At 39.2% G+C, this 144,179-nt stretch overlaps 2 protein-coding genes across 2 annotated transcripts; one reads left to right on the forward strand and one right to left on the reverse strand.

Annotated features, from left to right (window-relative positions):
* Positions 1-4,552: 4,552 nt before the first annotated feature.
* On the forward strand, positions 4,553-6,205 carry LOC134872175 (piggyBac transposable element-derived protein 4-like). Its single transcript, XM_063895348.1, has one exon. The coding sequence runs from the start codon at positions 4,553-4,555 to the stop codon at positions 6,203-6,205; it is 1,653 nt and encodes a 550-aa protein (XP_063751418.1).
* A 9,641-nt stretch (positions 6,206-15,846) lies between these two features.
* pcdh1a (protocadherin 1a) lies at positions 15,847-104,986 on the reverse strand. Its single transcript, XM_063895801.1, has 5 exons — positions 104,504-104,986; positions 95,339-96,153; positions 92,259-94,445; positions 34,726-34,945; positions 15,847-16,217 (listed from the first exon to the last, which is right to left on the reverse strand). The coding sequence occupies exons 2-5, from the start codon at positions 96,131-96,133 to the stop codon at positions 15,847-15,849; spliced, it is 3,573 nt and encodes a 1,190-aa protein (XP_063751871.1). The 5' UTR covers positions 96,134-96,153; positions 104,504-104,986.
* Between the last annotated feature and the right edge of the window lie 39,193 nt (positions 104,987-144,179).

Consider the following 144,179-nt stretch of genomic DNA (forward strand, 5'->3'; position numbering starts at 1 on the left):
ATTTCCAGCAGCAAATAGGTCTTGAAGGTGCCAGTTATGTCATCTTTCACTACAACAGGGAAGTGAAATGCCAAGCAAATCTAATAGGCTAATAAATTAGGAAATACAGCCCTTTACCCTGAGTTAAAATTCAGTTGAGAGTAAAAATGCTGTAATTCCTGAGTAACAATTTAACAAATGATACTGAAATTACAAAATATATGTAAATATTAATAAAACAAAAGTTCCCTTCTGAAAAAAGCCTCTAAAATATGTAGCAGTAAAGAATTCCAAAAATAGCAGCATACTATAGTACTTTTATCTTTACCTTGTCACTTCAACACTGTGTACACCGGGGGTTTGTATAAAATATAGAACAGCATCCGCAGTTTACCGGTCACTGTGCTGAAGTTCAGCATGCAGTCTCCACCACCGGAGTAGATGATGTTCTATGCACAGCAAGCTAGTTGCCACATGTCCAGCTTTAAGGTTTCGTGCTATTGATGATATTGGCTTTCTCTCACTCCCAAGGAAGCACGGTAGGCTAAAATTAGTCGCAAGTTAAGCATGGCATCAGAGCTTATAAACTCAGCAAAACTACTCATGCAAGATGCATGGAGCACATTAAAAGAGGTTAGAGAGACAAATGTGTTCCTTCGAGCTCTTGACACTCTTGCACCTCAACTCGGCTGCTATGAGTTTGAGAGAAAGATCTTTTAAAAACATTGTTATAATAACACGTAGAACGAGTTGAGACTATTGTAATCAATTTAGAGTGCTTTGAATTTTAAGAGGACATATTGTGCTCAATTTCAGGTTCATATTTGTATTCCGTGCCTCTACTTTGACATGTTTCCATGCTTTAATGTTCACAAAGCTCTTTATGTGTCTCATACTGCCTGTGCTGCAGCACCTCTTTTCACCCTCTGTCTGAAACCAGAGCCCAGTCTGCTCTGATTGGTTAGCTGGTTGGCTCTTTTGTGATTTGACAAAAGCTGAGAGATGTCCAACCCCTAAGCCTATCAGGTACAATGTGTTGGAGCGCTAAGCCAATAGAAGCGCCAGTGTTACACAGTGATGCCACTATGTTAGGTAAATAAATGTCCGTTTAATAACACATTTCAGGCAGGGGGGAGTTTAGGAGAGAAACTATTTATCTGTAATTTTAGCCTTTGAAGGCCATTTACATGCATACAAACCTATATAACGCACTACAGGAAAGGGAAAACCCCAAAAAGCGAAATCAGCTCACAGATAGACAGAACAGGCAAAGTACTCGAAACAACTTCTGTGTTAGTTCCCGCCAAAGTGTCTCCAGGAAAATATTTGCAATGATGACAAAGATACAAAGACTCACAAGTGAAATATTACCAGCTTTGTGCTGTTAAGGCTAGTAAACAGCGTAGAACATCATAGTGGGTGCAACAGTCATTATTAGGCTACATACATTAAATAGCCTGTTTCTTAAAAGTATTTATATAACCTCCTGGAAACAACCTCAATTTAATTTGTATTTGATAGTTAGCAAGACAAAGTGAGAATTCTCACAAGACTTTCTGAGCATGGATCCAAAATCCCCGGCACCACTCAAACCAAACTCTCAGACAGTCATGCAATGAAAAGAAAGGCCGACTTCATCACTAAGGACCCTTCAAACCCCCTTCACCACTCCCATCAGACAACCGCTTTATAGCACCTCTGGCCAGGAAGAGAACTAAAAAAAACTCTTTCATTCCCACTCCACTGCATTTCAAACAAGGCCAAATAGACGCTACTTTTTTAATTCGGCTTTGAATTCCTGCTTTAATTTGTGACAGTATTGTTTTCATTTTAATCTGAAGTGGTTCCTTTATGGGCATTTTTATATAGTTAAGATAACTCCTAATTTGGGATAATTTTAATTATGTGATAGAATAAAACATTTTGAATATAACATTCCACCCAACTTTTATTTGGTCATTTTTAATACAGGTTTCGCTGATTGATGTGTTTCGCCAAAAACTGCAAGCCTGCGTTGAATCTCTAAAACCTTTCTTAATGCTGGGATGGTGTTCTCTCTTTTCTTTTGTTAAAGTGTTTTCTTTTTTTATATCAGTCAATTTTGATTTATATCACCTTAGTATAGATTTTCCTTTGTGGGAGTTTTTGCACAAGTACTTTTTGGCTGTCGATGTGTTTCTCCAGTTCGAGGTTTTCATATTCTTTTTTTACTTCTTTTGAGATTTTTCTCAGATTATTTTTCCCCTACATTGCTGTTTTTCAGAGCATTGTTGGTGAGCTGTTAGAGAAAGTTATTTGTGTCGATGAAGGATGCCCGCTCTCCTGAAGAACTTGTCAGACTGGATCTCTGAGGAGTGAAATATTAAAGCGCCATATGGCTGTTTGTAAAACTGCTTACAGTGGAGAACTTAGGAGATACGGGCATGGTCACTTAATACAATCAAATGGATTGATGTATCAGTAATGTCCTGTACAACTAAGTTACTAGTGAGGGAAAAGTCAATGCTGGAGAATGTGTTAAATGGCAGTGAAAAGTATGAATATTCATTCACTGTTGCATTATTTATACACCAACTGCTGCAACATCCCAACTCCTCCATTTAGTGCTTTATTGTCTCAGCGATTGCCATTTCCTGCAACTTGTTGTTGATTGGTTTATTGTTGGGTGTTAGACTATCCCAAATACCTACTTCATTATGATGTTCTCATGTTAAGATGATGCCAACCACTGCATGTGCATGTATTTAAAAGGAGCATGTAAATCCCTGATGGTGTCCCGCAGTGTATTTTCTCCAAATAGTAAATTTGATTGCAGCCAATATATTAAAAAGTTTGAGAAAAAAAGTAGCATTCAGACACATTTTTCAAATTGTATTTAATTAAAGAGGTATTTTTCACAAGGATCCTTTTTTTTATCTAGCCATATTTTTTTTACAGAATTGTAAATCAACAGGATTGGATGGGCCCCTCAATGGGGAAAAAAAAAGTTCAGGCCTCACAAGGAGAGAACAAAAATTCTAGTATTTCCCTTTTCCCAAAAATAATTGCAAAACTTATTGATATCTAAGTATAAAAAACATCTTTAGATCTGTATTACAAATGCACAGATCTACATGAGGTACCAGTCGTTGCTTGTGCTGCATCTGTGCAAATGTGAAAGTAAAAAGCTGTGTTTCATTATTTATACTTTCCTTTGTTAAGACTAAATCACATAACCTCGGGTAGATTGTCGTGTTGGAATTCGATTTTGTATTGTTCATTAAAATCAAATCAACCAAAGACAATTGGACAGTCACTTGTAACGAGATTAAAGAGTAAGCAACCATTGATTTACCAAAGGTTAAGACATTGTTTTTTCACAGAATGACCTTACACATTGATAAGATATAATGATCAGTTTGCAACCCATGCCTTATTGATCTCGTTATGTCATAGCTTCAAACTTCTCAAATGCTTTGTGAATTTTATTTTTTTGAGCGCTTATAGTTGTTGTCCATGACACAATCTAATAAATGCGATATATTTGTTCACATATTTGTCAGAAATGATTTGCTTTTACAATATTTTAAGCATCACTGACATTAAACTCAAACTGCTTAGTGACTCCATAGTTGAACATGGAAGTTTGATGGTTTATAAAAATGCCATATTTTGCAGTGGCTGTTGTTTATCACATGGCTACTGCAAGCTTCAAAAACAGTTAAGATGGTGAGAGACCTTTGCTCTTTTGGTTCACCCATATCACAAACCCATCAAATTTTACCATAAAAGCTGAGACAGAACCCATCCTTCATTCTTAACCCTTAGATGCATAAGTGGGTCAAAAATGACCCGGTGAGGTTGTTTTCTTGAAATATCTTCGTAATGAAAAATTGTTATCATTTCATATTCCAGGTATTCCTCAAAAAACATGTTTTTGATATAATGCCATTTACATTTTTAACTTACCTTTTATACATTTTAAGAAATTGTAGTTTTTGTATTACTACCCCAAGCTTCCATAAGTGGGTCAAAAATGTTCTATGGAATCCAATGGGAACCTTTGATTCTTATCAACTGTGGCTGTCAGGAATACATTAACTGTGGACCACACAGACTATATCAGAAGTGTCACCCCTCAGGAAGATTATTTTACACAGCAAGAGCTGATACGTGTAAGTATTATCTTCATATAATATTGTGTGTGTGTCTTTCAGGACTGTTGTTATTATTATTATGTATCAACAAATTAGCCTACTTTATAACTAGCTAACACTAGCTAGCTAACTAAGATAGCTAACATTACTATATGTATTGTGTGTGTGTGTGTGTGTGTGTGTGTGTGTGTGTGTGTGTGTGTGTGTGTGTGTGTGTGTGTGTGTGTGTGTGTGTGTGTGTGTGTGTGTGTGTGTGTGTGTGTGTGTGTGTGTGTATTCATTTATATAGCTACATATTGATCTATTGAAAACATTACTCTTATGTTTCCTCATCCAAGGTGTCATGGCTGCTAGATACACAGCTGAAATGGTCCTACAGATGCTGGATGATGGAGAGGCAGTAACGGGGTGGGACTCCGAGTCTGAAATTTCTGATGATGAGGACCCAGACTATTGTCCAGGTGGCAGTGGCAGTCGTCCACCTGGAAATCCAACTGAACAGGATCAATCTGACTCAGAAGATTCCTCTTCTGTGTCTTCTGAAGAAGAAAGTGTCCAAATCATGTCCAACAGAATGTCGGAAGGGCTCTTACTGGAGCGAGTTACCTCCCACCCAGGGCAGAACACAGAGCCACAATATACTCAGAAGTCGGTCAGGGCCTGCACAAGGGCTTAGCACCACTGTCTCACCAAAAGATGCATGGGAGCTCTTTATCACTGATGATATAATACAAGAGGTGATGAAGTGCACAAACTTGGAAGGACGGAAAGTAGCAACAGCTAGAGGAAAAGAATGGAAAAATATCACCAAAGATGAATTCATGGCCTTCATTGGATTGACCCTGCTTGCAGGAAGTGAGAAGAACTGGGATGTATCAGTCCGTGAGCTGTTTGGAAGTCCTCTACATAATCCCATGTACAAGGCCACTATGGCTGTTGGAAGATTTGAAGACATTCGCCGTACCTTGCGCTTCGATGATAAGAGGACCAGAGCCTTCCGACTGGAAACAGACCATATGGCAGCCTTCCGCTATGTATGGGACCTGTTCCTGGTCAACTGCAGACAGCGATTCATCCCCAGTGATTGTGTCACTGTGGACGAACATCTTGTGCCATTCAGGGGTAGGTTCAAGTTTCTACAGTACATGCCAAGCAAGCCCGCCAAGTACGGCCTAAAGATCTTCTGGGTTTGTGATGCACGCATTCCCTATGCAATAGATGGTATAGTTTACACGGGGAGACAACCAGGGGAAGAAGTTCAGAAGAATCTGGGGGAAAACATTGTCCAGCAGTTGTGTAGTAGATTTAGAAACACAGGTCGCAACATCACCACGGATAACTTTTTCACCAGTGTGCCTCTGGCGCAGCATCTCCTGGAGAAGGATCTCACTATTGTGGGGACTCAGATCAAGCCAGACATCCCTCCTCTGATGAAGCCTTCCAAGTCCAGGGAGGTTCATAGCATAGAGTTTGGATTCAACGACAGCCTTACCATGGTCAGCTATGTCAGAAAGAAAGGAAAAGCTGTTATGCTCCTGAGCACGATGCACCACGACAAAGTAGTGGATGAAAATAGCAGAAAGAAAAAAACAGAAGTGATCACATTTTACAACAAGACGAAAGGAGGTGTAGACACCACTGACCAGATGGTTGGCACCTACACCTGCAAGCGCCAAACACAGAGGTGGCCCATGGTGCTGTGGTACAACATAATTGATATCGCCACCCTGAATGCCTATACCTTTTTCACGGCTCAGCACCCAGAATTCAAGAGCGGCATCACCAATGCACGATGGCTCTCCCTCAAAGAGCTGTCAAAGGAGCTTGTCACACCACACATGAGGAGTCGACTGGAAGGCTGCCCCCAAATGCAAACCCCGATTATTGAAGCAATGGAAAGGTGTGGGGTGACAAAAGCCACAACCCAGCAACAGGAAAGAAGCAGACAGGGCCAACCAAAGAGAAAGAGGTGTCAGATCTGCCCAAGTAACAAAGATTGCAAAGTCAACAATAGGAGTGGGAAATGCAATGTACCTGTGTGCAATGATCACAGCCAGAAACAGGTAGTTTGTCTGAACTGCATACAGTGATGAGACAAGAAGGCGAAACAGGGAAAAGAGAGAGGAACTGTCAATGACTGGACAGTTACACACATACATACACACACACACACACACACACACACACACACACACACACACACACACACACACACACACACACACACACACACACAATGGATGTTCACATTTTTCTATTGCTGTTCTGGGTAATTTTCTTTTTCAAAAATGTTAAAAAGTGAAAAATAAAGATATTTCAAACATGAAATCATTCTTGTGTGGTCCTAAATATAATACTAAATATTATACAAGCCTTTCCGAGAACCAGCACCTTATCGTGGTGGAGAGGTTTGTGTGCCCCGATGAACCTGGGGGCTGTGTTGTCTGGAACCTTGTGTTCCTGGTAGGGTCTCCCATGGCAAATTGGTCTCAGGTAAGGGGCCAGACTAAGATTGGTTCAAAAAGACTTCATGAATGAACATCATTGGAAGCGAGGATACCCGGCCCGGAGGAAGCCCGGGGTCCCCTTCTGGAGCCAGGCCCAGAAGGAGGACTCGTCAGCGAGCGTCTGGTGGCCGGGCTTGCCACGGAGCCCGGCCGGGCACAGCCCGAAAAGCAACGTGGGCAACACCTCCGCTTCTCCGTCCCGCGGGCCCACCACCTACGGGAAACAACGATGGGGTCGGGTGCGCTGCCAGAAGGGTGGCAGTGAAAGCAGAGGGTCTCGACGGACCAGACTCAGGCGACAGAAGTTGGCTTTGGGGACGTGGAATGTCACCTCTCTGGGGGGGAAGGAGCCGGAGCTTGTGCGGGAGGTGGAGCGTTACCAGTTGGATCTGGTGGGGCTCACTTCTACGCACAGCGTCGGCTCTGGAACCTTACTTCTGGATAAGGGTTGGACTCTATTCTTCTCCGGAGTTGCCCAAGGTGTGAGGCGCCGAGCGGGTGTGGGGATACTCACAAGCCCCCGGTTGAGTGCCGCTTTGTTGGAGTTTACCCCAGTGGACGAGAGGGTCGCCTCCCTACGCCTGCGGGTCATGGGGGGGAAAACTCTGACTGCGGTGTGTGCTTATGCACCAAACAGCAGTTCAGAGTATTCGGCCTTCTTGGAGACCCTGAAAGAAGTCCTGTATGGGGCTCCTGAAGGGGACTCCTTAGTCTTGCTGGGAGACTTCAACGCACACGTGGGCAATGATGGAGACACTTGGAGGGGCGTGATTGGGAGGAACGGCCCCCCTGATCTGAACCGGAGTGGTGGTTTGTTACTGGACTTCTGTGCTAGTCATGGATTGGCCATAACAAACACCATGTTTGAACATAAGGATGCTCATAAGTGTACGTGGTACCAGAGCACCCTAGGCAGAAGGTCCATGATCGATTTTGTAATCGTATCATCGGATCTGAGGCCGCATGTTTTGGACACTCGGGTGAAGAGAGGGGCGGAGTTGTCAACTGATCACCATCTGGTGGTGAGTTGGGTCGAGTGGCGGGGGAAGCCTCTGGACAGACCTGGTAAGCCCAAACGTGTAGTGCGGGTGAACTGGGAACATCTGGAGGAGTCCCATGTCCAGGAAGCCTTTAACTCACACCTCCGGCGGAGCTTTTCAGGCATCCCTGTGGAGGCTGGGGACATTGAACCAGAGTGGGCGGTGTTCAAAGCTTCTATTGCCGAAGCTGCGGCGGGGAGCTGTGGTCTCAAGGTCTTAGGTGCCTCAAGGGGCGGTAACCCTCGAACCTCGTGGTGGACACCGGTGGTTAGGGAAGCCGTCCGACTGAAGAAGGAGGCCTTCCGGGATATGTTATCCCTGGGTACTCCTGACGCAGTTGCAAGGTATCGACAGGCCCGAAGGGCAGCAGCCTCAGCCGTGGCCGACGCAAAGCAGCGGGTGTGGGAGAAGTTCGGAGAAGCCATGGAGAAGGACTTTCGGTCGGCACCAAAGTTGTTCTGGAAAACCGTCCGGCACCTCAGGAGGGGGAAGCAGGGTACCATCCAAGCTGTGTACAGTAAGGATCGGGCGTTGTTGACCTCAACTGATAGTGTGTTAGGGCGGTGGAAGGAACACTTTGAGGAACTCCTGAATCCGACAACTCCGCACTCTATGTTAGAGGCGGAGCTGGAGTATGAAGGGGGATCAATTCCAATCTCACGGGGGGAAGTCACTGAGGTAGTTAAACAGCTCCACAGTGGCAAAGCCCCGGGGGTGGATGAGATCCGCCCAGAAATGCTGAAGGCTCTGGGTGTTGAGGGACTGTCATGGTTGACACGTCTCGTCAACATTGCGTGGAAGTCGGAAACAGTACCGAAGGAGTGGCAGACCGGGGTGGTGGTTCCTCTCTTTAAAAAGGGGGATCAGAGGGTGTGTGCCAATTACAGAGGCATCACATTACTCAGCCTCCCCGGGAAAGTTTACTCTAAGTTGCTGGAAAGGAGGGTCCGGCCGATTGTCGAACCTCAGATTGAAGAGGAACAATGCGGTTTTCGTCCTGGTCGTGGAACGACGGACCAGCTTTTCACTCTCGCAAGGATCCTGGAGGGGGCCTGGGAGTACGCTCATCCGGTCTACATGTGCTTTGTGGATTTGGAGAAGGCGTATGACCGGGTTCCCAGGGAGATACTGTGGGAGGTGCTGCGGGAGTATGGGGTGAGGGGGTCTTTGCTCAGGGCCATCCAATCTCTGTACTCCCAAAGCGAGAGCTGTGTCCGGGTCCTCGGCAGCACGTCGGACCGTTTTCCGGTGAGGGTTGGCCTCCGCCAGGGCTGCGCTTTGTCACCAATCCTGTTTGTGATATTCATGGACAGGATTTCGAGGCGTAGTCGTGGGGGAGGGGGTTTGCAGTTCGGTGGGCTAAGGATTGCACCACTGCTTTTTGCAGATGATGTGGTCCTAATGGCTTCATTGGTCTGTGACCTTCAGCACTCACTGGATCGGTTCGCGGCCGAGTGTGAGGCGGCTGGGATGAGGATCAGCACCTCCAAATCTGAGGCCATGGTTCTCAGCAGGAAACCGATGGATTGTCCACTCCAGGTAGGGAATGAAGCCTTACCCCAAGTGAAGGAGTTCAAGTATCTCGGGGTCTTGTTCTCGAGTGAGGGAACAATGGAGGGTGAGATGGGCCGGAGAATCGGAGCAGCGGGAGCGGTACTGCAGTCGCTTTGCCGCACCGTTGTGACGAAAAGAGAGCTGAGCCAGAAGGCAAAGCTCTCTGTCTACCGGGCCATCTTCGTTCCTACCCTCACCTATGGTCATGAAGGATGGGTCATGACCGAAAGAACGAGATCGCGGATACAAGCGGCCGAAATGGGATTTCTCCGCAGGGTGGCTGGCATCTCCCTTAGGGATAAGGTGAGAAGTTCAGTCATCCGGGAGGGACTCGGAGTAGAACCGCTGCTCCTTCGCGTTGAAAGGAGCCAGTTGAGGTGGTTCGGGCACCTAGTGAGGATGCCACCTGGGCGCCTCCCTAGGGAGGTGTTCCAGGCACGTCCAGCTGGGAAGAGACCGAGGGGTAGACCTAGGACCAGGTGGAGGGATTATATCTCTTCACTGGCCTGGGAGCGCCTTGGAATCCCCCAGTCAGAGCTGGTTGATGTGGCCAGGGAAAGGAAAGTTTGGGGCTCTCTGCTGGAGCTGTTACCTCCGCGACCCTGACGGAAAAGCGGGAGAAAATGGATGGATGGATGGATTATACAAGTGATTATTCTTAACCAAATTGACAAAAATGGCATAAAAACACATTGATTCTAATATGGGTCATTTTTGACCCACTTATGGAAGAGTGTAGGGTCCAGTCACTCGTGCATCTAAGGGTTAAAAGCATTGGGAGTTAACACTTGAATGCTTCTGATCCCTCATCTCACAGGGAGAAAACATGCATCACAATAATGCCCTGAGTATGTAACGTGAAATGAACAGGTGCACAAGGACGCGGAGCAACTCTTTATCCGTTATGTGGTCAAAAGGGTCTGGGCGTTGGAATTACAGAGGGAAAACGTAGTCAACATTATGCCTCTTCCCACTCTATATGCATATGTGGTCTATAGTTTACTGGCCTATTTTCTTGCATTTAATCAAACTGTGTCTAATTCTGACCTGAACGTGATATTGTAATTGGAATGTTATTACTTTTATGTAGGAAAATAGTGATCCAACTGCAGGAGTCAATTTACTGTGATATTTTCCTATAACCGTTTTGAACTCAAGGACGCTATTAGCCACTGCGCTAATGCCCAAAAAGCACAATTATTGGCTAGATATGAACCTTTTCTGTAACAAACCTTAACACTTACTGGTCTCAGCCATAATGCTCAATGTCAGTTATTATTGATGATGATGTTGTACCTAATGAGTGTCGATTAACAGGCTTAATATACCATTCGGAAGAATGAATACCATTATTTAAAAAGTTCTGTTGGCCAGTGCAGTTGCCCAGCAGTCTGTGGGGGCCTGTAGCATATGTTTAATCTTTGAAGCAAATACAGTATATAATGAAGATAAAATATGCTGAACTAACTTTAAAGGGCATTGAAAGGCAATTTATAGTGCTCTTAGGGCTGAGTATCCTACACTTTTGGATTGCTTTATATATGAGACAGCAATGTGGGTTGGTCTATCCCCCATTTTTGGATCGAAATTAGTTTTATTGCCAAGTAAGTTTACACATAAAAGTCATTTTCTTTTGCTGGATTACCATCAATGTTTTTGGGACTGATTCCGAGACTTTTCTAGAATGCTTTAGCGCCAACGGCAGGTTGACATTGGTCTTTCCGAGAGAAATATCTTGACTAATAATGGACAAACGATCTTGCCATCTGGATACTCATGTTCTTTGAAAACACTGATGATCCCCTGATATTTGATCAACAACCTTCATCAGGTCGAAAGTTTATTGGTGTATTCATGAAAACGCTGATATTTTAAAATGTACATCATGTCAACCAGTAGCATGAATTAAAAAAAAAGACTTCAGATTAATTAAGTATTTCTCCAGCTCAATGTTCACATCCTTGCTGACTTGACACTTGATTTGAAATAGTAAAATGAATCTCACAGGTGGCCTAATCTTTCTGCTTACACTACCCTTTGTTATTTGGTGCTGGCATTTGGAAATTACTGTGATCTTAGTAACCCAATGTTCTGTCCACCCCTCTGACTATAGCTTTGACCGATATAGTTTGCAGTTTTAAGAAAATATATGCATCATTTTCCATTTTATCAATTTTATTATAGAGAAGAAGGATTTTTCTTGCCATTTTTATACCCCCAGTGAATAAAAAATGTGTGCTGTCTTAAAATTCCTTGAGCGCAGAAACTGCGAGCAGTGAGGGGTAAAAGGCATAGTGGCATATAATGCCATATTCTCTGTGATCATGTGAGAGAGGACTACATTACGAAGGAATGACTCAAGACTTGGTCCTGGATACCGATCGTGAAGGAAAAACATTGCTTAACCACTCATGTTACATTACTGTAGTTCACACATTATTAAATAATATGGTATCAGTGCAACAATGGTTAAGTCAATTAAGCTTATGTGCTTATGATATAACAGAGCAGAATTGCGCAGAGGGTGAACATCTCACATAGAAAGAGTTTCCCTTTCTCTGAATGCTTTTAACGTGGATCATTTTCCATTAAAACAATTCTATTCTCCCTTTAAAAAAAGACACAGACATTTCAAAATTAACATCGAAAGACAGCGGTCTTGTAAGCCTTGCACTGAATGTGTAGCGAGCTCATCAATGCTTTAAAGATATGTTCTGTGTTGGGCTAAGTGCATGATGGGGGCTGTGTACTTCTGGCATATTTCTCTCATTGAAGTAGAGAACACAGGTCCTGGGACTCTCCTACTTCAAGCTCTGGAATGCTTCCCTCTCAACATTCTGGGGCTTCCTGACTTAGAAATGAGGCGCTGGGCCCCACATGACCGGAATACTAGTTCTTCCTAGAGTGAGAATCATTTTACACAATGTAGCTCCGAGGCTGCAAAAGCTCTTATAAAAATGTAACAGCCAATTCCTTGTTTAACAGTCAAAAGCGATGAATAATAACAGGTAAACAGGCAAAACACTGACAGCATTCATTTTTTCCCTGAAGTGATTTTATTACAAAGTTCATGAGGACTTACAGTATTACAAGAAAATTTGTCAACATGCGAAAACAGAACGAAGCAGAACACAGGAGTTTAACAAACTGGTAAGATAAGACGATCCACTGTTCACGATAAACATAAAAACTGATTAAGTCCTCAGGAGGTGGGAGCCGGTGAATGACTACAGTGCAGGCATAGAACGGCCACATTCACACTGACTCAGCAAAGGTCAATCCAACCAAGGCAAGATGTGCACATCTCAAGAAAACATGTTACAATTTTTATATGCCATCGGCTTTTCTCAGAACTTTTAGAAAGCTTCACTTGTATGTACATAAAACTGTACAAAAACATGGCATCACAAGCATTTTATCCTATATAAATATACCAACAATTAGGATAACAACTAGATTCTCTCTTGCAAAGACATATTTTCAAGGCAATTGTCTTTGTTCTAGATGAACTGTGAAAAAAGATGAAATGTTCAGTTAATTTCAGTTCGTTTTGGGAGAGGGCCTTTTGAATATGAACCAGCACTGACATTTCAGAAAGGAAAAAGAAAAAGAGTAAACAGTTTCTACCAATTATCTTTGGAATTCATGCTAAAATCGCCGTCAGTTTGACAGCAGACGCAGGGTTGTGGAGATCTATGTACACTATACCACCAAAAGATGTAATTATTTTTTTTCACACAACCAGTTTTTCTAAGAGTCTTTGATCAGTAAGAAAACAAAATTCCATCTTGCCAATTTCATTACAGTAATTTGTCCATCTTTCCACAGAAATGATCACCATACGATACACACCACAGAGAGGCAAAAGATACTCAAGTGAACATTAAATCAATGTTAGGTACAAATTAAACATTATTCAGTGTATTTAGGTGCTTCATGATGTCCTCTTACTTTAATCAAGAGGAACTGTCTGTATTTGCGAGAGAGGGAAACACAGTTCATTCAGCATGAGTTCAAAAGAAAGGTCAAACCTGGTGATATATCGTTCCAGGGGTGAGTAGCAGGAGGTCATTACCGGCTTGAGAGAAAGAATCCAACTCATTAAGAGAGGCCAGGTCTTGTTTTTTTATTTTGCAGAGCAACTAAATCAAACTCCCGTCATTCCGTTCAGAGCAACAACCGCTGATTACGAGTTATCTGCTAAAAGCCACCCCATTTATTTCATGTATTAGCGATCAAAGAGGCAAATCTGAAGATACCAGATTCACGAAAGCGATTAGTGTACTTAGGCTGGAATCAGGTTAACCCCGGAGATAAATCTGGATACAAAGCAGAATAGGAATCGAGTCAAAGCATTTAAATAGACACAGTTGTGATGGAGGCTATGTGACATTGGTTCCATCACTCACTGCTATCTTTCTCACTTATCATCAATTCCAGGTCAGCGATCTTACCCACTGCTTTGAGTTCGTGAAGCGGCTATCCGCAGCTCCGAGAGGGGTGCTGGGGCAGCCGTGGGGGTTTAATCACAGTGTATCATGGCTGTTGTTTGAATTTTATTTCAGTCGCTAAATGGCTTTGAAAACGGCATAATGTGCTTTCTCCCCCTCAAGGCAGGATAATCGCCCACCTTATTTAATCATGGCCATGTCCAGTAATTTCCATATGTTTCCAGTTTAATTATTCTAAACGCAGCTTTCAATTGCAGCGTGATGAGGTAAGTGCTGATAAAAATACCCCTTTTAACTGATTGTAGCTCTGCGGGTGGATTTGCATTATCTGGTGGGTGCCTTGTCCTGGGGGTGTGCTCACACATGCCCTAGCTCAGGACTCATTACTCACCCTAATTAGGAAATGTCCATTCAAGGCTCTTCCACCCTTACTCAGAGACACAATCTCACTATGGAAATACTCTGCAGAGGTGAAAGGTATCTACAAATCTAATCAAATCAATGTTTAAATCAAAGACACCGGCCGGCCCTACAATGCTGTAAGACAGGCTAGTGTTGTCATCATTAACATCCAATTACTGACTAATACAAGTGTCCTTCAGACATATCCTTCAGATTAACTTGGAAAATCTTTGTAGAGATAAATGAAGCCCACGGGCATGCCCTATTTTTTATTCTCTGTTCAATAGCCAGAGGAGGAAAAAATGCCTTATAATTTATTAAGCATGTTGTCCTCAATAGAGGGGAACTCATAATTAACAGGAATTGGAGTTATTCCAGCCTGACTGTATTCTCTGTTTAAGCTCAACAATATTCTGCATTTGCAATCAAATATTTGTTTCCCTCATTTAGTAACAATACCTTCAAAGAGGTCTTTTCATTCAATCTCCTTTGATTTCCTTATTTCATCGTGCACTGTGCATTGTATCAACCTTTGAAGAAGAACATATCTATTGACAACTGATACTCTAAAAAACAAAGAAAGTATTCTCAACATCGAGCACTCGTGTAGTGATATTATCTTCCATAAGTGCTCCATCTTTTGCAGTGTTTCTCTACGCTCAAGTGCCTTTTTATGTAAATACATCCTTATGCAATCATTAGATCTAGAGAGGTTCTTATGGATCTTGACAGGTAAAGGACTATGAGTGTAAAGGGGGGACGGGATTGCGAGAGCACGTCTGATTGTCAGGATAGAGATGAGCTTTTTGGGCTGATACACTTTCATCAACAGAGTGCGTCACAGGGTTTAATATGAAAAGCCAATCAGAATGTGTCCAGTGAGTACTCTGCGGTCATTTTGACTCCAGGGTACTGTGGCCTAGTCAACCGTTTTCATGATGAACGATAGGTCACAGTGCCGAGAGTCAGTGGAACATAATGTCAGTTTAAATGTTGCCACACAGCTATTTTCACCAGTGGCAGAGCTCTGTAGGGAGCAGAGGTAAAGGCCATTCTACTATGATTAGGGGTCGGAAATATGTTTGTGTATATGTGCATGTGTGATTTTGTGGAGCGGATAAATGCCTTCCACAATATCGAACTCCACTTCAGGAGATGATTTCAATCAAGTTTAAACAGCAGCAGCAAAGAAAAGCTTAAATATGCTAAAAGTTCTGAGGCAATTTCTTTTTTCAGCGTATGCCAGACAAAAATATATGTAGAACACACCATTCAAATGTATTTACAGCACTGTACATTAAGATAGACCGTTTCATTTGATTGTTAGTCAAAAGTATAATGCCTTCTGATAGGGCCTGACTGTCTGTCTATTGAATGATATCTAATAATGGCACAAGAGCACTGACCACAACTTTCAAATTCAAGAGATCACTTCACAGAATGGTACTTGGCTAACTACGACAATAATTAGTTACTACTTAAGTAGCATTTGCCATCTGCACTTCCTTTTGATCTGTTAGAATCAAATCCATCCGGATTTTGTATAAATAAATGAGTGAGTGCATCAACCGACTTTGTGGAATTCTTAATAAATATGCTAATAAATTAATAATTTAAGGAGGAAATTACAGAAAACAAGTGTTCATGCCAGTGATTGAATAAGTCACAGCCTATTGTTACCTACAAAATGGGCATTGGCTTTAGCATGTGTACAGCCTGTTTCTCCTCCTGACGTATCTTTTTCCTCATTTGTGCACCAATCGGATGACGGCATTCCTCACAGGTAAATTTCCCTTTTTGGAGTGTGGGCTGAGGGGGGGGTGGGCGGGAACTCAGAGGCCACGCTCAGGGGCATCTCCTCTAAGGGGCAGTCCTGACTGGCGTCATTACCGCTGTTGGAATAGGCACTGCGGGAGGGCGGGAGGCGCGACCTGTGCTCCTCCCCACCCAGCCTGGCGCTCCCGTTAGCCAGGCGTCCCAGGCTCCCTCTCTCCTGGTAAGGCACGAAGGTGGAGAGTTTCGGGGGATTCCTGGCCTTGCGTACGGGGGATGGATGGCCGGGCATCCAGCAGGCGTCCGAGTGGCCCAGCTCGCTGCACTCGGTCGTACAGTTTCCGGTCATCGCCACATCAGGGAGCGAGCGGATATCTATGGGTGGAAGAGAGGAAAACTATAAGAGACAGCTTCACAGTGATAAACATTCATAAAAAAAAAAAGTTGTAAAAGGCATTTGTGAACAGAAATGGTGTCATCTGAAACACCCCATGAAGCCCACCCTCCCCTCCTCGGTGTCTTTGCAGCTGTTGCTAAGCAGTCGGCAGCAGTTGCTATGTAGCTGTTGCTATGCGCTGTGTAATGAGCACTTTGGGTGTGTAGTCCACAAGCTGATGTGATGCATTCAGGAGATGGGGTGCTGTGTCTATGTCATTTAGAAGTATCCAACAGCAGTTTGTCTGAAATGTTTGGAAAGTACCGCTGCATTATTACTGAGTTCAATACAGCGTGCATTGACTTCTATCACAGGAGATGTGTAGGTTTTAAATGGTGCTTCATATACGTGTCCAAATAAAAAGACAGCAAAAAAAGATAAAATACCACAGAAATACCAACACACATACGGTAGAAAGGTAGTGTTTGGCTACAATAGCTGGAGGCGAAAGCATTGAATGACTTATTGATTGACAGTGCTAAAATGAGTTCCCTGCCCTTGATTTTCTATCCATTTTTTATTCAACTGCTCCTAATTAAATAAATGGGTCCATGACCCAGTGACCTCATTTAAATGTACAAGCTGTAAAAGCTCCCAAAAAAGTTTGCCTCAGCGATCACTCAGGAGTATAAAACACTCTCTGAACGCACTGTAGAGCTGCAATGAAGAAGAATGCATGTACTTGTTTACCAGAAATGTGCAGCTGGCACCTAATAGACTTGTTAAGCAGCCCACCTGTTGACAAGCTAAACACACAGAGCCCAGATTTAATGGAAATACCGCTCAATTTATCTTTGTTATGCTGTCAGACTCAGACCCGGACAGCCCAATCGATGTCTCCAAAGAAAAAGAGCAGACATCTAAGATCTGTGAGAGTGCGATGTCACCCTCCATGTAAACTTTTGATTGCCGTGATAAATGCATTACTGTAATGCCTTGGCGCTGTCCACACCATGAAAGCACCTGTCCATCATGGGATGTCTTGTTTTGTGGATCCAGCACAGTGTTTGAAAGAGAGTAAATGTATTTGTGGAGAATGCAGAGGGTGCTTCACACACAGAGAAGATGTTCCTGCATGAGAATGAAGCAACCACAAGAGATGACGTATTAAGAGGCAAGAGTGAGGGTTCACAGCTAATAGAGCAAAAGCCATCTTGGCAGTGTGCCTTTGAGACGTTCTATCAGTTTTGTACTCATGACCAGTGGCTATAGATAATTATCCCCACACAAAATGTCAGACCTCTAAGGCTGGAAGAAAAACTGCATCCGGCCCACCAAGGCTTCAGTCAATCAGAAGCCAGAAAGAAACAGCTTTCGTTACTGCAAGGCATGCTTTTATATTTAAAAATGCTTAATGAAAAGTAGTGGAGTGTATTTGTTCTCATTTCATTTTCCTTATGTGTGTCTAAAGATTCATTTCTCATGGTTAATCCATATACAATTCCATTGTTTATAATGAATGCATAGCGCAATCTATTGTTGCCGTTAATCTCATTGTTCCAATAATCCTAAATTGCTAAATGTTTAGGCTATTTAATACGTTTATTTCACAATTGAGCAACGTTCTGCCTTATCCATGCTTAATTACATTATTGTGCTTAAGTGGCAAATGCTTCTCCCTGTTTACAAGGCCAATGTCAGTGATTCTTTGCAAATGAATGAACAGCACTATGCCTGATTAACAAAGAAGAAACTGAATTTGGTGCTCAAGAAAACGACAAGATGAGAGCGTGCCTGTGTGCCTCATGCATGGTGATTGGGTGTTTCATTTTTCTGAGCTCCGCTAAGAGCGTTGTCTGTATGCATCACTGCTGCAAAATGGACTCTTGATACAAAAGATGTTCATGGGAAGAGAGTTTGGGGAGAGAGTTGAGGAGTACGCTTCTAAGCACAAGCACAGTCGTGTAGGCATTTACTCCGAAAGGATTTCACACTTGATTAAAACCTCTCCACAGCTTCCAGGAGGTTTATGCCACACCAAGCGGCCTTGTGTGTAAAAGTCTGCGGAGCTGCACAACGGAAAATCTGTTTGTGGAGCGTAAAAAAAGGAACACTTACACAGGTTTTCTAAAACACCTCACATTTCACAATGGGGATGTTAGTTCTTAATGAATAGGACATTATATTTGCATATAAAAAGTCTTAATCATACACGCACATAGAACTGTTTCGTATTTTCATAAGTGATATATAATCTCTCTTTTGAGATAAAATAAAAGGACATAGAGGTTAACACTGATGCCACATATTTACTGATTGCAAGGTTGCTAGGTTAGAATTTCAGAAAATATAATTTGTTCTTAATGTAATAAAACACCAGCTAAAAGAAAACATGTAATGGGAAAATAATGCCATGCACCGGTGACAGGAATTAAAGCGCATTATGAAGCATGCTCATCATCATCCAGGGCCAGAAAATCAGAAATGACAGCTAAAGCTTGCCAAAGTCTGCCATTTTCTTCGAACAGTGCCAAAGCACACATTGCACGCCATCGACATAGAACATAGATGCTCTTATGCCAGCTATTTTAGTAGGTTGTTTGCTTGTCTGTTGGTGTTAAATCATGTTGCTATGTGGTTTTATTTATAAATTATGACATATTGTCTGTTCTCAATGCACACATATCAAATGGGAGGCCTATATTTTACAGAAAGCTGTCGGGTTGGAATGACTGTTGCTGCATGCTGTCACTAGCGTTCCATAATGCATGTTATTTCCCGTCAACTATTTCAACATGAGGTAATAATAATAAACTGAGAGCAGTACTTATGTGTTATGATGGGGTGTATCATTTGTGAAAGCACACATTTTTACACTTGCTCGTGCTGACCTTTCTCTCGCACTCAAATCTATCTCTACAAAAAAAATCAATACGGATAATTATACTTTTGTGTCTGCCTTCCGCTGTGGCCACACTAGCCATCTGTAAACGGCTCACAGCATGGCAGAATTCCATCTGCTCCGCACATCTAAAAACACACTCCCACACTCGACTATTGTCTGAATATTTTAGTGGACGCGATGAAATGAGATGAGTCAACCTTAAGGGCGACCGGAGCAGCCAAAGGTGGGTGAGAAACTACAAATTTCCCCGCCCACTCAGGCCTGTCTTCTCCTGTAGCTGTACTGTTCCTGAAATAAATCTGCACCAAGTCTAGAACAAACGCCTCTACAGTCTGGCATGTCATGTACAGAGCGCTAAGGTGGACATTGGTGAGCAAAGCACAGCGCCGTTATGCCAGTGGCTGGAACAGGCTGACTGGATTTAGAGAGCTTTTGATTTGGTTTTTGAAGAGTGGTGACTCAATGACATTTCTGACTCCCCGCACAGCAGAGTTCCTTTCCTCTAGACTGGGAGATAGATTGCACCTGTAGAGTTCTTTTATATTGGGTTGGCCCCATATGCTTGCTTAAAGCAATAGCATGAAAAAAAAGGCAAGAAAAACAGTCATTTCCACTTCCAACCTTCACTACCACACTTGCAGTTAACCTTAGCAAAAATCTTTCTTAAAAGCCTCAATTGCAGTAGCATAACATGCACAGTGCAGTTCCAGAGTAGGGGTACACACATAGCTTAACCCCCCTCCCTTTCTCTAGGCCGACAGATACATGTGAGGGGTGGGTTTGCATGCGGCTTGCATCAGGGTGCCAGTGGGAGGTGTTGAGTGTCTGAGGCAGGCTTCCACATCGTCTGATCCCCTGCCCACGGGCATGGGGGAAGCTGCCTCTTCCTGAGATTTCACACCGCTCCTCTCTGTTTGATTGCAAATGCTGCCTCTCCCCACCGGCTGCTTTCCAGCGTGTGCGCCACACCGCTATGATCGATGGCGAACAAATATGAGAGGCCCACAGCTCATGGAGGGATAACGGGCGAAAACAGCTACTATTGTGTGCGCGAGTGTTTTTAATGGTATATTTGTGGTCCCTGCAAACAGTTTACTGTGGTAAATGTCTAAGATTCAGGGAAGAAAAAAGGAGAAATATCCCACATTGGAGCAGACATTAGTGTCTAGTGCAGGCTATCAGTGTAATAACTGGGTGTGAAGGCATTCTGTGCTTGTCGTACTTTGTGAAGAAAAACAACAAGATACCAGGGTTTTGTGTTTCTTTAGCTGTGACATGTCAAGTCTTGTTATTCAAGTGTTCACAACAGTTTTTCGCAGTAAGCAGAAGCTACCAAAAACAGTCTTTTTTTTTTGTTTTTCTCCAGAGGGGAGAATTTTGAACAGGAGGGGAAAGTTGCTACAAGCAAGCAACCATAGTGTTGACGCGCACATTTTCCTCGCTCATTGTAATGGAATACAAAAGAACAATGGTGGAGCTTGTACCCTCAGATGTGCACTTTTGCAAAGACATAGAATGTGTAGTCTTGAAGGATTTGTCACCTTGCCTATACAGAAAGTGAAGTAAGGCTGGAGCTAACCATTTAAGTCACAATACTGTGCTGATTTTCTGTAGATGATTGCTGTGCATTCTTAACAGCATGCAGTTCACATACACTGCATCCCCTGCTGTTGTACAAAGCATTGTGGGAAAAAAAGTTTTTCTTTACTTACTATTTTGAAAACAAGGAAATGCACCACTTTATGCAGCCATGGAGGGCATTCATTCTATTCTGTTTTGTCTCTAAAGCTCTGCTTGCACTGATACCTGAGGGGGACCTCTAGTAATTTGTGATCATTGCAGTTAATCCACCAAACATGGAGGTCATGTGATAAAGTAGTCCTTTGCTTTTGGCATCTATGTGATTTGGGATTGATTTGGAGATTTTTCAGCAGGTTATTTGTTTTCTGGAAGTACAAATTAGCATATTTTAGGAAGCTTACAATCAGTGGTGTAAACACTACTAGCTTATTGAGTTTACTCAAATACTGTTCTTTTTGGTACTTATAGTTTATATGAGTATCTCCATTTTCTACAACTTTGTACTTATACAATTCAAAGGTAAGTCGTTTAATATTACTCCAATACATGTATTTAATATCTTTAGTTACTTTGCAGTTATGGAATTATGATACAAAATATAATATAAACACTCACATAAGACATGAGTTATACTTGGACTACATTCAGAAGCTTCCAAGCAGTAAATAAAGACATGGTAATAAAACATTACCACATATATACTTATAATCAATATATATGATATATGTTATGCTTAAATCGGCTAATCTGCATAGTTCTTTAATTTATGTTACTTTAAGTATATTTAGGTGCTAATACTTATGTATTTTTACTTGAGAAACAATTTGAATGAAGACATTTTTAATTGTAACAGAGTATTGCAGTCTGCATTTCTACTTTTACTTAAGATCTATGTGTTTCTTCCACCTCTGCTAACTATAAATCATTTAGACCCATTCCGAAAGACCACTTTGTGTTTTTGAATTTAATATAGACATAAATAGGCCAATTCAAAACAATAAACCGTATAATTATGCTATAAATAATAATATATATTGTAATCATTTTTATATAAGCAGTTGTTACGCCAAGCTTTGACATCATATTAAGGGGAATTATCAATAATTTAGAGAAAAATATTGAATTATTTTCCAGAGTGAATGCACCCAACACACACGGAGGGATATTATTTCATGAAGTCTGCTGGTAGTATATATAAGGACTTACGCTTAAATGGTTAATCAATCATTGGTCAAATAGACAGAAGGTAAAGCCAAGATGAGAATTGGTATTGAAGTTTGAGGTACATTTCACACACTCCGGGTAAGGACGGCAAGCATCTTGCTGACAGAGTCTGATGAGTGGACGTGTTGTCCAGAGGCACGTCAGCAGAAGCTGCCCTCGAAGCTTCAGTCGGCTCTGTACAAGGTACACTTCCTGTCAGCCCACTCACCATCCACCATTTTGTCTTATGGTTCCTTTATTTGAAGACTGCCTTTTGTATCAGCGCATTTGACAAAGCCTTAGCACCTGCTGACAGATCACACCATGCACCGGCTCCTCCAATTGAGAAGTTGATATGCGGTGTGATATGTCAACCAATACCAAGGCTTTTATCAAACGGTGACAAGCACAAGGCATTACTGAATAGAACAAATTTCATACATCGGTTTGAGGATAGGGAGGAAGCGGTTCTAAATGATGATGTAGTTGCTGTTGCAAGTAACATAATCGTTTCTCTGTTGGTGCACAGAGGTGTTAGTGAAATGGTTGCATGGAGAACCGCTTCATGCCCCTGCCCACAACAATATGTTTGGCCTGCTGGCCAATTACAGACTGGAAATTGCATTCTGAACCTTGACAACATTATATTGATCTGCAGCAGCTGCCAATGCAAAAGAAAACAGAAGAAATTATTCATCAGAGATTCAGGTTTATGATTATCATACGAGTTTAGTTTCCTGATGCATGACTTCTTCGACTATCAAACATTACCAGTTATGTTAAATGTAACAAATAAAAAAGTAGGTCTCCAGAAAATATAATACACAACCTACAGCAAATTATTTTTTCCCCATACACCTATGGTTACTGAAGTTTGCATGAAGAAGTAAAGATGCCTACATTGTTTTGCTCAAATCTTATATCACTGCAGTCAGCCTGGATAATATACAACCGTCCTCTATATGCTGTATTCAATCTCATATTCATGCCATATGGCTTCAGGGAGAGTAGAATGTGCATGTTGAGTTTGAAAGACATTAGCAAGACTTCAGTGCCTACATTTAGAGATTTGCCTTTGTTCTTTAGGCCAATACAGGTATTTTATTAATGCTGTTTATTTAAATTGTTATTGCTGATTTGGACCGCAGTTGGTGTAAGGTGTAATAAAAAACACAGGTATGCTGATGATGCATTCAAATGTAGGCGTCACGTGTTCGGTATGTAACGAAACACACCATTTTGGAGTGCAAATTTAATAATAATCTTTATGTATGTATGGTTGAATAATAAAGGACTTTACTGCATAGACATTTTAGATGCCATGGGTCAGCAAATGTTTATAATCTTATCATGTGTGATAACCTGCTTGAATAATTAGATTGAGGCCCACTCTGCTGCTCCGTCTCCCTTTTTCTCTCCAACCCTGAAATAGGATACCTCACATTTCCCATTCAGTTTTCTGTGCAATTTAATTAAAAAGCTCAAAGAAATGTAGACTAAATCCCTGTGGTGTGGGGTTGTGACTGGACGCTCAATATGCTGAGGCTTTTCTTTTTTTTTTTTTGCCTTATTTTGTGTTACAAAGTTTAACTCCATTACAAAGGCTGCACAGGTCAAAAAAGTTTTAACCAAACTTGGTTACAAAAATGTCAAGATTACATTTCTGTCTGAACAACTTGATTGACTCTTTACTCAGTTCTGCTGTAAGGGGGATGTGCTAGTTGAAGAAAGCACCAGAAGTGTGGCTACTAGTGCAAATTAGTTGGAAGAAGAAAACATGCAAGACTTGCTTAATAATTGTTGACAGCTCTGAGGTTAAAAGCTGAGAACAAAAATACATTTTTTTAAAGTTGCAGGACTTTTAATGAAAACCATTGTCATGGCAATTAGACAAGCTGTTTTATTGGCCAACCCTTCTCTGACATTTACTTTAAGAGTCACTTGTCTATTCCTGTCTCCTACCCAAAGCGTTCTTTCTTCTTCTTGTCTGAATGTCTCTTTCTTGGCCCCAGCCTTTGAAGCTTTCTTCCGGCTTTCGGCTTTCACATTTGCACTCTCTGGCTCTTTATACCCGAGTGTAAGCGCCTAATGGCCTCATACAAGCAGGTAGGAGATAATTTTGCAACAGCAGAGACAGAAACATTCTGTCTGCTGTTAAAATGTATTTTGCATTTAAGCTGTTTATTTCCTTGGAGCAAATTTTCTAAGAAAACACTTACTGTAATGGGTTTTTCTTCTCAGGTCCCAATATGTTCTGTTGCGCTTTTATCTTTGTTTGCCGCCCACGCTCTAACCTGTCTCTAAAAGCCTCCATTCAACACATTACAGATGCTTTGATTTTAGTGAAAAATGTTGTGGAAAAGGAGATAGGTGAAAAAAGGTTCCAATATACACCCAGCATGTTGACTGGATTTACTGTTTTAATGATTAAATTAATCCAAATAATGTGTGTTCAACTCAGTCAGGATTTTTTTTTCATCAATAAGAAAATCAAAGGTTTCGTGTGATCTACAACCCCAATTATCAAAGGGGGAATTATTTCCCTCACTGGACACATGGAGTTAATTCCTGTGCATCGCTCACTATGCACACTCATTGATCTTATTGACATATAAAACAGATGATTTCAAGAATCTGTTTGCTGTTTTCCTTCCCCTTTCCAACAAGATGTTATCGCTTTGCTAATTCTGCCTTTGATTTCCACAGTCTGCAATGCGAGACATGGTAAACAAGGGAGCGATAACATAAGCTGCCAACAGAAATGAGAAATAAAGTGGTATAAATTGAACACAGAGTTATTTTGCACTCTTTATTGACATTCTTTTAGTGTCCTGTGGGCTTTCCTAGCCTTGCCTATGGCCATGGTTGTTGCAGAACAACTTTTTATCATTTGATCAAATATTATATCCTTATACCGAGTGGTCATGCTCGGGTTGCTATCAGAGTGTCTTGGATGAATTCCAGGCACATCAGCCCACGTGATATGAAGAGATAACTGCATTATTTAAATCTGTGTTTATTATCGCCACAGTCACAGGATGTACACCAGTTAAATGCCAAGTATGGACAAACACCAACATAATCTCACACAATCCCATCTTTAGAATCATGTAAGCAGTTCATGAAGCGGCTAAATAACAACCCCAGAGGGACGGCCCTTTATTTGACCGTTTACTGTAGACACTGAGTTGCTGCATGACTGACAATTCTCCGGGAAAGAAGAAACACTAACGCAGTCAGATGGAAAGCTCTGCTCCCACATTGCTTTGAAAAACACAGCTATGTCTTAAGATGAGAAAAATTCAAATATATAACTTGATGAAATACGGAAATTACCTTTTGTGTTGCATAGAGACAAAGGGAAAAGTACTGCAGCAATCTCCCAAAGCTGCTCTATGCCCATCTCTACCTAGTGCAAGGTGATCGCTTCTCCGATAAGCCTTTGATTAAGGCGAGCAGGAGAAAAATCCCATGGAATTAAGAACTTGATCTAACATACAGCATAATTATTAAAGGAAACAGCATATTTCTGTCTTTAAATCTGGACTTCAAGAGAAATGCAAAACACAGTAGGCAGCAGGGGGTGATCATATCGACTTTAAATGCCAGCGTGATTCCGCCCCCCCTGTTGTTCCTTCCTGATCCATTGCATTCAGCTGCTTGTGTTTGATTGACTTTTACAAGCTTCGACATAGTGAAGAGGGTCAATGTTCGTGTCCTTTATATGTTACTGAATCTCTTACCGAAAATAACAATCTAAAGCAAAAAACCCATGGTGACCTCATATTTGCTTTGTGTATATGTGCGGGGGGAGTTGGAAACAATATGTGGGAGGCTAAGTATTTTGGGTTAATTGAATGAAGACCACACCTGCACTTTAGTGCTGCCTTGTGTATTAAAGAGCCATTAAAAAGCAATATAAATGTTTTATCACATTATAGCATAAATGGACAGGACGTCCACTACATTATGAGACAATAAGATGAAACTTTAATGAGTCAATGGGTGAAGTGGGTCATGTAGGCAGTGCAGTAGCATCGGGCTTGCTGTGACCCTGGGTGCACGACTAAAAACCTCTGTATGTGGCTGAAATGCGGAAAGCTCTCAGTGAAAGTTTTTTAATAATGTTGAGCCAGCCGCTATACCTTTGTGTCTTATGAATGTGGCTTCTGATGAGCTAGGGAGCCATTGTAATAACTACAAGAATGCAGGCAGAAAAGGAATAAAAAGACATACAGCAAATGCACAACAACAGTAAACATCGCTGTCCCTTTTTTTTTTTTATTAAAGTGGCTGCACTCGCCATCTGTTTTTTTCCAAGCCTGTGGTGGCTGCGTGTTTGATGGGTACCTCATCTCCAGGCTAGATACTGGACAGCTCATCAAGATGACTGACAAGTGTTGGGACCTTGCAACATGACCGTCTGAGAGAGAGCTGGCCAAAGGGAACAAGATGGAAAAATTGCTTTGAGTAAAATGGACCTTTGGTGGAGACCAAATGATCGCAGGAAAATCTACACGTCTGTGTTACAGCTTTGCAGTTTGGAACTAGCGAAAATCTGTGATAATTCACAATAAAGTTAATTATTCTCAGTAATAACAGCACCAATGAAAACAAGCTATATTATGATGAACAATTCTATCAAATTACTCTTCCTTGTGCAAGGGCTCTTTGGGGATGGTATGGTACTGGGTTTTTTGAAGCCAGAAAATCGATTAAAAATACAGATGATTCTGTGTAATAGGCCTGTAAAATGTTAGTTATGTAGCAATAAATGCACAGCACTGTGATATGCTTGGCCTACGAGGTAAAACAAGACAAATTAAAGTAATTTCTATTTAGCTTAAGGCATGCAAAATATTGACTGCATAATAAACCATGTTAACACCGAACTGCAAATTAAGAATTGATCCTTCCCCCAGTAGGATTTTATCATTTGCGATAGAAATCCACAAAATAAATTACACTACTGCGGTTCCACTGGATGCAGTCCTCATTGAGTTCGTAAGGTCCCACTGAATTCTGAGATATCCTCAACAGACTGTGCCTTAAAGCGAAGGCGACTTCATTCCTCTGTACCTCACTGGAAATAAGGAAATGCATGTCGAACCTATGCAGTACAACTCCAGTCCCTTAAGTGCCATCCATCATTGGAGGGCAGAACACTAGTTAGAAGGAGGTTCAACGGCTCTCGGTCCCCATCACACTATGATGGAGAGATGACCCCCAGGGCTTTTTTCTGATGGCAACTTGAGCTGCACGACCAGCTGAGGTTGAAGCGGATCTGGCCCCTAGCCAGTATCCCCTCCTTTACTCACAGTTCTACCCGCTTTATGAATAACATCTGGGGTAAGTGTAGGTAAGACCACTGAGACCCAACACCTTTTTCTATTTCTGCCTCCATAATTATCCTTCAGTTCAAACTTAGGGTCTCCAGGACCTGCCAGTGGACACGGCCAACTCTTATAGCCGCAAGCTACTAGTTAAGATTTTTTTCTCCATGTGTTTTTATTAACCTGTACTTTCAAGCCAGCGTTTACACACATTTTACCACCTCCAGACCTGCTGCTTCACCATGCTGTTGCCCAGACTCACTGTTAAGCCATAGCGGGCAGTGTGCTATCCATTTTTTGCCTAAGTACAGAGAGCCATCCACTTTTGTTAGAGTAATACATGAGCACATCTAAAGCTTAGGGATACTGGCTTAGGCAAACTGGCTCACACATTTTACAAGCTTAGTGCTAAAACCACACATATTCAGCAGCAGCATGGTGTTAAAAGCATCATTCATGTGGACCTAATGTGCGCTTATAAGTGTGTTGTTTTTTTTTTTTTCAGAGCATAATTCAGAACACTCAACTGGGTTTTCATCCATGTTCAGTTGCTTGTGTGGATCTGAATTAAAATGAAGAGGACTGGGTATCTGTCCCAAGAAAATCCTCCACAAAATCCCTTTTGATTTATTTTTGAATTATTATTAAGACAACATTTTGAGATATGTTTTTGCCTATTTAACAGCACTTTCTTAGGTTTTCTTTATTATTTATATATAATAGTATACACAAATCTAAAAAGCAGATTATTCCAATTAAAGAAAACAATTCTAAATATTTTCTTTCTTATACATAAGAGTTTAAGGTTATGAAACAAGCACAATATTAAGAGAAAGTCTTGAAGTCATTTGGACACAATGACACAATGATGAAACTACAGAGAAATCCCTTTTACGTTTAAAAGAAGGTAAATGCAAGGGCTAGATTTATTGGAATAATGGCACTTCTAGTCTTGTTCCATCTAGATTTCACATGAAGCTGTGATCTCTGCCATCAAATTAGATGTCAGTTCACTCTAAAACTTACCAAGCCAATTACACACTTTGCTTCAGTTAATGGTCTGCACTGTGATACCATGTCCTTTCTCCTACAAGGCCTCTTTCAAAGGTCCAGCCTGTCTGCAGTCATTTGACAAACACTGCAATGTGTGCTGCAGCCAGAGTTTTGTGGTGAGAGTCTCATTGTGAGTGATCACACAAGCAGAAGCACATTTTCAATTTCAAATTGGGCGAAGGGAAATCGTAGACATATTCAAAACTGTGACGTGTTGACACATAATCTGTTCCATTTTGGATTCAGCTGCATTCTCCCATGAAGTCATTTGTAAAAAGGGCCATAGTTAACCATTGTCCATGGTGTCGAAGCCTAATGCAGGTTGGAGAGTTTTACTTCTGCTCCAGTTAGGCTCTTCCAGTGACCTATTTGATCTGAAAAAAAATTACAAACAATCAGGGGGTAACAAACAGCTGCAGATGATGTGAGCAGAGCATAATGCGTGTGCTAGGATGAGTTTGGGATTATAAGCGTATTACTCATGACAACTTGCCTCAGGGGAGCACTTGTAAGGACTTTTTTTCCACAGAAGCTTCCATAAAACTGCCAGTCCCATGACCTGTCCCTGCTCTGGTGGTACTTCTTCCAACAGTAGCTGGCATAGGCTAATGCACTGGTACAGGCTACTCCACTCAAAAGTGCTAACAGGCAGGGACTCTGACAAGGCTCAATGGCATCTGTCTGAGGAAACCCACACCCCTGCATCAGCACTTTATACTGGCACCCGGGCAGGAGCCCAATATGGCACTCATAGTACAAACAAGCCCCATCAGGCTGACAGTCTGCGTCTCTGTCTGCAAAACGTCTTCTTCCACATCTTTCTTTGTTTTAAATCTTTCTCATGCTTTGTGCACAAACAAGCCACTAACCAGATATCCACAGGGAGCTCATGAAAAGCAGTAAATGGCTAAAACTGTGGCACCCCCTGTATGATACTGATATGGCAAGCAATGAAAGCAGAGGAAAATCCCTGACAGGAGTTCAAAAGGAACAAATATACAACGCTACATGCATCATCTGAGAGATCTAAGGCGGGGGAAAATCAGACAGCATCACTAAAGCACCTCATTATCATGCAAATGCCATTTATTCCATTTTATCTCACCCTGCTCAATCGCCCATATGGCAGCGAGTCCGCACAGAGGAAGACACGGGGAGACCTCACGCTGGGCAAGCGGCCACATCAAAATTCTTCCATCTGTGGTCAATTGGGTGTGTGTGTGCGTGTGTGCGAGTGTGTGTGTGTGTGTGTGCGTGTGTGTGTGTGTGTGTGTGTGTGTGTGTGTGTGTGTGTGTGTGTGTGTGTGTGTGTGTGTGTGTGTGTGTGTGTGTGTGTGTGTGTGTGTGTGTGTGTGTGTGTGTGTGTGTGCGTGCGTGCGTGTGTGCATGCTGGGACCAGTCTTCAATCCACCTGTGTCCTATTGGTGCTAGCCCTCATATCACAGCCAAGATGCCTGACCACTGATCCCCGGAAGAGTGATTATTGTCTGGGTTGGACTGGACATGACGGGATTGCCAGTCAAACTTGTGTCCCAAGAAGAGAAGGGGGCCTGTAACGGGTCCCAGATGAATCATGTCCAGGGATCTTGGGCAACAGGAGGTTAAATAATTTCTGTTAAGGGACTCCAGTAACACAGCTAATGTCTTAGGTTGTTGTAGTAAAACAAAAGGAACCGTCAAGAGTTATTTTTTGAGATTACAATTATACAATTAACAAAAATAACTACTTGAAAAAAGTCGTCTCAGAGACTGAAGATGACACACATTTATTTTTTTTTGACAGTTTCCCATTTCAGTGTATTCAAATTATTATCGTTAAACAATCAGTTAGAATTTCATGATCTGTCACACCAGTTTCCAGTTTCATTTTGAAAAGTCTTCAGCATGTGTTATGTCTGTTTTTACTTTCTGTCTCTGTGTTTTCCGTCCTGTTTGATTGTGTTCAGCTAGTGCCTTTGTGTTTTTTCTTCCCTCCCCAGCTGTGTCTTGTCCTTTTGATTACCCCCTGCATGCATTTAAGATCTTGTTTGGTGTTAGCTGTTGTCAGACCATTGTACATATTTTGTGGATGAGGCCTGATTTGCCTGTTAAATCCTGGAAATAAAGGTATTTTAGTTGTTCAAGACTTTCTGTCCTCCATTTGGGTCCACCCCGATCTGCTCCCACACCTGACAAATAAGAACAAAGCCTGGGCAATAATTCAATATCATAATTTAACCGTTTTCAATCTACAGTAATCATATTTTAGGCAATAATGATTTAGTCTTAGAACATCTCTCAGAAAATCTGATATTTATTCTGATATTTAAGGGAATATTTTCTATGGCTAACATAACCCCTCAGTTATAGGCTATGTACTGTTTTCCAACAAAAGTGTGATTGATTTTCTTATCAAGCTTTACTTTTCATCTCCTGTGTGCCTACAACCGATAATTCTGCTTATGGGTAAACCCAGTTTAGTGTAATCAAACTAATGTCTTAATCTCATTACTATGTACGCATGCCTAACAATAAAATATTGCTGGAAATGTTTTCTTTAAAAGTTAATGTTTCATGCTATATATCCTTGTGAAAATATCAAATTACGTATGTCTTGATAGAATATGTTCCCACCTTAAATCACTTTGAACTCTCTGATCAGCAGTGTGGGAGATGTACGGACAGATTTGACAAACAGAATCCATTCCTCAGTATTCCTTTGATTTCATTGTGGAGGACAAATCATGTATCTCGACAGCAACCAGACATACAAGATAAGCAGTTTCATTCTGTCTGAAGCAATCAATTTAAGAGTAATTAACGGGCTCAGTGATTATGTTGAGAGACGGTAAAAGTAAAATAGCACAGCAATCAAACTGATTTAGAGATGCAAGGTGTGATGCACAACCTCCAATGCAAACAAATACGCTCATGCGTGCAGGTGCAAACACACACACAGATGTGCACGCACATGCAGCCGATGGATAAACAATTTTGCCGAGATTAACCAACAGAGTGAGTGATGTGCACTCGACATGCATGAACATAAGAGTTCACACAGGGAAATGAAATGCAGTGCACTCTAACACAGCCTGGAGACAAGAATTAGAAAAAAAATGGGAGGAGGAAGCAGCTGCTCAGGCATAAGAAAAAAGGAACTCCAGAAATTAATAGCTGCAGATCGGGCAGCATACATGTCATACATCAGAAATGTTATTACTGTAGTTTGAATCTACTCTTAATTCCAACGCCAAGAGCCATGAGGGAATATGTTGCTGTCTACTCTAGTGAACCAGAGACTATTACGGACCACACACTCTCCTTCCTCTCTGCCACACAGTCCAATGAACCAAGGTCGTATTACTTTAGTCTGCACGACTCTTCAAAAGGCAGCACACTTAGACTTCCCTTACACCTTGCATTAAAATTCTTCTCATATCCAGATTGTCTCCAGATATGATTTAACCTGATTGCATTTACACCTGGTATTAATATGTGTCTCCAGTGTCCACATTGAGACCTAATTGAGATCTGATTGTACAGTCTGACAGGGCTGAGCGGAAGCCTCTGAAGGCTGCATTACACATAGCAGGCGCCCCTGCTTGGTGCGAGAGGGCCCCCAAACGTGGATATGCTGCTTTGTCGTATATGCTACTCTAAATCGGAACATCATTTTAAAATTAGCATCATGTTGTTTAGAAGAAGAATTGAAACAACTAATTGAGACCAAAACCATGTCTGTGGAAGAAATAAATGAAGCCAAAAGTTTTACACAATTTCTCATAGACTTCTACAGTATACAATTTTCTCCACTTTTGCTTATTCAGGAGAATGCAATAAGTCAACTCCTCAACAGCTTCAGTTTTCAATCACGGAAGTTGCCACCTTATTAACAATCGTGTTTAATTCTGTCACAATGCTTCACTGAAGGTGATTTAGCCAATCAGTTCACAGTCTGTTTGAGTTCATTTATGCCTAACTATACTTTAACGTTGTCACTATCCGTCTGCAATCCTATCCCCAAAAATGTTTAAGGTAAAGATAGAACATGTAATACAACATTTACCAACGAATTCAAACCAACTCATAACAATCATGTTTTATTTGCTAATGTCTCTGGAATAAATATCCGGAAAGTGACGTGCTTTTAATAAAGATATTGCATGGCCTTAAATCTTTTCACACTGGAATACCCACCAAGTGCAGCTTAATGTCAGTAAAGGTCTGACCTGACACCATCATTTTCCAAATGTGAATCTAAAATAGAACATGAACCACATCATTCTCTGCTGTAGACCATTGACACACTCTCACAATGTAGATTCTCCACTGTCAAAGTTCAACTTGTTATACAAAACACATCCATGTCGATATTTCTGGGGCCCAGTGATGCAAAGTCTGACAGTCTGGAGTTCATATATTGCATTTTTTCCAACTTAAATGGAGTGACACATCAGACTCACCTCCCCATTTTTTTGCCTGCCACTCATCACTCCTGCAATGAATAAAGCTCTGCACCAGTACAACCTGTCACTCTGTCACTCAAACACAAAAAAAAAGAGAGAAGGATTTCACGTCACAATTCAGGTGGAAGCTGGGGAGAAGTTCCTCTGTCTCGTTTGATTTTTCTGTCTAATCCTTCATTTTATGTCGGCTCTTTGTTATCTCCCTGAAGTGGGAATCACATTTTAATTAGGTCTATCCTCGGTGAGCCGTTCATCTTTGCATCTCCCTGTCCTATGTGCTCATCCTATGGGCTTTGCTTCCTCGTCAGAGACTCTAACTCCCCGCTCCCTGTCACAATCTAACATCTCCACCATCTTGTGCCATCTTTTCATTCTTTAACTGTTCCATCTCCACTCACAATCTTGCTCTCCTGCTACTGACAACAAAGACTGCCCTGTCTGACAAAAGCTGTTTTCCGCAGATGGGAGAATCACAATAATCAGCTACAACAATAAAAAAGAAAAGAGAAAAAAGAAAAAATGCATATATTACATCTTCTAAGTGCAAAGATCAAATAGAAATAGTCAACTGTTGCCCCCTGGGCTGTAAGCACCAAGCCTGTATAATGTATATAGGGTGACTAAATCTATCTATTAAATGGGATGTTAAGCAATCTCTGACCTCTATAGGGCCTGAGGGAACTACAGTATTGGCTGGATTTATCCTTCACTGCACACACACCACTCCCTCCCAATACCCTCAAATAATGGTGTCACTAATTCACATAAATAAATAAACAATAAATATTTGCAATACAGATGAATAAACTAGCTAATGAGAGCCAACACAGTTGTCTAGTAAATAGGTGATGCATCACACTACTATGCTAATAATAGAAGTTTGTCATCTGCTGTTTTGGCATGACGGTGACACTTTTTAGCCTTTGATCCTGCTGTTTTGCAACTGCGAGCGCTTGAGGTTGAAACTGTTTCTTTCCCTCATTAAAGAAAATAAAAATAAAATATCTTCCACACACAGAGCTAGTCCCGTAAACAAAAGTTACATTTGTGTCTTTTTCTCTGACTGTCAATGCTGATCAACAGTTCTATCATGTCTCTGCTTATACATGCCTCGCTTTGTATAGTGGCAATACAAATAAGCCCTTATACATTTGCATGAAGAGGACAACCATGCATGCTCTTGATATAGAACCATACATTAGCACAGCAAAGTAGGTATATATAAGGAGCAAGGCGATTTGTTATTGTAAGTGGCGAACATCCACCGTGTAAGAGCACCTAATCCAGAGAGCACTGCAATGTAAAACACTATAATGAGTGGAAACGCACCATGTGAATCACTTTTCATAGTATGTTACAAGACAGGTAAAGGATTATGTTTGGCAACTTAAGGCGGCTAAATTATTATTGTGATGCACAGTTCACAGAATAGCAGTTACAGGTTTTTTTCTTTTTTATATATATATAGACCTATGCTGAGACCATCGCTGCTCAGCCTGTGGATTGATTTCAGTCCTTAGGAATTATGGCTCCTGCAAACCTAAGCTGCGGTGTAACTTGCGGGAAGGAAACGCAGCGAGTAAACACAGTGTTGTCTGCACAGATGCCATGGTTCAGATTTATTTAGAGGGCAAATGCTCCATTAGTTTGGCTTTTTAATTAGCACACTTGTGAGAGAGGGTCATTAAGGATGTCTGACAGAGGACCTGCTGATGAGGAGGATGGAGACACTCCTAACTCCAGCCTTGATCCCCCCCCTCCCTATATGCACACACATCCTCCCACACAGATCTGCTTAAAAACCAATAACAACTTCACAGTCATCGGCAAACACAGCAAGTCACAACATTTCCACTAGAAAAACAACAACAAATCCTCCACAAATGCCTCCCCATCACCAACGCACAAAAAGAGCTTATTAGAGTCATTTACATGCAAATACATATTCATGGAGCACACGACAGAGTGGAATGGATTGTCAAGGTACCGTTTTCAGGGTGCTCGGTCTCTCCGATGCTGCCATCTGGAGTGGTTCTCTCATAGTGGTCCTCAGGCAGGGTCAGGGGTCCGATTCGGGGACCAGATGACGACTTGCTGCTGGGAGTCTCCGATTCCTCCAAGCCGCTGTCATAGTAGCTGTGCTGAGAGGCGTCCTGCAGGTCCTGCACGGGGTTGTTGGTGGAGAAGGTCACTCGTCGATGGGTATGCTAAAGAAAATTGAAAAAAAAGGGACAAGAATTTAACATCTTCAACACAAGGGGAAATATTTTTCAACTACACTTTTTCCTTTTTGTAGACACCCTGCAGGTGGTACAGTACAGTAAAGTTCACCAATTATACGACTGTCTGAATTGTGCTGGCCTTATAAAGTTCACTCTTCAAAAGTCAGAAAATAGCATTAAATATTCAACACTCCTAAAACATTAAGCAGCCCTTTTGCACTGTGACTATTCTGCAATCTATATAAGGTGGAAATATATGAACAGAGGAAGAACTTTAAAGGGTACAAATTATGCCTGTTGGGCTTTTCCCTTTCCTGTTGTCTGTTAAATAGGCTTTAGTGCATGTTAATGGTCTGCAAAGGCTAAAATCCCAAAGTTCCCTCCAGAGCGAGTTTCTCTCCCACACACTCCCCCACTGCCCCCATTGGACTCCTGTGTTTACTTCTGCAATATAGTGACATCACAAAGTACCAATCTTTGTGCTATTGGCTAGCGCTGCAACAAACTGTACGTGGTAGGCTAAGGGGAGGGACATACTGTAACTAATCATAATGGAGCTGGCAAGTTAACCGATCAGACCCTGGACACTGGACCCTGATTTCAAACACAGGGTGAAAAGAGGTGCTGCAGCAAAATAAATAGCTTTCTGAACATTAAAGCAAAAATAAACATTATTTGTTCTCTTATAAACATTATGCATCAGACAAACGTTTATTTCCTCTGCCAAATTAATTCTGACGACAATTATTAGTTCACTAGTCATTAGCCCCAGTGAGCTACTTCCTATCTCGATATTTAAATAATTCCACATCTTTTGATATCTAACCAAATGGAAAGCTAGATAGTATTTCTGCAGTGAAAAGGAATCCCAAGAAGATGTAAATAATGCTAACAAAAAAGAGCAAAACTGTTTTGGAAACACAGTAACAATAACTATTTCAGCAGCATTATAATAAATCATTAGATCTGCTTTCACTGTTAGATTTGATGAAAGAATGAATAAAAAATAGTGATGAAACCCTGAATTTGATAGCCTGAAGAGGAGCTGAGCGGCAAAAAAATAAATCATTCAACATCACACCCTTTATCAAATTGAATGGCTTGTAAATACAGTTAGGAGACCATTAAATTTCCTCTTCCGAAGATCAGTTTACTAATGGTTCTACTTTCCAACAGTCCAAAACAGAAAGATGACTCCTTACGGTGCATGTGCAATCACACTCTTCCCCCAACCCACCCAACCCCCGCCCCCACACATGAGCGCCTCTCGTAAAAGTCAGGAAAGCACTGATACAGCAGAACAGCCCTTCCTCTGCTGCACGAGTCAGCCCAGATCAATACCACGGGTCTGTGCTTTCTACCATTCGACCGCTTTTCTGGCAAACAAATCCATGCTAGAAATCATTCGAACCATCAGCCTTTTAGTCCACGCACACCAGACACTGAGACATGCTTTTAGAGCTTAGGTAAGTGCTATCAACACTGTGTCCTTAATACCGTTAGCAGGCTTCACATTTTTTTCCAGAAACCTGTTCATCGCCCCCCATCAGATCCACCTGTCACTTATTTTTTTCACTTCACAGATGCAGCTCTCGGCCATTCATCTAAATAATGATTACTTGAATTGTGGGGTGCATCATTTTTCTGTCTCTCCCAGCAGTGCTGCTACATATCTGCATCAGTAAATCACACAGTTTACAGTAAGAAAATGATCTATTCTGTTATTGGATGAAAGTCAACTGCTTTTTATAACAGAAATTAAATATTTACACACTTTTATAATGTAAACAGTATCCTACATTTATATTTTTTTATAGTAGAGTATCTTTTATAAGGACCAAACTTATTCTGTATATGTTATGTTTTGCATTCTAAAGATGTACGACTTTCTACAGTTGAAAGCTGATAGGGTTATGTTTTTATAAATTATTCTATTTCAATAATTTATTTATTTTTAAATCATTTGCAATACCTCATCAACATGCTCCTGTGAAATTTGTTTTCCCAATTTGGGATTAATAACGAATATCTAATCTAATCTAATATTCCAAAGATATAAATACTTTTTTTGTGGTATAATGATTTGTATTATTAATGCACAAATGGTAGAAGAAGACACTCCATCTGTAAGGAACTTTGGGTTTTGCAGACCATTTACATGCACAAAAACCAATACAACACAAATGAAAGGGAAAACCCAATAAAGCATAAGGGGGCCTTTTTCAAAATGCTTGTTGATTGGTGTATCCAACACACAGTTTATCATAACACATACAGAAAGAAAATTACATTGTTTAATCTAATATGCATCATCATCACTGATATATCAGTACCAGCGTAACAATAGACCATAGTTAGGAAGTCTCAATAAGGATCTCTTCCATAAAGAGTTATTTAACCATTGTTTCTGTGGTACTTCAATAACATTTCTATTGATTTGTGTGGGTGGACCAGAGATACTATACAGCTATGATGCCTTTCTCGACATTTGATTGGAGGTCGCTGAGGCTACATGACTGTTTAAATGTTAGGGGGGCATTCAGTTGTTTAAATATGGATTCTTGCTTAAACTTCTCCTCAAGCCATCACTCCAGAGAGTCAGCATGTTTCCTGGCTATGATAACTAGCTAAGGCTGCAGAGATGGGAAATAGATTCCTCCTTTTAGTCAGAGCACAAATCCTTTGCCAGGCCTTGGGGGGCTGCTGGGATGCGGCAAGACGGAAGGATGGAAGAGGAGGCTGAGCAGGAGTGGGGAGTTGGTCAGGCAGACACGGACAGCGCTTTGGCTGGAGGGGACAAGCAGAAGGATTAGATTCTGGGAGACTGGAGGCGGGAGAGGGGGATTGTTTGGGCATTGTGGTAGGAGTAAAAAGCTATGGGGCTGAGAATGAAAAAGAGGGGACATTTACGATGTCATCTGAATTCACAACCCCCTAGATTGTGCTAAAATGGCCTCATTTATACGCCTAATATTACAATCCCAATACAGATGAAAAGATCGAGCAGGATTCCGACTTTACAAGGGAACCAAGGCACATTTGAAAGGAGCAATAAACAGCTCTCATCCAATCGCTTCCTGGAGCTCCTGTAGCCCTTCGGAGACACTTTTTTTTCTGTCAGACTGCAAGACATATTATATACAACCTACTGCCTCGGAATAACTCCAAGCTACACATGGACACAGCAGAAAAGTTCCACTGATACACTCTTATGTCAAAAAGCCAGAGAGGGGTTTATGTTAGTTAGACAAATGTGTAGTTATCTCTGCAATTCATTACCCTGTGAATTATGTAGCAAGGGTATTTCATGGTCAAGTGTTTCATTATGTACAAATCGGAATTTTGTGCAAATTCAGAAAAGCTACAATCATGTGCGAACATGCATCCACGTGTCGTGCATTCACACACCCACAACGTAACAAACACTTGACCTACATGCCACATTTTTACAAAAACTGGGACCGCCAAAGGGTGATGAAATTGTTGCGGGTTGCTAGCACTGCTTGTTGCAGCTAAAAAAGTTGAAAATGGCAACTGCTGTTTGTCCATAGATTTTGCCTTCAAGTTATTTCAGTGACATATATCTCATATTTATCTTCACAGAAACTACCTCATTACCCTAGAGCTGAAATGTAATGTCTTAAACATAATGCTGAGACAAAGAGTGCAGTGCACATCTATTGTATTCTGAATGGTAACATGAGACTTTATTTTCCAACCTCTTGTAACCTCATCAATAGTATTTAATAAAAAAGGGTTCATCAACTGCTAATACACTTTTTATGACTATGTTTACCATATGAACCAAGTTCAGGAGCAATTCCACACCAGCATTCGACACACCAGATAAGAAATATATATGTTAGCGCTATTTAAAACACATACATGTTTTACTTAAGGTATTTTCATTTGAAATCGCATGATTGCAATTGTTAGATTTTTCAGCTTTTTTTTGCTGTTTTTATTTCCATAAATAAAAACAAAGATGGAGCAAAGATCCAAATAAATGTATCAAAGTTATTACTAATGATAAAAAAAATGTTGCAATACACTTTTACTGTATGTGGACTATGTAATGGCATAACTACTGCAGGGCAAACATGGGGAAGCCATCTTTAAATGTTTCAATGTCTTATTAAAAAGCCTTGTCACATCAAGGAGAAAAAGGTACATTAAAAGCCGTTTGATGTGCTTGTATTTCCATTGGTTATGTAAGATGAGGGTTCTCAATGTTAATTAGCATAACTATTGAAGAAATATGTAAAAACCTCTACAAGAAAAGACATTTGACTTCATAAGTACTACGCCTTCTTTTTCTTTTATCCTCCAATTTGCATATACATTTTGTAAGGTAAATATTAAGGACCACACGTCAGTTATTGGTGAACTTTACAACTTCAAAGACAATTTCCTATTATATATTAAAACAGTTCAATACCGAAACACAAGGTGACATATTCTGAGGCAAATATTAAAAAGGGATGATATTTTTGAATTGAATCATGAACTTTTAAGTACTAATCGAGATTGGAAGCTCATTAATGATTCATCAAACTTAATTATTTAATGCTTTTAATCTAACTTAAACAGCATTTATTGATGGTTTAAATTCCCTTTACCATCTGCACTTTGACACACAACAGTGACGTCACTTTCAGAGAGATGGTAGGACTGTAAGCTGGTTGATACTGCTGCGAAAAAAACATATATGAAGCACCTCTGTCGCTAATATTGTCTGGTATGATGGAAGACTTTTGCACCGAGCCTAGATATTGCTATGGTGTGAAGAGTGAGGGGATACATCTCCATTATTCACCCAGCCTGCTGCTTGCTGTTATGTGTCTGTATTGGGGAAAAAAAATGCATCACCAGTTTGCAAATGTACCCCTGCCTATGTCGTTTCCACAGCAACTGACACAGATGGGTTATTGTTAATGGTTATATCTAATCACTCGCAAATAACAGTCTGGACAGTCTGTCCTAAAGATTGGAATTGAAATAAAAAAAGAATGGATTTGCCTGCAGCTTTGCATGAAGGAATATAAAGGGATTCCTGAGGCAAATGGCTGTGGTTAAGGGACGAGGATATCATTTTGGTGACTGTGGAGCATCAATGATGCCATTGCTGATTTGCACCACTGATCGCTGATAGGACAGCAGAACCCTCTGTTGTTGTTCTCTCCCATAGCACCAAGTCCACTGTGAATGCCTGGGAGCTACCTGACACCACTCCCATGTCAGGTCCCCTGTCATCCGGCCAAGCCTCACTGGCTGCCAGTGAACAGGCCTGCTGGTGCTCATGTAGATGGGAAAGCTTTTCCATTGCCACTTTTTCCGAGCAGACTTCCAAAAGAGTCGCAGGTGAGTTCGCTTTAGTGATTGAATCTCCTTCATCCAAGTTTGCGTTTCACTGATCTGTATGTTAACATTTGGTGATCAAGCGTTTGCATTGTATGTACTCAAACTTCTTTGTAGAAATGGTTCACTGGTGTGCTGCAAGTGGCGACTAAAGGGTTGTTTACACATGGTCGGATTACAATCCATAGAGTTCACTGGCAGCTGGATGTAACATATAATAATACTTCCAGCACAAGTAATAGAAACAACTCAAACAATGATTTTATTATTGTAGAATAATACATTAGTGGTTCTTTGACAAAGGTGCCATCATTTGAATGCTACAGTGCCTCCTTTAACATCTAACCTCACATTTAAAGGGGACATATGTTAATTTTTAGGTTCATATTTGTATTTTGTGTCAGCAGAAGGACATGTTTGCATGCTTTACGAATACAGTTTGAATACACCTGTATTCACATCATGTCTGAAAAGCTCAATTTTTAAGGCCCCACCCCTTTAAGAGCCATTCCGACAAAACCTAAATCTGGTGTAATTGGCTGGAAGAAATGGCAAAAGTTCTCATAGTTGGTTGGTTGATAGGCACTCCAGATATTGAATTATGTGTGCATACAAACTGAAATAGTGTTGTTTTTTTTTTATTATCAGTTCCCTTAAAAGCTTTAAAAAAAGTCATCGTCAGGGATTACCCTCAAGATGTTAAGCCACAGTGGTTGATACCCCATCTATAGGACTTTGATAACATCTCCATATATTGCACAGCATGTAAAATATCTAAATCCAATCAAATATTGCAATATTTCTTGTGAATTATTCAAAGAAAACATACATTTTTAATCAACCCAGTTATCTATTATATTCCATGGCTAAATAAAACACTATGCTTGATTGGTGTAGGGCAATTCCAAATAATACACACATTCAGATTTGCTTTATTCAATGCTTTAAGGAGAAAATCATATTTTCCCAAAAGCTGAAGCAAAGCAACATAGCAACACTGTATTTAAATAAAATATGTTTGTTTTCAAGTCCAATGGGTAACTGTGTGTTTGTCACAGCTAGTTTGTTGCCAAATGTTGTTGTTGAATTTTTTATTACACAGAGGTATTGCTTAGGATTTGTCACTGTGACCTTTGAAACATGCACATTACAACAGGCGCACATTTCATAGCTCTAAAGACACATGAATAGGGATAGTAAGCAACGTAGGTGCAATTTGCTGGAAAAAAATGACTGAAAAAAAGACAGGAATACAATTAAACTATTAAAATAGGAAGCTCCATAAGATAAATCATGTTTATTTGTTTCACACAGAGGAAGGTAGGGAGAATGGACTATGTGAGGGTATGAATCATTTCATTGGGTGCACAATGGAGTGCTTTCAACCAGTTGTGAAGCCAAACAGCTTTAGTATACTCAACTGGAATACACTCAACTTTTCAAGCTGCTGGAAACCTATGTGGCCTTGTTTATCAATCCTGAGCTGAGGTATATCATGTGTGTGCTGGAAGCCAGACTGTTCCTATTGAATCACAGCCATGTGTCTCTCAGATATTACGGAATGGGTTTTCTGCCCATGTTAAAGGAAACGGCTGATGTCTCAGTGCCCCTGTGATATGAAAAATTCAATTTAAAAGGATGAGAGAAAGAATGGTGCACGGCCTATTTTCATTCCCCCACATTGAGAGATATGAGAATGATGTTCTGTTGTGTGGAGGAAATGATGCCAATCGTACTGCAGAGAAATTCCTTCATAATTCAATTCAATTTCGTCTAAATCCCAATGGCAAGCTTCTCTGCCAAAGCGAGGCAGTCTGACAGAGACAAAAAGGTAGGGCTGGAGACGAAGATAGAAGAAGAGGGACTAAAGATTGAGACTAAAACAATGGAGGGATAGAGATGGAGTCGCAGGGAGCAACCAGACTCGCTGAAAGGTAAGAGGAGGAGACAGCAATACAAAGCAAAGTGGGAGAAAAATGTTTCAGTAATGATTCATTTTGATCACTGTGGCATTTTAAGTAGAGACAACTAATTGTCTCTAATTGCCTCTCTGCAGCATCTGACTGAAGAAGAGAAAACAATTATTGCTGAGCTTTAACAGTAAAAACTCCTTTTTGTGAAGAAGTGTTCGGATTGACTATTGTGGAGTGAAATTGGATATTATACTCATTTTTCTGATTAACCATAGAAGTAATTACAAAATGTGCACATAAACTCTGATAACTTGCACGAGTTCCCCTAGTTTGGGTTTCCATTTAGTAACAATCTATGTGAGTACATCCTGGCTCTGGCATTTTGGGCGTGTATGCAGGAATCAATGAGCTGCTGCCTCTGAAGGCAGAGAAAAAATGAGCTGCACCAACAAATATGACAATGAAGAAGTGCACCTCTCAGTGTATGCAGCACGCATAAAACCATAAAGACTGAAGCAGTTGCAAAGGAAATGCATATGGAACTGTTTTTATTTTCCACTCCACCATTATGTCTTCCATTCTCTTCCTATCCACTGCTCTCTCTTTCTCTATTCTCTCCTTCTTTCTCTACAGGCACACACACACACACACACACACACACACACACACACACACACACACACACACACACACACACACACACACACACACACACACACACACATACACACACACACACACACACTTACACAAAAACACACACACACACACACACACACACACACACACACACACACACACACACAGTTGTTTTTGTAGGTGCAATAGCTCCAAGGCAAGCAGCGTGGAATTGGAGTCTTCAAAGAGTCTTGGATTATCAAAGAGACACAGCTACCAGAAAACTAGGGGACACGCTAGAGAGGGGGAGGGAGGAACATAAGCGGGAGGCGGGGAGGGGGAAAGAGTGCAGAGGAGTCAGCATGGGTTTGGGTGGAGGATGAAGTGATCAGACAGGGGAGGGGTGGGGGGTGAGGGAAGGATAAAGACCAGAAGCCCCTTTGTTCGCTTACTGTAAATGGAGAGAAAAAAAGATTGGAGTGAATGCATTAAAAAACAATCATATAGACCTTAATGGTCTTGATAAGCAAGACTGAATTCACATTCTTCACTGTCTGTGCCGTCGTCTATTCTGGAGTTTTTCCTTTTTCCGTGTATTTCATTTTCAATGGGCGCACTGGCCTTGAAATACCATAATGTTGTCACAGTCAAACCAAGTATTACTGCAGCAGGAGCCACCATGTGTGAATATAGCTGCCACATCTAATGACAAATCTGACTGTTCACGCCATTCCATATGACATGATGTGGGGGGTGCTGGTGTGAATGCATCAGCCTTCGACAAAAAGCTCACTGTCAGCCCCTCTGTCCTGCAATGAGCTATGGATGTCTCTTTTTTCCCATTTTCCATTGCAGGAACACCTCTCACTGTAGAACACATTTCAAGTCAGTGTATGAAACTAATTCTGGTCGGTTCAATGCTGTCAGCTACGGGGCATCATTCGGCAATGATCCCGTCCCACTGCCGAACGTGAACCTCCCACTATCACTGACCCATTTCCAACTAAACGCCTCATGATGAGAGCGTAAAAATGCTCCTTAGACACAATGTCGAAAACAAATCAGAATCCCAAAAGTAATATTTCTCTCACTGTGCAACTGTTCTTGAGAAAAAAGGTGGTTATTGTGAAAGATGGGTACTTGTGTGAACAAAAGTGTTCCCCGCTGCCTGCATCCGTTAGGCAATTTTGGGGAATGCCATGACATCTTTTGTTCTGACAGAGGAGTGTGAGAATATGAGAGTAGTGTGTATGCGGTACGAAGTGTTCAACTCTCTTCACCTCTGTTAATACGGATCGCGTAGAGTGCAGGTTTAAAGGTATCGGTTAAAGAAGGCAATCATGGAACATAACAACAATGCCTGGAATCACAAAAACATAGTGAAAAAACAGGGTTTTTTGCTTCTGTTTTCAAGCCACAGTGAGGTAAAATAATGAAGTGTTGGCTTGCAAGAAAGAAATACCTCTCATTGTAAATAATAGGATATGTGCCAAAGACTTCTGTTTGACATTTACCTAACCATCTTTTATTCAAACAATAATTTTGTCAAATTTAGATTTAGATTTAGAATTAATTTATTTACTTTTGCGCAGGTGTATGTTAACATTATTATAAGAAGTGAACCACCGTTAACTAATATCACACAATATATTTTCCTTGACTATTATATCATTCTGGCATAATGACATACAATTGTGGGCTGGGGAAATACAAATGTAATATTCTTTAGTGTCAAGAGAGATTTCCGAGGAGAGGGATCAGCTCCCGGGAAGTCGAGGAAGGATCAGTGGTTAAACTTAATTGGGAATGGCACAGGATTAAACATTCGATTGGTTTAGGGTTTAGATGGTGATGTCTTTCTACTGACACTTGCATTGTCTTAAACTGTGGGGACTAAATATGCTAATATGAGCTCAAAGGGTCAGAAGAAATCTTATAGAATGAGGACATTTTTGAAGAGTTGGTGGGTTTGCAAGTGATGTGCTACTACACATTGTGGGAAGGAATAAATGCTCCCAATAGAGAAGCTAGAAGTACATAGGAGAAATGGAGAACAGAGTATAGAGAAAAAAAGGGAGTCAAAGGAAAATACAGTTTAGAAGGAAAGGAACTGCAGAAGCTATTATCTGCCACAATGGAAAAGAAAAAAAAAAAAAGTTGGAAAATATTTAACCAATGACGAAGATATTTCCAATATAAACAGACTTACTCTATAAATGAAAACAGGAGAGATAAATTACACAATAATAACATAACCCTAACCCTAACACAAGAAAACAAAGAGGAGCTTTATGATTGCTTATAGGCCATTCTACCAAGATTTCTCCACATTGAGAGTTTAACCTTTGACATACTGACTGTAACTGACAATTTATATACAATATCATCATCGGTTTCAAAAGACTGAATGGCTGTTAAATGGTATGCATCCATTACTCATCAGGCTGTAACACTATGAATGCTACAATATGGTCCACCGGTGCCTACAAAGGTGTGTTTGATCATTGTGAGATTTACATTTTTTGAAATACCTATTATATCTCAAATCTGTACAACCTAAACTAAAAAATATAGAAGTCAAAACCTTGTTGTTGACTTTCAAAAAATACAAATATATAAAAATATGATCATCATATGAATATATAAGGTATTTTTAAATGTCAAAAACATGATATGTCTTACCACACCATGAAGAATTTAAACATGTCAATTGTTTAAGTTTTTTAAATGAGCACATTTTTATGTCCCGACATCTTGAAGCTGTTATGAAGTTGGGTTAATTTATTTACCTTAAATTGATTTAACCAATCATCTCCCCCTTGAAATCGATTTTCATAGGGTTAAACATCATCAACATTATTACAATTTGGTTGCATTCTTATTTTGTATTTCAACAATAAATGTGAATGTTGTGCAGTGAGATTATGACCTCAAATGTACATTCTTCATTCTTACAGTTTGTGTTTTTATTATCCCATATACTGAATAAAGGACGGCATTAGTGTATTGCTTTATTTTACCAATGTAAAGAGTTCACATGTAGGTCTGTCAATCAGGGTTAAAGCTATATAAAACTTATTTTGAGTTGGTGCTTAGACCCAGACATCAACTCTCCCTTGAAGGCAAAAGTATATTTGCAGGTTAAATTCCAGAAGCTATACCAACATTTAAAGGAGAACTGTAATAAATGAGACTATTTTGGATCATGGAGTCCTTCCAGCAAGTTGCAGAATGCTGTACATTCATATTACAGTGTTGTTGTTTTATTTTAAATTCAGAATACTTAAATGTCCAATAGATTTGTATAAAAAATATATTTGTCTTTTAACCTCGCATTTAAGACAACACACACATAACGAAACATGACAAGACACAGCAATACTGCATCTTAAAATATTAGAGTGATAAAGTAACGGTAATACAAGTGAATAAGAGTGTATTTTCTTTCCAACACCATGTGGGCAATCCACATCACACAGGCACTGATTTCTAAACAATAAAAAGCATTAATGTGCATTACAATAAATGATGGCAGTTATTCATGTTGTGACATTAGTCTCCCACTTTAACTCTGGATCCCCATCTGTCATGGAACTTATTATCTCAGCTCACAAATGTAATTTTCACTTGGTTCATGTCTCTCTGCCCACACATGTTATCGCTGTGGGACTTTAATTCTGTGACCTGCTTTGGACTTCAATAAGGAGTTTACTTCCCCTTGAGGATATATCTGTGGGTAATTTGTATTGAAATGTTGGTGTATTCCAAAAAATATGTATGCTTAGTTGTTTATAAACCGTAAAGTTGTGTTGTGTTTGTGATTTTTGAGATGGCACATTTGATGCATATCTTTTGTCAAAGCACAATTTGGTACTATTAAGCTCCAAATGAGAGATTGATACCACCTGGGTTAAAATGGCTAAAAATAGCTCCTTCCTGATTGGCTACAGTCCTCAGGTGACAGGATATAAACATTTTTGGAGGACAGCCAACTGGTTGGTCTGTGCTAAAGGAGAGGGGCCACCTTTTTGTGTACTGGGAGTTTTTTTTCTTTTTTCTTCTAAATAACTGTCTGCATAGGAGACTTAGCAAAAATGCTAATTAAATGTGTTGTTCCTCCTTCTTGTTGCCAGTCTTAAAAAAGTCTTCAAGCTAGTCCATTCTTCCCACTCTCACTACAAACCATGCTCAGGAACTCATGGTGACAGTGATGTTAATACTTCCAGAGATGTGGTTTCAACTTAAAACCCAACACAGTCTGACCTCGGCAGGATATTTTAGGTGGCATATATTTTCACCGTGCGCTCAGTGCCTCTGAAACACGAACATCACACGCTCCTCTGGTGAGAAGCAGTCAGTGGCACACTGGTGTAGAGATCACTGCTTCTTTTATGGAATTAAAAAGGAACTGATTTAATTGGCTCTGATACTGTGGCAGCCGGCTCTTACTACAAATATGATATGTAATTTATCCTAATCTGGCAACTATTACTGCACTGCAGGTAAAACATATTTTGGTCAAACCCAAACGATCTCACACACAGTAACTTGAGCCAGCATCTAGGCCTGGAAAAGTGAAGTCCATGATATTTCTGTGCCAATGCAAGAGACTTCCAATTTTACATTAATGTCTGGAATTGGCCCTTAAGTTTGTCAGATCACATCTGGTCATGCTCTATAATGCTGCTGAGCAGACGCCTTGGCAGCTTTGCAAATTGCGATATCTGTGTGTGTTTGGCCTGTTAGAGTTCTGAGCTCTCCAATGGTCAATTGCAACTATATTTTCTATCTAAATAATGTCCCTGGGGCAAGTTTCCAATCCAATATCCGACAGCTGTGCTCCTTAAACAGAACTGAATTAAAGGCAAGTGAACTTGGAGGCTATACTTTAACAAAACGAAAGAATAAACTCAATAGACCGACTTCCCACAATGTTGATGGAAGGTCGAAAGAGGTCAAGAGAGCTGGATCATTTAAACGTTTTATCTATTGAATTAAATGTAATTTTCTGCCAGAAAATAGGGATTTTTTTAACATCAATTCACACCCTTGCCTGCAATGTATCGTGGCCGATCTGTAATACATTTTCGTATATGTTTAGCCTGCAATCAGTTGCTCCGAGTGCTCTGAAGCCAATCGATATTTACTGTTCTTAAGCCAATGAAGAAGTTGCACAGTCACCACACCTTAATAGCTGTCTTTGGGCTAGTATACACTTTGTCAGTGCATTCATGTCAGCACCGGGTGGTAGGCTCATTTGAACAAGGTTTACATCACATACCAACTTAATTGTTCTTACACTTTTTGAATCCCGTTGCATATTGTAGAATTTCAAATTTCTTTTCTTTCCTATATTTCCTTTATCCTGTTCCTGTTAAAATAACCATAGACCCAAGTGTCTCTCAGAAAGAGGCATGAGGATTTAATAACACCAGAAGTGGAAGACGGAAAAGAGAAGAAGATGGTGTGATGGTAGGAAGTAAAGAATCCGACATGAGAAAAAATTAATCCCCAATATCCACTCCCTGCTGGGTACCTCATTGCCTCTCAAACTTCCCATCTTCAGAGTTAATATCTCTACTGCTGTAGCATCTGGCTGAGAAGCATGCATATACTTCCATTTGTTTGAACTGCAACATAATTGGATTGGGGAGAGGGATGAAAAAGCCTTCAACCATACTTAAAACTTCCCTTTTTTTTTCCTTTTCTGGCTGCCCTCTAATATGTGTGTTGCGAGTACGTGCATGTGCATTCACACGTACGTGTTGCTATTAATAGCTTCTCTCATGGTCTCGCTTGTCTTGATTTGTTACCCCGCATCTGAGATGTCCCGATTGGCAATACATTCCAGAGAGCTGGATGATTTGGGAGGAGTGTCTGCATCTCGTTCTTGCACTTAAAGTAATTCTTTGGATGGAACTGGATTGGGAGCCCTCATGTTCCGCCATCTTTTCAAGGAACAGAAAAATCATGCTTAATTAGATTCATAGTGACCTTTTTAATCTCAGGCTACAAGCGCCCAGTCACTGCCGAAGCAAGATGTGTTCTCAACATTGATCTTTCTGCAGACCCAGAGATTGAGACAAGCCTGGCGCAGTGAAACGAGGCAGAAAAAACAACATATCAAAAATCATCAGATGAAGAGATTACTTTGTTTGAGTGAGATGCTCCGTGTGTGGAGGCCTTTAGGAGCTAGCGTGTTTCTGTGGGAAGCGCTCTGTAATCCACCTACTGCATCTCAATCATAGTGCAACAAACTCACACACTCACACCTTGTAGTCCCTGCTCTCTGTCTCAACGCCCATTTGCCAGACATGCACATGTAATCCTAACCGCCTTTATTGTTGCTTCCCAGATCCTACCTCCACTAGCTTCCTCCCTTTTTGTATCCCACCATGCTGCTTTCCCTCTTCCTGCAACAGCAGTCTGCCACTGAGCAATGATCTCCCTGCAGGCTGCAAACAAAAGATGACTTACAAGTTCCATCTGGGTGAAAAAATAGATGCATTGCTGATGAAGACGATGCATAGTGATCCGGCATTTCCAGGGGAGTGATTGCTCACAGATTTAAAAAAAAACTCATGCACACATAATTACATATTTAAAAAACACAATACGAGTAGAGGTGTGAATCTTTTGGTATCTCATCGACCAAAGAATGAATATGATTATGGAGATTTAATATGTTCTTTAAAGATGATTAAAATAATGTTAAGACTAAGGCAAACCTAATACAAAATGTGAAAAAAAAGATATCATTATTAGTTTAAGTAAAACAAGCGTATAATGCTGCCAGTTATATAAATACAATTGGTGGATTCAAATAAAATTATCTATATTTTGTGTTTTTCTTTTGTTTTGTTTTTACCAAATCACACAATAACCCTTGATATATCTTTAACTGTGTGTAGGTTTACTGTCCATCTGTGGCAATATCTCAGTCCCTTTGTAAGAAAAGAAATGTTATTAAATATAGATTCTATAAAGAATCTTTCAAGATAGAACCTCTTTTATTACATTAATATATGTCCCCCCCCCCGCCCCCTTACATAAGAGAGCTATTAAGAGATCTAAACAAACCGCCTTAACTACAACAGCGTAGGGAATTCTCATTTTGAAATCTTGAAAACTATGAGCATGTTTGATATGTTTGTCAGGGTCCCACTGCAGCATTGGTATCACTGTGGGGGAGATACACTAGACACAGTTGATACAGATATGGTATGATATTGATGACAGATTTGATTAATCTACTGATGAAATTTTGGTGCGAGAGCTCCACAATGGGCTTTAGACAGAGCCCCAAAGCACAATATCCAGTATGAATTCTCTATTGCCATATCCTTTCAGAACTCATTTGAGTCATATCTGACATACTTATGGCTCATCATGTCATATCGTAGCCATCAGAGTACAAGCACCATGAACCATTTAAGTACTGTGGGCCATGCTGTCATCTCCTTTTAGCAACATATGTCTGATAGATGCATAAGAAGAGGCACTCAACTAGATTATTTGAAAGTGCAGAACAAAAGCCTAAACTCAAGGCTTGGTGCTGGAAAAAAAGGCCTATTGAATTGAATACATGCAGGTCAAGGATGTAGAATGTTACAAACCTGAGCCTTATCTAGATAACAATGTATGCAATATATTTTGAAATACACGTCAAGCATGTGCACCCAATAAATCTATAATGATCCTTTGTGTGCATCTGAACTGCATCTAAGTTGCCTGGCAACAGCACTTGAGCTCTGCAGTGAAGGTGTCAATCGAGATTACATTTGTAATCTAAAGGCAACATGGATTATATTTTTGACAGTAGGAGCGCCTTGGACATGATTTCAATAGCTGAGGTGGGCCAAGTGAATTGGGGAAAGGCAAATCATTTGCTGCACCTTAATAAGTCTCAGAACGCCGGCTCATGCCTGAAAGGGGAGTGGTTGAATGAGCACGAAATAAGCACAAATAATTAACTGTGTAGTTAAAACAAAAATAAGGGCTGTCGTTAATGGACACCGTTATTCATCCGCCTTCTACAGGGGGCTGTGAAATATCACGTGGGTGGACGTGATGCTGATAAATCCTGATCGCATATGGATCAGTGTCATACCTTTTTTCCTCTGAATTATTGATTACCCCATACGCAGAGCTGCTGTTTGAAAATATTTCCTGCTTGAGCTTGACCACTAAAAGCCGCTTCATAAGTACAACATCTAAAAAGGGAAAATAATGTATCCAATATGCTTCCAAAAATCGGAGAAACAATCTTGCCTTCTTCCCCTAAAGTCCCCTCTTCATCTTAAACGCCACCGCACAAACAAACGCAAATGTTTTATGAGCGGAATGCTTATTTTCTGCTAAACAATGTTGAGCATTTACACAAAGGGACCCAAATGAGCGCCTGATTGAAGATAGAATCAGTGCCCAAGTGACCCATCACAGAGCCTCTCAATCCCACATGCATGATTAATACATCAAACAACAGAAATTCTCCTTCCTTTTCCACTTGTCAATGAGCACACACATGCGCACACAAACCCACGCACACAGTATACGGAAGCACTCACACATCACGCTGACAGAATGTACCCAAATCCTTCCAGGACTGTGGATGAACACACAGGCCCTGCCCCCTCCATCATGGTTAATACATCAAACAGCATTGGCTTCCTGGATTCCTGAAGCTTAGACAGACATGGTTCTGACAGCCCATGATTCCTCACTGGCTTCCTTCCCCTCTAGCTTCCCCACTTTCTTTATTCCCTATGAAGTATCTTTGGGTGGTTACAGAGCATGCTGCCAAAATAGATTCACTTACATATTACCTTTTGCTTTTTGTAAGCTTGTATAATGTCATGTTAGAAAGCCATCTGTACAATAAGATGACACTGCCGAGGAACTTTAGAGACTCGGGAGACGTAACAATAATAACCACAAGCCCTGATCAACAAACTCTTTATTTCGTAAGATTTCCATATTCTTTTGACATAGGCAGGTATTTATAACCACGTGTATCCAGGGGTTGCTTTTGTTTCACCGGTTGGGGACATAAAATGGAGTCCTAGATCAGAATAAATGTATTCAAATGTAACCTTTACAATTTGTTCTGTTTTCTTGGCCAGTCATACATATATACATATATACGTAACATCAATGAGCAGTTGGCACATTGGGTCACGGTCTACTAAGATAGACACTTATCTTTAGCATTAAGTGCTCTGTAACTACACGAGAGGCCTGAGTCTTTATAATGTGATCCTACATATGATCTCCATTTGATTTTACGATGCTTTCAGCATGATATTGATTTTAACTTGATTTTAAAGATACAAGCAGTAGAGTCTCAAGTCTAACTGAATAAACAAGAATATTTCCTGTAATGATCCTTAACCACAAAGGAAGTATTAGTCATAGTATATCACCCCCAATAGTAACCACAAAATGTCAGTTGTTGTTATGCGTGCAACGGCAAATGAATAAACAGCCTGTTTCCTCAAAATGTTCACTCCACCCCACTGACTGTGTATTATCACAAAATGGCCTAAAATATCCGAAAACCTTGTAGTTTGAAACAGTATATTTGCCTTAGAACAAATATATACAAACCATGCCCTGCTGTTAAATGCAATTTTTTACAAACAATTGATTTAAGCATGACTTTCTTCCACAACAATGACAGAAGCAGTAATGATATCTTTCCGCAACAGTTCCATTGGCATAAAGTAGTAATGTAAAGGCACTTGGTATCCAATTAGTATAGCTCTTCGATACACACAAAAAGTAAATGAAAAGAGGTTGTGTGTGTGTTATAGGATAGCCTACTGGGCTGCTGATAGTGTAGCTTAAGTGCAGGGAGGCTCACATGTGGCCTGCTATACTGCAAATCCTCAGAAAGAGGATAAAGAGGCTTTAGAATCACATTTACAGCACAGGAGCAGCATCCCGCAGATAAATACAGATCATGGTATTTGACCCTGTCCATCAGCACACAGAAAGGCTTTTGGCTTCTACTCTATGGAATCACAAACCAGACTTTGTCACTCACAGATCCCGTTCAGCACTTGGATAACTCTAAATAACACAAGCAAATTGCGATTCTAACTGGGGGCAAGTCAACTATGACTCTTTTTTTAGCTTTTTCTAGAACTCCGCTCAGTTCTTTGACCTTTCTATTTGATCCGTTAAATGAAAAACATTGTCTTGATTTGAACCCTCAGCTTGTTTTTTCTTAAAAGCACGAGAAAGCAGAGCCTTATGTGAAATATGTTGTATGTGCCACGGATCGATATTATTCCAAAAAGCCAACGTACCATATTTTCTTCCCTCATAACGCTCTACAACAACCTTAAATGTCAATACTGATCAACATCTGCTACACGTTTTCTGTACTACCTGAAAGGAATTAACTTTAGAAAATAACAGGAATCCAATGTCAGCAGGAGCTTGTTTCTCTGGACATGGATGTTTTGTGAATGATGAAACCAATATCCTAAACCAATAGCAACCCAAGACATTCGTAAGCTAATAATAAACTGTGACCTTTATGAGACCAATGTGTCACAATACGCGTTAAAGTTAATACAACAAGAAACCAAAGGTGTAATTTAGTTTCCTTTGCACAGACAAAATAACCTGCAGTTTAATAAAATCATGTAGAGGATATTGTTTTATATTTATTGATATTTGTCCCTACAGAGGGCTCAATGTGTATGGCTGCTCATTAATTCATAGTTCTTTTTCCTGGAAATAACACTCTCAAAGCTGTAATGAATATAAATAATGGCTGTGGACATTATCTTTAAAGGGTGGGTTTGGGTTTAATCAAGATTGGACTTTCATTGATTAGAAATATTTTATTGTCCCAACAAGAAAGTGAAGACTGTAGGGTGGCTCCTAAGTGTCTGTCTACACATTCACAATGCATATTATTAGTAGGTTTTAGTTTTCACTAAATATGCATGTCATAAATTAATAAAATAATAAAAAGGCATACTTTCCAAATCCAACCAAAATGTTTCCATTGTCCCTCCAATAAAACAATATACTAAGATCAATACAAACAGCATCAGATATAAATCCATCCTCCCACCACAATTTCCCATTTTGAAAAAAAAAAAAGAATATACAAATTATAATTATGAAAATATAACATATTAATAAAATAATAGGAAATGAAAGAAACAAAATACATATTTGAAATATGTTTTTGCTGTGCATGTTGCCTTTATGTGGATTTCCCCAAACTGGTTTATGGATCCTAGCCACCGAACATCCCGTAACCACCCAAACTGAAAGTTGCAGAGAGCGCCCCCACCCCACACACACACAAACACACACCTCTAACACTTCCCAAAACTCCCACACCAGAAACTCCACACATATTTCCATGTATAGCTACACTGTATGCAAGGACAAAGTAGCATCAGTACTTCATATAAGTAAGACCCACATTAGCTTGTCAGGGGGGAGTTCAATAATTACATTTGATGGGAAAACATTATACATGAGCTGACATGTCATGGTTATTATTATTTGTATGTGACACATACAAAGCATAGAACATTGCCTGTAAAGAGTACAGAAACTCAGACACAAGTTTGCAACTCTTGTCCCTAGATGATAACAAAAATACCGTGCAGAACATAAAAGATGTACAGAATATACACATAATAATGAAAGTAACAGAGAAGCGTAAACAATCTCAGCAATTTTTAACGGATTATGTATCAGAAACAATTTCATATTATCTTTAAAATGGTCCCTGCTAATAAGGAGTTTCACATTTTTACCCAAAAAATACAAGCACATTCCTTTAATAACTAGTCCAGGACTCCTGTTGCTGAGCACACACGCGTTTTAGAAACTTTAAGAGATACAGTGAGTTTAGAAAGCCCATGTCAATGAAAGTGTCGTATTTAATGTCTTGACAAAATCATAATAATGAGGGGTTTTTTTGGATGTGAAATCTTTATAGTATGAGATGAGCAAACCTCTGACTGTCTTGAGAGACTTGATTATTGTCGAATTTAAACAACCAAATGAAATCCACAGAAAGACAATTACAATAATGCTAATGCTAAGCTGCTTTCACAAGTGAACATTAAGTCTGCTTTAATCGAAGTCTAGCGCGGTTCAACCCCTGGTGTGCTTTTCTTGGGCACTTGAGGATGGAGTAATTGTACCTGATGCGGAACATAACAATTCTCATCGTTTGCGAGAGGAGGTCTGGAACAAACCCTTGTGCGTTCCATTGGAGTGAGAACATGTATATTTTTTAGAAAACAATAACAATGAATTTCACTCTGATGTATTAGTGCTTTTCAGAAATGTATCTTGTAAAAATACATTTTTGAGGCTGCCAAAGACAACAACACACCAACAACAAACATCAACACAGTACAGCTCATCATAGACCTGTTTACTACAGCCTTCACACGCTCAGAGGTTAAATAAAATAAAAAACGTCACAGTTTGTTTAGCAGTGCAATTCTGGTAGGCACACGATCTGTTAGCCAGGTTTGTTTTGAGAGATGGCACCCTATACCTTGTGATGATGTTTAAAGCTCCTATTTACTATAAAGGGTATGAGATACCTGTTTAACAATCCATTTTCTCACCACATGGTTTCTACATGTTTTCGACAGAGTACACAAAGATATTTGCTTAACGGAAACCTGTTTTCCTAGATTGTCCTTTCACAGTCAATTTTTCATATTAGTTTCAGGCGAGGACCAGCCCATGTGTTAAAAAAAAACCCATCTTCAGTTTTCTTGGAGTTAAGTGGTAGATATGGGTTTTCAAATCATCCAGCGGCTGCCACAATGTTATGATACATCTGCTACTTAGAACAAATTTCAGCTAGACAGACAATAAAGCCACATTTACTTTTAAATCCAAACTGATGTACGGGAATTCAAACACTGTGGATCATCAGATAGGCCTGGGTTGATAAGCGTGTTATTTGATGGAGATAATGAACCCCCACTTCAGAAATCTAGCTGTTTTTTTTTCTTCCTTCAGACATTGGAGGCATATGAGGAAAAAATAGCTCTATTTCCCTGGTGGCATTTTACTGACATTTTGATGTGAAGCGTCTCTGGTGAGTTGGAAAGAAATGTTGTATATATGTTCATATAAAAAATTGTCTGTGTCTGATAAGCATCTTTTATCATCTATCAGATCGACTGCTGGAGCCAAAATCCAGATGACCACCCTGAATCAATAGGAGGAAATTAAATGTGTCCTCTTCATCTAATCTTCACAGCGCTTCTCTCCTAACTTAAGTGTGTTTTCGCATACTGCTGGCACCTGTGCTGATGAAAGCAATGGCAGGGAGGTTAAGTTCTAGAGTAAATACAGTCATGGCAGGTTTTCACGAGTATGGAGGTGGTTTGTCATGCTTTTCCCCTTTCCAAAACTGAATGAGAGCAGACCTGGATGAGTCATTGACACTACAGTAGTAGGTTTCTGCTTTATTTATGAGAGCTGGTGGTTTTCTCCAGCTTGTCTCCTAGGCCCAGTGATTCATGAATGGACTAGACAGCCTGAGCCTGCAATTGTGGAGGTGCATTGGGAGCAGTGGATATTGAGGATTAATTTCTTTCATGTCAGACTGTTATTCCCAACCCCCATCAAATCCATCTCTCTTGCTCTCCATCTTCAATGACTTTCCCATTTCTTAGTTTAATAGAGTGAAGCGCAATTATTTGTCCACTGCCTGACAAATGGTCCGAATATTACGATTGAGCAACCCTATGATATACTGTGGTATGTATTATGTTGTTGTTGGTGGTAATGATTTAGGCACCACCAGTCAAATTTTAGCTTGTTTTCCAGGTGCATATAGGGTTTCATTACTTGCATTGAGGCAGAGAGAACGGTGGGCCTTTTATGTATTCCGCAGAGTGCTGCAATAGAAGGCTCAAAGACTGAATGAAACAGAATATCGAAGGGGATAATGCATCTAAGCTCAATTATTTCCTGGCTAAAGCAGGATCTGGGCATTGTCTTGCTCACTGTCTGAAATGCATTGTCTTGGTGACCAAATGGGGAATGCCCACTGGTTTTATTGGCCTTCATGACAAAATTCCTGCCACTTCTTGTCAAAGTTAACATGAAATGTAGCCCCTTGTTTCTAGTTTCAGTGACACAGTTGGTGTCCACAAGAATCTTTGAAAATAGATGAATATGTCCTGGTTTCAACAGTATGTGTCCCTAGATATTCAGTTTTTGGCAGATTGTTAAATATTCCTCTCTATGTAATGTTTCTTCTGCATCCTGACCCACAAAAATCAAACCATAAAACAAACAGCCATAACCCCATGTGGGCTTACTTCTGCAGCTGTTGATGGCTGATCAGCTGCTGACATGCCAGTCAATCACAACAGAAATAGTTTGAACCGTCCCACCGACATTGATTCTGAAGCAAATTCCTGCTGTCTGACGGGAGAGATTGCAGACATTTTGCATTTCACCTCACCAAAGACAAATATTCAACAAAGACCTCCAGCTAGAAAGCCTCTATCTTTCGTCCAAACTTAGGCTACTTATCGCTGGCCAGAAATAAAAATGTCAAGGGTTATTTTTGTACAGTAAGTGAATGTCTCAAAACATTTGAAAGAGAAATCTTAACCTTTTTAAGATGCCATACAACTCTATGTTTAATTTTGACTTTATTTTGATGCAGTTAAATACACAGAAAGGTATCAAGAGTTTGTTGTGTTGGACTCAACAACAATGCACCATCTTTAGATATAGCAAAGATGAAAATCCAGTCCTCAGTCATTTTGAACAAGAAAGTGTAACACCTTTAAACAGAAAAGCATTGTTGGTGCCTCGTGTTAAGCCGTATTTTATTTACTTATTTACATCTAGCCAGGTGGATTCCTTTTGAACATGACTTTGACGAAGCTGTTTGTAACAAGAAAAAATGGTGTTTCGTACAATCGTATGAAAACCGTACAACAATTTAAGACATATCTTTTTGCAACATATATAAACGGCTGTATGAGTTATGTGTTTACCAATGACATCTGGCATTTTTTTTTAATTAAATTTATTTTCTGGTTTCTTTGGCTTTATTGTATATTGGCAACTGCTCTTCTAAGGGAACTACTTGGAAATCCATACAAAGGATTTCTTAAGGGCCAAAAACGTACTTCCATTTACTATCAATGAGTGCAGCAGATTTCTAAAAAAACATTGAAGCCATTTTCTCCTGGCCCACTCAGTTTTGTTATTAGGGAGCTTCCTGATCAATGTGTTAATTTGATTTATAAAGAACAAGATGTATTGAACCTGGCAATTACTAAGGGAGGCACACAATGAATGCAGAGAAGCTCCATGCAAACCCATTCTGTGTCACAGTGTAGCTTTGATCTGTTAGAAAACAGATGCCAAATCGGTGCAATCTTCACAACCTAATCCCATTTTGTTGGGATAATCTGTTCTCTTATAGTGCTTTCATGATTCAACAGTAATTGTCAAGTATTGCTGTTAGTAATAAAGAGCATGAAATATCATAAATCTATCTGAAATGTCAGCACATCAAAGTTGTTTACCTCTACTTACCATTGTCAGTTGGGACATGGAAAAGTGATTTCCTCGAAATATATAAAGTATATTTCATACGGCCACAAATTGAAACTCAGTTATGAAATAATCATTTCATTTGAACTTTTAAGCACATCTATCTGGCACTGATGAGCTACTGGTTTCAATAATCTGGAATTAACAACCCTCAAAAAACACTTTTGTTATGTTGTGAAAAAATTACATTATGAGATTTAACAAAACTAACTATGAAAGAAACATTACAGAATATAATGCAACGTTCAAAACGCCACTAAAAATAACTCTCAAATGCAATTGTACTTCCACACTCATTTAGTTTAGACATAATTATTGTGGCTGCTGGTTTGTAGAAATTATGCAGTAGATAATGGTAGTGCTAAAATGTCACTAGAAAATATATAGAAAACGATATTATACTAAAGTTCTGTAGTTTTGAGCACAGAAAGTATTAAGCTAGAGGGTAGACCAACAAGGCCAATGCTGCATTCAGATGCGCCCATTTGCCAAGGTCTGTTAGTCTTCTGACTTTATTGTGCTCCTGAGTTCACAACTTTCAGAGCTGCTGTTATGACTTGAGGGAGCTTTCACATGAATTATTTTCCATTAGAAACTAATGTTTCAGAGAACTCCAACTCCACAAGGATGTCTTATCTTGAAGTGTTGTTATTTGCCCGTCCGCACCCTGATTTGGATTTGCTCCAAAATTAAATGGGTTTGTTTTTGAATCCATGCTACACTCTTCAAACAAGTTTCATGAACATCTGGCAGGCAGACGGACAAACAAATGGACAAATAAACAAACCAAAGCTTTTGTTTGTGAGTTACAGCACAACATCGCAGTGCGTTCAAGTTCCAAAATCTCGGCCTCAGACACAGATTCAGACCCAGCTACAGTTGCTCATTCTGGTCGGATAAATATCCTGAAAATAGGCTTGTTAATTTGAGAAAGATATCTTCCACTGGAAAGTGTCTTTCCTCAGACCTAACTAAATAGCCAGGAGGGTTATGATGAGAACGTAACCAGCAGGACTCAGATATCCCTGGAGCTAACAGTGGGTTTATCAAAAAATGAATATTAGAAGAAAGAGATGGAATTATTCAGGCAGCTGAACAACATGACCCAGACACTCGTTCTCCTCATGACATCTGATTCTACAGCCAAGCAAATAATAAGACAGATTTTCCTTTCCTCTTCTTTTAATGTCTCACTCTCTGGCCCCGCTGCTCCGTCACTCAATGTCTGCGGTCTGCCGGGTGTAAGAGCATGTCTGACACATTTCCATTAGTGGGGAGACTATTCAATTACCATAGCTCAAGATATTTAAACCTTGCCAATTACTGAACATCTCCCCTTTAAATTATGCATACACAGAGCTGATAAGGTTGTGTGTGGTGATTTCTCCTTTTGACACATTAGAGTGTGTTCTGCTGTGTCAGACTTGCTTCTTCCGAGAGTTAGAGAAAGCTATAGACTTGCTTATCACACATCCATTCACTTTGGATTTCACACTCAAATTGGACATATGTAGCTTCTTTCAACAAGTGATTGTGGTCTTAAAGTTGTTGTCACATTTGGAAGGATTTACAATAAAGGTAAAATGTTTTTGGGTGGTAAACTGCTGATTTTGCATCGGTCCATGTGAGATTGCAATGCTTGCTGGTTTCTATTAAACAAGTAATCATCATTGGCTTTAATTTTCCCCATGCCAGACCCAGTCGACAAATTGTGTGTGCTCACCGAGAGCCTCTGATTTCATCCCCGGTATCCTAGCAACCCCCCACCATTTCAAACGATACAGTAGCGCTCACACATCCTCCTACTCGGCACACCCACATTCCTCTGTTTCTGCTCTTTTCACCTGACCCAATCCCCAGGTGAGCAGCTACCTCCAATATCCTTCTAGACATTTTCTTCAACTTCAACCCCAACCCACTCATTCTTGCGCCTTTTTTCTGCACAGGCAAATAAATATGATAGTAAACCCAAACCTCAATGCCCCTCTGCTTTTCTCACACTTCTCTATACATCAGCTACATAGTTCTGCAATACACTTTGACACTACATTGTCATGCCAGTAAGCTACATTTCAGTCCTCTCCCTTCCTGAAAACCCCCCCCCCCTTACTTTCATACTTGAGAAGCAACGGCCACGCTGTCATTAAATTGGACGATAAAGATGCATGAAAAATACTGGTTGATAGCGGAATCTGCCCACCCACTGATAAGAGTTCAAGGCAGAATATACTGTGTGAGCTGTGGAAATAAAAGACAAACTGAAAAATAATACACAAAGCATTGGACGTATGGGTCAAAGCTATAAAGGATCTGCTGGAGAGTTAGACCAAGTTTCCATGGTAGCTGAAACCCTCAAGCTCTCTGGTCAATGGGATGCAATTGCTATAAAATACCTTTATATAAGTGTATATGCTGTGTGTCTTAAAGAGTGTGTGTTATATAGGTTATTGTGCATGTAAATAGTCTACAAATACAAGAAACACCCATAAATGCTCCCTCCAGTGGGAGTTTCTCTATCTTGACATTTGCAACACATCTTTAAGCGGTTGATCAATCACAACAGAGCCAGCCAGCTAGCCAATCAGAGCAGACCAGGCCTATGGTTTGAGACAGAGGGTGGAAAAAGGTTCTGCAGCACAGGCAGTATTAGAAAAATAAAGACCTTTTTGAACATTAAAGCATGGAAATGGGTCTCACTGGAGGCACAAAATACAAATATAAACCTGAAAATTAGCTTTTATTCATCTTTAACTGACAGTTAATACTTTGAATGTGTACTCAGTTAAAATGTTGCTTTAGAATTACATATTGAACGTTCTATTCAATACCAGGTCTAATTTTACTAATTTGAATTACTGAAGGCATCTATCAAAACCTTAAAGTTGCATAATCAAATCAGTTAATGTAAGGAAAATTAGTGGTTTTATTCTGCCACCAAGTTTGACCAAGATTCTTGGATGTGTAGGCTTGCTTTCTTCCGAGGTTAGAGAAAGCTATAGACATGCTTATACACATCCATTCACTTTGGATTTACACTCAAATTGAATATTACTTCTTTCAAATGATTGTGGTATTAAAGTTGTTGTCACATTTGGAAGTTTCATAAAGTAAATTTTTTGGTGTAAACGCTGATTTTGCAATCGTCCAGTGGATTGCAATCGTTGCTGTTTCTATAAACAAGGTATTCAATATTGCTTTATTTTGCCCCATTCCGCCCAGTCGACAAATGTGTGCTCTCACGGAGCTCTGTTTTGGGCTTCCTGGCAACGGACTTTCAACCCCCCAAATTTTATAACGATCTGGAGATGCGCTCACACAGGCCTGACTCTTACGGCAGCACCCTCATGCCTGCGTTGTTTGTGGTCATTTTCATCCTGACCCAAACCCCAGGGCCAGCTCTACTCCAAGTCCTTCTATGGACATTTTCTTCAACTCTCAAACCCCATCATCTCTCACTGATTCTTGCGCCTGTCTTCTGCCAGGCAAAAATATGATGTTTACCCAACCCCAATGCCTACGTGCTTTGTCTCCATTCTTTAGGCAATCTGCATTTTCTGCATCACTCTAACACACATTGTCATTCCAGATAAGCTACATTTCGAGTTCATCTACCTTACTGAAAACCCCCCCATTACTTCTACTTGGATACAACGGCCACCTGTCATTAAATTGACGATCAAGGATGCTGAAAAATTACTGGTTGATAGCGGGATGCCCACCCTGAAAGAGTTCAAGCGATTTAATCCTGGGGCTGTGGATATAAAGAGCTTACTGAAAGTAATACCCACTGCATTGGAGTATTGGTCAAGCTATAAAGGATTCTGGAGAGTTAGACCACAGTTTCCTGGTCACTTGAACCCCAAGCTACTCTGGGTCCAATGAGGATTGCATGGTCTTGTAATATTACCTTTATATAAGTTATTGCTCAGTGTTTAGTGTACGTGTTATATGAGTTCAGTTTAGCATGTGAAGAGTCTACAATTCAGTGATCTCCCTTTAAATTGTCTCCTCAGTGGGTTGGAGTTATCTTCTTGACGTTTGCAACACGTGTCTTTTAAGGTTGATACAATCACAACAGTGCCATATACTAGCCAACGAGTGAGAGACCAGGGCCTAATGGGTTGAACAGAGTGTGGAAAAAGCCTGCACACTGCAGTTTGTAGAAAATAAAGACTTTTTTGAACATTAGAATGGAAATGGTCCACTGAGGCATAAAATTACAAATATTACCTGAAATTGCTTTTTTTCTCTTTAACTGCGTTAATCTGTTGATGGTATACTATAGTTACATATTGACTGTTTCCCTTCAATACCATGAGTCCCTTTTTGCTATTGAAACAAGGTATCACTACTTATGGCATAATTCAACTCTATATAGATACACTATATACTGATATATCTTTACGTTCCTGTAGCCAGCCAGGTAAATGTCCCTCCAAAAAATGTTGCTTTAAGAATTAAACATATTGAAACGGTTATAATGTCATCAACAGGTCTAATTTTACTAATTATAGAATTAACTGAGGCGATCTTAATCCAAAAGGCGCTTAAGAAGATTTGATCAATAATGCAAATATACAGTTAATTGGTACCCAGAGAAAAGATTAGTGAGATTTTATCTCTCTGTCCACACAAAGAATGTTGATCCAGCAGGCACTCTGTAGAAGGCAATGAGAAGCCGCGGCATTAAATCAAAAAAGAGATGGTGCCTCAAGATTTCAAGACTGACTATTCAGGACTGAGAAGAAACAAATAAAATAAAAACTAGGGATACATATGTAACTAAGCAGCCCTTAATTGTAAATTAATGTTATTAGTTATTGTTCCTATAATTAAGCTGTAGCTTAACAACCGAGCCATTTTACAAAACCAAATTGCTTTGATTTACTTGCAAAGTGCAGCTTATACACAATGGCCAAATTGCAATCATCAATAAAAAAACTAAGAAGAACAACACTTTGTGTGGCAGTTAAAAAAAGTCAAAAATGCATATATCTTATCACTCACAAGGGCACAATTGGTCTTTATTTGGTAGTAGTTGTGTTGACACATAATAGATAGTGCGTTCTTGTTTTCAGCAGATGATGTTTGATAGCTAACTGTAGGTTGACAATTTAAATGTCAGTGTCCACTAACATGTACAACCTAAGTATTTGGTTGAATATTGCATATACAGTAGAAGCTAAAAGCCTATTTTTCCAAAAACGTTTATAAGAAAGATTGTGGCAGCAGCAACATACTGCCAATCTACACATTAGGCTTGACTGAGTCAGGCAAGTTTCAAATAAGTCAAATGTATTTCATGAGTCACTGACCCTTGCGGGCGGAATGACGAGGCCGATTGCCTTAAGAGTATTTTTGCATTGTTTCTTTCTGTGAGTTTTCTGCATCTCCTGAAGCTCATGGTGCATTTTAAGCTTTGCCCTGCCTGCTAAACCATTACAGAAATTCCTTAATTATCAGTGAAAAAGCCTAGCCCTAGTAAGTACTGGAATCAGTCCTAAATTCCTCAAGGAAAGGGGAACAATTGAGACTAGAATCCTCTGCAGGATTCGTTACAAAAAGCACACTTAACGAAATTGGGAAAACTGAAAGGCATATCGACATCATCCGAACTCTGGTCTTATCCCACAGAAAATTACATACCAAAGGTCAATTTTGATAAAAACAAGTGGCAGATTTGGGAAATAGTAATGACAACACAGGGGGTCTTTTTTGTATAGAAAATTGTCACAAAGCCCTGAATTACATCCTTAAACTATCTGTTCAGAAATGTTTGTTCTTTATATAGCACCAAATGTAGATTGGAGATGTCAAGGTGTCTGCAACGGGGTTGTGGCATATTATTAAATGTCACATTGAAACTGAATGTGTGAGGTGCTTTCTTTTCCCCAAACTATTCAATCATCACTACTGTGACTGGCAAGAGGAAAATGCTTTAAAATATGAAGACAGGGGGAAAAGAAGACAGGATTCAGATTCAGAGAACTCTCATTTTGTCATCCGGCTTTTTACGGAACGTTTTGATAAACAAAGTAAGGTCTCACTACAAACACATAAATCATCTCAAATGAGTTGAGAAGATTAGGGACTTTCATGGAATGTCCAAAAAAGCAGAAAAACAGAAGCCGACGGCAAATAAGATTCTCTTGTGAAAAGCTTATGTCCTTTATAGGAACTGCGCTATGCGTTATTACTTGTGAAATGAAGGAAATTAATTGAATTATATTCAAGTCATAAGGGTTATTGTTTCTGAGTCAATGACTGTTTCCGACAGCGAGGCAGACAAGCTTAAAGAGACAAACAAGCTCCCAGCTGGAGAGACGCATGCACACATTTAGAGTCAAGTAAATTGCAAATGGCTATCATCAAATGTATACCCTGATGGTATTAAAATCACGCTGAGCTCCAACTATCTCTGTGCTTTTATCAGATCATATTTTGGAATCCAAACCATAAACCGAATGAATTAATCCAGACCTTATTATCGCTTTCAGACATCTTGTACACCTGTGCAGCAAGTTGACATTTTGGCTTAACCACATATAAATACAGGAGGAAAGGAAAAGGAACAGTTATTATCATAACCTTAGCTTTCCCCTTGAAGGAATAAAATATGCAGTTTACAGCGCTGAGACAAGGGCATGACTCACATGGGAAAACTTTCTTCAATTAGAGTTGGCTCATCACAGAGGCATTGCAGGTGACACACAGAGTACATATGGGTGCAATATTTCCCTGCTTTAAAAACTTTGGTCTGATTTGTTATGCCACAGGGAGGACAGGTTCAGGCTATAGATGACTGTACAGGGTTCAACAATTAAGAAGGTCAGAAATGTTCCAGTCATTGTCTTTCTTACTAGACTGTATAATGGTAATAGCCTCCAAAAGGTGCAAGAGGCAGTCATGTAACTTTAAAGAAGTAAAGTTGAGTTTGAAAAAGCAAGGGGGGGCCAAAGGGGCCATCACGACGCCCACAAATACCTTACGACCCTGGCCCAATTAAGCGTAACCAAACGTTACAGGTGTGTAAATGAGACCATATGAGTTGGAAGATGGGTCTTGTCAAACAAGGACCTAGGAAATAAAGAGGCACGTTTCTTTATTTATTAGAAGTCATAAAATAACCTCAAATACTTAAGTTAGTTGTCATGATTACCATTTATTTAAGTAAATGATCTGGAGTTTGGCTCTACTTTTCGGTAACACCTGATCAGGACTGCGCATGCGCAACTTTACAGACAACAAAGAAGCGAGCAAGATGACTAACTCCAACATCAGATTTTTGTGGCAAATTAGTTGCTGGATTGACTATCCCTCAGGGCATTTTACTTGCACTGGGCAAATGAATGTATCTTATTGTTGAGCCCTGCTGTAATGTCTAAAATGCAACCATGTCCCTCCTCAGTACAAAGCAAAGTCATTATTCTGTGCTACAAACAATAATCCATCAGCTTAAAACCATTTACACAGAGTTAGGATCAAAAACATAGTGTTGAATGCACAGAGAACACGAGATCAAGAGCAGAGGCTTTACAGTGGGCTATAGTCAAATGTAAGGCTTATCACACACTTGCAGCACATTGATTTTAAGACGTATGCTTATCACGCACATACAGAAACAGTATTAAATGCCCGGACTGTTTCCAACATATTCTTGGGTTGGGGCTTTCTCAAACAGACCCTGAAATGTTCAGGTTTCTGATATATTGTATTGGAGCTTATCCATCTCCGCAGGCTGTCTGCTACACGGTTAACGAGGTGGAAATAGTAAAAAAAAAAAAAGCACACAACGGTGGGAGGATATAAGGAGCTTCTGTCAGATAACACGTATGCTTTGGTGAGAGTGTATTCTTGACACAGAGTATATCACCTTCACAAATCAAGTAATTATGGATCTCTTTTTTTTTCTTTTTTTTATTCACTACAAGCCCAAAAGCAGATTACTTTCTTCATTTCAAATATTTGGGGCTTCAAAAAGCCGCATGGGAAGGACAGCAATACCTGCTTCTGTGAGAACCTTTCAATAAGGTTTTGTAATCATCAAAAGGCTGATTGAAACGGCCCCTTGTGGGGTAGCATAACACCTGATGACTGGTGATACCTTCAAGCATTCAGTAAAACTACAGTTCAGTCTAAATGCAGTCGGCATGAATGGCCACACAAGTGTAATTGGTAAAATGAGGTTCTAACCCTTTAATCCCTATTTTCCCTACATGACTGTTATTATAGGCAAAATTGAAAAGGGATACCAAGGAAAGGTATTCAAAGAACCTCTGCTATGTTTCACTTTTTTATAAGAAATATAAGCACTATAACATCCCATCATGGGCTATGTATCACAACTTACTGTGAGAAACGAGAATTATATTTACAATCAGACATATTGAGCAATATAATTAAGCATGTCATGTGTTATTTTCTATTTTTGAAATGTACTGTAATTAAATTATGTACCCACAGTGCTTTTCACTACATTACAGACACTCTGAACATTCATTCATGCAATGGTGCCAGGTGTTGGCCTGCTCCACCACCTGAGCTGACTGTCACACTACATACTATTGCATCATTACTCATGAAAAAGAACAGCCAGCATTCAGTATTTCCACAAATGCAAACGTAAAAAGACACATTATCTGCCCCTGCAAGCATTTGCAGACCGCAGTGTGTGTGCCCCTACATGTTCTATAAGAGAACAATAAGGGAAGTTGCAAGACCGCACTGTCAATGCTTTTTATGGGGATAAAGGAGCAAATATGATTGGCCACAGTTGTTGAGGCCACTAAACAAACCTTGCACACACACTTATTATGTATTAAAATGGACTTACCCAAATCCAACCCTTCTCCTGTGTGCCCTGCATGCCCCCAGCAGCAAGAAATACCAAAATGATGTCCCCACTATTTCGCAGAAAGCTTTCTTTGGTTTTCCTGCTAGGGACTCACGCAATTAGTAGCCATAATTGATTGAAGACAATAAGAATGAAGTTCATTTAAGCTAAATAATGATTTAAGGCTTTTGCATTTTCAGTGTGACCCATAAAAACTTTTTTTGGGGGAGTATGTGGGAGAGGAACTTTGGGATTTTAGCCTTTGCAGACCTTTTACATGCACACAAACCAACATAACACCATCCATCCATCTTCTCCCGCTTATCCGTCAGGGCCGCGGAGGTAACAGCTCCAGCAGAGAGCCCCAAACTTTCCTTTCCCTGGCCACATCAACCAGCTCTGACTGGGGGATTCCAAGGCGCTCCCAGACCAGCGAAGACATATAATCCCTCCACCTGGTCCTAGGTCTACCCTTGGTCTCTTCCCAGCTGGACGTGCCTGGAACACCTCCCTAAGGAGGCGCCCAGGTGACATCCTCACTAGGTGTCCGAACCACCTCAACTGGCTCCTTTCAACGCGAAGGAGCAGCGGTTCTACTCCGAGTCCCTCCCGGATGACTGAACTCACCTTATCCCTAAGGGAGATGCCAGCCACCCTGTGGAGAAATCCCATTTCGGCCGCTTGTATCCGCGATCTCGTTCTTTCGGTCATGACCCATCCTTCATGACCATAGGTGAGGGTAGGAACGAAAATGGCCCAGTAGACACAGAGCTTTGCCTTCTGGCTCAGCTCTCTTTTCGTCACAACGGTGCGGTAAAGCAACTGCAGTACCGCTCCCGCTGCTCCGATTCTCCGGCCCATCTCACGATCCATTGTTCCCTCACTTGAAAACAAGACCCCAAGATACTTGAACTCCTTCACTTGGGGTAAGGCTTCATTCCCTACCTGGAGTGGACAGTCCATCGGTTTACTGCTGTTGGGTGCATAAGCACACACAACAGCCAGAGTTTTCCCCCCATAACCCGCAGGCGTAGGGAGGCGACCCTCTCGTCCACTGGGGTAAACTCCAACAAAGCTGCACTCAACCGGGGGCTTGTGAGTATCCCCACACCCGCTCGGCGCCTCACACCTTGGGCAACTCCGGAGAAGAATAGAGTCCAACCCCTATCAAGAAGTAAGGTTCCAGAGCCATGAGGCCTTTTGAACCAATCTTAGTCTGGCCCCTTACCTGAGACCAATTTGCCATGGGAGACCCTACCATGAACACAAGGTTCCAGACAACACAGACCCCAGGTTCATCGGGGCACACAAACCTCTCCACCACGATAAGGTGCTGGTTCTCGGAAAAGGCCAATATAACACATTACGGCAAAGGGAAAACCACAAAAACAAGTATAATAAGGCCCCTGAACAACATAGGTATTCATTTGGTCAGCCAAAATGAATATATGATGCATACAAAGCCCATCATGTCTTTCTTCATCCCAGCTGAAATCTGTTCCATCCTAAGGGCACTGGGGCTACTTAAATGGTAAGGGACTTGCTCTAAAGTACCACTTGGAACCACTGTGTGAGCACATGGTCTGCAAAAGGGAAAGTAAACACTGCCTGAGAGACTGAGTTCAGGATGAAGTACTAAGAACACTTGACAATTACATTTCACATAATTATATGCTCCTTAAACTTTATTAAATCAGTGAATGCAGTGTGCCAAAGGTATTGTCTCAATGTTAAGGTTTTTTTCACAAATTGATCTTTGTTAAAGTGACTTTTTTGGTGACTTTTAGGTCTTAAACACTACCAACTACTACAATGTGGATAGCCCTTTAGTGCAAGAGGATAAAGTGCCCTTTTTTGAATCACACTTCAAAAGAAGCAGAAAACTGCTGATGAAGCAAGCTGTTTCTTGGTAAGGAGCTCTTTCTCCCGGTGCGTCTTTTAACTAGAATTTGGATTTGAACGTTAGATGAATAAATTAAGCTGCAGTTCTGAAGTCAAAAGACAGGAATAGTACGCTTTATCGTGTTAACCACTTGCCACACAGATACAAAAAAAGAACACATAGGCTTGAAATGTGATTAGAATCTCAATTTAAGAATACAAGATGCATATTTACAGGATAACAACAGTGTTGTTCACAAATATATATATTTCATTCCGCCACAGTGACTGCAGCTGCATATTGTTTAGTGGAAGTCGGACAATCACCACTGTAGGATGCCCTGGAGCTCAAACTGTGGAACCATGAAAATACCAATGTGCCGGGCAAAAGAAGACTTAGATACAAAGTCACTCCAGCTGTGCCGCCGAACCTCTTCCCAGCTGTAACCCAACACAGCAGCCTTTGCTCGCCTCCGTTATTACAAATGATCTGCTATATAAGTACAAGCAGAGGAGTTATGGTTTGTGAGCACTTGCAGCAGTATAAAGTATTTTAAAAAACAAAGAAAAACAAAGAAAGGTATAGTTAGAACCATGCAAACTATTGATCTTTGGTCCATGAACCATGCAGAGAGTACTATTAATGTGTTTATCAAAGAAATTTGAGTAATGCTTAGATCTGATCATGACACTGTGATTAGGGCTCAAGCTCAAATGGAAAGCGCAACTGAGAGCAAGACTTCAAAGGGAGAAAAAAAGGAATGTTTAAATATTCTGGTTGTTAGCCAGCTCTAATTAGATTGAACTACTGTAGCTAACCTGCAGTCACAAAGGGGATGATATAAAGTAAGAGATATATACATGGAAAGTGAAAGCTGAAAGCTGCTGATCTTTTTTTACTTTTAAAGGGGGCTGGCAAACAAGCGCCAAAATACAGATTGTAGCTAAAGTTTAGGGTCTTTTAACTTTACTTTGGGTTTATTTTTTGGGGTTTTTCCGAGCGCCTAAAGGGAATGATCTAAAAAAAAAAAAAAAAAAGGGCACATCGAAGCCAGATGCGTGCAAACTGATAAAAAATGTAAATAAATTGGTAAATAAATGATGTCTTGTGAGAAGGATCTGCGGAAAGTAAGTGGAAAAAAGGTTCATGCTGATATTTTTATTTGCTAAAGGAGCCCTATTGTGCTTTAATGGGTCTTCCCTTTCCTGTATTGTTTTTTATAGGTTTTTGTGCATGTAAATGGTCTGCAGAAGCTAAGATCCCAAAGTTCCCTCCAGAGGGACACTCTTCCCCTGCCTGAACCGCCTCCATTGGACTCCTTTGTTTACTTCCATAACATAGTGACATCACTGCATACCACTCGTGCTTCAAGTTGCTAGCGCTCAACACATTGTACTTGATAGGCTAAGGGGTGGGACATCTCTATTCAGTTGACCAAACACAACAGAGCTGGCCAGCTAAACAATCAGAGTAGACAGGGCACTTGTTTCAGACAGAGGGTGAAAAGAGGTGCTGCAGCACAGACATTAAAGACCTTTTTGAACATGTCACAATAGGGCATCTTTAAACTATGGTTTGAAATAAGTTTTCTTTTGTCTTCTTGCTATCAAGATAATATAATTGTGTTGATTCATGTTGGCAGACAAGAGAGGAGAAATACAAAGGCATAACATAGTGTTTCCTCATAATAAACAATGAAAATGTTGAGCTGAAATTAAAACATAAATAAAAATAAGTATAGCGTTTGCTTGGCTTTATTTCATTAACAGTGCAAATTCTTGGCCAGTAACATACAGTAGCACAATCCTTTTAATAGTATAAGAATGACAGCAGAGCCCACAGTAATTCTTGTGGCAAATAATTAGTTTTATCACACATTGACACGGGTCACCCGTAAGGGTTTGATTATAACAAGAGAACAATATAAAAAAAGTGCGGTTCAGTGGAGGCCTCAGAGGGGATTGCTTCTTCATATCTTGTCAAATTCCAGATGACATTTCGTATGACTGCAAACCAGAAACAGCTCTTCCCCTTATGAGCTGCCGCAGCCTCCGAGAGTCATTATGTTGAGAGCTGAAATTCCACACTGCTATGCTTTAGTCCTCAGTCTAAGTACTTTGTTTGTACTGGCACTTAGCGGAGAGGAAGAGAAGACAGAAATAAGATTTTTTAATCAATGTTTGCCAGATTTTCTCCAGTAGAATATGCTACAATTGTATAAATACGTAAACACAATATAGACATGTTATAAAGGCATTAAGGCTGGCAGTGTCAGCAATTAATCTTTACCTCCAACTGATTGGCAGTATTTATTTGAGATTGTATAATGCATCACCTTTTCCATTACCCGTGGCAAGCTGTTCTGTTAATGGCGCTGCATATTGTGCCTGCCCAAAGGAAACGGCGTGGCGAACATGCACATTTTGCTTTTATTTCACTCCCGACTCCAATCTGTACGGTATTGACCATATGTTGAATAATACAGCCTACTATTTGTTATTCCAATTACATTCGGTACACAGTATTTTTTAGCTCTGCCTGATGGATTTGCACTCATCTAATGTGCGCAGTGTACTGCTGCTTTACAGACTGAGAATTTGCATTATAATGATTTAGAACACAAATGCATTTTTAATGCTCATAAACAAGAGTGTGCACTGTGGCTTTCTTTTTTTCACGGAATATATTTACTCCACCATTTAGCTGTGTGTATATTCGTGCAATTTTGTAGCAACTCCTTTGTGTAAAATTGCTCTTAGCTCTTTTGTGTGATGAAAACGTGTCTTAGCTGAAACACAAAGACATTTAATGTGAATGTGAGTGTAGCTGTGGCGTTAAAACTACACCGACTTAGTGCATAGCTGTGAATGTAAGCTTGCTTTTAAGAAAAACTCTTATTCAGTAATGTATCTATTATACTTTTGGATATCTGATGTTTCAATATGGATTAGCTTTTGACTATACTTGTTTTGCATTTTTAATTCAAACTGATTAAGTAAAGGGGAGCAGTGCACCGTATAACAAATAGCACTGATTGATTTGTTTTTATTTATAAAACTGAAATGATGCACTAAAACACTTCATTTGAGCAATTATAAAGGAAAATAAAGATAAATAGGTCCAGTGGGTGCTATGCCTGCCATTTTGTTATCCATATGTTTACAACCTAAAATTGAACTATGTAAGGATTGCACAAACAAGGCAAAAATGCATTCCTCTTCTAAATCCTACATTAATATTCAGAACAGACTCTGTTGGGCACCGAAGAGAAAAGCAGCAGAAACACAAAACCAACCATTCATATTACAGTGTATTATAATAGCAAATGGGGCTTAAGCAAAAAAAACATCTTAGACATGCTTAGACTTTGCTTGTTATCAATGAAAAGTAGGCTACACCTGAAAAATCAACGCAAGGCAACTTAACTCACACAATGCTCCCACAATGAAAGCATGATCACAAGAGTCTCTTAAGGTATTAGGGTGGCCCTAAGCCTTTATCTTATCAGGTTTCAGTCCAATACACAGGGGAATGAGGGCGGGGACAAAAGGAAGCCGAGCAATTAATTGTCTTCTCTGCTTGGCATCTCATTCTAACACCCCAGAAGGTCTATTACAGGAGCAAGACAGTCATTAAACTTCAACAATAATCACTGCTGAGCTATCCTTCGTGCTACTTCAATGTCTCCTGCTTAATGGCATTCGGCTATAGAAATTTCCCCTCAAAAGCAATAAAATGTTGATACATGCAAGGCAATTTATAGCATTTAAATGCCATGTTAGTCGCATCAGTGACACGAAGCTGAAGCAGGACGTAATTATTGTAAATATTGGAATCTATTAAATGGACTAAATAATCCATTAAAAACAACGATATGATAGAATGTAGCAGGACCTCTTCAGAGGCAACAAGATAATAGAGGAAGGGGAAAGTGGGAAGATGTGAAGGAGCATCACAGGGGAGAATAAAAGGAGAGTAAAACATGTAGGACAGGGGAAAAAAGAGCTTGGTGGGAGAAAATAAAGATGATAGGGGTTGAGGGCACTGGGAGAGTTAATGGTGGGAGGGAATGGGGAAGAGTCGGAGGACGAGAAAGGAGTTTGAGAAACAAAACTGGCAGTTGGGATAGAAGAGACGGTTCATTTGTCACTGTCAGATCAGTTTGTTTCTCCTTCATAACTGCAAGGACGAGATCTGGCCCGCAACCCAGCCCCCGAACCTCCCCATTCTCAAGCCAACCACCCATCACCATCTATCCTCCAACCTCTGCCAGCACCTGCCCCCGCTTCAATCGCTGGAGATGAGGATGCAACCCATGCCACGCTGCACTCCATACACACACCATTGTGTCTGCCTGCGTGGACGTGCTCAGTGAGCCTAATCAAATGTATGTCCCAGTAACAGTAGCAACCTATAGCCTGAAGTAAAATCATCTATCCAAAGGCATGTCTCCACGGTATTAGCATTTCCTTTAGAAGCTAAATTAATAACCCGAGCAATCGTCTTTTCCAAAGCTCACATTCTTAATAGAAGATTAATGTTGGTTTTGAATTTCCCAGGAATACAGGAACAGCTGCTCATAGCTAAGTTTGACCATGGCCCTTCTTTCTTCTCTACATGTACCTCCTGCAATGAAGCGGAGCCAGCATGCTGATACTGCACTCCTGGATGCATCACAGGCAGAATTGGACAAACTTCTATTGGCTGAGTGTCTACTCCAACCTGAGCCCCGTAATGAGCGCTGTGGCAGTGCTTTCACTGTAAAAATCTCTCAGCTGGAGGTTGAAAAACACTTTCATTGCCTCTGGAAACGCGGCACGTTTGGCAATCACATCGCATGTTCAGCCCCTGGTGGGTAACGCGTAGATGCATCCATCACCAGGTGTAATTAACCTGAATTGTCTATGCTGTGTAGGTAAGTCTGCAATTACTGCAGAAAAATACGAAATGTTTTTGCTGCTCATGCAATTATCTGACAAGCTATTCAGTTTCCAAACGATTAGAATGGTCATAGGGAAACAATTCTTTACTGTGGAGTATAACTTTTTACCAGAGCTGTTTCCTTCTTGGCCTTATAGCATACGAGCTATACATTCCCTATTTATTTTTTTGTGTCATTTTGTTTTGTTAAAATGACTGTAGCTATGTGTAAAAATGTACACATCAATGCCAATGAGACCACACTAAATATTTAAAGGAATATGGACGTTTCAGGATCGGTTAGTCGGAGATAGAAAATCAATATAACTGTAATCTCTTTGGGATCAATAGTGCAATAGTGTTGTCCACATTGTGTACACTGAATTCTGCTTACAATCCCACAATACAATCGGTTGGGTAATAGTTTGAGAGCAAACTTAAGCTACTTTTTCTAGATGTGAACATACGCACATACAATTCGGAGCCATAGGTTGTTTATTTAGCAGCTTCCGCTCACTTTGCTAAGCTACGGTAACACTTTAAAGAACTTCCTGTTAAAAACACATGGAAGTCACACTTATCTATTTACAGGTGGAAGCTGTAGTCTGTGAGAATCTGCACAGAAGCTTCTCTGGCAGTTCTAACTACTTAAGGTTTTATCTGTAACCAAAATGAGAGTTATTGCTTAATATGACCAAACATTGTCCCCTAAATGCGAAATTAGAAATGTGAATGAACATCTTGACTGTTCAACTAATAATGTTCAACTAATAATGTCAAAAATGTTGCAATCTTTTGAATCACATTCAAAACGTTTAACACATCAAATTTAATAAGAGTATTTCTTTTTCGACTATATTCTATTCTTACTCTGTCTTTTCTTTCCGCCATTAAAAGGCAGTGGGGCTTCTAATCAGAAATGTTAATGGTGTTAGTACCATTCAGTGGGCTTTCACTAACTTACAATACATTTCAAAGTCTTATTCATAACAATAATTACTCTGCTTTTTGAATTAGATGTTGGTAAAAAGTAAAAGCTGTCATCACACTTTTCTCTGAGCCATTCCTCTTTATAATAACTCTTACTTTAATTGTCAGGGTAAACACACTGGGGGTTCAGAGCAAATAATATCAGAGCAGTAATATTCATGGTTTGAAAAGCTTCAAGGGCGATAATATGCGTCTGCAAATGAAACTTAAGATACATTATCGGTATGAATAGGATAAAAAAGATAAAGAATGCAAAATATCGAGAGCATAGCCACTTGGAATGTGAACCTTACGTGTCACACTTCAGGCAATGTCTTAAAAACTGTATCCTAGTTTTATTAAGAGAATGTTTGTGGAAATAAATATAGGAATATATATATATATATATATATATATATTGTTTGTGGTGGACTATCTTGGCCCCAGCATATAGAGGATAATCCCACAAAACAAATATGTCGTTTTTTTTCCGAGGCACTGTCATAAAATGCAAAACTAAAGCAGTAAAAGTGCCAATTGGCCAAAACACTGCTATAGAGTCTTGTATATTGTATGTAAAGTACATAAATAAAACTCAAAAGAATGCTTATAATTAAGTAGAGATTAGTTAAAGCAATACAACAACAAAATGTACTACGAGTGATATTTAAAAAGGAATATTTGATATCCCCACTTGCTGCTGTTAACTTGTCAAAATAAAGAGCATGGAACACATAAATGAACAAATAAATGAACAACAGTTTGTCACAAAGAGAAATGCCTCCCAACAGCTAATTAAAAACCATTCATTAGGCAGTGCTCCCAAAATGATGTGTGGCAAACTTTTGCTTTGACGGGGGCGTGTTGCTTGACACATTGTGTTACTTTCGTAAACATGTCATCCACTAAAAAATGTGTCAACCCAGTTTTAAACATCAGGAAAATGTCCCACAAAATGGTATTTACAGCCGAACAGAAATTATCCACAATTATGGCAAAGTCAAGGATTCACCTCTGACTTGATCTAGGATTTAGAATTTCTAAACCTTTCGCTGTGAGAAATGTGTCTGCCACTGGAAGATTTGGGTCAGGCTCATCAAACGTAATAGGCAGTGCTCTGATCACATGAGAGGCAGAACGCTGAGACCTCTCAGCTGTACGCAATTGTTCCAATCGAAGGAGGGTGAAAGAGCTGCCATTTGCTGAAGAGCCTGTTCAGGCAGCCACAAAAGACTGAGATATCAGCTGGAATCTGTTTGAGCTCAATAACGCTTATGTCAATTTATGTTTTCAGTAGTCCTGTTGCATTGTGAGCTGGTTTACTAACTTCAAATATTTTACAAAAAACAGTCAAAATGTTACCAGTCAAAAATGCTGTGTCTTTTAAAACCAGCTTATTACAACCCATATTTGTTCTGTTCCTCAACAGTGTCCTTTAGCTGTTGTAGTAATGAGGAAAGGGGCAAAGGACTTATTGAAAAGCTCAATAATGTTATGTCAAGCCATGTCTATTGTGCTCATGTTGCAATATGGGATGGTTTTTCATTACTATGCGAGCATGAAACGAGACTATACCTCACAAGTGTTATATTGTGACCTATATTGTCATTTCCTTAACCTAACCAAGTAAGTTTGCTACCTAAACCTACCCAATTGGTGCTGTTTTCCAACTCTAAGTAGAACGGCCACACGAATAACGTTTGCATGTATAAACTGTGTGCATACTTTTATAATGCTAATTAGAAGGATTATTTATATTTCTTTCTTGGCCCTCACTGGCAATCCATTTATGCCGTTGTTCTGTTATGAGACCGTGTTGGAATTTGTAGATAATTGACACTGACATATGACTTTTACAATTACATTTATTTCGCAACCACGTAGCAAACATGCTTGACACCCACACCAATGCTTTTTGTGGTGCATTATGTTGACACATGGCCCTGAATGACAAATCAAATAAGTTTTACACCATCTGTAACTGTGCACCTTTGTGGCCAACCAGCCTTAAAGGTGTCTGAGGGCCAGAGCACTTCCCTAATGGACCTTAATGGCTTTTATGGGGCACTGCAGGCTTCTAATGGGGTAGTATGTCTGATGGGGATGCTGCACTCTGGTCCTCCTGGGCCCTGTCTAGGTTCCTAATGTGACCTGAAGAGAAGAATACATTATGTATCACTGTCTTTCTAAGTCAGAGGGTAATACCCAGACTTAAAGAAAGTAGAGAATTTTTGGGGGGTGAAAACAGTGTGCAGGAGCAAAAGACAGGGGAAGAGAAGCCCTGGAGTTAAGGCAGCAGGAGAAAAAATAGCATGGCATATTATTGAGGGACACTTTGGTGCTAAGCTGCTTATTGATAAAAGCACTAATCTGCCTGGCAGAAGGTAAGGAGGATGGGGTGTGTGGTGATATAATATCTCAGCTAAAGGCAATGCCATCAGGGAGCTGAGCCTCCACACAGCTTTACCTAAAGGAGTTACTCGTTTTATTTTATTTTTTACACAAAAGACGGAATCTGTCCATGTGCCACTCGCAGAATGCATATGCGCCCGAGGAATATTGAGAACAGATCATTGTGAACCACAGGCTTTTCCTCAGACATTTCATCTGGCATGATTGATAGGGAAAACCATCACTTTTTAATACCTATATAGATCACTAGCATCCCTTTAATTATTCTCCCTCTACATCAAAGAGCAAGTCAGCAATGCCGGGCATTTTGATGATATCACGAGGGCTCATAGCTGGCGAGAAAGTTCAGGTGCAGTCCATTCATCAGGAAAAATGTTGTTTTGGGTTCTTCACCAATCAATAGATTGTTACATTATTAAAAATGTTTGATGCATAATCACTAGATTAAATCTGGCACGATAAAACATCACGATTAAGGGTCTTGGGTTATGGTTAAAATGTTCTATTAACTAATATTCAGAATTGTTTGTGTGTTGGAGACTTTGGCCCTGGTTTAGGACATGTCAAGCTTTGACTCTTACCTTTTATCTCCCGTCATTATTTTTTATTGGCAACCACAAATGTTGAATGCGTGTGAGGTCATAATTTAAAGCAAATAGTACATTACTCTGTAACCACGGTGATGGCTATTGTTTTGAATGAAAATATTACTTTTTGTGACACTTCAACAGATAAATCAAGAGTTACCATGAATTAACAACTGTTCAAAGACAGTCTAGTCTCAGGTAAACTTTAATTGTAAATGTAAATGTTGAACAAATTCTGAATCAGCACCTCCAGTATTTGGAAGATCTACAAAGTTTGTCAGAACAATATCAATCACAATTGCACTGTAGGTACAGGTTGTGGAAATGCTTTAAATAAGGCTGACTTATTTATTTTAAATGTTGATTATTGTAAAAGCCAGAGGTAAAAACTGGCCGATTTCTAGCTACCTGTCCAAAAATACTGAACATGAAAGTTCTAGCTTATGATTGCAGTTACACAGAATCAAAGCTAAACTGCATGACTGAAGAATTTGTATTTGTTTTTGCATTTGAGTCCTGGAGACACTCTTCACCCTTCTGTTGAAACGTTAATCAACTTGCAATTTCACACCACAGTGCAAACCAAATCTGTTAGATACAACAAGTGGACCAAAAGTAACAAGTTGTATACTATACATACTGTCTCTTTTCTAGAGCACTGAAATTAACAGCATAAGCCCGGTGGTGTCACACTTCATTGACAAATTCTCCAGGTTTTTCTTTTTTTTAAGCCGGAAAAAAACATCTTGCCACAGCTTTTTGCAGGTCTCAGAGTGTAAAAACTTTCCAGATAGCACCAGACGTGTATGTTAATTGTGCTCCATATACTGAAGGGTATAACACTCCCCCCTCTGCATGGTCTTAGCCTGTTATCTACGCCTGTCAGTCCTGCCACACTGAAGCTGGGCCGAGCAATCTCTGAGGGCCAATTCTAATCATTCAAGAGTGAGGTGCAACTGGAATCAATCTTCACGTCCGAGTTCAAAGGATGGTTCTCTCATTAGGGCAAGGCAGTTAATTGAAGTCATTTGCCTCTCTGCTGTCTCTCTTGCCCTCACCATGTTGATCATCCCGTCTAGTTAGAGGTTTTATTTTATAGGGAGCATTTTGGATCAATACTTCCTCTGTTACCCAGAGTGGTTGGAAATCTCTTATATTATCTGCTGTGTTTGCAAGTAGTGTCTCCTACTATATCCGAGTTCTACCAATAAAATGGCTGTTATAATTTATGCCTTTATGGGATATCAGATCACGATGATAGAAATATAACAGGAACTTACAATAAATAGTAATAGTTTGTTTCAATAACTGCAGGAAATAGTTTACTACACTGGTACAATGTTACCTGGACTTTATTGGTAACATGGTTTAAAGGGCCGTATTATACTCAGTTTTAGGGCTGTCGCGCTTCCACTGTGACATCAAATGCTTTAATGTTCAAAACATGCTTTATTGTTCTCATACTGCCTATGATGTCATTATGTAAACAAAGGAGTCCATATTGAGATGTTTCATGCAGGGTGGATTGTGTGGGGGGGGGGGAAACTCCCTCAGGAGGGAACTTTAGGATTTTAGCCTTTCTATCTACATGAACAAAAACCTACAGGAAAGGCCAAACCCCTAAAAGCATAATATGGCCCCTTTAAGGTACTATATATTTAAATGACTCGTTAAGATTGACACAACCATATCGAGTCTACATGCAATATTTTATAGGGCTGTGAATGTTGTAAATCTAAACGTAAGATATTATTCCGACTGTAAATTCAATAAGTTATTTGTCACTTCCAATTTTAAGCATTATGACAAATAGCCTTCTGCTGGATGTACACATCAGGTCTTGAATATGTAAACCGAGGCGTTTCTAACTTCATGATCCATGGACTGTGACTTAAAGTTATTTTTAATATAGTTATCTGAAACCCTTCAATAGTCTTGCTCTGCAATTAGTTTGCTGGGTTAAAACCAGAAATCTGCATGCCAATGAGTATCACACGCCTTAAATAAACTTTGAATTGTTTAGTCACAAGAACTTAAAGAAAATGTTTCCCCTGCCAAGTGTAGACAGCTGATTGGCCTCTGAATAATTACGATGTATCTTTATATTTAGGCGCTCCAGTCTTAAGTGAACATGAATCAAAACAGCATCAGAGGGGTACTCGGAAGGTGCCAAGAAATTGTAAATATGCTGAGTATAGCAGGCGGCCTGTGCACCCAGCGTTTCCGCATAAGCCTTGATTATTGAGCCGTGCCATCCTTTATAACGTGCAGAGCCAGATCGCACAGCTGACATCCGTCTCCGTCTACTGTAACTCAAGGTAACACGCACCCTCTCTACCCTGGCAAGATACTTCAAAGGATGTCTGGGGATGTTATGTGAATATTTTTGGCCCCAATCTCCACCTGCCTACCGCAGTTTTTAATAGCAATGAACAGCAACACCAAAGAAGATATGAAGGGGTGGAGTTTGAGGATTTGAGACTCTAGCCCACTAGACTTATGCAGTGGAACTACTAGAGTCTTAGAATGAAAGTAACATTCCAGGCAGTTCCGTTTATTGTGGCAGTATTATTTTTATTTATAGGCTTAGACATTGGACCTTTGATGTCTGTTGACTTGTTTGTATATTACGCAGAACCAAAGGAGGACATCATTTGATATTGTATACTTGGGGGCTCCCATTATGCATTTTCAGACCAAAGCAGTCATTTTCATGTGTACATTTTTTAAGTACTTGTACTCATCTCTGCACCCATAGGCTTGTTGGTCTCAAAAACAAAGTTTTGGCAGCCGATTGTTGGCACATTGCTATCATGAAGCAGCAGCGTTGGCAGAATTGAACAGTATGTTCCTGCTATTTGAAGATGGGTGTAAAAATCTACTTGTTATACAGACACAGGGATGCTCAACATTGCTCATCTCCCTCAGTTAAACAACTTATTGAGGATCAGGAGATGGCATATAGAGAGTCCCTGGTCTGACCGTGTGAAGAACTGCAAGCTTCTTAATTTGCCAAATGTTCTATTTGTTTTTAACAGGACTGGGAAATGACATTGTTTTTTAAGTTTAATCTATCTTAATTTCAAAACACTGTTATGATTGATTAAGAGACTAAAGACAACCTTTTTACCCCTTGTTCTTTCCTTTGCGCCCAGATTATGCACAATTTGATTAGCAAAAGTCAAGTCGCACATGCCCTGAATACACTTCAGCAATGCACTTTGGACCATGCACTGTAGATCGTTTAAATAGGGCTCCAAGTCTTTGCCAAAATACTGTGTTTCCACATTAAATTTAGGGGACAGTTTATTTTCCAGAGGTATTTGTATGTTTATGTGAAAAAAGAATACATGTAGATTTTGGATGTCATTTGCTCAGTGTTGCTTCTGGTGTTGTTATGTTAAGTAGCTTTTTTTGTCAATGAGCTGAATGTCCATAATGCTCCCTGCCCCTCTAATGCAATTTTCCAAGCTTGGCTGCTGGAGTTATGGCAGCAGTTGCAACAGGCAGGTCAGCGACAAACCCTGTGAATATCAACAACACAAATTTGTTGGAGAATCCAAATGTAAGGGGTTGTGGATTACTACAAACTAATCTCTACAAACTAACTAATGAGCAATAGGAGATAAAAGGATATTTTGGAGACTGTGCAACTAACCAAAAGCGTAATCTACAGACCACTGCCAAAAAGATTTAGTAAAGGCACTTTCTCTTATCATTGATTTTGTAACTAAAAACATTACTTAAACTCCACTTGATTGATGTCTGCTCAGGTGAATTCAAATTGTTATTGAGCCAACTAGGTACATGTCAGCCAAAGTCCTTCCATCTTAATGTGGCCTGCAGAACCAACTACGATTAAAAGCCATCTATCCACAAAAAGAGTTTAAGCTGGCACGTAAATAAAACAGTGCTGCATGGTTATAGGATATTTTTCAAGTAAATAATTGTTGAAAGCTTTGCTTGCATGTAGCCTTTTTCTGAATATTAACTTGTCATATTTTTCTCATAAATGCCCCAAAAGTATATACTTGCCCCGAAGAGCAACATCAAAATCTGTTACTTTATTTCAGTTGTAGGTAATGTTTTCGTGTTCATATTAGCCCACATAATGTACGTATGTGTAAGGAATATTTTATCATGCTATAAATTGATTTATCCCAAGGGAAGGTTTCCAGTTTGGTCATCGTGTTCAGCCATCCTAAACAAGGAAATTAGAGGCACCCTGTGTTTAAAGACGATGCTTCAATTGAAAATAACGAACAATCTCTGGAATTTTCGGAAAGAGTGGAAGGTAGCAGCTGAAACACTAACAAACCAGAAGTGTACACACAACAATGTGATGCAACAGTTCAATTCAGGGCCGTTCTTGATTACCTTTTTAGTGGATGACCCTCTGCTTATTGTTGTACTGCCAATAAAAGCACCAAGGTCTTGTTCAGTCAAATGTACGTTATGTTCAAACTTGTAGCTGCCTCTTTTGTGATCTGTAGCAAAGTCCTTCACAGGCAACTCAACACCAATTATCTCATATTCACAAACAATCATATTGCTAATATCTTATTTTTAAAGGATGAATAAAATCTCAGTTCAGCACGTACCCAGACATGTACCCAAAGTCCTTGTGCTGCCAGGCCTTCATCCTTTCTTAGATCTTCAGACAAAACCTATCAGCGACTCTCTCTTGTCAAAGCCTATATGGGATTTTTACTCACTGACTGGTTCCGTACCTCTCAGTCCAGACATTTCTCTTGTTGCCCGATTGCCTGACATCCAGTTGTTGATATCCTGTCTTACTCGCCAATGTTTTTGCAGGCTAGTAAATTGCCCTTTAACAACTCTGCTGTACATTGGCTTCAACTTTTGAATCCAACGTTATGTGTCAGTTACGGTGGTGGATTTATGAAGCACATTGATAAAAAAGTCCAGTTATTATTTTCTGCCTTTGCATTAATTGCAAATAGTGCAAGATTCCCAATTATGACATACCAAAGCCTGTGAAACCTTCTTCCGGAGAATCTGCTCTTGTCATCTTTACGACTCTGTTTGATCCAGCAATGCCTTGGCTACATCATGTAGGAATCAAAGTACCATACATTCATTACTATTTCCTGCTCTTAAATCAGTCTTACAGTGTTGGTTCCAGGTCAAAATACTCCCTTATCAGAAGCTAAATAAAAGTTTTCTTCAACAAGCTTTTTAAGGTTTGTGTATTAAAATAAATAATGGTTATGTTACTTTGCTCATGTAACCTATAATAAACACTTGCTTCATTAAACAATTAGAGTAAATACATTTCTACTTTTCATATAAATACAAATTTGTTTAAATGCAGCTGAAAAAAACATCTGAAAAAGACTGTACTGCATCATGAAAGCAACCAGTGGGTGCAGATTAATCAGCTGATGGTATGTTGTTTACTGGTTGGTTAGTTTTTCTCATCATTGTTTCTGATTTATGTGAGTTTAGTCTCCTTTTTTTATATATATATATATATATATATATATAGTTTTGTTCTGTTGGCTAAGCCTGGGGCTTATGTTATACTGTCTTATGTTGTTGCAAAAGGGGAAAAAAAGAAAAGGAATAGAAAAACCTACAAATATTTCCACTGTTTTCTAGTATGTGAGATTATATTACAAACAATGGATTTATTACAGGTAACATGTTGTAATAATGCAAATGTGTTGCATATTATGTACTCGTTTATGAATTAAGCTCAATAGTCCTTGGAACACAACAACAACAACATACAATGGGCAAACCTTTGGAAAGGGTGTTTTTGAGATATATAATGGCTACAATAGTGCCAGACTGCAGCAACATACAACACAATGCATTGAATCACGCTTGTATGCTATAAAAACAGCAGAGAAAATGTACAGTGCAGACAGGGTAAATTATTCCAGCATTTCAATGCTTTTCACCTCATTTTCCTTCTAGCTTTATTTTTCTGTGTAATAAGCTAGGGCAAATATGTGTTGCACAAAGAGCTGTGTGTGTGTGTGTGTTTGTCTGTATATATTTGTGTGTCGTGCCTGTTTGAGAAATACTGGAAGGCAGATTGGAAACCGAGATAGGAAAACATGGGGGAAATAAGTCAGCTGCACTCCTTGTTTGGCCAACTATTCACCGAAATGCAGATGACATATTTTCAAAGATTTCAAGGTTTCACTGGTCTTGAGTGCAGGCAAGAGAGAATAATGTGTCACAGTCTTGGAGAACAATTAATTTTGCCTCCGGCCTCGTCTGTAATGCACCTCTGCTGAGTTCAAACAGCAGCATTGGGCTAAATTGGGCTAATCCCAGCTCAAAGGGATGCCTAAAGTTCACAAAGTGTGGGCCCTGCTTAACAAAGAAGCAGGTTAATTAAGACTTGCAGTGACTCACTCTTCCCTCTTTCCTGCTTAACGAATGGCTTTAGGTTACATGCACACAGGAAGGAAGATGAACGAGTAGCCCTCAGGGGGACAACACTCATCTATTTTTGATAAATAACGCCTTTTTACAGTGTGTATAAAGGGTGCATTCACAGGTTTTCAGGAAGTCATGATTGCCAGTTTACACAGAACATCAGGATATCATACCACTTGCATTGTGTTTTTTTCAATAGCAGGATTCTCATTAACTAAAGTGTGAAAAAAAAGGTGCCAGCTCTTGCACCCAAAAGGGCTAATTATCAGCTCTAATGGACGATGTGAGGCACTGGTTTCTCCAGCAACCATCATGCAATGTCACACATTCAAAGGTGGTGAAATGGGGCTACTGAAAACTGCAGAGAGTGCCAAAACCTTCAGCTTTCCTGTTATAGAAATGTGAAGCTTATCATGTTATTTCTAGATAGACTTTTGAATCAGCATGCTGGAAACTTTGTTGGTTAATTTGACTTATTTTTAAAAAACAATATCTAAACAATTTCTAAAACAGCAAATGTTTGTGTGCCGATACTGTTCATATTTAAATATTATATTGTGTATGGAGTTAAATCTAAATTTAAACAACCATTACCTGCAGTGTCTACTGGAATTGTTAAACTACACAAGCCATGCTGTGCATTATGCATTTATACAGTGGTATGCAAAAGTTTGGGCACCCCTCTGAGATTTCATGACAATTTGCTTTTCCTTTATAATAGAAGATCACAGCAACAACATTTGTTTTCCTACAAAGATGTAGACGTTTTAGTGTTTTCCAGACCAAAATTCTTAGGGTAGCATTACATAGTTTTATTATAATAAAATAAAATGCAAAAAATGGGATGTGCAAAAGTTTGGGCACCCTTATAAATAGCATTCATTTCAACACCTGTACGGATTTATAGCTGACAGGTTGCTGCACAAAATTGCTTTGATTAGCTCATTAGACCTTCAATTACAAAGACAGGTGGAACCAATCATGAAAAAGGCTATTTAACATAGGTAATAGCTGGCTGTGCCTGGCCTAGGTTCTTTCTTAGGGAGTGGCAAGATGGGGACCTCAAAACAACTCTCCACTGACCTGAAAGCTAAGATAATCCAACATTATAAATTAGGAGAAGGGTACAAAAAATTATCTGACAGGTTTAAACTGTCTGTCTCCACAGTCAGAAACGTAGTTGTGAAATGGAAGGCCACAGGAACAGTCCGTGTGAAGGAAAGATGTGGAAGGCCGACAAAAATAGGGGAAAGGCACAGGCGAAGGATGGTGAAAATGGTCACAGAGAAGCCACAGACCACCTCCAGAGAACTACAACAACATCTGGCTGCTGATGGTGTAGTTGTTCACCGTTCCACAATCCAGCGTACTTTGCACCAGGAAGAGCTCATTGGAAGGGTGATGTGCAAAAAGCCTTTCCTGAGTGTTAATCACAAGAAGAGTCGCATGAGGTATGCAAAAGCACATCTGGACAAGCCAGAAGCATTTTGGAACAAAATACTGTGGTCAGATGAGACCAAGATTGAGTTATTTGGTCATAACATGAACAGGTATGCATGGCGAAAAAAACACACTGCATTCAATGAAAAGAACTTGTTGCCCACTGTAAAATTTGGTGGAGGATCTATCATGTTATGGGGCTGTGTGGCTAGCACAGGTACTGGAAAACTTGTTAAAGTTGAGGGCCACATGAATTCCTTACAGTACCAGGAGATTCTTGACAAGAATGTTCTAGAGTCAGTCACAAAGTTGAAGCTACGCCGGGGTTGGATTTTTCAGCAGGACAATGATCCTAAGCACCGATCAAAATCCACCAAGGAATTCATGCAGAAGCACAGGTACAATGTTCTGGAATGGCCATCCCAGTCCCCAGACCTTAACATCATTGAAAATGTATGGATTTATTTGAAGAAGGCTGTCCATGCACGGAGGCCAAGAAACCTGACTGAACTGGAGACGTTTTGTGTGGAAGAATGGGCCAAAATACCACCTGCCAGGCTTAAGGGACTTGTCTGTGGCTACAGGAGGCGTCTACAGGCCGTTATTGCAGCAAAAGGAGGCAATACTAAATATTAATGGAATTATTTCTTAGGGGTGCCCAAATTTATGCACATGCCTATTTTTGTTTGAATGCACATAAACATGTTTCTGTTTGACCAATAAAAGTTATTTCACTACTGAGATGTTTCTGTTACCATAAGGTATAACATATGTTAAAATGAAGTTGCTGCTTCAAAAGCTCAGCAAGTGACAAACTGATGCAGTGGTTTTCCTAAGGGGTGCCCAAACTTTTGCATACCACTGTAAGTATATTCCCATATTAAAGAATATTCCTTTGAAATATCCCTACTTTCCTGTATGTAAATGCCTAACAAGCTATATAACAAAATTGTGACATACACCTGAGAGTGGTTTACCTTGCCAAGACCCTGAGGAAAATTTCCCAATGTCCCCACTTTAATTGTAATATTACCCAAACAGGTGCAAGCGGAATGAAAGCAATTGTAAGAAGCCTTGTTCCTGCACAGGGAGGCTACAGCATTTATGCAGAGAGCTCATCCTGTGTGTTCAAACCTCATATAAAAACAGTTTGGGTTTGTTTGTACATTTGCACTTGTTATGTTGTTTTTTCTTGCCAAGAAGAAATTGTTTTTCTTATAGAGAAACTGGCTTAGGTATTTATTTTCTAGGTGTTGGTGGGCTTTATCCACTTGTGGTAAAATCTACTCCTTTCATATTTTGAATTTAAAACATTTTGTATTGCTAGTGGTGGTGAGTGGAGTCTTTCGATGAGCCTTACACAGGCCGTCTTACTCAATCTGCTCATGAGGAAATGGTACTCCATCTGCACCAGAGAAATCTCTATCCATTGTTTTGAATTTCATTAGATTTAGACACAAACAGTACATGAAAACCATTGGTTACAGTTGTGGTTGCTGGTTTTGGATGCACGTGTCTATTCTAGGCATTTTACTGGATTGTTTTTAGAACAAGCAATTTAGAAAGAAATAGATGTATTTGGAATATCTTGTAAGGCAATGTTTATGTTCATGCCAAACTATGTTTAGATGCTGTTGTAATACACTATACGCAGGAAACTGCATTTCAATAATTATTTGTGAAACTGGGTTAATCTAAATCATTTATAGGGCTGAAAAATCTCAGGGGTGGGAGAGATCAAAATGTGTCTGAATTGATAGCAGTATTAGCCTATAGAGCTCCTGCAGATGATGTCATATATGCTGGTCACGTGACGAGATACGACAGGGGCAGCCATTTTGGCAGTCATCGCGGCAGTAAATTGACAGGCACTGGCAGACTGTCAAGGATGGTGGATAACTGCTGTGCACCAGGTTGCACAAATAGGCGTGGGAAAAAGAAAGGTGTATCGTATTATCGCATTCCTAAAGACGCGGAGAGGAGGGAGAAGTGGATTGGAGCGATTAAAAGAGCCAGGAGCCTTCAGAAAAAGACTGAAAGATGGGACCCCCCGGCCGTTGGCTTTCGCTTATGCAGTGATCACTTCATATCAGGTGGGTGAAGGAATACAGTACAATGCTACAAAAAGTTTCTGGTCAGTTTAATTAAATTTAATTAGTTTAATTTAAGAAGTAGCACCCAGTTATTATAGCTAACGGACACTGTGATGTCCCTTTTTAACTCAACAAGTGTGGCTCTGGCGCAGCCTAGCCAGTTAGCAAGTTAGCTTGTAGCAAGCTAGTGGTAAACAAACCCGTGTTGAAATATTCCTTCTTATTTTGTAGGGAGAAAGAGTGATAATCCGTTGAGTCCGGATTTTATCCCCTCAATTTTCGATTACCTTCCATCTCCAGAGAAGAGGAGACATAAAACGAGACTGGAGGTTTTTAACAGAAGGCAGAAGGCTAAACTGCACAAAGTAGAGCAGGCAAAGATATCTGCAGAAGCCATCCGTCAAAGGTGGGTAGATCAAACTCCTGTCTGATTACATGTTGGGTCTACTTGTGATCGGTGTGTTATTCAGATTATTTTATTTCAAATAGTTAACTGCCGTGATATGGTTATAAAGTATACTCGCTCGGTAAGAAAACACTGGCACCGGTGGTCATGTTGACTGCCAAAATGGTGGCTCCCAACCAAAAGTCACGTGACCGCAGGAGCTCTATACTGTAAGAAAGAAAACAAATATAGCTGAAACAGACTTATAATAATAATGCTGGGATATAAATAGGACTAATCTAACAAGCCATTATTGAGTTTACAGTGTCACATTTTGGCTTTATATCCAAAGTTCCTTTCTTTAAGACTTTCTTTTTCTACTTCTGTGTTTTCCCTCCTTTTCCCATCCAAACACCTGATCTGCATCAGCCTCGTTAGCCTTTCCCTGCTCCAAGAGTTCTTCCCAGCCAATCAGCTTGCTGTCTGCTCTCCTGTCTAATTGCCTCATTCCCCTCACCTGAGCTTCTCCACCCATCGGAACACCTGCACTTCATCCCCTCATCAGATCAGTTTGTATTTAAGTCCTGGTTTGGTTCAGTCTCTGTTTGAGCCTTGGTTATGTTCTGTGCCGTTTTGCTGCACCTTCACCAAACCATTAATTCAAAGTTATTTCTTCAATTCAAGTTGCCTGCAGCCTCCTGCATTTTGGTGCACCTGTTCCCCTCTTCATGACATACATCATACAATATTCATATAGTTTGCTGTTCAGCCATTCTGTTATCAAGGCTACCATTTAGAGGTGTGGATGTTCCTCTTATAAGAAAATGTCCTCAGAAGAATTCTCGGAAAAAGCCCCCAAAACAAATATAAATGTTGCATATGAGTCCATTTAAGAGTGTAAGTTGCAAATTGTCAAGTAAATAATTTGTACTTATAAGAAAAAAGAATCTAAAGGGTTGCAAAAGTGTTGGTGCAGGTGTTATGTGTGGGAATTTGCTTTTGCTTTCTACAAGCAATCAAATACTAACAAACCCTAAGAAGCTGAAATATACTCAACCATATTTCTTCAACACTCCTTTTCTATGTTTTTCAACCCACTCAAAACAAAGCTTTTTTTCTGTATTGTGGTGTGTGTCAAGGGAGGGACGGGAGGGCTGACAGCCAATAACAGTAACCAAATTTTAAAATGATAAATGAGTCAAGTAATTGGTTTGAAGCAAAGTTTTTCATCCAATCAAAGTAATGGTGTTAACGCATAAATCAATGCAAAGGCAATTTAGGGATATCCAGCAAAAAGTGGTTCTCGAGAACAAGGCAGATCTTAAATACTACAACCCTGCAAAGAGGGTCCTCTATGTAAAGTGTGTTGATGTATGCACTATCCGTAAACTTAACCTAAGCCCTAATAAAATCATGTCCAACCCTAACCCAGAACCTATTGTCAGTTTAACCTACATCCATACAAATAAATCCTTGTGCAAAACATCCCCATCTTTGAACATGTACAACGTGTAAATGTCTTAAACTTAAACTTTTTTCCACCAATTCATGGATTGCTATTTAGGGAGTTGGAGTAAAGCCAAGGCTGCAGATAGGTACAAAGCTAAACTGTATGAAGTATAAAAAGTTTGACAAGAAACACTATTTATATTCCATGTGCACATAATCTGTAAACATTCTGGCAGATACATTTAGACATGAAGCGGTTTAGTAGAAACCCAGACACCTGACCAAAATCCCAATGAAAAGCCATTGTCGAGTGTAGCAGAGTTAATTAAAGCAAGGGCACCACTCTACATCTGTCACATCACTTGGCAGTTACTTTAATTATATATTTTGGTCAATCTGTTCTTCCTGATGTGAGAGGGGATGCCATACATGATACAGCATCTGCTGAGGTATGTCACATGAGCTTCAACATCTGTCCATGTTTTTACACAGCCTGTCAATCACTTACGCATTAATGTTATCATATTGAGAAACCACAAACACTGTCAAGTGCTGTGAGCGTACATCTGTGCCACAGTTACAATTAACAGTCTTTTAGCAAGAAGTGAATCTACACACAAACACAGAGATTGGCACTACACACAAATACCCAGACACACCCTGTGGCTTGCAGTCATTTTGGTCCCTTATGTTGTCCATCAAGGAGACAGTGGTGACTGTTCTCTAAACTGACTCCACCCACAAAGGCTTGTGATCACCTAAGCTGTCAGCAAGCATCTGCTGAAACCACCAACCAGCCAACTGTGATACTGGATCTGAAGATATCTCCACAAAAAAATGTGTCACCTACACATGTTCAGAACTCGGTAGCATATTTTCCACTTCTATTTTTGCTAATTTTTTTCTATGTGTCAAACATTATCTGCAAAGCCCCAGGAGAATGTCAAACAGTTTTGTATGCATGACACTGTGATTTGATATATGGAAGCATCTTGAAAGCCGATGTCAACTTGTCTTGGATGAAAATGAATTGTTTACATCACTGTCAAATATTGTGTTCAATAAAATGTGCCCCTGTAGCAACAAGAATATTGTGAGAGCTTGTCATTATTGTGAGATTCTCAAATAATTCAGTTTTCACTCAGAGGTGGCAAGAACTATCAGTCACATTAGGTTACTGATTGTGGATGCACAATGTTTGTTTGAGAAGGAATGCCTTTGTAGTAGGCAGTCTTTGGGTTTTCTTTGAAGTTGTTTTAAACTACCTCCTTTTTTACCTACTGGACCATTCCTTTCTTAAGTAGAATGGAAGTTCAGTATAGTGATTACTGGAAAAAGGGAGCTCAATGTCAATAGTGTATAGATATCTGAAAAAAACTGATGGAATCACAAGATATATTATTTAAAGACCATGGTATGCTTGTAGTCTGCTTTGAGAAACACACGCTAATACAAATCAACACTCGTCTAGTCCAAGACGCACATACACGCACTTGCAGATGACACAGAAACCTAGAGACACAATAGCTTTTTATCCCCAGACTCCACAATTTCTCCTCTCGTAATCCCCTCTGAGTCTATTAATATTTCTGTTTCCATGGCAATTCGGGCCTTGCCAAATGTTGTCCAGATAAGAGGAGATAAGAGCATAAGGAGCAGGGAGATAAGTGTAGCAAGTGACCCGCTGAGATCAGAGCACCAGAGGTCAGGCAGAAGAGCTGAAGCAAGTCACTGAGAAATGGACCATCCCTGCTCAACTCCACTGAAAACCCCATAAAAAATATATATATGGAGGGCAATCAAAGTTTTCTGTAGTAGAAGTGCAACATTTGACCACAAACTTGAAGATAATGTGTGCAGCAACTTTCTCTTTCCATTGTATCAAATTTCACCCTCCAGAGACGTTACATTGGAGATAAAACAGTAAAAGATATTATGGCAGCCTTTCACTGCACTTAATATAAGAGAACAAGTTGGTCAATATATCTAAAACTGGATCATAATAACATTCCTTTCTAAATAATAATATAGTCGTCCATGTAACCATAGCCACATTTCAATGGCAACTACACAGGGAAGTATCTTTAATTACTTTTTAACAAGTTCTATAATTTTTTTAATGGGATTATATATATGTTCCTTAATCTGCCATGACACACAGTATGTACTATTGTACAGAAAATAAATTGTGAATGAGAATGAAGGCACAGTAACACATTTGTTGTATGATATCATGTTACTTTTTTTTCAAGTAGATCTTGGCATGTTACTGTAGCATTCAATATGTATTACAAGTTGTTCATTCTATCACGTCTTCAAATTGTTGCACACAAAATGATTAATGTTTGTGATTTCCTAAAGTGAATTATCTTTCTTCAAACCCTAAACAATAAGACTAACACACCTACACAGCAGTTTTTGTGAGTCATGTTAGTACCTGTTTGTTGCTGTACTTCAGCTGGCTGGTCTTGTAGCTGTAGTCTGAGTACTGGTCTGAGCCGGTAGAGTTGTCATCTCCTCCCGTTCCTACAAAAGTGTTGGCGGCAGGAAGGTCCTGGACAGCCTGGTGCTTCTGTGAGGCCGAAGGGGATTGGGCCTGCAGCTGGATGGAGGGTAAGGGAGAATTGGAGCGGTAGTGCCTGCCTATATCGGGGCTTCCTGGAGAATATGTTAAGGGTAGGTGTATCCTGGGGCTATCATTCACTCCATCAAGGTTAAACTTGAGACTTTTTTGAAGGCTGACTTCTTCATCTTCCCCGAGTGGTTTAGGGGACTTTTGGGGCTTTCCTTTCCTTCCTCGTTTGCTTTTGGCATTTTTTGGTGCTTGTTTGGGCGCATATAAGTCTTTAGTTTCCTTCTTGCCTGCCTGATACCCACTCTTAGTTTCTCTCTGGATGCGATGTCGAATAAATACCACCACCAGGATCAACATGACAACACCTGCCACTCCGGCAAGGCTTCCAAACAAAATGTTACTACGCTGTGCAGCAAAACCGTAGTCAGGATCACCAGCAATGTCCCTCTCCAGTGGAGTGTAAAGACTGTGTCCTACCAGAGCCTCCACTAAGCTGACATTTGAGATGGTGTCATTGACATAGATGTGGACCAGCGCAGTGGCATGACGTGCTGGCTTCCCCCTGTCACTCACTCGCACCACTAGGCGATGTAGGCCGCCATGTTTTCGAGTCATTTCTTTTGCTAGAGTGATCTCCCCACTGGACGGTGAAATGCGGAATAACTGGTAAGGGTTTCCACCAGAAATACTGAACACCAGCTCAGCATTAGGCCCACTATCAAGGTCTTCGGCTTCCACTACCTCAACGTGGCTATCTGGGGAAGCTAGTGGTGACAAGAGCCTGAAGGAGGAATTGGAGGGCTTGGTGACCACAGGGTTGTTGTCATTTTCATCCAGTACATTGATTGTGACGCCCACATATGAAGACCGAGGGGGGTCTCCTCCATCCACTGCTTTAAGACGGAAAGTATAGCTGCTTTCTTTCTCCCTGTCAAACGAGATGCTTGAAAGAATGGTGCCTGTTCCATTTTGAACAACAAACTTTCCTCCATCAGGCTCTACAGCCAGTTGAACTTGAGCGTTCTCCCCTTTGTCCACATCCAGGACTGTCACCATGCCAACTGGACTGAGAGGAGGCATGTTCTCCAAAACTGAAAAGCTGTAGCCACTCAGCATAAACTTGGGGTCATTGTCGTTGCGGTCAAGGACTTTTATTACAACAGTTGCTGTCCCTTTATGAACAGGTGACCCTTTATCTGCTGCAGTGACCCGGAACTCGTAGCGTTCTTTATGCTCACGATCAAGGGGGCTTCGGGCTCTTACTTCGCCTGTATTTGGATCAATCTCAAACAGACCTTTGATAGATGAGTCTGCCACAATATTATAAATGAGTTCAGCGTTAGTGCCACTATCAGCATCTGAAGCTATAACATCTAAAACCTTCTCCCCTAGTTGGTTTTCTTCGGCAAAATCTACCTCAAACAATGTTGGGGAGAATATTGGCGAGTTGTCGTTCACATCAGTTACCTGCACCTTCAGAGAATTTGTACTAGAGAGGGCTGGATTTCCAGAATCAACAGCCACAATATAGACTTGGTAATCCCTAATCCTCTCGTAGTCGAGGGGAGTGGTTGTCTGTAGGAAATACTTCCTCTTACTATCACTGGAGGAATCGCTGGCAGGGCGAAGCTGGAACGGCACATCCCCTGCGACCACACAAGTGACCATAGCATTTTCTCCCTCATCCTTGTCAGACACTTGCACTAAAGCAACAGCGGTTCCAACTGGCATGTCTTCTGAAATGTTGGCCACTCCTTCGCTGTGTGTCACAAGACCAATTCCACGAATCTCCACAACTGGATCGTTGTCATTTTGGTCAGTAACCTCAATTGTTACAAATGTCTTTGAGCTTTTAGGTTGTGGACCCTTATCCCTTGCCACCACATAAAAGGACAAGCTGCTGATTTCTTCCCTGTCCAGGGGTCCTTTGACGTAGATGATGCCGGTGGAACGGTCAATTCGTAAAAGATGTGGCACTGGGTCTACTGCTTGGTGAAGGGTGTACTCAATTTCTCCATTAGGGCCCATGTCAGAGTCATTTGCTTTGACCTGAAATGAAAGGTATTCTGTGGTTAAAGGCATGATTTATGTGCAGCGCTGTGTGGTTAGAATTAAAGGAAGTCAGTGTAGGATTTTCTCTACTAATCATTGGTCAATGAATGAATAAATAAATTAATCAATGGTTGCCTGATCACTTCAAAGCACAGCAAGTGAACAGCTTTATTAAGGCCTGTTTTATTATTGCCCTTCCTCTAAGCTTTTGATGGTTATGCCCCCCACTCGTCCTTTTGTTGCAGAAATAGGCCAGAGAAAAGATTCACATAAAACCAAGAGCAAGATAAAAGGATTGTTTTCTCTTTCGTGACAGTTACCAGTGGTAAGCAGAGAAATTCCTACTAAGAGTACTCTTTGACTACAGTCATTGTGCATCTGTAATTATTTGAATGCAGGTATGATAGCACAAAAAAGAATATGCAGCTTGGTTACCTGTATATACATAATTTGTATATCTTGTTAGTAGTAGTAGACAACAACTAAGTTTGGACCTTTTGTTTCTAAAGAATTCTTCATGTGAGGTTACATTTTGAACATTCAGAGTTTTAAGGCTAGTTTTAAGCATTTTAAAGCACAATGGCAAAATAAAATATCCATCTTTTATTTGAATTGTCAATAGAATTCTGTATCTGAGGAATAAGCAATGCAGAAAACATGAAGCACAAGACTTATTTTTCAAAAACATCTTGATAAATTGTGTATTTCATTGTGTATTATTGAGTGTTTCTCTCTTTGAGTCTGAATCGTATGTTCAGCAACTAACAAAAACACAAAGTAGAACATCAAGCAGCAGAAACTAATTTCTTAGCAATTTCACTTTTCCTCCAGACTACATATTGATATAAATTAAGTTCTTGAAGTCAAGTTTATATGTAGCCAAATCTTACCTGCAACACAGAGTGCCCCGCTGGACTGTTTTCGGACACTTCCGCCTCATACGTGGACCTTTCAAACTTGGGAGAGTTGTCATTGGCATCAGTGACTACCACTCTCAGCAGAGCACTGCTGTAGCGCTGTGGATTTCCTCCATCCATTGCCTTGATGGTGAGGTCATAGGAATCCTTTAACTCGCGATCTAGGTTGCCCAGGACAATAAGCTGTGGGAGCTTCCCCCCCCTGTCGTCAGCCACCTGTAAACCAAATAGGGTTGCTGCATCTGGCCCTGCAGTCAGTGCATAATCCGCCACCCCATTCCTGTCTGAGTCCCTGTCAGTAGCCAGAGGTATGGAGAATAGCGCCCCCATGATTGTGTTTTCAGGGACTGAAATGGTGAGCACAGAAGAGGGAAATTGTGGAGTGTTGTCATTGATGTCCTGTACCTCAATGCGTCCTTCAATCAGTCGTGGGCTCTGGTTTTGTATCAGGTCTGTCACCGATACTTCAAATTCAAGGTAGCAGGGTTTGCCCTTAACCAGGGTTCGACAGTCCCTCAGGGTCTCTCTGTCGATGGGTATCTCGGTGGTGAAAATGTCCCCGGTCTTTCCATCAACACGTAGGTAGGGGGCCCCGACCTCCAGCTTGTAGAGATGGCCCGAGTCTGGAAGACCCTGGTCTGCTGCCAGGCTACCAATCAGAGTGTTGGGGGGCTGCTCCTCCTGGACCCTGTACAGGATACTGCCTTGAGCAGATCCACAGTGCAGCACAAGGACCCAGAACAGCACTAGTTGTAGATGTAGTTCCATTAGGTCATCAGAAGATCTGCCTGTAAAATAACAAAAAGTATTTCTGTCAAAATGTTGTCTTTTTTGGTTCGGACTAAGCTATTAAATACCTGGCGCAATACTTGCTGAACTCTTATATCAAGTCACATCAACTGATCATGCGGTCGGCAGAGAAACAATGTGTCTTGAGTGTATTTTCTTCATTATAACCGAGCACTAATAGGAATAAGTAGCACACAAATCTGCAACAGGCCTCAAAGCACAATATAATAATTAGACGATTATAACAAAAAAGGGAAAAGAGGCTTGATGAATATTTCCCAGTTTGGTTTCCTTTCTGTCCCAGAGCTTCAATATGTTCAATGAATGTCTCAGCCTTACACATTTCCTGTGTAAATTACAGCAGGAACAAGAAATTGTATCTTGTGAGCTTACACACACAACAAACTCGAGAGCCGGTGTGGATGGTATTGTTTCAGCTGCGTAATCAAATAAAAGTGTACTACAAAATCAAATTGCCTATGAGACTCATTATTTTGGTATTACACTCCTGAACATTGAGCGGGGAGCCATGTTGCTTAAATGGAACCTATGGTAAAAAAAATAAAAATCACACATGAAGCCTTACAAACTTGCCAATATAGTGTCCGTTGATGAAAGCGGATTGATTGTTTTCATTACACGAGAGGCCTCTAACAACGAGAGCTTGCATTCCCAGAGTGGTTGAGGTATAGAGAACAGATATTTTTTTTTGTGTAGATTAAGCAATTATCACTTACATTTTGAAACAATGCAGAATTCTCCATCTTTCCTCTATCGCTACCGGCTAGCTTGAACATTGTATCATTATGTTTGATTTTGAACCTTTAAACTCTGTAATTACAACCCATTATGTTAGCGTCTTCTTTGATCTGTATTCCCTCCAGCTAGAAAATACTGGGTTTGTTCATACTACGTTGATTTTAGAATACAATTATTTTGTCTCCTTGTGTGTGAGTTCTATTGGTAATTGAAAGGAGAGCAGACGTTTGGGTTAAGAATCAAGGCCCAATTCCCAGGTAAATTTAGTAATGGCCACCAGTTTAAAGTGTATGTTTGGGCACGTTTTTCGGCGTCTACATCACCACGTAGATACAAAAAATGTGTTTAACACATAGAATCATTTCAATTGAATAAAAAGGAGAACCGGTTCTGGATCTAATATCAGCCAGTTCCCCGAGGGACCCTTAGGGAAAGATAAGCGAGATCAGTGCAGCCTTAGTTTGTGTGCTTGTGAGAAAGATAGAAATACACATGGTCAGATGGTGTTATTGTGAGCTCAAATACATTCTGCATCTCCTCACATGAAACAATGTTGCAGCGAGGAGCAAAGCAAATGTGTACTAAGCGAGACAGCAGAAAACAAATATACATAAAACCAATGAGAAATACAATTCCTTTTGAATACATTAAAATTGGAAATGCAGGTTATTGATGCACTAATTGCCCAGTTATCGATGTGTCCCTTTTTACATTTGCAGGGGGAGTCTCGAGTCAATGTGCCGTGAACGGTGAGTGTGCATTTTGTGTGTTCATGTGTACACAGGAATAAAAAAAAGGCTGGCAGGTGTAAAAACATAATCAGGGGATGCATACTGGTGCTACTAAAAAACTGAAATTTAACATTGAAAAATGATCACTTGTGACATCTTTTCCCTGTCTCGTTTTGTACTGATTTTAACATTGCAAGATGTTTTTTCCCATAAAATGACCATTTCAAAATGAAAACCGTAATTAAGGTTATAACATTTTGTTTAGCTGTAACTGTCCCCCTACTATTACAGCCACTTCCAGAATGAATAGGCATGCTTTGATAGTGACATGATTGTTATGGTTGATGACACTCATGAATTAATGTCTTCCAGTTGGCCTCATGCCTGTCTTCCAGATGGCACCGTGCCTGGCAGCCACGGTGAATTGGTGTTCCTTTTTCTTTGTTTACATTGACATTAAAATTCATGTTATTTGTGAAAAACGCATCAGTCAGTGAGCATCTCTTATCAGGTGAATATTACTGACACTGTGCACATGGGCTTCTATCTCACAAATATTTTATCAAAAGCTTGACAGCATGTTTTTTTCCCCTCATCTCAAAGCAAGGCAGTAGCGAAGGGGAACGTATGATTTGCTGAGATTTCTCACCAATAGACTACTGCAAATCTCGCAAGAGTCCACTACCTGAGCAGGAAAATGGATGAATTAATACTGCTGAATACAACTAGGAATGTCATTTCCTCCATCTCAGCATTTTATCCTCTAAAAAACTTGGTTATCATCTGCCATCCCAGATGGTGTGGTAGACCCACAAGACTACGAGCTGATTCAGGCAAATCACAAAACATAACTCAGCATAAAATTACAAGAAGCTAGCTTTTCCAGTGTATTCAATGTGTCATTGATATAACAGTTCTTCTTAACCACTCCAAGCACTCCTTTTGTAAGGACTTAACTGTACAATTATACTCTTTGTCAACCAAAATGAGTGCATAAACAGTGGAAAACAAGTAGATGAGTACACATCCTCTTGGCTTTTCCTGAACAGCGTTAAGACTAATAAAGACAGGTTAGATTAGTTTCATATTAATATATTGTTGAAAGTGAGTTTTACAATAAAAAGCGTGGTAAAATTACTCTTTCTAACAATTCATTCTGGTGGCTTTCAGGAAAGCATGCTTACATTTTTAAGTTCTTAAGATTTTTTGTATGATATATTAATTTCAAAGTGTGTCAAATACATCACTGTCGATTGTAGCTGGAGCCAATAAATACCAGTGACTACTGCAGAGTCATTTATCCTGGGATAAGATGTCGATTACAACCTTTCCCTATGAACAGATGTTAGTGGTTGTTAGAGGGTTTTTTATCCAATGGGAAAAGGAGCTTTAGAATAACAGCGTGGGGCAGGTTCTTGCACTGGATCAGGCATCTTAACACTGAAATCATCAGGAATTGCTAAGAAAGTAAAATCCCCTTGTTTATTATAAACATACCCTGTCAACATTCATTATCTGTGGCATCACAGTGGAGCTTTACTGACAGAATCACTGCAGAGAGTTCTTTGTTCATTAATTGTATTTTAAATAATAAGCACAATATAATTATTTTAAAAAACTGCCTGCTACTATACTTCATGGCAGCTACACCAAAGGACAATCCACTTGGATAATTTTAAGATGACCCCTACTGTGCTACTTGTTGAATGAGTGCAGGACACTACACTTCCTTTACGCAGAGCTATTAGGGCTCTGCACGGCCTTAAGGGCTCATGCTGTAATTCCTATAAGCTCCGTGCACTGCAAAATCCATCCTGCACAAACACGCTGACCTGCACACTTTTAAAAGAGCAACACATATTCTGAAGAAATGTCTGAAGAAATCAAATCAACGCATCCACTCTTACTGAGGAGAACACTTTAACTCAACTGAAGCAGCGTTCAGCACATTGCCTCATGCTGTGATCATGCAATGGTCCAGATGGTTCCAACATAGAGAAAAACTAAAGGCAGCCTGTACCACAGTATGGAGGTGGACTTTCAAAGACTCAAACTGTCTGATGGGTCGTCCATTTGCTGTATTTCCTGTGAAAACTGAGAAACAAAGAATGCAGTCAAAGCAAAACTGCTCAACAATGAAGTTCATGACCCCTGCGCTCGCCACGCAACAAGAACTCTTCCCTGGCCAAAACCCAGCTTATAAAGACCATCTTGGGAGACAGGTCTAATGCAAGACCAGAGTCTGTGTGTCATGACTCATTCTTAGCATGGCCATCACCCTACAGACTGACAACCTACGGGAAAAACTTACCCGAGCATACCCCTTCACCTGCCAACGACCTCTATAGATAAGCACGGCTATAAGAGAGCGGGGGAAATTATTCCTACTCCTGCATACTCTGCCTGGAAGTCTGTTGTCTCTTCCGTCAAATTTCACTGAAATATAGTGTTGTGATTGACAACAAATGTTCTACTGCTTTAAGGGGAAAAAAATGTGTTTACTGGCAGGATTTACCACTAAAAAAAGACAAAATAACAGATTTATTCTACACCCTTATTGAGACCAATAGAATTCATGGTAACAATATTATCGCACTGTTTGTAGAAAATGTGTAATTGTAATGATGCTCGGTCAAATTCATCTTTATCTTAGTTTATTATGCAGTTTTTAGAATCAAAATTCATGAAACTACCCCTAATCCAAACTGAGCTCTTTCCACTTTAACCAAAGGTGCAGGGATTAATTAGTATGTTTTTCTTTTGGACAAAGCAAGAAGCGTAAAGCATTCACAATCAGAAAATGAGGGAATTTCACTGGCGGGAGCAGAAATGAGGACATCAGCTCCTGTCTAATCATTTCCTCCAATGCTATTTTGAATGACAGTGATCACCCAAATTCCTGCTAGCAATTGCCTGCTATCCTCTATCCCTACAGCTCTCCCCAAAGGCTCAGTGCCAGTGCTGCGCTCCTCACAGAGGAGAAGGTGAAAGACTCCTCTGGCAGCTAAACATCAGTCCAACGGCAAGGTCTGATTGACTCTCACCTGGAGCCCACACACAGTACACCACCCAGCTGACCCCACGGTGGAAGGGAACATTTCAATTTCAACAAGTCTACAATCACTGACCCTACACATTTGGCCATTCCCAAGAGGGACATGTTTTCTGACTTAACGAAGCAAGGGGGGCTGAACCCAGCTATAACAATGACCTCTGAAAAACTGGTTCCGTCTTGGCTAACAAACACACTCCTCCACCATCTGTTTGAATGTCGGTCAGTGTAAGGCGCAGAAATATCTGCACCTACAGGATCATTTTCCTTCGCTCAAAATTTCAAAACTTCGATCAAAAACTGCTCCGCATGTGTTTTGCCAAAAATCCTTTTGCACTGGTAGTTGTCAAACTCTCTTCTGGTATGTTGACTTTAAAAGTTGGAAGGAAAAAGGAAAGTGAGGTTGACAGGGCATTAATTGTTATGATTTTCTTTTTCAAGCGAAGTTGTGAGACATAATGCACCATATTAATGTAATCTTTATAGTGTTACACCCCTGATAAAAGAGACAAATTATGACAAGAGTCAAAGTTAGGTTTCACTTGCGGTAACTCAAGTGAGTTAACAAATGCAACACCTTTTAATAGCACACAAAACGCCTCTTGTTAGAGTAAGAGTGCATACGCTTGTCTATTAACACTGTAATTCAATCAAGAGACTCCTTAATGTCCACAATATCATTGGCAAGAAAGCAAAAGGCTAAAATCATTTTCCCCTTAACAAATGCTTTAACAACAAGAAATGGGCTTTCTCTCCGGCTACTAGTAGCAGGCTATCAATGCATCATACCAACATGTCACAATAGCAGTTTGATTATCATGTCTTGCTACTTCCTAGTACTTTTCAATGACTAATGTTAATAATTTAGACATAGAGTTGGGCGATACGGCCAAAATCGTATGATAAGTAACAATATCATCATAATAAAGCATGCATTCCGGTAATTCAGTGAATGAATACTCTAAATAAAATAACCACAAAGTCAATGTCACAAATACGGAGTTTGTTTTACACTGGGGTATTCCCATAGGCTACATTCTTGGATCCAGCACCAGTCACTTTCTATTCTCCGCGGCTACTGAAAATGTACTTTGCTCAAAGTATTTTTTGCACTAAAGAACTACTTGCACTACCGTCAAACTGTTGATTGTGTCTAATGTATGTATATATTACTTAGGTTTTTTTTGTATACCCCTTTAACCCCCCCTTTTTTTCTACACTCCTATCTTTTTATGTTATATGTTCTTGTTTATATTTGCACTGTCTGACCGCCAGAAACGGTATTTCAATGTTCTGTACACATGTGGAAACTTTGACTTTGACTTTGGATGCAGGAACTCGGTGTTGTCAAATTGATCTGGGGGATGGTGCAAAAAACAAAGTGCAATGTTAACATGATATTGGCTCGTAATATTTAGTTATGAAACCACTGAATATTAATGCGAAAGTAATTTTGTGTGTCTAAATTGGCAAAAGTGTGTCAAATCTACAATGACCATCCTGTATTCATTCAGTTATTTTACTGCCACAACATTGTATATTTCAAGTATGGTCATTTTGCCATTTATTAATTATTTGCAAATCATATATTTAAAGAACTGAAGGGGATAGAAATATTATAATATGAGATCCGTTTTTAATAGTTAAATATAAATATATATATTTATAAGTAACAAAAGAATTTGTGTATGGCTCCATACATGTTACTGTCTTAATTTAGGGTATGTAAAAAACAATGAATGGTATAATTGTGCTGCAGAGCATGTGCGCCCATCCTCGTTACCATAGAGACAGACTATCTACTGAGTCAACTCAGTGACTGACTGGGTGACATTTGCTCTTTAAGTTGGCCGCTCCACAGGTCCATCGGAAATGACTCACGGGTAGAATCAACTTAGCTATAATTGCAAATTAATAATAATGTCAAGGAAAATCATTAGAGTGCGGCAGCAGCTTTTGTTTCTCTACAGAATTTGAACTGTCACCTGTTACTTGGTCACAGATCAAGCTCATGAATGTCTGTAAGATGTGCTCTCCCAAGCTGTGGTAGTGTGCGAAAAGATAACGGATGATTTAATGATTTTCTCAACTGAGGTGATTTGATGTATGGGCTGACTCTGCGCCTTTAGCTAGTATAACAGGTAAAACCCATTACCCTCCCACCAGCATGATTTATGATGGCTAGTATCACAGTTTAGGTCCCCTTACAGCTGATCTTCCAAAATAATTTACTGCAAAATGTTACACAGCAAGACAGTAAACCCTGGCTGTTGGTAATGAGAAAGGAATAGTCTTTGAGTGGAAACACCTGCTAAGGGCAGGGGCATTTAGCTATGCATGTGGGCTGCTCAACAAAGAATGCCATAAAATGCACTGAGATCAAGGAGTTTGCATTCAGACATTACTACATAAGACGGAGATGTATAAGCCTGCAACAGTTGATTCAACTTATTGCAGACTCATTATTTTCTTGATTAATATAAAAATTGTCAGGATGTGCAAGCCGAAAATGATGCCTTTACATGTTGTTGTGAAACCAGAAGATAATGAGTTTGGTATGATAGAGCAATTCAGAAATATTCACATCAGAGAGGTTGAAACCAGAATTTTCTGCCATGTTTCATGAAAAATAAGTAACGACTTTTCATTGAAATGCCCACTGATCGACTTTTGACCTATCTTACAACTAGGTATACACATAGGTCCTATGCTTTTTATTCCATTTCGGGCTTTGCATGTAATTACAACCTGATTCAGTATTTCTCTGGTTTTGAATGATTTCTTACAGCTCTACCCTCTCAAGTTTAAATAACAGTTTGATCAGTCATGTCAGAAAACCCTGCTGGCGACCTTTCAATGAATTGTTTACCAAATAGATGGGCTTACATGACACAGTGCATGTAATTGAACCATGTTCCTTTACTAGAGGAAAGGACATGTGTAAAGTTCACCATTGATCAACTGTGGCACCTTCACATTCATCAATTATATGTCTAATAGGCAGGTTGTCAGATACGGGGCAGAAGTGGGTAATTTAGGCAGCTTTTGATGCTCTGTTTTACCGGCAGCGTAGCCTCCAGTGTGTGTGGGAACTTAGACCGACATCAGTACGTGGAGCAGGCTCTCAAAAATGTGCCTGGTGGTCGAGTGAGTGGCGAGAAACAACACCCCAGACTCTCGGCGGATGTGTGGTGGGGGGGGGGGGGGGGGGGGGGGGGGGGGGGGAGAGAGAGAGAGAGAGAGAGAGAGAGAGAGAGAGAGAGAGAGAGATTACCCGTGCGGATGCGCTGATCAAAGATTTCTTTTTTTCACCCCCACTTCAATTATACGCGAGAGTCTCTCCGTACGAAAAAAAAAGACGATTAGTTGCCTGTGCATCAGAATGGGAAAAAAAATACTTCAAATAAAGATGATAATTAGTGATGTTTGCAGAGAAAGAATGATGCAAATGGTTCAGATTGTTCACAGAATCATGATATGAGGAGCAATTAGCCGATCGCCAGCACAAATCATATTCAAGCGTGGGTGAAGTGCAATGATATATATGATAATGTCTTAATGCCATTACTCACGGAGGCTAGAACTCGATTTATTTGCGTTACTAATCGGGCAGCGCATCGTTATTGAGGATGACATATCTGTCCATCAACCTGTAACACAGAGCTCGCCTGTGACAACTTGTTGTAGGCTAAAAACAGTCCGTTTGGCATAATGGTCTGCGTTAGGAGTCGTTAAGACAGAAACTTCCCTGGCGGAAAATTATAGACAAAATCGCGACAACTTTCTCGGTTATTTCGACATCATTACCTGAGCCAGAGACTTCTCTATGAGCGCGTCGCCGATCCGTCCGCAGTTGATGTGTTCACCGGGGATCCCAGAGGCAGGTGGCTCACCCTCAAACCTCCGTCACATCAAAATAACTTCAGCAGCATCAAAATCCACTCACAGCAATTTGCAACTTCCAAAAATCTCCGGATTCCGTGTCGTCCCGGCAGAATTCTGTCCGTGGAAAATATTGGAAGTTATGAGCTGATCGATATTTGAATATATGATAGAGCTGGAAAACGCAGGGGTCAATCATTCCACAGGGATAGCCCACTGTGTGCCATTTCCAAATCCTTAAGAACTGATCTCTGCCAAGATACGCACCCGGTGGCGCATCGCTTCGCTCCAAGTTTACAGAGCGCTTCCTCTGATGTGAGAACTACGGACGCACTGGGATGTCTGAACGATTGTTATTTTAATTTTTCGTTGTGCAACGGAATAAGCCTACCAACCCTAAGACAAGAAGCCAATCTGAAGCATTTCCAGAGAGCAAGTGTGGAGATGCTGTGGCTCCGTTAGTTTCTCCCCTCTCTCCCTATCTCTCTTCCTACTCATCAGAGCGTGGGAGGAGGTGGGGCTCTTATCCACCGCAGCACACAGCAACTTCACACTCAACATCACATTATGCCCGGGCTGCCTACCAGGAAATTGTGTGATTTCCAACAGTTTAAGATCTCATCAAACTGGGTCACCTCAAATGGGGCGAATTCAATGCAACCTTGGAGAATATTCCTGCAGTCTGTACATGTGTTACACTGCTGCTGCAAAAAACCAACCCCTGCTACGAAAAATGCACAAAGGTGTCCAAACGTGATGTAACAGGTAGCACTGACAGTTTACTTGTTGATATGCATTCCATGTAGCAAAATGAATGGCCCAAAATGGAAGCTGGTGCTGCCACTATTTATTCATTTGGCGCCACCCTCAGGCGGTTATAATAAGGAAAGGAACTAACACAGTTCAGCTGAGGGAATTAGGAGGGAAATTGAATGATAACATTGAAGTCTGAGACAAGCACATTATAGGCCTATTGTTGCTTCTTTTTTTTCTGCGAGTGGAGACAATGAAAATGCTGTTGGTTACATTTGGATTAACTAACATCATCTGTTTAAAAACTGCAGCAGTGTAATTAAAAAAAAAACAAAAAAACAATGCTTTTGCTGTGGGCTATAAATCAGCATGGCTCAGCAGGGAGCAAACCCATCCCACGCCACAGTTATTCTCCTCCTTTCTTCCACAACGCTGATGCCAGTGATCATAACTGCTTAAAACACAAGCAATGGACAAGGAGCAATGAGTCAAACGCGGGATTTTGTCACAAAAGAAAGCCTTAAGCAACGTCCCCTCCGGAGAAAACTTGATTTCCTATCTTCCCCAGCCATTCTGAGGCAAGAGTTTATCACAGTGTTTCCAGTCTGTGATCCTTTACTCCTCCCCCATCTCTCATTAGCTGCAAACACACAGCTGTTGGGTTACCTCTCCAGGGCTCCCATTAAGAGCTGCCACTCAGGCTTATAGTGTCCCTCAGCCAATCATATTAGAGCTCCCGCCCACGCACTGACACTGCTATGCTGCTCTTCTGCAGTCATACTAATAACGGCAAAAGTATTATTTTTTTACAGGTGGCTCATGAGTCGCCTGGAAAAAGAGAAGTAAACAATGTGAGAGGAACAGAACTTAACATGTGTATTCTATTAGAATATACCAATGTTAATACAATACAACTGTTATTGGGTAAAAACTGTCATAATTGGGAAAGTAATTCCATTTTCCGACCAATTATTTGCAAACACATCATTTTTATTTAATTGACATAGTATACGTTTTTTTGCTGTTGTTGTTGTTGTTGTTGTATCTTAATATACGTTACATTTGACAATATTTTGATCCTGAATACATTTTTATCTAATTTGATTTCATAGATTTTGACTTAATAAGTAATAAATATTACCATGAAACTTCCCCAGATACCACAGACATCATCTGTGCTAATGTGAATACATTTCTGCAACATAAAACTAAAGATTTAATAAATCTAAGTTTCAATTTTCATGTTTTATTTCTTGAAATATAAGTCAAAAGTTGTAATACATTGGATAATGGATATCTCTCTGTATCACTTCATAAATCAGAAAATATTGTTAGCAGCCATTTTTGTCATGTTGGAGGATTAAATAGCTCAGTTAATCAGACTACAAATTATATATGAGCAATTATCTTTGAGAAAACAGCCTTCCAAGATGTGTGTTGAAAAATCTATAGATTTTGCAAAACACTACTGAGGAATTGGGTAAAAACTTTACTAATAAATACCATGATTCAACTTCTCCAGTTATATTTGGTATTTTGAAAATGTGATGTTTAAAACATTGTGTTTAGGATATGTATAACATGTTCGCAAAATGCTCAAACTGTCAACATAGTTGATAGTGCATGAAAAAAAATGCTTTATGCCTCTATTTAATCATTTAAATAAACAAGTTTTAAGATAGCAGTACTTATACTGTCTCACAAGTATTGTCATCTTTTTGATAATAAATGTGGTGGGCTCTCAGAGAATGAATTCATTGAAATGTTTGCATGTCCTAAACCAAACAGGTCAGACAGACAACGTTCAAACCATGTTGTCCATTTCTTTTTTTTGTGATCAATCCATGTTGTCCATTTCTGATATATCTGAGTGGTCAGAAATACTGGTTCATTTGATCTCTTTATTCAGTTTAAAGATTAAAGGCCTGTTTGATTCCCACTCACCTTTTTCTCTTGGCCATATTTGAATATAAGAGAGGTAAAATGAGGACAAGGCAAGGGTAACCGGTGCATCGGAACAAAAGCAGAAAATGCCCTCAAACCCTACCAAATTCCCCAAAAGAGTCTTCCCACCATGCTGTATCTATCCAGCACGTTTTCGGTGGCCAGTGCCCTGAATATTACAGCCTCATACTTACAGATTTCCTTTTCAAAAATATGATTTAGTTGTATAATCACTGTCAAGAGTATTAATTAAGCAAGTTTTCTTTAAAAATTATGCTTGAGACCCATCTCCATTTTCATCAATTGACGGTGAAAACTTTAAAGCTCGGCATGCCTGAATACACTGTAGGCAAACAGGCTGTTTTAATTCCAAGCTCATGGTTTGTTTGCTTTTGCAGCAACATTGCTTGTGAATGTGATCTGTATACATTTACATCTATTCTCTTATCACATACCACACCTGGAGATGGTCCCCCCGTCGACAAACACACACACTTTCACAGGAGGCCTACAGACACTATACAGTTGGCACACATACAAATCAGAAATGGGGATACATCTAAGGAGAGGGAAATGAGGGAATATAGAAAAAGCTGCCGCAATAGTCGACACTTTGAAGAGCAACTCCACTCTGAATGAAAAATAGGAGAAATTCCTGCTGCTGCACTGCTCTCTATAGGATGAAATGTTAACAAAGGCTCTACTCAAAGGCTCTATTCACATCACTGTCATTGATGTCACAGCTGGTGTTTGATGTGACACACAGAAGTGGACATAAAGAAGAAGCATTTATCCCTTTTGTCTTATAATTGGATTTTTATGAAGTTAATTTATCTCTGTTTAGATTTTTAATTGTCCGCATTTATATTATTGTTCACATGTATTGTGTTGAGTTGGTGACTGCTATGTGACATTTTGTACAAGCATACGAAAAACAAAATAGAAGTGTATGTACTCATCATGAGTCACCCATTAGTTTGTGGGTAACATTTTGAAAAGCTCAAATGTAGTTGTTGCTATTATGTAAAGTAACTCGAGAAGGATGAGTTTAGAAGAAACAAATGAGCAAGACATTTTAAGCCAATACAATGAAACAAATGTACTTTCTTGTAGTGAAAAGACACTGTGAATGGGTCACAGTTCTGAAACGATTCAAGGAGATTGTATTTTTACTCAAAATTGGAAGATAATTTACCAAATGAACACCATGCTGTAATAAAGAAGACTTGAAACCTGATATTGAGATAATTTCCATGTATATGAGGGTTATAAATGGACTTAGAAGTAATGTAATTTTTTCATAGACTTCTACACTATCAGACTTCTTTAAGCAATTAATTGAGTGGCTCCCTGCTGGCTTTTAGAAAAGAGGGAAGTTAGCACTTATACTTTGGCTTAACTTTTGAAAACTTCTTTGACAAATGATCAACGCGCCCACTGTGACATCACGCGGAGTAGAAAGAAATAAAACAGCATTTAAGCTCCCCAGTCATCAGTCAGTGCAGCAGCATCGTTCTGCCATGTGTGATTTGGTCTGGATTTAATCTTTAAACATCACCACACAATAATAATAATAAAAAAGATTTGGCAATATATCATCTTCAGATATGAAGAGAAACAGACACTGAGTTGAAGAACATGTTGCATTTAAATTTGGAGCACATCCACTTGTGGAGCAGGAGCTGTTACAGATGGGTCAAGCGAGGAAAAGACAGAGCAGTGATGCGAAAAGAAAACTTTATGATTCCTGAACTGTACAATCCCAAGGCAAAGCCGAGCCACAGAGTCAGCAGTTTGTGAAGAAGAGTTGGCACTGATGCTCTCTAAATCTGATTAGTGAATAGTTTTCATCACGACTGGAATTAGGTTTTCCATTTGCTTGTGCATCTATACATATTAAAAAGAATATCTAATCATCTAATATTTCTGAATGCAGGCATTGATTCTGTAATGGGGGAAGGGAGTTCTAAGTGTATATTAAAATGGCAGTATGGGAATACATCAAAGTAAACAACCGTCAATATAAAAACTAGTAAGGTGCAAAAAAAATTGCTGAATTTAAACGTATAATATAAGAGGTTTATACACATTTAATGAGACATTAAACTGTGGAGTAGCCATTTTACCCAATGGGGTACTTCAACAGTTTCCAGGGTGGACATGGAACGATATCAAACTAGTTGGAGTAAGTCGTAAAATACATTTTCACTAGAAAATAAAGAAATACACTTATTGAGTCAAGTCTGACAGCTGAACAGTTTGTAATACAATTGAGAGAGTGTGAAAACTGGCTGTCAGACAAGCAGCGGAAAGGTCAACAACAAAAGAGATAAAAAGCTAAAAGTAGCACATAAATAGTTGAAATGTCCAGTATCTGCCAAAGTGGTAGACTACAAATGAAAACCTTAGAAACGTTGAATTCAAAGACAGTCATCATTTTATTTTTTGATTTCTTATGTTCCATACGAATTATAAACACTTCTTAAGATCGATTCAACGGGCATAGGTTGAAAATAAAAGCAACTTCCTTTTGTACACGGTCCAAGAGCCTACTTTAGTTTGTGCTTTGTGATGCACATTTGATCAAATCCCATTTACGTTTTCATCCCTGGTCTAATATAAATATTTTTTCTTCTCTAAGAAAATAGTTCAATACATACGTATTAGAGGCAGGTAAAAGTTACAAAAATGAAGAGGAAGGACTTTTGTTGCATTTGTATTCCCAACAAATTAACTAGTCAATTATTTGACTTTGAAAAAAACATATAGTATTTTTTTTGTCTCATGCCTTGCAATAAAACTGAAAGTTCACTCTCATTCTTGACATTTCAACTTTATTCTCGACATTTCAAAATTGAAAATGGAAAACAAACAAATCTTCTAATTTTCAACTCAATTTCTTTCTTTGTGCCTAGTCCTAAAACTCCTGATATCAACATCAAGCTGATTTTATGTTGGTATTACTCATAATTTTAAGGCCTCTTAAATAGAGGACAGTAGCTTACCAATCAGAGCAGATTTGCCACAATATATTAACATTATATTGGGTGTAAAGCAGGTCTGTGTAAACCTTCATAATGAACGTGTGATTCATAATAACAGAGGTATTAATACCACTAAGAGTGCAATACAAATTACATTACGTCTTAAACAGGACTTGTGTTTTATTACCTGAACTTTAGGTACATGCTTTCTATTCTATTATCTACCTTAAGTAAGTTAACATGTATAAGATGTCGTTGTTATTGTTATGATACAAGTCTCTTTTCACTACGCCTAATGATTCAATCATCTTCACATGTCAATGACATAAAGAAAGATAGAGAAGAAACAACAACATAATACTCTGAAGGTTGACATGCCGACAAAACGAGACGTCTTAATGGACAACTGATTTCCTAATGGCCCTGGCATCTGAGGAGATTTAAAGAGGTGTGTTTTTAAAGCTGTCAGCGCCACTCCCCATCATCCCTGTCATGATTTAGCTCTGTGTGTGTATGTGTGCATTTCTGATTGGCAGTTACAAAGGCTGAACAATTTACCGGCTAATATTTCCACCAGCAGCTGTCCATTCCCGTTATCAGTTGACTCTTGAACACTTGTTTATCTTTTGCAAACACAATCAAACATGAGTAAGGTGGGGAGCTCAGCTGTAAAAAAACATTTGGCACAAAGCCAAAGTAGGAAGAGATGGGTGGTTGTATAAAATACATTATGTGAAATATTCTTGTTTTCTTGCATTATCATGAATGATTCCGAAATATAACCATTATAATCAATAGAAAGTTCTGTTTCATTTGGTTACCGTTAATGGTGACAAACCCAGTCCCGACACCATGTATTGCTTTGTGTACATGTACCCAGATTTTTCTATTTTTGTGTTGTAATTTTCAAACTTAATTTAAATTGGAAGCAGCTTTTGTGCTCAGGACTCGGAGAGACCAGAAGCTTGATAATGTTTGTTTTTTCAGAAACTACTTTACATTTAACCAAAATTATGTTTATTTTAATTGTATTATGTTTGTTTAGTTTATGTCAGTCAAAATGAGAGTCTTGGAAGCTGTATTGTTTCATTCTTTCGCCTACTTTACCCAACATGCATTCACAACCTTGGCCTGATTTTGGATAAAATAGATACTATCATATTAACAGTCACACTGTTACAAGATCTTGCTTGTTTTAAACCTTATGCTTAAATTGGATAACATTTTTTTTTAGTCTTCAGACGTCTGCGCTGACCCTCAGCTCCCCTTAGCTTCCCACTTAATGCTAGATAGTCATTTATTCTCTATGCAGCCTCTGTGCCTTGCTCTTATTCACTGTAAGAGAATACGGTGAACTTAACTCAAAACAAGGAGGCATTTGGACTTATGTTTGGCCCCTTGTGGTATGGTTAATTAACAGTAAGGGTTCTCTAGGAAGCAGAGAGCATTAAGAGGTGGGAGGATCCGCATCGTTCCTCCCTCTTGTAGGAAATGCAATATCAGAACATGGGAAAACAAGGTGCTTTGAAAACCGTCCCTTCATCTTCACAAAACTGGTCTACAATCAAGCAATTTTGTAAAAATTATTAATTTTACATGCTGACTACATTGTGCTGGGTTAGGTAATCCTGTTACTGTCATGTAAATGCGCTTCTATGTCTTAAACTCATGCCTTGTTCTGATATTCAGTGCATTGCAGATGATATGCAGCAGTGCAGGGTTGTCAGTATTTTTCTTAAAGGGTTTGGGAGGGGGGGGTCGCACTGGGTTTAACTATGCCAGGAGCTACCGTTTGCATTTCCTGTTTTCTGTTTATTGTTTATGTTTGCCACTGGGTTGGGATTATATCCACATGATCCTGACAGTTAGGCACGCAATAGCATCCACAACAACATTTGTGATAGAGAAACAGTAGGCTATAAACACTCCTGCAGTCATTTGCTGCACTGCACAGCTGCAAACCCTACACCAGAGAGAGACTGAGAGCAAATCGAGCCACTTAGCATTTTGGTCCTGCTCTTTAAAAAGATTAAATTATGTAAAAAGTAATAAATGAATTCTATAGATGGGAGAGGATTAGCAAATGGTGGCATTCCTCTAGGTTTGCAGTCTGATTCAGGAGCTGAATTGTGTTGTTGATCTGTGGAAAGTGAAGTTATTCTGTCTTATTTTCCAAACTTTCATTATTTACTCGGTATTGTGCCAAACCATTTAGCTGATTACAGACTCACTCTAATGGCAGTCGAAAGGATTCAAGGTTTTTATCCCTTAGTTGATGTAATCTCAGGAAAATAACAGAGTTCTCTTAGCTGCAGACTGATATTCAATGTAAATGCAGTATCATCCACTTGGCCCGATGCTCACTAGGTAACATCATAGTCCAAAGGATGATTGAATAAAGGAAAAAAAAGGTTCAAGCATTTAACAAGTAGGTAACAGACTCGACACATTTCACAAGTCTATTCGCTCAAAAATAAAGCAAGATCCAGCTGGCAGTCTGAAAAAAATTTAATATAGAAGATCTGCATCTCCTTGCCAATAATCATTTCATTTTACATTTAAGTGAAGAATGATCTACTCTTTATATGGAATATTTGAACATGTTTAAAAGTCATATTTATGCAATATATTCTTTATAAACCTGTAAGATGTCTGGGAAATATAGAAGTTGAAAGTCAAAGACCCCAATAAGCAGAAGAAATGTGTTTGTATTAACTGTATTGTTATTTTCAATATTGATGTTGAGAAGGGAATCTTCTTTCCATGAGTTTAATAACGTCAGAATCTGATTCAGGCTTCTAAAGAACTCAGAGAAAGGGCTGCAGCAGGAAATCATTCTTCTTTTTTATCATTAAGCAAACCTAATGACACCATATTTATAATGCATACAATACAATATGTTTTCCCTTTTGGATGCACAACAACAAAATGGCAGTGTGTGTGTGTGTGTGTGTGTGTGTGTGTGTGTGTGTGTGTGTGTGTGTGTGTGTATGTGTCAGTCAGCCTGTCACACAGACCTTGCTGCTAGCAGTACAACAGAAATAGATGAGGAGTCTCCTTAGGAATAGTATCCTTAGACCCAACCGATGAAGTTCATTCCCTGGTTCATTGGTTTTAAAAGATGCTTCGTCCACTTATTGCCTCAGCTGGCTCTAGATATTGGCTTTTGTGAGAATAAATTACACTATCTGAAATATCTGAAGCACACCCACGCAACTTTATTCAAAGCTATTGCAGCAAGGTTAAGGCTTAATTCTTTTACACATTAATTTTAACAACTTGATCTTGACCTCAAAAGGCACCTACATATACCACTGTTTTTTTTACTCCAACTCAGGTTAGGGTTAAATTCAGTTCTTGAATAATGCTTATCCCAGACGTCTTTTGAAATATATTTGTTTTGTTGATAATACAACAGTTCTCGCAAAGTAATACTCTTACATGCTACAGTGAACTACCAAAGTATTAAAACATGCATCAAGTGAGCGTCCAGGTCACCAGGTTCATTTTAAATTGGAAGATATTTTAGCCTTTTACACAGACATTCAATTGATCAGATGAGAACAATTTGTAATTCATATCAAAGACACTGATAACCTTATAATGAATAATCGGCCAAAATATGTTTTTAAATGTATAAACATCTTAAGGCCTGAAGCACATCATCATCATGGTTACCCACTTTGATAACAATTTGTTTTGAAAGGGTAAGACCTTGGCTTTTGATAGTCCATAGTTTTTGCTATTCATTTTCCAATTCAAGTCATTTGCTACCTAACCCTAACCCCACTACCTACGGTGCCCTCGCTTGGGGTGGGTATGTGGGGGGGGAGAGACACTCCCTCTCAAGGGAAATCCAGGATTTCAGCCTTTGCAGATGATTTACATGCTGAAATCCAATACAACACACTACAGGAAAGGGAAAACCCCAGAAAGCATGATAGGGCCCCTTTAACTTTTGTGACGGCAAAATGTTTATTTGGATAAAGTGGGGGTGTAAAATATAGTGTGGGGCATCACGCCCCTCTTCGAACTTAGATGTAATTTCTATCATAACAGCACAAAGTGTTATGGCTATATTTTCCATGCTACAGGACTGCTCTCCAGGAGCACATTTCTCCATGATAACACACAGATAACAATACCAGAATTGTTTCTTGGCTACTAATAAGGTCATTGTTGTCTTATGTTGTACATTAACTAAACCTGTGTTGCAGACAGATTATTTCCAAAGGCTGAACACAATAACGATAACAATATAATGCTATCTAATTACCTTTCAACACGCACCAGTTTGGTGAATTTTATTCTATTGTCTAGTTTATATTCTATGGACATCTCTGAGGCTGTTTTTATTCAAAATGTAAGTTCAATCAGTCCTGACCTTTTCATGAGTTAAAGTCTTTATGATTTCAAAAAGGTGAAACATAATTGCTCTAGCTATTCCTTAACATAATAGCACAATGAACAGAAGCCGTGGTATGTTATCTACCAATGACTAATAGAAGAGACATAAATTCATTGTTTTCCTTTATGTTGACCATGTTGGTAATAAAGCCCAAAGAAATAATATGAGAGCAAGCCTTTAACAGTGTATACCCTTGTGGACTTATAGGGAATTTTGAATGAAAAATATTCAGTGAATGACATCTATACAAGAATATCCACTGGCTGAAAATGAAAGACATTTTTCTTGCTTTATTGTGCATCCAAATAGCTTCTTGAAAGATACAGAGGCTTGAGGCTGCCAATAGAATACTTTGGGGAAAAGAGAGAAGGCAAAACATCTGGCCTCCACATTTTAATAAGACCTACTATTGGGATTTATTTCATATTACGTTTGAGGGTATTCGTTCTTTTACTTGAGGTATACTTGAACACATGATGGGGAAATCAAAGAAGCTATTATTTTAAAATGAAACACCTCTTATTTAGGATTCTGTGTCCATGACTAATACTGTCAATAACAATCAACATCAATTTGAGAAACATACATTTGATTTAATAATGATTGTTGAAGCATTTTATGACTGGGACAATATTGTAATATCTGAAGCTACACTGTTTACAAGCGGTGTGATTTTGTCAGTGTGTTTGTTTGATTCAAGATTTGTTATGCTTAAATAAGCATGGCACAACCCCAGTGTTACTGGCACTAAAGCAGAAAATGTACTGATTTCTATAAAGAGTACCCCAGAGTTTATATCATTTAGGGAGGAAAGCGACAGCATCACTGCCTTGGAAGTTTGAAGCATTGATCTCTCTCCATTCCAAGCATTCCTCAGTCACCATTGTACAGTGTATTCCAAGGCTAGCCAGCCGTGCCTTTAGCTCACTGGCATGGTAAGCCTTACTATTGAGGTTATAATGTGCTGCTCAGTAGTGCAACGTATTGAGTCTTTTTCTGCTAACTTACATATGAATAATGTATTAATTTCACCGGACACTGTCCCTTATATTTCTGATCTCCAAAGCCTGCAAAATGTTAGCTCTAACGGCCAATGTATGTACTTCATTGGTATGTGGGCAGGCTATAAAAATAGTTTGTTATATCATTCATTTCCCACAGGCAGTTCACCAGTTAGAGGGACAGCTTTGCTAATGGTTGCTTAGTCCCAATATTTCTCCAGATAATGATTCCGATCATGTGGTAACTTATGGTGATATCAAGCCTTCATTCTTTTTTATATGTCATTGAGAAGACGATAAGTAGAACTTGAAAAATGGAACTAGTATTTCATCATTCTGTATAAATGGTCTGCAAAGGCTTAAAGCTCAAAGTTTCTTCCCAACCCCCTTGCCTGAAATGCCAACATTGGACTTGCTTGTTTACTTCCATAACATAGTGAACATTTTTTTGTGCAAGGATATGAAACCATGAGATCCATTTACCTCACAGATTCAAACTCCCCAGGTAGGATCTTCTCAAAGCGTGAGGGTCTGGAAAATACTGAAATACCTTTGATCTTTAGTCTAGAGTACAGAATGGCCAAAGGGCTCCTCAAGTTGTCAGGTTATATACTTGACATGTTCAAAGATCTGCGAAAGCTTCACTCAAATATGCCAGAGTGTGAAGAGTGATTAGTACAGAGTAATAATAATAATCAATAATAATAATAATCAGCATAAAGTGCTCAAATCTGTAACTACAGCGGAAACAGAAACAGAAACATAACAGACAAGCAGACCAGAGAAGCTGAAATAAATGTAGTTTGTAATCTTCTTTAATAACTCCCTAATTATGAGATGCAGTTTGGGATGAATAGAAGTTTGAAACCATATTATTTATGAATTTCTGAATAGAAATGGTGTAGTTAGTGCTTATAATTGCTTACTTACTAAAAAAAAGTGCCATAAAACATGATTTTTTTCAGGGCATTAGATCAGAATTTGACCTGAAAGAATGTTCATGTTTGAACTGAAAGGACTGTTGGAATTGTGCTTATAGGTACACTGAAAACTTGTATAGGGTGCAATTTGATGTAGAGGGATGCTTCACTTCCCCTTTCAGCAAAAATTACAACCTAATTAATTTGCATACTACAAACAACCTTCGCTTTATCCAAAATGTGTATCGTTTTACATACGCTGCAGAATGAATCAGGGAAATAACTGTGCTTTTGATAAATTAACCTCAATGGAAACTGACCAGATTATATTTACTGGACCCAGAGACAAATACATGTCACATTTTGGACTAATGGGGACACCAGAGATGTTTGCAACGTGAACACTGTTTCTGTAATCCATAGTGGTATCGTTTTATTTTTTGAAAGTGGAGCAATGAAACATCACACTTGTTTGCCAAATTACTTTGCACATCTCATCAGATCGGACAGTTTTTTCTCATCACATGCTGCCAAAAAAAAAAAGTATACATTTTTGTCAATAGATGCACTAATTCTGCGGCTGATTCTGTTGTCGGTTGTTATTTTGTTTTGCTTTGCTTCATTTCTCTTTTTGTGTGAAGAAAACAAAAATATATTCATTGAAAAAACAAAACAAATGTTTCATTCTCTACATTTGAATTAGCAGATATTTATTAAACATAAATAACCTCTTACTGTACATGACACATTTCCTTTTCTTTTGTTTTTAAATTCCTGCTTCAAAGGTAATTTTTGCCTAACTCAACAAGAGCTATATTTCATTTCTTAAATAGACCCACAATCTGTGTAAATGTAAAACTGATTTGAAAAGTAAAAAGGTCAATATTTTAGCTCAGAGTAACTTACCAATGCAACATTTATCTGGTGAAAATTGTTTCCAACATATTGCATTAACATCAACCACTGCTCTTGGTGAATGTAATCTTATATGACATTCATGGAAAACAAGTGCAGGCAGGTAAGGTGGGAAAAAGCAGGGGGAAGAAGACGATGCAAGTTAACCCTCACACATACATCTGCCAAAGATAGGAGTAACATACTTAAATCAATCAAAAGAATACAAGGTGAATATTGACACCGATGATTGACAGTCAATCCTTTAATTTCTACTTTTATGTTAATTGTATATGTCATAGGATCACTGTACTTTTCACAAATATGTCCCTTGATTAAAATACTATAGCACATACTGTAATGAGATCATCAGTGAAATTAGTCAAATGGATGGTTCAAGTGACAAAGAAAGAATGAGCTCTTCCTGAAACCAAGGCCAGCTATTGCCAGAACGCCAGATGGGCTCGACAACTGTAACTATGCATGATTTACGAGCGACAGAGAAACAGAATAAAGATGGTTTCAAGAGGTTTCTTCAGAAAGGTAAGGATGATGGTACTTCATCTTTAAAGTGACAATGAACATTCCGAGCCTGGTGAACCTATAAGGACACAGGCGGACACAAACAGTCACTATACACAGATTTATTTTAAAGAATTGTACAAGATCATACTTTGATTCATACGATACGTGATTGAGATTGTCATTACCATGAGAAATGTCACTGTGCTGTTTTTGAAGTAGACGCCAAGATACAGAGGAAATGAGAAGCTTTTCATGTTTAATTAATAATGCTAATGAAACTTAATTAGAGCAGCTTATGAAAAATGCATTCAAATGAGAGATGAGCTTTATCCTTAAATAACAAGCCTCCTGTGCTGGATTTGCTGTCCTATTACATGCTAATTAGACTGCACTAGGGACTGTTAATGAGCATAGATCACTTCAATCTTTAGCACAGCAGGCCCCCACCAACCACCTATGACCATGGATGTGGAAATCTATTTTTCCTATGATTGTATACAGCATAAGGTGTGACTCAATCTCGGCTATTGCTACTTTCACCCAGAACACATCACTGATAATTCATCTACTTTGTGTTTGTTACAAAGCTGAAATTGGTACTTTAAAAAAATCAGAGTTTGTACAGTACGTACGTACAAACTCATGTTTTATTGAATTCTTCCCCTAAACAGCACTCTAATCCATCATAAACATTCCTCACACAAAAACCTTGCTGCAACCATTGGTTGAATATGTACTTACAGAAGCACATTTTGAAATATATATAAAGTTATAATTGTTTCATAATAATTTAAAGAAATAACTAAAAATCGCCACACAAAGCTAATGTTTCTCTTTATATACATCCTTTGTATGTTCTGCAATAATTTATTTTTTAATCATATATTTACAATTAATTGTTTATTAATCAAGTATTCAAAATTCCAATTCCATTTTGTATTATCTCAGGTTGCAGTGGGGATTAAATCAAATCATGAATACGATCTTTCTGTGACATTCTAAATTATATTTTATATAAAAACGAATGTTGAATATAATGAGCTATCTCTGGTATCTCTGATGTTAAATCTTTTGCAGACTAACATATTTTAATTTTAATGACTTATTTGCTGCTGTGAAAATGAGTCGAGACTAACAGATGCATCATGCATAGCCTCAGAACATTTGGGCATTCTATAATCCTGTGGGACTGTCTATTAAAAAGACCTCGCTGTCTGCAGGCTATAAGTTCACAGTTTACAGGTCTGGAAAAAAAATATCTTCAAACAAGCTGGCGCTGTTCATCTGTGGTTCACTGAATCACATCCAATAGTACATTTTCAAACACGTCTTTTTGTATTATTATTATATGCAATTTCAGTCATGTCTATTATTCACATTGGGGTTTTCTGCTCTTTCATCTGAATGCAAAATGTCAAAAATAATAGATTTGTGATGCCATAAAGCACATCCATTGAAGCACACTGTGTGCTGAAAGTACATGGATGGGTTTTATGTTAAGAGACAGTGGTGAACTGTCGCAGTGTGTGTCATCTCCTGCTTTCTCACAGCTTACTAACATCACAGCTCAATTGTTGAAAATGCCTGTATACCCTGCAGGTAAGGGTCTATTAAATCCTCCTACACCGTGATCCTGCTCCTACGCCTGATTCCATCTCAACCTGCAAGGCTTTTGGTCAGCAACATCCATTACAATTTACTTCTCCCCTGAATTCCAACAAATGAAACCTTGAAAAAGCCAACAAAGGAATCATTATTTTATATCTTACATATGACTGGTTGATGATTTACCAGTATAAAAAGGTTTACATCAACTAATTAACTACATAAGCAGTGCCTCTGTGCTAAAGAAAGAGTGGGGGTTGGATGAATGGGTGGATGTGTGCGCTCTGTTTTACACTGTCAATTTGGCAGACGCCTGCAGGGGCTGGTGTGTTGCCATGGTGATATGAGCGAGGCATGAAAGAGCAGCAAGGTTTGCCTAACAGGACCAGTCTCATAAGGACTGATAAAATGAGAACCTTTCTTTAAGAGACTCACATACACTATTCAAAACAACCCAGAGCGTCCCCTCTTAAACACAACATAATACACAATATCATTTAATCCAGCATGCACATTTAAAACTTGAATCAGTTTTAAAAACACTCCCTTTTATCAATATACAATTCAACTTGCTCTCCTTTATCAACAAATATGATTGAGTATTTGATACCAGTTATATCATTGGCCATGGAAACATTCCTGTTTCAAGTAAGATATTTTTTAAGGCCGAACCTGGAGATGTTTTTTAGTTCCTTTGTCTAAATGGCTGGTTGACTCATTATAGGTCTGACTCTGAAGAGTCATGTAAGGAGTGCAAGTAATCACCTTGACGTCATGCATTGGTTTCTGGACTACAATTTAAAGCCTTAATATAGCATTTTGATAATTTTCATCTGTATTTTTGGCTGTAAAATACATGCTCAGCAAGACTTTTTGTGGGAAATTAAACCGTGAAAGAGTTAAAACTGTAACACAATGTCGTAGTAGCAACCGTTCTAATAGCAAAGCTCAACAGCATGCCTTTCCTTATTTTAAAATACATACTGGTTCTTAAATATGGTTGGCTAAACCTTTCGTAAACCTTTTGTTAAATACCTTACCTATTACCTAGGCAGGTGGTAGGTTCCACCTCGGTGAGGCTGGGAAAGTAAAATGCCATGCCTGGAGTAAAGGGAAAGAAAAAGGTTGACAGCTTGCTGTGAGGATGCAGCTTTATTTTGTCTGGTGTTCTTTTTCTTTACTTTCATTAGAATTCTGAGTTTCATGTGTGCCCTTTTCTTTTAATAACCTTTATGTTAACACTTGACACTTTTTTTGCAAGACTCCTGCTTTTCCACCTGTTTTTTTGTCAATCCTCTTTTATTTTTAAGGTTTTTAGTGCCAAACCACCCCATTTTCTCTCAGCAGTGAACCTTATTCTGGAACTAGAGGAAAGGTCAGGGTAGAGAGTCAGTAGGACACATGGCCACAGAACCTTCAATGTTTATGCAAGATTTAATGGGATTCCGTCCAAAAATGTTTCAGATATTTCAGCATAACCACAGTTGAGGACTGGCCTACCAATGAACATTACCATCCATATATTCATACGAAAAACAAGCCAACTAAAGCACTCCTCACTACTGCAGATACCACGGTTCAGTTCCAAACAGAATTACTTCTGACTGGGTTAAGACACCATAACAACAAATGTTTGCTGTGTGTGAATGTGGGAAGTCAGTGAGGGATCCTATTCATTGCAGTCACTACTCCTACTGGTTAAACAGGGTGGGTTCTTCGGGGGGGAAAGTGTGCCATGAAGCTCTATGTGGATTAGGTCTACCCAGTAAAGCTTCTCACAGTCAGATGAGAAGAAGCGGCTGATGTGTCTCCATGCCTTCATCACTTGTTCACACCCTCCAAAGGCCGACAGTGCGAACACACAAACACACTTTATGCAATGCACTTTAGTCTCACATTGACCCTGACTGCTAAACATCATGAACAGTCACATTTTTGAAGTACTACTGTATGTTTTATATTTTAATAAAAGATCAAGTAGTCAAATTCACTTTTGAAGTTAGAGTTTTTGTAATTTAGATCAATTCTTGAAAATGTATCTTTTTTATACTAAGAAAGTGGTTCGGATCTCTGTACAATTGACTCCTCTCATTTAGTCAAACAAATTCCCTGTGTTTTGGCACATGGTGCAACACAGTAAGGTAGTGTCTACTATTGGCATTTTAACCACTTGCGGTTGGCTGACTCCTCAAAAGTGCTGAATTCATTCCCATTGAAATTGTTGGTCTCTTTACATCTTCTAAACATTCTTTAACCATTTCATCAAATCAAACATGTATATTTCACAATTATTTATGACATGAAAAAAATGATTGAGGTAAAATGTGTTGTTGTTGACTACACTGAACTACCACAGATATTTGGTAGACACAGATTATAACACCCCACAACAATTATGTGCAATATATATATATATATATATATATATATATATATATATATATATACACAGTTAATAACTGTGCAATATTTATATGGCTGCTTTACCCCAGAAAGGTTTCAGAGGTCTATTTTTGTGTATTACGTAAAATTGTGTGATTTTTGTTTTTGGTTGTAATATTAAGCTGTCTTTGGCTCTTTTTGCTGTAACAAATGAAAATGTTCCATCTGTGTGACGAATAAAGGGATTCTGATTTTAATTCTGATCATTTCATTGTTGCATTGATATTTTGTGTAAATTGTTCACTTGTAGGACCTTACATTAAAGATCAAAGATTCATTTTCTGTTAAAGGGACCCTATTATGTGTTTGAGGTGGTCCCATTCCTGTAGTGTGTTATAAAGGTTGTATGTAAATGGTCTGCAAAGGCTCAAATCCAAAAGTTCCCTCCAGAGGGAGCTTCTTTACCACCCCCTGCCTGAAACACCTTCATTGGACTCCTTTTTGCTTCAAAAACGTAATGACATCACTATGTAACAGTTGTGCTTCTATTGGCTAGCGATCAAACACATTATACGTGATGTGATTTGCTAAGGGGCGGGACATCCCTACAAAGTTATTTAATTACATTAGCCAATCAGCTAACCGATCAGAGCAGAGGGGGTTCTTGTTTCACACATATCTACATACGTAAACTAATTGTATATGAGAAATGTGCACGTTCCTTTTCTGTTCACTTCAAGATTGACTTTCCCAGTAAATGTTTTCTTACTGTTGAAATTGGAATCTAAAATGCTATTAACATGAACAATATTGAATGTCATAGTGAGCTAGACAAAACTGTCTTGTGCAGTACAGTAGCACTTAATGTCAACAAAAAAGATAAAATCAAATATTGGTATTGAATTAAAATGTCAAGGGTGCCATGGGGAAATAAAACAAACACAACAAGTATTAATGGTAAAACCACAGAAGATCTTTTTTATTCTGTTGTCAGTGTCCAATTCACTGACACAATAACTAGCTTTTGAAGCATGAATTAAATGCATTGGGGAGTTACCACCTTTTTCAGTCCAGAGACTGTAATGACTGTTTCAGAATTTGAGCAGAGCCATTGATTAAAAAACTGTAATAATTGTAAAGCACATGGCATATAATTTGTTTCTGTTGGTCTCCCCCTTTAGAGCTGACAATAACCTACAGTATATATTTACAATGTCTTTTTCTTTTCAGACTCCTCTTTTTTTATGTTTCCGTCTCTCCAAATACCAGTCAACTACCTGCAGATGGTTTCCCCATTGTTTTTTTATTTCTAATTATGAATTTTTAACAACTATCATTATTCAATTTATCCATCAAGTTAATTCAATATTTTCCTTAGTCTGTGTTTGTTGTATTGTGTCAACCCCTTTTGTTTGCTTTGCTTTTATAGTGTCTCTAATACTAGCTTGTTGGAGTGTGAAGCATTGTCTGACAAGTCATTAACCATTACAAATTGTTTCTATGCGATGTTCTGGTGTTTAATTTTCTCCTTTTTTCCTACATGGCTCACTGGCTTGTCATCTCAATGCTTTTTCAAATGTAAATCGCTTTCATGTTACAATTTTACCTGGTGTTCCTTACCATGCCAGCACTGTATTGCAATTTAACCGAGCTGTAACAAAACCTCTTCAGCTCTTGGCCATACTATGAAACAATTGACTGTTTACTGTTCTCATTAGTGATCTGCTACGCTCCAGTCATTATTCCAGCTGACAGGACGGTGTACCCTATGGGTGAGCCGGATTCATTTTCATGCGTGAGCCCAATCATTAATTCAACCAGCAGTCATGGCCTACAGCTTTGGAGAAGACAGAATACTGGGTACTTTATGCTGCCTTTCAGCAACCTCAGAGGCCCATAATTAAGAACTTCCAACCAGGACAGACACACATGGACTGGCATGCTAACTCTGAGTTATAACAGCGGATTAAATCTCAGATGTTTCAGCTGATGAAATTTGTATTGGCCAGGATATCAAAAGTCTACTCGCATTACCAGAAAGATGAAAAGGCTTAATTTTGACATTCTGATGTTCAGAGAATATCGGTAAGCGATCGATCATCCTCAGCATTTACAGTAATGATCAACACATCCACAGCTTTGATGCTCCAACTTCACCACTATACTCAAGACAAAACCAACTTCACCTTCCTCCAGAAGGAGTTGAATCGCACTTAACCACTTCCTTGTGCCAGCTATTTTCAACTGTGTGCGTCTAACCAAACCAACTGACTGCAAAGTGGAAGAAATGGTCTGGACTCACAAAAGTGCTCCAAATTGCTTTGACATTCCATTTCTTGCCATAAAATAACCTTAATCTACAGAGGAGGATACAATTTGCACTTACACAGTATATTTTGGACAGTTTTGTGACATGCGTCAATGTTATATCATCATCCTTTATGTATTGCGAATTGTACAGCAGTGATAAATTCAAAGTTAAATAAGTTAAATAATCAAATGTTAAACATGAGTCATTTAGAAAAGGTTGACAGCAGCAGAATTGTGTTGTGTTATACATTTGGAGAAAATAGAGACATCAATGATAAAGCCAATCTCTATTTATTTCAATTGGCTATTACTACAATGATGTTATTTCATTATCAACACATAAATAAATAAAAATTGTAGACAAGAAATTCTGAGCTCTTGTGTTCCATCAACAGTAAAAAAAAAAAAGACTGATAAACAATGTTTTGAAAATACTGAAGAAATCCCCCAACCTTACTGTCAGATGGGAAATGTCCAACTATTAAACAGAAGCATAATATTATGGTTTTGAGGAAAGTTATTGTACGACTCGACTTCAAATCTACCCACCATTATTTCAATTGACAAGGACCTCACATTTACAGAATAGCTTTCTATTCAAATTCATCAACATCAAAGTCTACACCAAAAATGATTGGTGGGAGAGACCCCACATGAGAAAATAAACACAGAAGAAGCAGTTTGTTCATTTCAGTAAAGCAAAATATGGGTCCTACGTCTAACTGTCATACAATGGCACATCCAGCAACGCTGGCCTATCTATGAGGCTGATAATATTCCTACCAATGATTTATTATAGAGGATGAATATTGAGAGTTGATGTCCATGTGCTCCTGGTTTCCTGTATGATGACATCAACAAGTGTAAAATACTTTTTTTCACGCCACTTAAAGGTTTTGACTTACTTTTGCTCTTTCCATTTTGACTTGACATTTGATCATCTTTGTTCTCTGTCACCATTAAATTCTCACCAACTTCCTTTCTGTTCTGTTTTGTGGATTATCTTGTGTATGTTTTACCTATTGTTATTCACATATCCAATACAGTATGTGCTGGTTGTTTGTCTTCCCACTTTACTCTTAGTCTGTTAATTGAAATATTTTCCCCCTGCTTCCTTTTGGGATTTTTGTTCTCTGCTCTTCTTGTTTATTCGCTCTTTGCCTTTTACTCTAGTAATTTTCCCATCCATCCTCCCTGCTCCTTTTGTGTTTCTCTGCTCCTCTCATTCATTCCTGTCCCCCAGCTCTTTGTGTTCATTACTATGCTCCTAATCCTGCGCTTCATTTGCCCGTTCCTCTCAAGTCTTTACATTTCTTCCTTGTTTCCAACTTTATAAGCTTGTTCCCTTAAATTAACACAGCAAATGTAAGCAAATACCATGTCACACCTGCACAGCTGGCTTTTAAGCAATGCCTTACCCTTTGTTGTGATTATAGGCAGTAGTACTGTAGGTGAAAATTGCCTGAGAACTAACAGATCAAAAACAAGTTGCCAATTCCAGACTTGGGAAGTTGTTCTTCTAACTTTGGAATGTTCATGAGCTTTAAGTCGTAGTGTGAAAACAACTTGAACACTCCGAAGGGAATTTATTTTCCTAAGTGTTCTAGTATTCACGTGACAATGAAGAGTAAAAAATATACCGATCTGAGTTGTTGTTCTAGCTTGGGACACATTGTATGTATCCTCCCTGTTATTGGGATCTATTCCCAAATGTAATAGGTTGTCCCATGTTACACCATTCCACAAAGTTTCATAAAAGCCGGCCAATAGTTTTTTATGTGTCCAGCTGACAGAGAAATAGACAAACAGTCTATAGGACACACAAAGAAGCAAACAAATCCTCCTTGGCAGAAGTAAATATCATCAGCAGTTCCTTTGACAGGTTCTGAGTACTTGAGAATCTGAGAAAGTGCCTTTCAACACATTTTGATTTCAACAAACCATATACACAACTAGCTCTCAGGATCATGTCTTTTTGACAGAATATGTTGAGGGAGCGCCAAGTCTGATGTTACTTACTGTAAAACCAGGGGTGTCAGGTGATACTTCAAGGTCAACTCAAATCGATTTCTCTCAGCCATAATTGTTAATGTGTGGGACACAAACTAAAATACTTGCACTGTGCAATTTGCATCTTTGAACATAGCTGGCAGTTGAAATGTTCAAACTTGCCTCAATGTATCTTGCAACTTGTGATTTACTCTCACATTTGGTCCTGGCTCTCTTGAACTTGATCTGCGTTTGCTAATATGTCCCTTCTCTCAAATCTTGACGTGAGGCTGTAGTCAATTAAAATCTGTTACGGACTTCTGTCACTAATGAGCATCCATAGATGACAGGTACTGGATGTGTTAAGTGGACTGCATGATGTGCGGCCAAAAGACACTTCTCATATTATTTGAAGCAACTTCACAAAGGGACTTGTCTAAGAACAGGAGTAAAACTGTACCTTGTTTAGTGGAAAACCTAGCTTGTCCTTTTACATGCTAATTTACACACCATTTTTAATTTTCCCTTATGCTGGTTGTAACTTTACTCAGCTGCTAAAGCGAAGGAAAATAAATACTACCATGTAATTGACAAGTCACTACCACCAAGTTTTCTTTGTTTTCATCTCAGAAAGTTGATTTCACTTTCCTTAAAATGTTTTATTCAGTGACCTCCCTTTCAACTCATTAAAAAGCCAAGGTGTTGAAGGCCAACATGTTGAATTCAAGGCTTCAAAATTGCAGTCCACAGAAGAATATCACGTCTAAGTCTTATGATTTAAACACAAGTGTTTCTGTTTTCATAAAAGCTCATGACAAGAATATGCATATGCGCATACACATGCACATTTAACATGGGCACCAACATAGAAGGCCTCCTTTGTGTGAGGTATTGACTGGCAGCTCAACTAATTAGCCTTTATTTCCTTTTGTTTTATTACTTTTAGGCACAATTCTGTGCACCCTTTATAGTCTTGTATATTAAGTTAACTAACACTGGAATAAGCATTGTTCAATTAATATGGTCAATTGCATGGTGCCCATTAGGAAACAACAGTCAGTGTTTTTTGTGTTTTTCATTCAATTGAACAATTCATTTAATAGAAAAATAGAAGCAATAATCAAAGAGTATTTGCTCATTTCCGACATTTTATTGTAATTAAAAGCATTATGCTTGCTGACTGAGTAAAGCTGCTGCCTGTAAGGGGCATGTGTCATCTTTTGGTCGGCTGTCACTGCTGATAAGACAACTCTAGCACATCCACCCACCAGATGGTAATTTGGCCATTTAATCTAATGATTCCTAGTTAAAAGACTAGCACCATAGGCAGTGGATTCTCAGCATGCACTTAATCAGTTTATTAAATAAGTCTTAGTTCAGCTAAATTATGCAAAATTCAGAAATGTGGAATACTGCAAATTCAAATGTACTCTAGATAAAAGGGAAGAGAAGGCATTCAGAGACATAACCTCTCACATCCAACTTAGAGGCTTTTTAGGGGTACAGCAGTACGCTTGTATTCAATTGCATTGCTTGCATCTTAAATATTTCAAGTATCTTTAAAGTTCACATTAACCAACAACTATGCTACTCTACATGCAGCTCCTGTCTCTAGTCAGCAGCAGAGTGCAGTTAATAGCAGTTGGCAATGTGCAGCATTAGTTTATCAAATCTTCTGAACCAAAGTTACAGTTGGTTAGAGCTTTTATGAGCCAACTATATAGTGTGTGGGCTGAAAAAGCAACAGTAAATCCTTGTGTGTAATAAGCTGTGGGTTTCACAGTACAGCAACTGTTCTTCATTTTATGTACTTTTAATATGACAACATTTTAGATAATTAAACTTTTAGTATAAACACTCTGGGCAACATTTGTACCATATATGAAGCTTTCTTTAAGGGGCATATTTCTGACATGTCTATTTGATATTTTTGATATTTCACTTGTGGTTTGTACAAAGTTCACATATTAGCATTGTGAGTATTTAAAGATTACCTGGTATCCTAAACATGACAATACATCATTGAACTATCTAGCAAAGTCATGCCAAATTCCATATCTCGTGAGATAGGTAAATGTTCTTCTTGAATGTATTCACACCACTGAACTGTACAACATTTCTTATCAATGGATCATCAAATATCACATCATCAAGGGTAACCATAACCCTGACTCATCTTTTGAGATTTGAAAAATACATTTTTTTGATAGGAGATGAAAACCGGCTTGTATTTCTGTTGGTATTTTAACCAAAATAATATCAAACTATGCTATGACTGGAATTGGAAAAGTTGGATTTTTGAGTTTTAAATGATGATTGAGCTGTCAACTGAAATACAGTCAGCCAACTACACTAACATTTTGAGTGAAGATTAAAAAAAAAGCAGCAGCCGTCACTAACAATCCCGCAGACCTCGAGCCCCCTGTAGCTTTGCTGATAGCAATGCTTTGCTTTCATAAGCATGCAAGAAGAACACACAGGGACAAACAGAAAGTCAGCTATTCGTTAAACAATTTCCTCATAATCTCAAGTTAAACTAGCAAGACAGCTAATAGCACCAATGTGCTTCAGGGTTTTAGCCCTACAAGCATAAAAGAAGACGGTTGACAAAATAACAGCAGATAATAGCCTTCATTTCAGTTGAAGCTATAAGCATTCCACTATGTCTGGAGGGGAGGTGAGCTTAACAGCTGTGGTGCCAGCTAACAAGCATGTAAGCAATTGGTGTCGTTGCTCTGGAACAATCCATACACACAACAGCAAACAATCAGATCATTTGTTTGTGTTCTCTCTGCTTTCTGGTCATAAAGCAAACTTTCATACAGAGTCACTAAGATAAGACTAGTACATCCACTTTTCAATTCTAGGTGGACAATTTTTCCCATAATTATATTCCTGATACATACAAAAACACTTCTTGTTTTAGAGAAATGTAAAAGAAATCCACAAATTTTATACAAGAAATGTAATCTGTGTTAAGTAACTGTGGTGTTTTGAGAGTCGCTAGACGTTGAGTATTCAAGAGCAAAGTACTGCTAGGTGTTAATGCTCGTGTTGATTGATAGCTCATCGTGCGTACAGGCCACCAATTTCTTTCATTGGCCAACTTAATTAATCCAAATCATCAGGACTAAAAACCTCCTTCAGGTTAAACTTCATAAAGGACTCAAATATCTACCAGCCCAGCGCACCTACACCCAGATCTGGCTTTACTTCTTTACCAGAATTAAACATAACATACATTAAATTAAGTAGCAAACCTTATATTAAAGTTGTGATAATGAATCAACTCCCCTTTGCAGGCGTATTTCTGCCTCTACGCCCCCCCCACCCGAGCAGCTCCATGGTAAAACACTGCGGAAGAGAAGCGTTTCATAATGTCCACCGGCAGAAACTCAGCGGGGCCGGACTTCTGCAGCTTAAAACATCACAGCGTCTAGTCTTCTTAGACGTCCTGATGAAACCACTGGCCAAAAATACACAGCCACATAGAGGTGCTTACAGTGCTTGGCTTGTTTCTAATGCTGTACAACCCACAAATGACGTCAAAGATGAATTTTACATCCCATAAGAACCCGAAACCTAACTCGCCCATTTTTGAGCGGCTTTCAAAGTAATTTCAATAGTCAGTTTCACTTAATCCTCTCTTCATCCTAATTTTTTCTTTATATTTTTATACTCCAGGTGACTCCTTTGATAACACCTCTTTACTACTCCACTGATTTTCCATTGAAACTTAAACAATGTAACAAAATTCATGTAACAGAAATATAAATGACACCCGGCCCCTTTGAGGGAGGTTTTTCTGCTGTCAATGGGGGCCCTGATATCCTGGGGCCACAAGCAGTCGCCTACCTTGCCTGTTAACAGGCTGTGCATCTGATAATGAATGTTTAGTGCTGCAGAATACATACATACAATCTTTTTCAGGACTTATGGAGGCAATAAAGGAGATGGGCCATGCTAAGATATCACAAATTAGGTTTCGGAGAGCAAGAGAGAGGGCAAAGGGACAAAAAAATGTCCAAATCTGTAGAAGATTACCTCCTCAGGCAGCAGGACTGTATAGAGCACAAGGCGACATCATCAACCACCTGCTGAATGTCTTTTTGTAACCTTTTTTTTCAAGGGAATGCCAACTGAATATGCATGTCATTTTCTAAAAATGTCCCGCTTCACACTTACACAATGTCGCATATTCACACCTGCCAGTTAGCGAGCACAGCTGCTGTTTGGTGTCTGCTTGGCTCACAAAGGCACAATAGTAAAGAAAGTACCCTGCTAGGACTTTAGTTGAGTTCTGCCAATTTACTTCAAGAACCACATTTCCAAGTTAGTCCAAGGCTTTGAAAAAGTACACTTCACTCAAAAGGTTTATTTAAAAGGTTTATTTCTGTATGTGTATTCAATTAGCTAGTTGAGCTGACCATGGCCATTCAAATTCCCCTAATTGCATCAATGTATCCCTCACTTGAATCTTAGTGCTTCCAACTGAAAATGCAAGGACCTTAGTATGAAGGGTGTTTTCGAAGCAAAAAGACTTCCTTTGCTCTTAAGTTTCATCTGAAACAACTTTGTTTTTTAATGAATACAGCACAGTTGTATCACCTGTCAGTCGGCTTCTACAATTCTGCAGCAACTTTTGATAATAATAAGTGCGCACAGTTACCTCTGCCAGCACAGCCTTGTTTTTGTTTTACATTATGCTAATATACCACACAGCAAACTATAGTTTTCTACCTGACTCAATGGGAATTTTAGCTTTGTGATACCGATTGAGTTGCGTTCATTGTTTGTCACGGTTTAAATCTGCAGTGAGGTTTTAATGCAGTTTTAGAGCACTTTGATCAGCGGCAGGATCAAAACATTAACAGACCTCCAATAACGTATGCATCGTGTAGCCTCTTTTATGTTTTCTCAGTGTCTCCTCAGTCCTCCAGCAGAAATATTGGACTGATATGGGTAAACCAAGGAAAGAAAATATTTTTTATGGAATGCCTAAATTGCTCTTTGGTCTAGGATAAATTGTGCAAAACTATGAATAATTTAGATCAAGATCAAATTTGAAAACTGAGGCTATGCATTCAATATGAAATGATAATAATACAATATATTGTCTATGCCTTTTATCTGACTGAAAAAGCCTCTCTGGCCCAACTATTTATTTACAGGGTTTGTTTTATAGGTGTAGGTATACAGTATATGCAGACACATTTTCTCAGTAGTCACAAGCGCCCACCTCAAGCTAATTATGTCCCTTTGTTTTCCTCCAGGTTACAAGGCTTCTTACAAATATTGAAGCGAGCAACATAATATAGAGCAGAGCGAGGGAACGAGTGTTAATGACTGAAGTGTATTTGTCAATCAAGCCTAACACTGGTATGCGCCTGGCTCTACATGTCCTCCCCTTGGGAGTGCAATATCAGGGCATGCGTTGTGTGTATTTGCACAGTTTAAGGCTGTGTGCTCTCACTGGTGGGGATATGTCTGTCACTGCCTCTCTTGAGGCTGTATCTGGTACAAGGCCATCTGTTTATTTTGTCCCGACATTACCTCTGCTTATAATACCTTAGAGGCTTGTATTTTTTAAAAAGGTACAAAGTGACTTTTGGATACAGTATTTGCCTCGGTTCTCGTTATTTTAACGTGGAGAGTTGTGCAACTTTTCACTGTGTTTCCTATCCTCAATTGACAGCAACAGCTTTGACAGAACAAATTCCCCATGATGCCTTTCCTTGTCTTTCTCTCTTTCTCTAGCCCACACGTCATGGTGTGATTATGTGTATTGTCATCATCATCCCACTCATCCTACTGCTGTCACATCTACAGACCCAGGCTTACAGATTTCCAGCGTAACTATAACAACATCATAAAGAGACATCACATTTTCAATATATTTCCCACACCTAAATCCTAGTTTGTGATATCAAAGGTTGCCTTTCCAAGGTAAGTGATCCAACACTTTCCTTAACATCAAATGAAATGACTTTTTATGGTTTTCATTCCCAATTACTTCAAATTCCGCCACCCAACATGACATAGTTTGAGATACAGATCTCTTAATTACTGTTTCAACACAGAGGATTTTTATCATGCGAAGTTAGACGCTTTACAGAATCTCACATTCAATTTCCAGCACTCATGCATTCACCAGAGTAACGCACTTTCTCAAGGCAGTTGACGCCTGCAACAACTGCGGGAGACTGTGGGAGACACACATGAAGACAGTGGGACCTGGCATATTTACGAAAATATAAAAATAACTTCAATTCCAGTTCTTGCACAAAATATATGAATTCCTAGAGATGAAGATTGACTGGAAAGGGTGGAGAGAGGGGGGGATGACAATAAAGTCCAAGCCTTAGCAGATGGGACGCTCAGAGTTCTGTCAAGCACCCATGGCTAAATTTCTTTTTTCAAAAAACTTTATGGGCTTTTTTTTTTCATTTAAATGATGAAAGTGATTTCAAAGAAACCATGTATGATTGTCCCTGAGTGTATTGTCAGTTGCAGCAGACTTTAAGAGTCTTTACTTGGCTGCATCAGGAGCTCAGATTGGGATAAAACCCCAAAACTTAGATTTTCTTTACTTGAATTACCTAAGCCATGAATCATTTTTAAAGGAAATGCAAAGTTTCAAACAAAGCATTTGGGGTTTATTATTAGTGTTCAATGTGCATCATTATTTTCAGCAGATACCCATCACACTTAGCTTGTAAATAGTCGAAGTCGGTGTCTCCTGATAGAAAAAATATTGCTGCAGTCACACACATAGTCATTATGTAACACTAGTGGGTATGTTGAATTTGTAATGGATGATGTCCCTACTTTTAAACGACCTCCATTACCCTGCCAAAAAGTGCAAAGATTGCCAAAGATGATGGAAAATGAATATCAAGTGTAATATATCATTCTTGTCTAACTAGTGATATGGCAATCTGGGTGGAAAATTAATTTGGTTCCCACTACAGCCTGACATTGTAAGATGAGCAGCAGAAGCACTTTCTGCATTTTCTGCCAGTACTGATCATCACAGTGTCAAGAGACCCACATTTTGAATACATTTAGATATTTTCAATAATGCAGGATATACAAGAATTTCAAAAGGCCAAAGATAACAGCTTGAGCAGCCTCACCATGACAACCTAAAATGTGCCTGTATGAGAAGTGTGTTTTTGGATCAATAAAAATTAACAAAAATATCTGTACTTCAGTGTGTGTGTGTGTGTGTGTGTGTGTGTGTGTGTGTGTGTGTGTGTGTGTGTGTGTGTGTGTGTGTGTGTGTGTGTGTGTGTGTGTGTGTGTGTATTTGTATTTGTATTTAGAAAGACAGACTTGTTAATTAAATGAAGCCAACAAGCTGTTATACAAAACACAATCTGCCTAAAGCTACATCTATAATATTCAATGTGAAGGAAACAATACTGTAACACTGCCAATTCTCAATTCATTTGGAAATACTCACTGGTACACATATCTGAAAAACGGCAACAACAGAAATATCATATTCTGCACTTAATTTTAGTGCAGCACTAAACATAAATGCTTCTTTATTTTCTCTAAAATTTGTATAAAGAATGTGTTTATTGTCTTTGCATTGATTCCTTAATTCCTGAGAGAAATAAATTGATTTTCTGTAATATTAAGTAGCAAATTATTAAACTGTCATTCACCCAACAGGCAGGCTAGAGTACCACACTGTATACTGTATAAACAATGATACATCAATGAAAAAACAACACGCAAGTAAGATATAATGTGTTGTTTTTTTTAGTTTCCTGTACTGTGTTTTAGGTTTTTGTGATGGTAAATGGTCTGCAAAGGCTAAAATTATAAAGTTCTCTCCTGTCAGTGTCTCTCTCCTGCACTGTGCTCAAACACATTGAACCTGATAGGGCTAGGGGCGGGACATTTCCGACACCTCTAAGCGGTACTAACCAATCATCCCAGAGCTGGCCAACTTACCAATCAGAGCAGACTGTGCTCTGTTTCAGACAGAGGGTGAAAAGAGGTTTCACAGCACAACCGCTTAGAGATGTCTCGGAAATGACATGCCCTTTGCAAATCAGGTACAATGTGTTGGAGCTCTAGCCAAAGAAACTGCAAGCTTTACATTGTGAGGTCTTTATGTTACAGAAATAAACAAAGGACTACCCTTGACGCGTTGTGGGAAGAAAAATTCCCTCTAGAGGGAATTTTGGGATTGTAGCCTTTAGCATAAAAATCTATATATAACATACTACAGGAAAAGTAAAACTCCAAAAAGCATAACATAGGCCCCCTTAAAAAAATCATGAATGATACAGTTGTGTCTTTCCTTAAGAGTTTTGTTTTTTGTTCAACCGGTTTCCAGACACTACTTCCTGCAACTTCACAAATACTGTTGATATTACTTCACCAAATGCTTAAAAGATGAGTGTCATGACGGAATGGTGAGAAAATGTATGTAAAACTTTCACAGGTTGCATTAGAGGCATTTTTTCCGTCTATGGAAAATTCTAACTAGTGTATTTCTGAAGAAATATTGCCAAAGCAACATTTGTTTCATAACTGAACAGACTCCATATAATGATGATGCATGCCAGTGAAGCTTATGCAGTGACTCACCTCCTCATTCAGTTTTTCTTTTTAATCTCAAGTGATTTTACCCTGTTTATCTGGAACAATTTGCATATGCTGTTTTTATTAGAAGGGCGAAGGGCTAAACAAATAAAGCTTATTACAGATTCATATTTCTTATGCATGCTAGAATGATATTAGGTGGTCATGCTCCAATTAAGCCAAATCATGAGTCTGCATTTGATGTTGCCGTTGCAACATGTCTCTAACAGAGTTTTTCGCCGGCTGTAAGCATTTTTTAAAAACATAAGGCTATTAATCAAAATCAAACCTCAATTAATTTAGATTTTCACATCAGCTGTACGGTTTATTAATAGTGTAATGAACTCGTAGGAGGAATGTGTGTGACACTGGAACAGAGTGACAGAGAGAAGGATGACTAAAATAATTAAATTCCATTTTCAGCTATCCTCAATAACTGTGCATATAACTGGTGAACATGTGCTGCTCGGAGGCAAGCTGAAGTGCATGATAAAAGAGACAATTAGTACTTACACAATAAAAGGGAGACATATCAGCAGACTGAAAATGAACAGAGACTGATTGGAGAATGTTTTTTCTGTCATTAGAGGCCGGCAAATTAAATCAGTCCTACTGGTGAGCACCTCAGAACCGAGGCTCTCATTTGACAGTCAACATCTAAAGGTCTAATCTTGCCAGTCTCTCAGCCCCGCAGTACGGGAGAGCTACTCCATTCACATGGTTTTTAAACTGCATCTGTGACACTGGAATCCCCAGGGTGTGCTCTCCACAGATGCTGCTGCCAGACTAGCTCTCGCGTCTACTTTCCCTACTTGGAAGGAAAGAGATATGAAAAGAAAAAAAAGAACAGCCTTCTTTATATCCTTGACAGCTCATTACCACGGAAACAACCCTGACCAGGCATCACCGGCCAGCCCCCCCTCAATGGAGGAAACAAACAATAAATAAAGGATGTGTTCGGAAGGAATGAGAGCGCAGCATTACCTGCACTCACTGGACCTTTAATTAAAAGATGCTTAGCTTCAGAATACGGAGGTCTGCTTTATTTTGGGTGACTTCGGCTTCCACTTTTCCACATTAACACTCCAGAGAGTGTTTGACAAAACAGATAAAGATGACACATTTGGCATGGACAGCATCATCATGGTTTGGCGCGCTCACTATTTAACATTAGTTTGTTCTTTGTTCAGGAAAGGATAAAAGTGGAACAGGGTAAACAGGTGGGAAAGTCTTAATGAGATGCAGTCATTGCATATGGGTAACACCAGCTCTTTACACATGGGGGGAACTTTAACCTTGACTTTATCTGGCGGGATAATCAAATATCTCTTTAAATATCCATGTTCAAAACCAGCCAATAAGAAGAGTAGATTTCTGAAAAGATACATTTAATCCCTACGGTTTGTGGCAGTAAATCCACAGGTTTTAAACAATCTGCATGTGTTCTCATAATTAATGGTTGTGTTAGACCTTCTGGTTGTTTGTCATTTTGATGAGCAGGATGTAAAATATGTCATAATACATTATCGATCCATCCAATCTATGACTTGCCTTTTTAAATGTATTTATCATTTCGAATGTATGCTCAAACACACATGCATAAGTCTTTGATTCTCATTTTGTTCTTTAAATAATATACAGAAAAATGCAATAAGCTCCAATTTAAGATGGATATTTTCTCTACTGTTATTTATATAGCTCATTTCAGACGCAAAGGCAAGTCAAAGTGTAACAGCATAAACAAACAAAACAAATCATCAGAAAACAAGACAATTAATAAAAGGTAGAGAAGACAGATAATAATGTACATTGGAAGTACAGAATGTATTGCTGTTAAATGACCTCAGGAAAAGCAGCGATAAACAGAAGGGCTTTCACTTGGCCTCAATTTTATAGGGGTCCAGTTTTGGCCTAACTCAGGTGGTCTAGATGTAGATTCTAATTAGGGTAAGGGTTATGGTTTGTTTACTCCAGATCTGATTACTTACCAATACAGGGCAAGGTAAGCATTATCCTAAATGGAAACCAATGTATCTCCCCAGACATTGTAAAAGATTGAAGATGTTACTGGTCCAGGGTATGGAGTAAACATTGGAACACATGCAAAGAATGTGAGTTTGCCGGTGAACTCTGCCAGCATCCATCTTCACTTTAGAAAAAAAGTCCTGTCTGATAGCTTTGGAAGTAGGTCAGTTTTTAAGACCAACAGTTGCTAGAGATTCTCTTCATAGCTTTGAGCATGAAGAGCATTTAACAGCATCGGTGTTGCTGTTAAATATAAATCACGCTTGTTACATGAAATATCTAGTGCTGGGATGTGTGGTGGCTGAGAGTGTAGTCAAATATATATAAGAAAATCACATGGCAGTTGTTCTGTCTCTGTTGGCTGAGCATCCACACTGTGGCAAACCAGATGTTTACAAGTTGACTTGAAGAAAAAAACCCACTCATCCAGATCACAATGCATATTTATGCAAATTCATGTGCAAATCCTATCTTCATGTAAATCTGTTTACACACACATAATAGTGATATGTTGCATGCTAATGTATGTGCATTTAGAGAACATGCAAATATGTCCTTATGCTTATGACACTTCACATGAACTGTTGAAATTGCTGTGATTAAAAGGAGTATGATCTGTATTGATTACAAAATGCTTCTCTCAAGTATTCTTCAATATTGTCATAACTAATGATCTTTTAATACAAGTAGAAATAATGGTTAATTTCTATAACAAAATACTGATATATTTCTTTTTGATTTAATCAATGAAAATCGAACAGTTTAATCAATCATCAGAAAAATGCTAGATGTTGTGTGTGTCTGGTATTATGCAAATGTTCTGTTTTAACTTGATTTCCTTTTGCGTCTACCCAAAGTACCCATAAAAGTAACATCGGTCATTACATCAGTGATCTAAAATTGGTGCCAAGCCAATAGTATGATACATGTAATTGCTTGTATTCGAGCATATTTAACATCAACAACTAACCAACCTTTAAAGTTTAAAGACGTGTAATAAAAGATGGCTATTTTCTATTTTTCGTCAGGAGTCAGCTCTTATCACAAAATCTTATTTGTAATATGGACTTTTATCACTTACTGGTTTATTTAGCTAGTGATATATCTATTGACATGTCCACAATTTGAGATAAAAGCCTTTTGGTAAAAACATCAGTCAATGTCACATAGTGGGTTTTATTATCTGGTAGATTATTTTTTCTGTCAGGTGAAGCAAGACCTGTATGACAATTTATAGTGGTACCTGCATGTCCACCCAAATACCTTGAATGTAAGTGGCACCAGAATCAGGCACCAAGGTAAAATTTCTAATCTGTCAAGATGACATGATGAACATAAACTTGATTTTTTTTTTTTATTAAAGAACCTTCTGGTATTTATCTGCAGGATCCATAGCCTGGCCTAATGGTCATGTGTCCACAAGAAAAGAAGCAACATATTACAGCTAATAAACTGAGCTATGATATTAGCCTGACTATTTTATGGTATGAAATACAGAGCATATGGGGTAGGAGGCAAATCCAAACAGGTGCTGCGCCAAAAGTGGGCAGAAGATGAATTAAGCAAATAATGAGCTTGCTCACTTCAGTGCTGCCATGTCCACTTATTTATTACACCAAGGGAAAGAGAGGACCCATCTTGGATGAACGCACACTTACATTAAAGCAGAGTGGACAGCTGAGAGATACAGAATTATGTTTTCTAAAGAAAAACCCAGACGGACGACACGCCCCAAACACTGCATCAGTTAGCCTCAGTGGGTTGTATAAAAACTAGTAGAAGAGGGTTCCCAAGGTCCTGATAGGTAAAGAGGAAACACGAACGGAAAAAAAGGCTTTAGTGGTCCAACATCACAAAGTGCTGAAGAGTGGAGGGACAGGACACACACCATTGCATCCAAAAAAAGGCAGAGGAAGAATCTTGTCCCTGCTCCTGCATACTCAACCTACTGTCTGCACCTTTGTCACTAACAGCTAAATGTTATTGTGTTGCATTTGATCCATATTCATGCTTTGCTTTCGGGTTAAATAGGATACAATACTCAAATGTAAATTAATTAGTTAGGTGCTCTATAATTGAAACCTTTATTCCAAACAATAATTGAAATGTACTCCACAGCAAATGTATCTTTTATTTTTGGTCAATTATTCACAATTCCACTGTTTTTCAGGCCAAAATAAGCACATGGGTTATTAATATGCAGCATTAAGACTGTCTGGCCTTGCAATGGGGGTGTGAAACACGAAGCAAGCTACTGATAGATGGTGATGAATCTTTCCACTTGTAGGCAGAATGTTTATATTCTGAGCAAGACTTTCATGTTTTTGTATAGGGACTTAAAAAGTTCATCTTTTATAAACTACACAAAAAAAGAAAAAGAAAAGTAGACTTAATAGTGTAATTAAATGTAGAATGTCAACCTATTTCATATAACTCTAGTAGGTTTGTTCTGAGCAATAATAATAAGTTTAAATAAAAATAAAATACTGCTTTCAACTAGAAGAAATGTGTGCCTAATACATTTATTTAGGCAACATATCATCTTGTAGGGAAGCATAGGGGAGATTGTCAGTTGTTTATGTTTATTCCAGTCTTTTTTATGCAGGTCTTACTATTAACCTTTTTTGAAATATGAAGAAGCCACGATCTTTTGTACATCCAATTTTTTGAAATAAAATATATATATTTTTTAAAACATGACTTGACATGACATATCTGAAACAGCATGAAGAAAGAACAAAATATGTGTTTTGTTTACACCTATTCTGTACCAAACCATCAATCCTTAACATAAAACCAACTAAACCACTATGTTCGTTTTACTTTCAAACGTTATTAACCCAATAACTGTCGCAGTCTTGCTCTGGGGCCAGATGCCTTCAGTCTGCGTATCTTATTCCTGTTTCTTTACTTCAATCTTTTTTGGATCCTCTGTGATGTTGTGTTTTGATCTGTCTGCAATTAACCTTAAATTAAGGTTATTTCTTCAAGTTCCTGATGCCTGCAGTCCCTGCGTACTTCGCATATCCCTTTCTCATTTGCAAATATGTTTTTTTTGTGTATCTTGAAACATCATCTTGGTACATCTAAAGTTTTAGTTTGATGTTGTTTTTCCTTCAGTACATTACACAAAATCACTCCAACAATTGATAGGCACATATTTTTTAATGCAGACATCAATACTTTCCCTCTATTTCATGGCATATGTTACTGTTGGGGATATTTATTAAAAAAATAGTATGTGAAAAAACGTATCCAATGTCAATTGCATATCCTGGTTATTTGTGGAAAATGTGTGAAGTTGTACTCCATAATCAATAGTGAACTCCCCAAAAAAAGGGGTTGATTTGGGAAAAGGGCATTATCTGTCATTCAAAACTACGTCAAATAGGCATGGACTAAAATATTATAAACAAAATGGAACTGGAAAAAGGGATAAGGACAGTTCCGACATGGCACTTCAGTCACGTTTTATCTTAGCAGTCGCTTACAGTCAAGCTCCGAGGCTCTAACAGCTGACAGGGCGGAAACGCAGTGAGGCTAACACTGCAGGTAAGGGAGTCGGATGACCTCGAATCGAAAAGCTCTCGATCTTTGCAATGGAGTTGAAAAACAGGGCCATGTTGCTGCCAGTCTGGAAGATCTGAGTATTGGATCTAACAGAAACTAACACATTTTGGTCATGGATTGAGTCTTCAAGATGCATGTGTTAATTAATGCCAAGCACATCTAGCACATGTATGTCATAACATAATTTAGGCAGCAGAATGAGGCCATTTGCATGTGTGTACGTGTAAATGTTTAATCTGCATTTTGAGTATGACATGAATTCTGAAGGTGTGCTATTGACTCATTAATGAGACAATACACAAACAGAGAGACAAGTGGTTGGTTACCTCATATTAAATGATGACTTCCTTATTCAACAGGCAACATTCCTGGTAAGTTTAAACAGGGAGGGTGTTGAGACCAGAATTAATACAGTATATCTTTATTTTTGTGTTTGCTGTAACCAACTCAACTACCTTGGGTGTTGCCTTTCGGTAGCAAAGTTAGCAATATGATGCACCCTTCATATGCCAAAACTGCTATCTATATTTACGAGCCAAATGTCTTGAATTTCACTTCATGGGGCGCCAAAATGTTGGCAGGAAGCCCTAACAGCTGAGGGGATATGTTTTGTAAATAGCAGCAGCAATCATTTGACCCGCTAATATGAAGTATAGGCTTGTAGTCTGGAGAATTCTAAAAACTGCTTTATTTGATAGATCTTTCATTTTGACATGATTATGAGATATAAAAGCATAAATAGATCTACAGTTTTTGAATACGTTTTAAATATTGTCATACAGTATGGGATCAATGCTCACATTTCAATCATGAAATAAGCTCTGATGTGCAAGCTTAATACAAATACGGTGTGAACTGCTGTGGAGGTTGTCTGTTGTCTAATGGTTTAAAGGGACACAATTGTACTTTTTGTATTTTCCCTCTACTACAGTGTGTTTATATAGGTTGTGTGCATGTAAATGGTCTGGAAAGGCTGAAATCATAAATTCACTAAAAAGGGGGTCTCTCCTCATTTGTAGTCCTTTGACTATTTCCGTAACATAATGACATAACAAGGTTAAAACAGCACTTCTATTAGCTAGCACACACATTTAAGATTACAGCAAAACATGCATCTCAACTTCTGAGATAATAAACATATACATATATATATATATATATATATATATATGCACCATATCAAGATTCAGTAGAATAAAAAATAGAATTTAAAGAAGAAAATACTTAATTGTACAACACATGTTAATACACCTTGAACTATGAAATCCCAAACTTAAAATTACCACTGAAACTTGTGACAGATCCCTGATGGTCAGGAATGAGATTCTATGCTTACAATTACAGGATCTATGTGAGAAAAAGAAAAGGAAATGAAATTAGTGTGACAAAAATGTATTTGACTTTACACAAGCATCATTAGACAACAGACATGTGGACTCGAGTCACATGACTTGGACTCGAGTCATGATTTTACTAACTTCAGACTTGACTTGATCAAATTCGGCATGACTTGCGACTCGACTTGGACTTGAATACTATTAACTCGAGACTTGACTCGGACTTTGCTTCTTTTACTTGTAATAACTTGACATGTCTCCATTCAAAAACTAAATTTCCTGATCATGGACATCTTTCCCTGCAATGCGAACTTGCGAAGACCCGAAGACCGTAAAGTGCGAGATCCCGCGGGCAAGCGCAAGCGACGCAATCATGTGGCGGATTTTGGTCTAATAATTGCAATATTAAGTGAAGAGTACATGATGACTTGTTCAGGACTTGAAAAAGATCAGGACTTGGACTTGGACTCGACTTGGCTTTGATGTGACTCGGACTTGGACTCGACTGGCCCTTCTCTGTCTTTACTTGGGACTTGACTTGGACTTGACTGCTAAGACTTGGGACTGACTTGTGACTTGCCAAACAGTGACTTGGTCCCACCTCTGTTAGACAAGATAGGTATCCTGACTTTATAAAGGTATATTGTTCAGGAAATAAAAAGCAGACCTTTGAATTGTACCATTCAATTGTTTCTTATGGACTTTAGCTCGGTAATGTCGGGGGGAAAACTGGCTCTGTTCAATGGACTGCAGCTTACACGGGCCGCAGTTGACCTTTCAAATTCAGTGCAGCAATGGGAAGGCACTGGAAAATTGACAATACCATTCTTACTCTGCCTTGTTATGAAAAGTCGAGGCCCTTGTCTGTTAGCACTCTCAGCTTTGATTCAAAGTGTTTTAGCCATTGTACGTGGAGAGGTTCTGTTAGACAAAATAAAATTGATTGAATGAGTAAAAAAAACCTTTCTTTTACGTCTTTTGGATTGAATCATTTTTCTTTCATATCAGATCTCATTCAAAAGCTACATTCGGGTTATGATGGAAATATAAACAAAAAACAATCACCTTTTGATGCAAACACAGAGTATAGGCTTTTGAGGGTAACAACAATCATCAGAACAAAGAAGCTAAAATCAGCGGCGTACAACTATTCTCTTTATTGTGTCGTAATTGGGCAGTCTTCTGACATTTTCAAAAAAGTACATATTACATTTCCCAAGGCTACACTCGTGAACTATGACTGGATGTGAAGTATTCCACCTTATTACTTTAAAGAGACCGACTCAACCACTTGCGAATGTCAGCTCCCATATAAGAAAATGATAATGGGCTGCTATTTCAATTTTTGTCTTCAACAAAACGTCCACAAAAATGGCAGCAATTAAACTTATTTTTCTCAAGACGACTTTTGCAAGACATATTTCAACTGTGCCATCACTTGGCAGAGTTGACATTTTGTATTATATTGAATATAGAAACTACGACCATTTGGGCAAATTTCAGTTTTTCCTAAGGATTGTCTCTTGTCCTTTATCCTGGGCCTGCCCACCCTTTCTTTTTATTTAAAATCTGTCCTTGCTGGCTGACACCTCAAGATACAGGAGTCTCTTCTAATATAGCACATCTCACACTACAGTATTCCGGTATCCATTTTTTCGTGTGAACAGCGTGACTGCTTCTCAACCTGCCTACCATTGCCACTTATGTAGCCTTTTCTTAACACTACCTCAATCTCAATCTGATTTTGTCCCTGTCTCCTATGAGTGTCACATAATTGCACACCTCACAAAAGAAAAAAAAAACTCAACTCACTCAGACCCACTCTCCTTCATGTATTATCTGTTACACTCTCTCTCACTATAACATTGATGTTAGCGTTAGCTGCTACAAGGGATCTTTTTTGATTACATTTTTTTATTTTTTATTGATTTACTGTTTGGTCTATGAAATGACAGGATGTTGAAAGAAATGTGCATTCCGTTTCATTCCATGTCCTCAAAGTCCAAGCTGATTGAGAGCAGACTGGGCTCTGGTTTCAGACAGAGGACTCTTTTTGAACATTAAAGCATATACACATCTCACATTAGAAGCACAAAATACAAATATAAACCTGAAAATGGGCATAATACTGTATGTCCTCTTTCAATGTGTTTTTTGTCAGTCCTAAACCCAAAGATATTCACTTAAATATAATATAGACAGAGAAAGGAGTAGGAAAACACCATGTTGGAAAACTCAGTTTTTGCATGAAACGATGGACATCTAAATGAATAACATTCATTTGTCCCTCTATAACTAGAGTTCATTACTGACACAAGCACAATCAATATATTAGTGTATTATTTGTCAGTGA

Source organism: Eleginops maclovinus, chromosome 11 (genome assembly GCF_036324505.1).
Source record: "Eleginops maclovinus isolate JMC-PN-2008 ecotype Puerto Natales chromosome 11, JC_Emac_rtc_rv5, whole genome shotgun sequence".
Lineage (NCBI taxonomy): Eukaryota > Metazoa > Chordata > Actinopteri > Perciformes > Eleginopidae > Eleginops > Eleginops maclovinus.

Coding starts and splice junctions, on each gene's coding strand:
- LOC134872175 (XM_063895348.1), top strand. CDS start 4,553: ATGAGGACCCAGACTATTGTCCAGGTGGCAGTGGCAGTCGTCCACCTG.
- pcdh1a (XM_063895801.1), bottom strand. CDS start 96,133: ATGGAACTACATCTACAACTAGTGCTGTTCTGGGTCCTTGTGCTGCAC. Junction 94,446..95,338: donor CGGGGCACTCTGTGTTGCAG/GTAAGATTTGGC, acceptor CTTTCATTTCAG/GTCAAAGCAAATGACTCTGA. Junction 34,946..92,258: donor TGAAGTACAGCAACAAACAG/GTACTAACATGA, acceptor AATTTTCTTTAG/CATACCCATCGACGAGTGAC.